This window comes from Euleptes europaea, chromosome 5, assembly GCF_029931775.1.
Source record: "Euleptes europaea isolate rEulEur1 chromosome 5, rEulEur1.hap1, whole genome shotgun sequence".
NCBI lineage: Eukaryota > Metazoa > Chordata > Lepidosauria > Squamata > Sphaerodactylidae > Euleptes > Euleptes europaea.
This window is the reverse complement of record NC_079316.1, coordinates 880,643-1,023,633: the sequence shown is the minus strand read 5'-3', so window position 1 is coordinate 1,023,633 and position 142,991 is coordinate 880,643. Positions and strand designations below refer to the sequence as shown.

Below are 142,991 nucleotides of genomic sequence, written 5' to 3'. Positions count from 1 at the left end.
ACACGGTTAGAAGGGAGGAGCTGTCAAAGCCAGGTTGGTGTAGTGGTTAAGAGCGGTGGTTTGGAGAGGTTGACTTTAATCTGGAGAACCGGGTTTGATTCCCCCACTCCTCCACATGAGCGGCAGAGGCTAATCTGGTGAACTGGGTTGTTTCCCCACTCCTACACATGAAGCCAGCTGGGTGACCTTGGCCCAGTCACAGTTCTCTCTGAACTCTCTCAGCCCCACCTACCTCACAGGGTGTCTGTTGTGGGGAGAGAAGGGAAGGTGATTGTAAGCCGGTTTGAGTCTCCCTTAAGTGGGAGAGAAAGTCGGCATATGAAAACCAACTCTCCTTCTTCAAATGCTTGGACCCAGAAGCAAGGGCTTTCTCCTGAGGAGACCAGCAGCTCATACTGAAACAGGCCTGCTCAGTCAAGCCACTGGTGCTTCGGTACGATGGGTCAGCTGGCGGGGTTTGCAAGGCAGTCTCATGGCCACCCCCAGCCAGCACCAGTCTGACCCCCCTCCTCTTCGGTGTCCCAGGAAAGAAGTCATCGGGGCCAGGCTGACGGAGGGGTCCAGCTGGAGGCTCAAAGCATCTGGTAGGGACAGCTGCCTTGGCTGACTGGAGGCCGTGCACAGCTCCCAGGCCCAGTTCTGGAGGGCAGGGCTGTGTTCCTCCCCTCCCCCCTGGTCACAATGGCTGTGCTGAAGAAGGTGGCATGGCCTCCCTCTTGCCAGTGGTCAGACTGCAGCTCTGTGGGGCCCTCTGAGACTTCTTGGGGAAGGGGGAGCCAGAGTGGCACTTTCCTCTTGGGGGGCAGCTGCTGCTGGCTCTCTCCACCCCAGTCAGCAGTTGACTGTAGTGTATTTGCTCCACAGGCAGCCTCTGGAGAGCTTAGCAAGGCAGGGCTGAGACCTACAAGGGAGAGCAATTTTTTGCTTCATTTATACCTCTCCTTTCTCCTCCAAGGAAGCCCAAAGTGGCTTACGCATTTCTCCCCTCCTCCATTTCATCCTCTCAACAACCCTGCAAGGTAGGTCAGGATGGGTGCAACTAGCCCAAAGTCACCCAGTAAGCTTCCATGGCTCAGTGGGGGTTCAAACCTGGGGCTCCCAGATCCTAACCTGACACTCTAACCACTACACCACACTGGCTCTCAGGAAGGCTTGGTGGCGACTGGCAGCCCGACGGGGAGGCATTGCAAAGTCCTGGTCGCTCAGATGAGACCCTGTTCTCTGGCTTCGCAGGGGCACATGCAGAGGGGGGCCGCCCATGCTCAAGACTCCGGTGGGCGCATCTGCAGCAGTTTGACGCTGACCTCCAACTGTACTCACTGAATGCCCCCCCACCCGTTTCCCACTCTGTGATTGTGTGCTTTTAAACAATCTGGGAAGCCGTACAACAATGGTAAAAGTACACTGAAGTCAATACATCGACGGCGAGTTAAGAAGAAAATAGCTACAATGCAATAAACATGTTTTAAAAAAATCACACAAACACACACACACACACACTTCACCCGGCACTAAACCTGGCCAGAAATCAGTTTTGTCATGCCTCCAGAAACATCTTCAGACTTGGACAAGTTATGGGGGTCATGCTGAAAACATATGAACACATATGAATCTGCCTTCTGCTGAATCAGACTCCCCTTGGTCCATCAAAGTCAGTACTGTCTACTCAGACCGGCAGCGGCTCTCCAGGATCTCAGGCAGGGGTCTTTCCCATTGCATACTTGCCTAGTCCCTTTAACTGGAGATGCTGGGGATTGAACCTGGGACCTTCTGCATGTCGAGCAGATGCTCTACCACTGAGCCCCGACCCTTCCCTAAGTGACTTGCTCTGAGGAGCATACAGATAATAGTTGCTCCGTGCCACAGATGCCCTTTCCCTCACACAGTTACTAAAGGATGGGGAGTAAGCGGACCCGCTTGCCAGAAAGAGGCTTTCTTTCGCCTGCAGCAGTTTGCTCAGCTGATGCATGTTGGGCAACGGTAGCTCTGTGGGGCTCTTCCCATCCATGCCTCCTTGGGACTGGCAGGTACTACGGCCGCTGCATAAACCAGCTCTTGCTGGGACTGGAATCCACCCACAGACCTGGGGCTGCAGTTGTTCAGGGCCTGGCAGGTCAGAAAGCGGCACCTTAAATCCTTCCTTAAAGCACAACAGAGTCACGATGCAAACACTATTTATAGCCCTTGCAGTTCTTCTACTCAGGTGATCTGGTCCATTTGCTACCAAGTTTATGCCTGATTTTAGAGCATGGAAGAATACCAGCTCTTCTCCTTCGGACGGACAGCCAACAACTTTGCTAGCAAGTACTGAGCTGTTAAAATCTGACAATGACGGCCCACGGAAGCTCAAATGATGAGCCAGGCTGAAAAACAGGCTGGCTAAAGAGCCTTCTGCCTGCTCATGCCAAAATCTCTTCCTGCTGTGATGAAGCAGGAGTCCCTGGTCACATGCAAAATATGTAGGGTTTAGGAGTTTACAGAAGAGTTTAATCCCGATTCCAATTGTCTGGACAGAAGCCCTCAGGAGGTCTGTACTTTGCATTCTTAAGCTTGAGAAAGTAAGAAGAAATCTGACAATCGTTACTGAATAATAGGCAAAGAACAAAATTACAGAGGCTTCACAATCCCATCAAGAATAATCAATGATATATAGTAGGTCATACCTCATGCGACAATTTATATTTTGCTAAATCTATGAAAAGGGTTAAAATAAATGTCAGCCAAACAAAATTAATGAGTTTTACCCTTCAGGGCTGGTAGAAGAAAGAGTGGAACTATCCTGCAAGCAGGGCTCCAGCTAATTTGGAAAGAAACCTTCCAAGCTTCCTCAGTTCTGTGCTCCAAAGTAGGGGACCAATCAATTCAGCAAAGACATTACAGATGCACCACATTTTCTGGCGCAGTTCTTGTGGCGCATGCAAAGAGTTTACACAATTCCCTCTTTTCCTTGCTTATTACTGGGTTATTGAATTAGGAACTTTTCAGACTCACTCACTCCCCTCCTCTTTCTTTCTTTCTTTCTTTCTTTCGAAGAGAATGCCATAGAGTTATCTCCCCCCTCCCCTCAAAAACAGCTATTTTCTCCAGGGGAACTGATCTCCATAGTCTGGAGATCAGTTGTGATTCTGAGAGACCTCCAGGCCCCACCTGGACGCCTGCAACCCTTGCTGGCCTGTACTGAATCCAGGCCTTGCCAGTTTCAACGTCGCCAGAGAACGTGGAGGCCAGCCAGAGCCCTGGTGCCCTTTGGCTGACTTGCAGCAGTGGCGGAGTTTATCTGCCATCCCTGCTGGGTTGCCTCTCCACAAATTGCCCCTCTGCGTGGGCTCCAGCCGTCCCAACAGCCTCATTCCCAGCCACTGAGGCAGAGGCAGGGCTCCGCTGGCCTGCCCGGGGGGCAATCTGCCCAAGGGAGCATGCTGGAGCCCTTTCCCCGACGGAGCTGGAAGGCCCTGTTCTTTGCACCACAGTGACAAACGCACCGGAGGCTCAGAGGCATCGCTAGAAAGCCGGAGGTTTGCTGCACAGACACGAAAAGGCTTGCAGCGATTTTGCTGCCTCGCAAAGGAGGCCATGTCGAAAAGGCCTCCGGTTCCTTTTGTTGTGCAGGAAGATGCTGCGGTATGAAATATTAATCGGGGCCGTTAGACAGGCAGCGGCAGAACGGTTAAGTCCCTCTTCCTGCTGCCAGCGCTGCATTTGCGTGGAGATGCGTCGGAGGCCAGCCAAAGGATCCTTGCCAGACTGAGAGCGATTCTGGATTGCAGAAGCAGATCGAGGCCTTCTGGAAAGCCGAAGGGCACAGCAGGCCCCAGAGAAAAACAGCAGCGCCGCAGCAATCGTTCCCCAAATCCTGTTTTGCAAACATGAGCAGTTTCCTGCACCTCTTATTATTCATCACAATTCCATTATCTTGCAAGCAGCTTTATTTTGCACAGACTTGCAGAGCAGCAGCAGAGTGGCTGCACAGGGGAAAGCATATTTCTACACACACACACGTAGAAAGTTACAAGGGCATAGGGTTGCCAACCTCCAGGTACTAGCGGGAGATCTCTTGCTATTACAACTGATCTCCAGCCGATAGAGATCAGTTTACCTGGAGAAAATGGCCGCTTTGGCAATTGGACCCTCCCTTCCCCAAACCCCGCCCTCCTCAGGCTCCTCCCAAAAGACCTCCCACCGGTGGGGAAGAGGGACTTGGCAACCCTACAAGGGCACCATGAGTGAGGAGTGAAGCCCCACTCCCTTCCTGCCCCACCTTTTCCTTTCGTTCCCAAATAGCAGCAGAGAAGCACAGAGCATCCAGCCCAGCTCCTCTCTAGCCCAGCCAAACTAACAGGAAAGACATCCTTGCCACTATAAGAACTTAAGAAGTATTTACTGAGAGCAGGGGCCTCCAACCTTTTTGAGCCTGCGGGCACCTTTGACATAGCATGGTGGGCGCAGTCGCAAAATGGCTGCAACAAAATGGCTGCTGCAGGAGGCGAGCCAGCCATGAAACGGCAGCCACGGCTCACCTCCAGTCTCCCACTGAAGGTCCTGGTGTTTTGGTGGCAGCTGCTGCCAAAGGATGATTTTAAACCATCTGAGCAGCCCATCGGTCCTCTAATGCTCAGCCAGAAGCCTTGCTGGGGAGAAGCCAGATGCAGCCCTGCCCACTTTTTGGCTGACAATGCTTGGCGGGCACAAGGAAAGGAGTCTGCGGGCACCATGCTGGGGACTGCTGACTTAGACAATGCATCTCCCACCTTCCCATGGTAACACAGCACTCCAGGGCAGTTAACCAAGTGTTCAGATATCAGACCGACAAGCTGACTTTGAAAAACGAAACCAAGTATGAAATCCTTTTAAGGTGTCTTATGCATGGCTGTTTCCCTCGCCGTCACCCCTCTGACGACTTCGGGTCTTTGTGTTGATCATGCATGTGCCGTTTCCGACTGTCGGAGGTTGCCTGGCTCTCCCCCTGCGTTTCCGCCGCGTTATGAAATTTGTGTCCCTGCAAACGCAGGACAAGCATGGGGAAATGCAGGGGGGGAGCGAAGGCGACCTCTGACTGTCAGGAATGGCATGCGTAGTCAACACAAAGACCCGGAGCCATAGGAGGGGTGACGGTGAGGGAAACAGCCATGCAGAAAAGACCAAACATTTTGATCCACACAACGCAAGTAAAAGAGCTCCGTCTGGCCACAGCAAGATGGTGAGGGACCTGACCTGGCTCCGTATGTAAAGGCAGGAGACCCAGAGTGCCGCTCGCCGTTGTCTCAGCCCTGCAAATGTCGAAGACCCCTTGTTAGGGTGGCCAACCTCCAGGTACTAGCTGGCGACGTCCTGCTATTACAACAGATCTCCATCCGATAGAGATCGGTTCACCTGGAGAAAATGGCCCCTTTGGCAAGTGGACTCTATGGCATTGAAGTCCCTCCCCTCCCCAAACCCCACCCTCCTCAGACTCCGCCCCAAAAACCTTCCACCGGTGGCAAAGAGGATCCTGGCAACCCTACCCATGGTCCATGCTTCCTGAGCTACTCAAGTACTCGTGCAAAGCACCCCCAACAGATCTGAATTCATGTGCAGAAGTGGTTCTTTCTGTAGTCCTGATCCAAGGCCAAGTAGGGTTTTAAAGGTTACCACACTACAGTGACCAGATCCTAGAGGGCAGAGCGCAGATTCAAATATACATCTCCCAGAGCTTAGTCCAGTGCTCTAACCACTACACCACAACAGATCTCTTGCCAACTCCAGACTGGGAAATACTTAGAGCTTTGTGGGTGGAGCTTGGGAGGGGAGGGACCTCAGCGGGGTGTAACACCATTGAGTGCATGCTTCAAAGCAGCCGTTTTCTCCAGGGGAACTGATCTTTGTTGTCTGGAGAAGAGTTGTAATTCTGGGAGATCTCCAGGCCTCACCTGGAGGATGGCAACCCTACACACATTGACAGTTGTTTGTAGATGTTCAACAGCATGGAGACAATCCTTCTGCACCCCACAAAAGGGCAGAATAGTAGTTTCTCCAAAGCTACCCACCAGGTGCTCTGACCAGGATGGAGCAGGCTAGCCCGAGGTCATCAGATCTCAGAAGCTGAGCAGGGCCGGCCCTGGTTAGGACTGGGGTGGGAGACCTCCAAAGAAGTCCGGGGTCACTAACCAGAGGCCGGCAATGGCAAAAACCACCTCTGAACGTCTCTTGCCTTGAAAAGACTACAGGGTTGACATAGGTCCACTGTGACTTCATGGCACTTGCCACTACTAAATCAATAAATTGCCCTGACCTGGATGTCCCAGGCTAGTTTAAGCTCATCAGATCTCAGAAGCTAAGCAAGGTGGCCCTGGTTAGTAGTTGGAGGGGAAGCCACTGAGGAAGTCATGGGTTGTTATGTGGAGGCAGGCAATGGCAAACCACCTCTGCTACTCTCTTGCCCGACAACATCACCATAACTCATCTGCAACTTGATAGCACTTTCAGCCACTGCCACCACCACCCACCAGATAAGGCCGGTGTGAGGACGTCTGCTGAATTGTTTCTTTCAACTCAGTTGTCAGGTCTGGCCCGTACAAGCGGTCAGTTCCTGGTTCAGGCTCTTGACATGTTTTAGGCCTGTGTTTGCTGTACAGTTGCTCTGTGATTCCCACTCCCTGTTCCTCACCCCTCCCGAGTCCCGACCTTGAGTAGCTAATGGCCAGGCCGTGTTTAGAGTCCTGTTTCACTCCTTCTTCCCTCCTTTCCCCTGTACTCCGCTATCTCGCGGTTTCCCAGGCCGTTTGATCTTGCACCTGTGATGTAATTGTGTAACCATGCTTTAAGTTAGGCTTTGTAGCCCAGGTCTGCATTGGCAGCTTTGAAGCTGCAGGGTATCCATGCTTACTAGATGCTCTCAATAAACGTTTACCTGCTTCTGACATGCCTGTCTGAGCGAGTGACTTTTTGAGACGACCTAGGTTGGCTTGAGGACTTGACAGCTGGAGCCCGGGCTAAACTGGGCCCTCCTGCCCTGTCCCTGCCAGGTAGCAGAAGCACGTTATGGATCAGGCAAGGAGGTGGGAAGGTAGGGTTGCCAGGTCCCTCTTTACCACCGGCGGAAGGTTTTTGGGGCGGAGCCTGAGGAGGGCGGGGTTTGGGGAGAGGTAGGACTTCAATGCCATAGAGTCCAATGGCCAAAGCAGCCATTTTCTCCAGGTGAACTGATCTCTATCACTTCCGACGAGAGCACCAGCAAGGCACCCACCAGATGCTGGGAAGCCCTGCCCGCCGGCCCCAGCCTGACGCAACCCGAAGGGAGCCACTCCTGGCCTGGGCTCGCCAGCTTGGCTATGCACCGCGGGCCCTCAGCAGCCTTGAAGAGCTGCTGGGCTACCAATGGGCTTCCTCTGAGTAGCAGAACACCTCAGCTGCGCCAGAGACTCCCTTGGCCCGGGAGGCAGGGAGGCAAGGGCCTCAGCCCCTAGGCACTGCCCACCTTTCTTGCCACGCGCTGCAGCAAGCCAGAAGGATGGCGAAATCGAGGCGGCATCCTCGGATCTTCCCACGCCCCCCCCCCCAGCTCAGGGCTGCACCTCTCCCCTGGGGCTACTTTGAGGGTTTGTGTCACCCCAAGGGAGCTGCACCACGCATCGCCTTCGTGGACGGTCCAGGGGCCACCAGGCCCAACCGACCTTCGCCTTTGCAGCCAGGGGGGCTTGGCTTGCGTGGGGTTGGGGGCCACTCAGGCCCCAAAGGGGATGCCGCTGGTTATCGTAAATTCTCAATGAAGTCAGGGGTGGGACCGTTTCCCATTTGGCCGCTTGTTCCTGCAATCCATGCTCTCCATCTGCCGCATCTGCTGCAGCAAAGGATTTGAGGACGCCCAGCCTTTGGGCTGTACACGTGGGGAGGTGAGCCCTGTGGGGTGCGCAACAAAAGACCAATTAAAAACGGGACCATTAAAAGGAACGGCTTTCATGATGAAGCTTTCTAATTACAAGGCAGGCGGTGAACGGGAGGCAGCAGCAGAAAATCAGGAAGGGATGGCAACAGCAATTCCCAGGAATCCGTTTCCCCGCTTCCTGGTGTGCTGGAGTCAGCTCTAAATGCTTTTCTGCAATGTGGTTAAGGTATCAATCCTTGTTGCCTCGTTGGTCCCAGAGGAGAGCCAGGTGATTTTTATTAGAACAGTTTGGGCCTCTGTTGACATACACAAGCTTCCAGCTTCCACAAACTCTTTACCAGAAGGGGAGCTGAGCATCTGAGAGAATGCCTACAGCATTAAAGAGGTTGAAGGGGAGGAGGAGGAGGAGAAGGAGAAGAAAGAGGAGGAGAAGAAGAGGAAGAGGAGCTAGTTTTTATATGCCGACTTTCTCTACCACTTAAGGGAGATTCAAAACTGGTTTACAATCACCTTCCCTTCCCCTTCCCACAACAGACACCCTGTGAGGTAGGTGAGGCTGAGGAAGCTCTAACAGAGCTGTGACTTGCCCAAGGTCACCCAGCTGGCTTCATGTGCAGGAGTAGGGAAACCAACCCTAGTTCACCAGATTAGCATCCCCCGCTCATGTGGAGGAGTGGGGAATCAAACCCAGTTCTCCAGGTTAGAGTCCACCGCTCCAAACCACCGCCCTCAACCACTACACCATGCTGGCTCTCCAGGAATAAGTAGCTCTTCTCTGTATCCCTTCAAACCCGTTATCATTCAGTTTTACCCCACGAGGGACTCTGTGGTACTTGCAATGGAGCAAAGGGGTTGCTGCAATAAAAGGCACTGCCTGATTTCCCACCACCATGAAAACTAAACTACAAGATATAATTTATTTCTCTGAGGCACACTAGAAAACCAAGACAACTTTGCAAGGTTTGCTCTGCGCAAGGAAAGCTCTTGAAAAACATCTTCCCTGCCTGAGGCCGGTGCGGACATTCAACTGCTCCGTTCTCCTTAACTACCACAACTCATTAGTGCCAGAGCCTTGCTGTACACATGAACAGATAAAGCTCCCTTATAAGGAACCAGACCCTTAGTCCATCAAAGTCAGTATTGTCGACTCTGAATGGCAGCGGCTCTCCAGGGTCTCAGGCAGAGGTCTTTCACATCACCTACCTGCTAGTCTCTTTCATGGGAGATGCCGCCGGGGATTGAACCTGGGTCCTTCTGCATGCCAAGCAGATGCTCTGCCACTGAGCCACAGCCCCTCTGCTCATAAGATGTCTGCTCATGTTGATTGTATTGACTCAATATTGTGCAGTCCACTTTAAGTGTCAGTGAGAAAGGCGGACTATCAATAACAGAAGCCCAGCCGTTCATGATTCTCGCCAGGGAATATTTTTAAAAGAGGAGAGCAGAGATGCCTATGGGATGTTCAGTGCCAGATGCACTCCCTGCATAATCCCCCCCCCCTCCACACACCTCTGTTGTCGGACATGAGCACACACATTAACCAGACAATGCAGTGTGGTGCAGCGGTTAGAATGTCAGGCTAGAAGAAGAAGAGCTGGTTTTTTTATCCCAATTTTCTCTACCTTTTTAAGGAGACACAGCTTACAATTGCCTTTTCTTCCTCTCCCCCCAACAGATACCTTGTGAGGTTGATGGGGCTGAGTTTAGAGAGAACTGTGACTGGCCCAAGGTCGCCCAGCAGGCTTCAAATGTAGGAGTGAGGAAACCAACTCAATGTACCAGATTAGAGTCCGCAGCTCATGTGGAGGAGGGGGGGGAATCAAACCTGGTTCTCCAGATTAGAGTCTACCGCTCTTAACCACTACACCACACATCTTTTCTCTCCGAGCTTCCTATTGGCCTCCCCCTCAGGACAAAGGTGGAGGACATCCTAATTTCCAGACTCCTTATCTGGCATCTGCTCAGGAGTAGAACATATAAGGGGTGGATCTGCCCTTACCAGCCTAAAGAACGTCTCCCTCTTTGCCCATGTATGTCTCTGAAGGGCAGACCCGAATTTCACAGGGTTTCCCTGGAGGTGGGCAGTCTATGGGGACCAAGAAGGAGTTGCTACAGGGAGTGGGAGCAGATAAGAAGCCGTTGATGTTGTTTACCTGGATTTCAGTAAAGCTTTTGACCGAGTTCCCCATGATGGCCTGACGGGTAAACTGGAGGACTGCAGACTGTAGGATAGTTAAATGCATAGGGAACTGGTTATGTCAGGGGCATCAAACATAAGGCCTGGGGGGCAGATCTGGCCTCATGAGAGCTCTTATCCAGCCTGCAAGGGAACCACCCCCTCCCAATCACAAGGTGTCAAGGATCAAATAGGATTTGCAATAGTGGGTTTAAATTATGGGTGGAAAGGTACCGGCTGGACATTAGGAAAAATGACAGTAGTTCAGCAGTGGAATCGACTGCCTAGGGAGATGATGAGCTCCCCCCGCCCCGGCAGTCTTCAAGCAGCAGATGGACAAACACTTGTCAGGAATGCTAGTTTAGGCCAATCCTGCATTGAGCACAGGGTTGGACTAGATGGCCTCTAGGTACCCTTCCAATTCTATGATTCTATTATCAGCTGATGGGGCTATGTCTACATGGCAGCAGCTGCTGGTTGGGGGGGTATGCCCAATGAGAAGGGCAGGATCCATCCCCAGAAAAGTTTGCTCCCTTCTCCAGCAGGACAGCCTGACTCTGGCCATGAGGAGGGGGCTGTGTTGGCTCCCCTCATCCTGTGCTTGGTCTTTTCTGTCTGGCGGGTGCAAAACCACCATCTTGAGCCCTTGTTCGCTGCAGGGATGGCATTCAACAAACATGTCCTTTGCATCGAAGTACAATGTTTGGTAATGCTGTACCAGTTGAATTGATGCCTGTCATGTAGCTGTTCGAGATGAAGAAGCCCTGCCAGGGAAGAAAAGCCTCTGCCACAGTGGCAGCTGCAGATGCCAAGATGCCCAGCGTGGCAGGGGGAATCCCCTGAAACAGCTGACAGGGGTGTGTGGGAAAGTGATGAGCAACACAAGGCACAGACATCTCCCTCGCCCAAAGAAAAACAGACACATGGTCCAAGCCGGGTATCAGCTACAGTACAGTACCAGAATGCATGTTCGGTGATTCACACACACACAGCATGTAACAACTCATGCTCTTTGTCCCAGAAGCACTGAGTCTGCCCCGGAACCTATCTGCTCTTACAGCCCGTGAAGCTGTAGTCATGACGTGGGTGGCCAGCCGTAGTTCACTCTAAGATGGCCACGGGAGCAGCATTATCAGGTTAACTCCCTATTAGTTGGGGATTTCTGTAACATGAGCCATTTCAGCCCGGTCCTGCCGGGATTAAGCAAGGCCATCCGCTGCCTAATGGTCCCCACCACAGGTGTTTGTTGTCATGCGTTGCCTGTGGACAGCACAAAGCCACAAGAATTGGGGTCAACAGCTTCCAGGAGGGGCCTGGAGATCTCCTACACTATACAGATCAGTAGCCCTGGAGAAGATGGCAGCGGTGGCGGCGGAAGAAGAAGAGTTGGTTTTTACATGCTGACTTGCTCTACCACTTAAGGGAGCATCAAACCGGCTTACAGTCGCCTTCCCTTCCCCTCCCCACAACTGACACCCTGTGAGGTAGGTGGGGCTGAGAGAGCTCTAAGAGAGCTGCAGCTTGCCCAAGGTCACCCAGCTGGCTGCATGTGAAGGAGTGGGGAAACCAACCCGCTTCACCAGATTAGGGTCCACCGCTCATGTGGAGGAGTGGGGAATCGAACCCGGTTCCGCTCCACCGCTCCAAACCACTGCTCTTAACCACTACACCATGTTGACTTGATAGCATTATGTCCCACAGAGGTCCCTCCCCTCCCCAAACACCATCCTACCCTGGCTCCATCCCCAAATCTCCAGGAATTTCCCAACCCAGAGCTGGCAAAGCCTCCGTTTGCACTCGCTGCCCCCCCCCAGCATTCTATGCCACATCAAAAGCCCCTCTTGGGGAACCCTGTACCCATATATATGCCCACTGCTCCTCTGGGTAGGCTTCGCTTCTGCTTCCTCAGATAAGTGATGCAGCAGAGGGGCATCTCACGGGGCCTTTTGAACCACAGCTTTTATACCGTGAAATGCCGGACAAAGCAACCTGCTCCTCAACTGTAGAGATCCCCTTTAATTTTCACACAGGGAGCTCATTAAGGTAACCAGAAATAAATGGCTTAAAACTAGGATTCCTTCTCTTTAGCCATCTGAAATTCTGACGGAGAGAATTACTTGGCCGAGGGGTACAAGCAGTGGCAAACTGGCCATTGTGCCAGCCCTCCGTTATAAAGATAAGTCAATTGTTGTGATGCCTTCCTAACACCAAACAGAAACTCGGGGCCCTTGAAATGCCAGAGCAGAGAGAAAACCAGGAAGACATTACATTAACAAAACTGGAAATTAATTTTAGCAGATGGGCTAGGTAAAAGAGTCAATGGAAACCAAACAGGGTAATACTACCTGCTAGATGGAAACCCCATAATCACAGTCTCTTTTCTTCAGTTCAAAAACCTCTCTCTTAATTGGTATTTCCAAGTTAGACAGACGTTCCACATACATGTACACTATCTCTCAGTCTCTCTACCTACCTATCTACAAAAAAAAAAAAGCCAAGAAATGCCTGGTGGATAGGGTTGCCATGCTGGAGATCTCCTGCTACTTACAACTGATCTCCAGCCGATAGAGGTCAGTTCACCTGGAGAAAATGGCCATTGGGCTTTATGGCATTGAAGTCCTTCCTCTCTCCAAACCCCATCCTCCTCAGGCTCCACCCCAAAAATCTCCCGCTGGTGGTGAAGAGAGACCTGGAAACCCTATTTGTGGAAGGTCATATGAGTTAGGGTTGCCACATGTTGGGAAATTCCTGGTGTTTGGGAACAGAGTTGGAGAAGGCAGGGTTTGGGGAGGGGACGGACCTTCGTGGGGTACAGTGCCATGAAGTCCACCCTCCAAAGCAGCCATTTTCTCCAGGTCAACTGATTTATGTCATCTGGAGATCAGCTGTAATTCCAGGAGATCTCCAGACCCTACCTGGAGGTTGGTAACCCTAAGCCCAATGGGGGGAGCCTAATATACGAAATAGAATTCTGAAATTTTACAGACCGGGCTTAGTCCTCTGTGAAGTTGTAATGGTGGATCCCTCACATTTGGCATTTCTGTTAACTGCTTTGGATACATTCTTGGGGAAATGGGCTATAAATTGTGAAAGAGCCGCGGGAAGACTGGGACTGGGGGGGGAAGGCTGTTTGCTCCTGAAACCGAATCAGAGACTTGTCCTGGTGAGCAAATGGTGTCTCGCGCCAAGTTCATGAGTTGTTTGAAGATGGCATGTATTCATTTTGGATTACACCAAGCCCTTCTTCACATTCACAGTTTAAAAGGGAAGTTTTCAGCTGCCTTTTAAAAAAATTATTTCATGCAGAAACTTAGACAAAGCCTCTCTACTACACCACTTTGGGCTCTCTGGGCAAAAGCTGTCCTCCAGCTCTCTCCCAGGTCAAAAAGAAGAAATGGCGGTTTCATTTAGGACTGGCATCCTCAGGTGAGGCCTGGAGATGTCCTGGAATTACAACTGATCTCCAGGCTACAGGTATCAGTTCCCCTGGAGAAAATGGCAGCTCTGGAGGGTGGGGCTCTCTGCATCACATCCCTGCTGAGTTCCTTCCCATCCCCAAACTCCTCCCTCCCCAAAACTCCAGGAATGTCCCAAATTGGAGTTGCCAATCCTGGTTTCATTAGATTCCTCTTTGGCCTGAAGTGGCCAGCCCAGCCACAGCCAAGGTTTGCATTGGCTTCTGCAAGGATTGCATTTGGCTGTTCAAACAAGAATTTTACAAGTGGGGGTGGGGGAGAGAGAGAAGGAAGCTAGCAATCACTCCATCCTTCATGCCAAAGTGAGCCACACCGGACAGGTCTAACACAGGAGCTGAACGCACACCCACAACCATGCATGACGCACTTGCTGTTTTTATGGGCAGTGAAGACTCTTCTCAAGCTCTGGGTGGATCACCAGAAAGACTTGATGGATCATAGAATCGTAGAGTTGGAAGGGACCACCAGGGTCATCTAGTCCAACCCCCTGCACAATGCAGGAAATTCACAATTGCCTCCCCACACACACACCCAGTGACCCCCTACTCCATGCCCAGAAAATTCCCAAGGTGCCCTCCCTCTCATCATCTGCCTAAGGTCATAGAATCAGCATTGCTGACAGGTGGCCATCTAGCCTCTGATTAAAATCCTCCAGGGAAGGAGAGCTTACTAGGTGTAGATTAGTGTGGCAAGACAGAATTTGCATTGGAGGATGTGAGTAGGTTTGTTCATTTGACCCTGCTCCCGCTCTTAGCCAAAGCACTGTCCTGTTTGCTGTTTCTCTCTTTCTGCTTGCCGGTGCCATGATGGCCGAGGCCAAGGCAGGCTTAGGAAAATATCCTGCTTTTTCCATGGCATTTCCATGGCAATTCTGTCACCAGAGAATTCGCAAGCTCTTCCCATCACTGTCCCCAAAGAAATGCCCCAAAAGATATTCCTGCCCATGAAAGCTCACTCCACCCTTCTGGGTGGAAACCCACTTGGCCAGGAGAAGGCCCTGGTGGTATGACCCCTAAGCCAACACTAGGCACCGCACTGATGACCCCAGACCCCTTTTCCAGGGGACAGGAAATGCCATTCTGCTTGTGGTTGGGGTGGTTGATTTGTAACTTTCTCCACTGGTTCAGAGACTCTATAGCATGACAAGGCAATCTGGATTTTCAAACATAAGGTCATTCGTCATCTGCATATTGATGACACCCCCTTCCAAACCACAATTGGTTTCTCCCAAGTCGTCACATAGAAATTGAATAGCACGGGGGACAATACTGACCGTTTTGGAGCCCCCACAAGTCCCACCCAGTAGAAAACGCATCCCCTACAGCAACCATTTGCGCCCTGCCCCTAAGGAATGATTTGAACCCATTCAAAGCATAGCCTTGATTCCTGACTGCTACCTCCACCTGTCTCAAGGACTGGACTGGCCCACTATACCGGGTAAGCCTAGTAAGAGCAGCAGAGAACCGCCGCCTGTGTCTGAATTTAGACAGGGCTTCCCTGGGCTGTCTCTGCCCCATAGTCTGGCCTGAGACAAGACTGAAAGACATCTAGGCAGAGGAACTGCCCAGGAAGTCACTGCTTTTTCTATCAGTTTGCACAGGAAGGGGAAATCACAGACCTGGAGATAACTGGCCACGTCATTCTTCTCTACTGTTTTTTTTTTTTAAGCAATAAACGGACGACTGACTGTTTGAGGGCACAAAGAATGATGCCCCATGCCTATGATGGATTTATAAAGGTTGTGAGCAACTGATTGATGTGAGCTTTACATGCCTTAAGTACCCAGGCTGGGCAAGGGTCTCACACACAGGTTGTCAGTGGAGACGGCACAAGGAGGACTGGCAAGCTGCTTTCCCGCAACCCCTTCTCCACGCTGCCTCCTGTCCAGTAAAGCTCTGCCTCCCCTCCCCTTTCCACCTGGCCTCTCCATCCAGCCCTGCTCTCCCACGCATCCAGCCTCTTCCTCCTTGCTTGCTCACAGACTGCTGCCTCCCTCTTCTGACTTGCAGCATCTCTTTCGCCGCATGCTTTGCTCACGTCTTCACCGCACACGTCTCAGCCTCTCCCAATCCACCTTTGCTAGCTCTTCGGGTTTGCTTTCGGTCCTCACTGCCTTGAACCCCTGCCTTCTTTCCTCTCTCTCCCCAATCTCCCTCTTCCACCTTTCTTTCTTCCATCCTGCCGCTCCTCCTGCCCACGAAGCCCCGGCAAGAGCTCCTTCCTGCTCTTCTGCAGCCATCCAAGCAGCTCTGGCAAGCCCCCTTCCCTGGCCTGTCGCAGCCTCCCCTTTCCTCCGCTGGCTGGATTCTGCCCTCTCCTTGAGGCCTCCCCCGCCCAGCTGCCTACAGCCACCTTTGCCACTACGAGAGGCTGGTCTGAGGGAAGCTCTGAATTCTGGAGGCTTCCGAATTCCCGGCCCCCGGCACAACCACCTCTCAGCCGCCCGTGCAACAGTCAAGCCTTCCTTTCCGCTGCCAGCTACTTCCCGGTGGTCCTGGCCCAGCCGACAGGGACAGCCCAGACGCGGCGGGTTATCCTCAGCCCCCTGACAAGGTTGCACCTTTAAGGCCGGATCTGCTTGCAGGTCGAGGCCAAAAGGCCTCTGCCGAGTCATTCGAATCAAACAGCCATATTCTAAGAGCTAGATTTAAAATGGTCGATGATCGCCCACTTTGCCTGTTCCATCAGCTGCCTTCAAAAAGTTCAAAAGAAAATAAGCCCCGGTCAGTTAGGTCTTCTTCGCATCACTTGCGCAAAGAGAACATAGGTTGTACAGCCGTTTGGGAGGAGCCCTTTTGCTCCTACTGCGTGCCGCAGGGGTCGATCCTCAACCCTTCGGCACCTTTGTAATTCAGACAAAGGGCGGTGGGAGCAGCCACAAAATGACCTCCACATACGGTTGACAACCTCCTTGTAATAGCTGGAGATCTCCTGCTATTACAACTGATCTCCAGCCAATAGAGATCAGTTCCCCTGGAGAAAATGGCCACTTTGGCAATTGGACTCTATGGCATTGAAGTAAGTCCTTCTCCTCCCCAAACCACACCCTCCTCAGGCTCCACCCCAAAAACCACCTGCTGGTGGTGAAGAGGGACCTGGCAACCCTACCTCCGCAAGAAGCGAAGCCAAACACACACACACACACACACAGAGAGGAAGCCCAAGTGCACAGGCCGAGAGGACTAATTTTTAAGAAACACACTGGGAAAGAGTGAGAAAGAATCAAACCCACACTGTGGCCTTTTCAATCTACACAGCCAATCAGATTTCCAACGATCAATCAGAAGTCCACCTGGCCCCACTTACTGTCTTAGAACACTTGGCGGGTGCTAAGAAAGGTGACTAAACTGACGTCACCCCATGGGTCAGGAATGACCCAGTGCTTGCACAGGGGACCTTTACCCAAATACTCATCTAGTAAATAAATAGCAGGTTTGTTCCCTAACAGCTTGGAATTAATGCGCCAAAGGCTATGAGGTTGTGGGATGGGGCACTAAAGCCCCCCCCCCGGCAGAGGTCACCCTCCCCTGCCACCTTGGCCAGCGCACCAGTCTCAGCACCCAAGGGCCTTCCTCAAGGACCTGCCTTCTGCCGACTGGCTCGGGTATAGCCAAGCGGCAGCCCCGCAGAGAGACTGCACGGAGCCCAACCCTCTGACTCCGCTCTGACGAAAACGTTTCCCTCTCGCACTCTCTGCTCAACGCTTGCCAGGCGGCTGGCGCCAGGGAGTGAAAGGGGGGGGGGGATCACCTTATGAAAGCAGTAGTCTAAACAGGCGGTGAAAAGCCTGAGCACTCACTGAGAAGGATAAAACCAGGCTGAGGAAAGCCTGAGCACTCACTGGGAAGGATAAAACCAGGCTGAGCAACAAAACAGCCATTAAAATCGACAGAAAAGGAGAACTGGCTACGAGAAGCCGTGGGAGGCGGCAGCCGGCAATAAAGGGCCCAAGGGAAAAAAATGCCTTCCACCAAAATTCAGAAAAAGCAGGTGCCAGGTAAATCTAGGAAGGCAGGGAGGTCCAAAGCCGAGCTCCGGATCAACCCCACAGTCTCCACGCAATTCGCCAGGGTCAGTCAGGACCTGGCCCCACCAGGGAGGGGACCCTGCAGAGCCCTGTTCTCAGAGCAGCACTTCCAAAGAAGACTTTGTTCAGTGAGGGGCCAACTTTGTTCTGCCCACATTACAGGCCATGTAAAGACGCCAACCTCTAGGTAGGGCCTGGAGTCCTCCCAAAATTACAACTGATCTCCAAATGACAGAGATCAGATCAAAACAGATAAAAGGAAATATTTCTTCACACAATGCATAGTTAAAGTGTGGAACGCCCTGCCCCAGGATATGGTGATGGCCGCCAATTTGAAAGGCTTTAAGAGGGACGTAGACATGTTCATGGAGGAGAAGGGTTATTCATGGCTATTAGTAATAATGGATACTAGTCATGATGCACACCTATTCTCTCCAGGATCAGAGCAGCACGCCTATTCTATGAGGTGCTGTGGGACACAGGCAGGAGAATCTCTCCCCCTCCAGTTTCAGCAGATGGCCCCGCGTTCTAGTATTATGAGAGAGGAAGAAAAGCTTCTCCCTGTCCACTCTCTCCAAACCATGCATAATTTTATAGACTTCTATCATGTCTCCTCTCATCCGCCTTCTTTCCAAGCTAAACAGCCCTAAGTGTCTTAACCGCTCCCCATAGGACAGTTGCTCTAGTCCCCTAATCATTTTGGTTGCTCTTTTCTGCACCTTCTCAAGCTCTGTTATATCCTTTTTTAGGTGTGGTGACTGAGCCCTGGAGTTATGCCCAAGGGAGTTATGCCTGGGGATCCCCCGGAATTACAGCTCATCTCCAAACTACAGAGATCAGTTCCCCTGGAGAAAATGGATGCTTTGGAGGCAGACTCTATGGCATTGTATCCCGCTGAGGTCCCCTGTCCTCCCCAGTCTCCCTACTCAAATGTCCCGGAGTTTCCCAACATGGACCTGGCAACCATACCTCCATCCCCACCCCCCACTGGTAGCCAAGGACCTGGCAACCCTAGTGGGGAGCCAGTTGCTTCCCTTGGGCATAACTCCAGGGCTCAGTCCATGCTGCTGTCTGGTGCCAACGTTTGCTGGCAGGACACGTGCCCCTCCTTTTGGGTAGTTTAAGAACCAGGATTTTCCTACAGGCCTCCGAGGCCCCTCCCGTCTGCATTCCTCTCCCTGCCCCCATCTTAACACCTAGCATGTCCACACACGGGACACTCCCCCCCTTACTAATAAGGGAGTGATATTTTTACATGCCAGTGGCCACATTTTGACTCCTTTGCCTGAGACCCCAAAGAGCTGCTGCCTGTCTGAGCAGACAATACCCTGGTCTGATTCGATACCAGGCAGCTTCATGTGTTCATGAGCCACGTGATCCCTGGGGCACCACAGGGTTTGCACCTGGCCCATCAGAGCCAAGGGGTCTCTGCCAGCACCATGAGGACTCAGTTTGGCATGTGGCTGGCTGCCAGCAGCCCTCCAAACCAGCATCCCCCCCAAAAAACACACCCAGGAAAGCAAAGGCTGGTGTGGCCTGATCTTGAAAAGGCATTTTGTGGCATGAGGGAGCAGCAAGTGAGATCAGCACAGCTGAGAGACAAGGGAGGTGCTGGAGCAAGAGGCTTGGGGGCTGCTGAGCTTTGCCTTGAGGGGGGGGTCTCTGTGACATTCTTGGGAGGGCCTGCTGCCCCAGTGGTCCTCCTCCATCAGGAGCTTCTTAATGGGCACCCAATGAATCACAGAGTTGGAAGGGACCACCAGGGTCATCTAGTCCAACCCCTTGCACAATGCAGGAAATTCCATACCTCCCCCCCACACCCCCAGTGACCCCCTACGCCATGCCCAGAAGATGGCCAAGGTGCCCTCCCTCTCATAACCTGCCTAAGGTCACAGAATCAGCATTGCTGACAGATGGCCATCCAGCCTCTTCTTAAAAACCTCCAGCGAAGGAGAGCTCACCACCTCGCGAGGAAGCCTGTTCCACTGAGGAACCACTCTAACTATCAGAAAATTCTTCCTAATGTCTAGACGGAAACTCTTTTGATCTAATTTCAACCCGTTGGTTCTGGTCCGACCAACAGAAAACAACTCGGCACCCTCCTCTCTATAACAGCCCTTCAAGTACTTGAAGATGGTTCTTATATCTCTTCTCAAGAAGCTAAGATAGGCAGTAGATTCAGGATGGACACAAAAGGAAATACTTCTTAACACAACGCATCATTAAAATGTGGGATTCACCACCAGAGGATTTCGTGACGGCCACAGGCAGAGACAGCTTTAAAAGGGGATTTGACAGATTCATGGAGCAGAGGTCTCTGTGGCTACTAGTCATGGGGACTAAAGGGAACCTCCACGTTCAGAGGCAGTCAGCCTCTGAATACCAGTGCCAGGAGGCAACATCAGGGGAAGGCCTTGGCCTCTCTCCCCTGTTGCTGTATCTCCATAGTAACTGGTTGACCCCTGCATGAGAGGATGCTGGGCCAGATGGACCCTCACTGGTCTGATCCAGCAGGGCTCTTCCGACTTTCTTACATCTTTGCATGTCTTTAGGGAAAGGGTGTGCGTTGTTCCTTTATTTATCCCCTTTGTTCTTTCTCCCCACCTTTCCTTGGGACTACTTTTTCCCCTTTCCCTGCCACATATTTGATAGATGATGTTAATTTCCTGGGTACTTCAGCCCAAAGGATTTATGAAGAACCATCCGCAGCACTGAATGTTTTATTGACAGTATAGGAAAGTGTGTGTGCGCGTGGGGGGGTGTTCCTTCTGGATCTAAATCATTACGAATACATTATTAAAGCCAAAACATTTCCCCTGAATGTAATGACTGAGAGGGATGGAAGCCTCCTCGGAGGAGGAGCTGCGGAAGGATGCAGCTCAACCTCCTCAATGCGAGTAAGGAAATGGGGAAGCCGGTGTTCGGACGACTTCTTGGGCCAGATCCAAGGGCTGCACGCCACGAAGCCCTTTTAGGGATGTGCCCCTGAGATGCTCCTTCACCACTGGCAGGGCCTGAGTCCAGTGGCCTCCTTGGATTAGCCCGCTCTGCCCGGGCCATTCAGTTCAGCTTGCTCCAGGTTGCCTGCGGCCCGCCAGGAATCCCCTCCTCCCAGTCAAAAGCCTCCTCCAGCCCTGCTCTTGAGCGCTGTGCTCAGAAGCATGAGCAAAGCCCACCTCCAGTGGGGGATTTGAAGACTGGTAGGTGGTGGCCAGGGACGGCAGAGTCTGGGGAGACAAGGGAGCTCTGTAGAGGTGTGACGCCCCAGCGCTAACCTTCTGCATCTGCCATTTCCTCCAGGGGAATGAGGGTTGCCAACCTCTAGGTAATACAGGAAGGCTGAAATTAAAGATAAACAGCACTAGGATAAGTAACAAAGTGTATTAAGTGCATGAAATGTCTACAACATAAACAAAAAAATATATACAGCAATATCTAAATAGTCCTGTAAAGGTACTAGTATCAAAAATCCATTGAGGAATTAGGTGGAAGAGAAGTCTTATTGGAAGAGTAGCAAGGGAGACTATCGTTTCTTTTCTTCTTCAGTCCCGTTTTTAATTGGAGTCAATCAATATGCATAATTCCATATCCAAAAATTCAAATTATTTCCTATCTCCCATAGGGATGAAAGAAGCAACTTATGTATAATATCTGATATAAGGTTCCAGTACAGGATACATCATCTCAAAGACATAGTTGCACATTCTTCTGTGCAACTATGTCTTTGAGATGATGTATCCTGTACTGGAACCTTATATCAGATATTATACATAAGTTGCTTCTTTCATCCCTATGGGAGATTGGAAATAATTTGAATTTTTGGATATGGAATTATGCATATTGATTGACTCCAATTAAAAACGGGACTGAAGAAGAAAAGAAACAATCGTCTCCCTTGCTACTCTTCTATGAAGACTTCTCTTCCACCTAATTCCTCAATGGATTTTTGATACTAGTACCTTTACAGGACTATTTAGATACTGCTGTATATATTTTTTGTTTGTTTATGTTGTAGTCACTTCATGCACTTAATACACTTTGTTACTTATCCTAGTGCTGTTTATCTTTAATTTCAGCCTTCCTGTACTTCCTTCCTTACCTGTGGTATTAGTACAGGGGTGTTTATTTTGGTTGCTCAACCTCCAGGTAATAGCTGGAGATCTCCTGCTATTACGACTGATCTTCAGCCGACAGAGATCAGTTCACCTGGAGAAAATGGCCACTTTGGCAATAGGATTCTAAGGCATTGAAGTCCCTCCTCTTCCCAAATCCCACCCTCCTCAGGCTCTGCCCCCAAAACCTCCCACCGGTGGCAAAGAGGGACCTGGCATCCCTAGGGGGAACTGAACATATGAACATAAGAAAGGCCCTGCTGGATCAGACCCAGGAGGCCCATCAAGTCCAGCAGTCTGTTCACACAGTGGCCAACCAGGGGCCTCTGGGAAGCCCACAAGCAAGACGACTGCAGCAGCATTTATCCTGCCTGTGCTCCACAGCACCTCATAGAATAGGCATGCTCTGATCCAGCAGGGCCTTTCCTATGTTCTTATGTTCAGGCCCCACCTGGAGGCAGGCGCCTAGAAAGCAGGGAAGGGCCGAGTCCACGGAGAGACTTTTGCACTCACGGCCACTACTTTTGCCATCTGGCCAGACTCTGGCCTCACCCCTCCTCACTCCAAGGCACGCTTCGGATCAATGTCAAGGCTCTAGTCCTCATGTTTGGAAGTCCCCAGCCCAACCCCTCCCCCCTTGTCTCCTCTAGCCAGCGTGGTGTCGTGGTTAAGAGCAGTGGTTTGGAGCGGTGGACTGATCTGGAGAACTGGGTTCGATTCCCCACTCCTCCACATGAGCGGCGGAGGCTAATCTGGTGACCTGAGTTTGTTTCCCCACTACTCCACACGAAGCCAGCTGGGTGACCTTGGGCTAGTCACAGCTCTCCTAGAGCTCTCTCAGTCCCACCTACCTTACAGGGTGTCAGTTGTGGGGAGGGGAAGGGAAGGTGATTGTAAGCTGGTTTGAGTCTCCCTTAAGTGGCAGAGAAAGTCGGCATATAAAAACCAACTCTTCTTCTTCTCTAAAACTGGCCAAGCTCTTGGCCTCCTTTTCCTGGTCGCCACCCCTCAAACCGCCGCCTTTCCTCTTTGCAAAAAGACGTATCTCTCCCCCCTCCCCAAGACCCCCTTCTTCAGCTAATCCTCCCCTGAACATCCAGGCCTGCTCTGCTATTTCCAGACACCCCTCTCCCCAACGCATCTGCCGCCTGTCCTGGAGAGGCAGATGTTAGCTTACTGGACGGTTTCCAGAAAAGCACCCGACCACCCGCTTGTTGTTGGGCTACTGTCACAGATGTACCTAGCCTGATCTCATCAAATCTCAGAAGCTGAGCAGGGTCAGCCCTGGTTAGCAGTTGGGATGGGAGACCTCCAAGGAAGCCAGGGGTTGCCACGCAGAGGCAGGTAATGGCCAACCAGCACTGAACGCCTCTTGCCTTGAAACCCCTATGAAAATGGCAGAAGTCCGCTGCAATCTGATGGCATTTTCCACCTCCCCCACCTCAGCTGTGCACGCTTCTTGTAAGACAACCTGCATCTATAAGTCTTGCTTTGACAGGAGAAGGGATATGTGAGGTCCCCAAGGGCCCTAGTTGGAAAAAAATAAATAAGCTAGCTCATGCAAGTGGGCAGCCAGCCCAGCAGGGCCCTGATTCTCCCTGTTCTTGCCCAGCTTAGACACCTTCTGGGCAGGGACTGTGTCACTCATGCATTTAGTACAGTGCCTGGCACACTGGGCCGAGACAGCAATCCAGAAAGAGTGACTGTACAACAAGGACAACTGCCATGCAGGCTTGCATCTTACAAACATCCCCCATCCTTTCTGTGCCTTTCCCCTCGGCTGTCAGTCATCCACTGGCGCAACTGCTGGCAGAGAAAACAAGGAGAGGGGTCCAAATCCCTCGCCTGGCACTGCTGGAATCCTATTTTTATTTGATTTGGTTTCTATCCTCCCCCCCCCGCCCCCCCTGCACAGCAGGACTCGGGACAGCTAACAAATAAAACTATCATCAGATTAAAATATAAATATAATACAATCCTAAAAAAAACCAAGATGGCACATAATCATTCCCCCTTGAATTAGATCAGGCTTATCTAGGCTCCAAACAGGCACCTGATTTTATAATTTTGTGTCAACTACCTACCTAAATCAAGGCCAAAAAAAAAACCCCACCATTAACTGGTGCAAGGGAATTCTATTTTAATAAATTCTGTAACCCCTTTGCATGAGCTTCTTCAGGGGGATCTGAAGAAGCTCGTGCAAAACACATAGGGGTTACAGAATTTATTAAAATAGAATTCCCTTGCACCAATTAATTTTTCCCCCTTTGTTTTGGTGCGGCTCCCTCTTTTTCTTGCTTTACTACGGTACCTACCTACCCATTTTTTTATCCCACCCTCCCTCCAAAGAGTGCCTGGTGGAAGAGCTGGTTCTCCTCTCCCTGGAAGGCAGAAAGGATGGAAAAAGTGGCCGGCCAAGGACAACGTTGTCAGGATTTGAACCCAGGGCTTTTATGGCTTAGGTCCACACTCTGGCCAAGCTGTACAGCACACTGCCTTTGCCATGGCTTCCCCAAAGAAGTCTAGGAATTGTCATTTAAGGGGCTCAAAGAATTCTCTCTCTTAATCCCTGCCACCCCCCAATACCTGTTCAGCTCTCTAGCAAGACCAGATGTCAAGTTAACCAGTCTGAGGCTGCTGCAAAGCCGCACCCAAATTTCTCGCCAGCTCAAGAGTTGGATGAGGAGCAGCAAAGAGTTGTAGGGACTCCAGCCACCCCCAGTTCAGCCACCTTGAACCATGAGGAAAGGTGGGGGTAGAAATGTTCTAATAAATAAGCAATCAGAGACAGACCTGATCGACCACTGGCCCTGTTTTTTTCCTCTGAGGGATACTGGGGGGTGGGCATTCTTCAGGATTCAGGGCCCCCATCTCAATCAGCATGCAGATAAATTCTTAGAATTATCCCAGCACATCTTTTGGGAACTGGATGACCTTTTGGTCTGGCAGAGTGGAGAAAACAACGCGCAAGACTTCTGGCATCTCGTTTCAATGAGAATCAGTGCCGCTGAGGATCAGTCTGGTTCCAAAGGATCCAGCGGTGCTTCTGTTACATGATTTCAAAAATGCCCACCTGCCTGCCAGGGCTATTGTCAAAAGATATTTGTCAGTTATCTAGTGGGAGCAAAAGTCGTCCTGGCTGTGAAGTGGCAGACGGAGGTGCAGGGTTGAAATTAAATCAAAAGAGTTTCCGTCTAGACATTAGGAAGAATTTTCTAACAGTTAGAGTGGTTCCTCGCCCTGACCTGGATGGCCCAGGTTACCCTGATCTCATCAGATCTCAGAAGCTAGACAGGGTCAGCCCTGGTTATTATTTGGATGGGAGACCACCAAGAAATACAAGGGTTGCTGTGCAGAGGAAGGCACCGGCAAACCACCTCTGTTAGTCTTTTGCCATGAAAACCCCAAAAGGGGTTGCCATAAGTCAGCTGCGACTTGAAGGCACTTTACACACACACACACACACACACACACACACACACACAGAGTGGTTCCTCAGTGGAACAGGCTTCCTCAAGAGGTGGTAAGTGTTCCTTTCTTGGAGGAAGGTTTTTAAGCAGAGGCTGGATGGGCACCTGTCAGCAATGCTGATTCTGTGACCTTAGGCAGATGATGAGAGGGAGGGCACCTTGGCCATCTTCTGGGCATGGAGAAGGGGGTCATTGGGCGTGTGGTTGCGGGTTTCCTGCATTATGCAGGGGGTTGGACTAGATGACCCTGGTGGTCCCTTCCAACTCTATGATTCTCTGGCTGCTTTGTCAAAACGAGCATGTTTGGGTCCGGGGAACCACAGGGGCCTCTGGGAGGCTGTTCCCAGTTTAGGCTTATGCAGATAAGACAGAGCCACATGTTGCAAAACCCTCTGAACAGCTTTTCTTTTGTGTTTATTGATCACTGAAAATTTCAGAGTGTTTTGTTGCTACTGGAGTCATCTGTTTTGTGAATTATTACTAAGGAGCTAATTGTTATGCTTTATTCGTTAGATTATTATTTATATTATCAGTGAAAATAGCTCCTGATAATAATCACTTCAAGAAAAAAGAGATGGTGGTGGTAGTAATAGAAATAACAACAACAACAACAACAACAACAGCCCAACAGGAATGAAATGGGGAGAGTCGGGTCTGCTATTCTAAACTCTACCAAGGAAGGACGTGAAAAAATGTTAATGAGTCTAAGAGAGTCAACGTTCAGCAGGAAAATATCAGGGGAACGAAGGGTCAAAAGCTTCCTCTTCCCCTCCCCAGGCCAGCCAGTCTCTCCCTAGAAATTGCCATTCCAGCAGCCACACTCTGTAGAGCAAGGGTCGCTGTAATGCAAAGAACCACTCGAAGAGCTAAAGATGAGGTTCCCCAAGGGGAAATCTCCCTCCCCAGATCATGGCGAAGACCCGGGGGAGGGGTGCTCTTCTCCCTCAGCTGCCAGCTCACAAAACCCCTCCGCCTTTGGCCTGAAACGGTCAAGGCCTTTTGTCCCCGACACTGCAGGCTGGAAGGTGTTTCTGCCAATGACATAATGGGCCTGTGCTAAGTGCCATCAAGCCACTCACGACTCATGGGGACCCCTCTGAATTAATGTGCCCTGAAACGTCCTATACTAATAATTTGAAATGAGAATTATTTGTTTTAACTAAGGATAAAATGAGGTTAATGCTGGAGACAAGAATAGACAAGAGTCACTGCAAATGACAATAACGCTAGGAAAAGTTGAAGGCAGTGGGAAAAGAGGAAGACCCAAGGCGAGATGGACTGACTCAATCAAGGAAGCCCTGGCCCTCAGTCAGCAAGGCCTGAACAAGGCTGTTAATGGTAGGACGTTTTGGAGATCATTAATTCATGGGTTACCATAAGTTGGATGTCTCAAACTCAACACCCACATAATGATGGAGAAAGCAGCTATAGGACACAGTCTGGAGATTTTGAGGCATTAACATCAACGACAGGTTATAGACTACATGTGGGGAGACAGATTCTAATTCATAGGGGCCTGCAAAAATCCGGGGGGGGGGGAATCCTTTGGTGTTTGCATAGTAAAATCATTGCCCCCGTCACATTATGGGTGGCCCTGAAGTTTTGAAGCGGACAGTGGCTGGGCATCCATTAAGATCCAACTTAAAGCTAGATGGGTATTTTGTATCCCGGAAGCTGCAGCAGCCCCAGAGCCCTGGTCCATGTATCTTGGGAGAGTCTTGGGATCTCTGCCATGGAGTTTGGCTGTTTTCAAGTTGCTAGCCCTCATGGCTGTAGAGACACAGTTGGACTTCTAGCAGCAAAAATGTCCGCTGGGTCCAACAGTCCTGACGAACAACAATGGGGAGATCACTTACCTGGGGAGTAGCTAGATTTGAGTCCAGTAGCTCCTTAGAAATCAGCAAGATTGGGGGGGGGGTATAAATGTTCAGGAGTTACAGCTCCCTTGGTCAGGTGGGAGCTTTGGCTCTGGAAAGTTCGAACCCCCCCCCCCCAATCCTGTTGGCCTCTAAGGTGCTGCTGGACTTGAATCTAGCAATTTCCCCAACTCAGAAAGACTTTGCTCAAGTACCATGAGGAAAACGGATATGCTTGCTTACATGATGCTGGAGCGTCCCCATTTCAAACGCCAACGTGACCAATGGATCGATCCTATTTCAATGAAACTCCCTGCCACTGTAATAGGTGATAACATAGTCCCCCTTTTGCTGGGGGATGCAAGCATCACACTGGCAGCGGCCAAGGCGCTCTCCCCCAGAGTTTCCTTAAAGAAACAGAAGCAGCACAGCTCCCCCTGGACTGCTGAAGGCCAGTGGGTCAGGGGAGCGAGGAGGGCAAAGGCCTGGCACCCGGCCGCCAAGAGGGCTGCGCTCCGACACTCGGTCCTGGAAGCCGGCTCCGTGGCATAAACGGCCCTTCGGAGCAGACCTGCTCGGGGTGGCTCAGCCTTGTGTCCTGGTGCTGCTCTGCAGGGCTGGCCCGCCCCCGCCCCCCCTCTGCAGCCCAGGGCAAGGTCTGCCCATCCCCTGAAGGGAGGCGACCCCGGGCTCTGCCCCTGCAGCAAATGGGGGGACCCCCCCTCGCCAGTCAGTTCTATTCCGGAGCCCAGCCGGCGCGAAGCTGCGCTGGCCTCCTCCCCGGGGCCCCCGAGGAGGTCTTTGGGGACCTCTTTCGCACCCACGACTCTGGCGGGCCAACCCCACCAGCCGCCAAGCTGAAGCCCCCCCCCCCGACCGGGCAGCCAGCGGACCTGGCCGGCCCGTCCGTCCTCCCCGCGCCGCGGACTCTGCCCACCAGGATGCCCGTCGGCCCGAGGAGGCTCCGCGGGCGGGCGGAGGGCCGGGCCCGGGGGCGGCATGACGGTGCAGATGGCCCCGCGCTCGGACGGCGCGCCCGCTCCGCCCGCCCCGGCCCCAGGGGGGCTCCGCTGGCCGCGCCGGGCGAGGGCGAGCCCGCTGACGAGCCCGGGGATGCCCAGGGGGACCCTCCCTCCCTCCCTCCCTCCCTCCCGAGGCCGGCCAGCTGGGGCCTGAGGCGCCCCGCCGCCCTCCCCGGGGAGACGCCCAAGGCTGCCCTGGCCGGAGCGCAGAGGGCCGCGGCCAGCAGCTTCGCCGGGCCCGCCGGCGCCACCTACCTTTACCTTCCATGGCGGCGGGAGGCTGCGGGGCCGAGCGCCGTCCAGGGGCCGCGGCGGGTCCGGCGGGCGGTCAACGGCGGCCTCCTCCTCCTCCTCCTCTCGCCTGCGCCGCTGCCGCCGGCTTCTCCTCCTCCTCCTGCTGCTGCGCGGGGAAGCTGCGGCTGCAAAGGACACGGTGGTCAGCGAGCGGGCGGGCGGGCAGCGCAAGGAGCGGGCGGCGCTTCCCCGGGCGGGCGGGCGGGGAGGGGTCCGTCGCCGGCGGTGCTGCGGGTCGCACTGGCCGCTCAGCCCCCTCGGCTGCCGCTGTTGTACGGGCGGCGGAGCGGCACGGGGGCGGCCAGGGCGCATGCGCGCACTCCCCCCCCCGCCCCGCCGCGCCGCCACTCCAGCCGCCGGAGTGACCCCAGCAGCCCAAGCCTGGTCGGGAGGGCCGGGGGGGGGGGAGGCCGGCCTGGATTGCCCGCTGCCGCCAGGGCACGGAGCGGCTCGCCTGGGGCCGGGCGGGGTTGCAGCGGGAAGCCCAAGGTCCGAGCAGGGAAAGGATGCGGGAGACCTGGCCCTCCGGGCTTCTCGGGAGGGGGGCTTCATCTCAGCGCTTGGCCCGCGGGGGGGAGGCCCCTCTGCAGCCAGCCCTCGCCCCACAAGCTCAGGACGCACGACGGGGGGCGGCTGAAGGGCCGGCCCACCCATCCCGGTTGGGAGGTTTTCTTTTCCATTTTGTTTTTATGGACATTCTTTATAGTCCGCCTTTCTCACGGGGACACAAGGCGGGCGACACAGCCTGAGTCGGCACAATCCACCAACCCAAGCACAGCACTAGTATTAGCAGGACACATTAAGCAGTACAGAAACTGCATAATAGGATCCTGCTTACAGTTCACAACACACAGCAGTGCAGGACCACCAGTGCGAATCATGGAGGTGGCCCCGTGGCGGCGGAGTCTCCCGTGGCCTGCTTAGCCAAACCAGATTGACATCTACAGAAGAGGGGCAGAGATGTTCAGAGTTACCAGAGGCTGCGGGCACAACGAACACTCGCGGGAAGGCACCGCCACCCTCGTGTTTGTGTCAATCCCTGTCCTACAAAATGCCCAGGATCAGGCAGAAGTTCCAGGAGGGACAGGCCAAAGGGCTTTTATTCCAGCAAACACTCCCTGCAAAATAGGTGTATCTTGTGGCTTCCTCTAGGGTAAAGCGGAACATCAGCAGCTTTGGGCCAGGACCCCTTTGCAAACTCATCCTTGTACAGGACTAGGAACTTGGCTTCACCTGTCTTTTTATCTCTTTTATTTCATTTCTATCCTACCCTTTCCCGACAGGCTGCAGCAGACAGTGCCTCTGGTTCCAAATCAGGTGACTCCCTCCCCTCAATAGTGACAAGGTGCTGCCCTCTCAGGGTTCTCAGCTGCACCTGGGAGGAGGCACAGCTGTGTGGGTTGCCCCCTGGGCCCCACCCAGCCATCTCTGGCCTCCTTGCCTCGGCCCCCTTGCGTAGGCCCAGCTGCGACATCCCTAGACGTCTCCGGAGACGGAGAAAGGGTGTCCCGTGGTCAAGAGAGAAAAAGAAGAGTTGGTTTTTCTGTGCCGACGTTCTCTCCCACTTAAGGGAGACTCAAACCGGCTTACAACCACCTTCCCTTCCCCACAACAGACACCTTGTGATGTAGGCGGGGCTGAGAGAGCTCTAACAGAGCTGTAACTTGCCCAAGGTCACCCAGCTGGCTGCATGTGGAGGAGTGGGGAATCAAACCCAGTACTCCAGATCAGACTCCACTGCTCCAAACCACTGCTCTTACCCACTGCTCTGAACCCCCAACAGTGTCTTCCTGCATTACTGGTCTGTACCTTCGAAGTCTCCCGTTTTCTGGCACCCCCACCCCCTCTCTGCTCATATCCCGGGATATCCTGGCCTGTGGATCTCAGTCCTTCAGCTCTCCCACCTGCAGCCATTTGAAGGTATTCTTTTTCTCAGGTGATGCCACCCATCTCCCTTGCGACACCTAACTCTGACACACACACACACCGAGAACAAGGGCACGATGCTATGAGATTGGATGGGAGCTCTGAATTCAAATCCCCACTCTGCCATAGAAGCTCATTGGGTGACCTTGGGCAAGTCACACTGACTCAGCTTAAACTACCTTACCGGGTTGTCGTGAGAATAAAGTGCAAGCCACCCTGAGTTCCTTGGAGGAAATGGGATGGGATGCACTAGAGAGACGTCTCAAACAGACATCTCAGAGGGCGGGGCTCGTGGCTGGCTGTGCAGAGATCCCAGGGAGAGCCTCCCTGGGGCAGAATAGTGCATGCGTCAGCAAAGTTTGGAAAGGGAGGCTGAAGAAGACCAGAGAGAAGCAGAATCCAAGCATGAAAATGCAAAGGGTGGAAAACTAGTTGTTTTCTGTTGCCCCAGAAGGTCGGACCAGAACCAACGGGTTGAAATTAAATCAAAAGAGTTTTCATCTAGACATTAGGAAGAATTTTCTAGCAGTTACTGTGGTTCCTCAGTGGAACAGGCTTCCTTGAAAGGTTGTGAGCTCTCCTTCTCTGGAGGTTTTAAAGGCTAGATGGCCATCTGTCAGCAATGTTGATTCTATGACCTTAGGCAGATGATGAGAGGGTGGGCATCTTGGGCATCTTCTGGGCATGGAGTAGGGATCACTGGGGGTGTGGAGGGGGAGGTAGTTGTGAATTTCCTGCATTGTGCAGGAGGTTGGACTAGATGACCCTGGTGGTCCCTTCCAACTCTATGATTCTATTTATTTTCTCAAACAGCCAGCATGGTGTAGTGGTTAAGAGTGGTGGACTCTAATCTGGAGAACCGGGTTTGATTCCCCACTCCTCCCCATGAAGCCTCCTGGGTGACCTTGGGCTTGTCAAAGTTCTCTTAGAGCTCTTTCAGCCCCACCTACCTCCCAAGGTGTCTGTTGTGGAGAGAGGAGGGGAAGGAGATTGTAAGTCAATTTGAGTCTCCTTGAAAAGGTAGAGAAAATTGGCATGTAAAAAACCTTCTTGTACACCTCCACAACCACCCACAGCAGGCCAGAGCAGAACCAGGAGGGTTGCCAGGTCTCTTCAACCAGCATCACAGATTCAGGGTACAGAGTTGCCATGTCCTGGTGGTCTTTTTTTTCTACACAACTAGCCCTACCAATGAACCTGAACAGTGTTGAACAGCAAATCTACCTGGTGCAAAGAAATGATCCAGAGAAACGCGCCCCCCCCCCCCGCCTTTGGTGCGGGTCACCTTTGGAGGCTCTCGGGAGTGTCAAATGACATCGCCTTGTGACTCAAAGCTTCCGTTTTCTCTCCCAATTTAGATTTAGCATTGAACACAATGCTGGACGATCTGCCACAGCAGGCTCGTGTTACGGCCGGCCTTCTGGTGCCCCCCAAACCCGCTTCAATTGAAGCAATCTCTTTGGCAGCGTTCCCAAGCAAGCCAGGGCTCTGCTCCTCTTAGGCAACACACGGTTTGTAAGAGCTTTCAGCCTAAGACACAAATATTCTCTGTCTTTCAGTTAAAGAAAGCTGCTCGATCTTCCTCTTCCTGTTCTAGCGATAGCCAGTAGTTGAGGCAGATTTAAAGCAGAGGGGAGGGGCCGTGGCTTAGTGGCAGAGCACCAGTTTGGCATCCCGAAGGTCCCAGGTTCAATTCCCGGCATCTCCATTTAAAAAGACCAGGTAGTAAGTAGGTGACATAAAAGACCTCAGCATGAGACTGGAGAGCTGCTGCTAATTTGAGTAGACAATACAGACTTGGATGGACCAGTGGTCTGATTCAGCTTCATGTAAGCAACTATGTTGTGGGGAGAGGCGGCAAATGGAACCTCCATGTTTAGAGGCAGGGGATGTCTATTGCCTTCATTCTGGCTTAGGGCATTTCCAGAGGTGCCTGTTTAGCCACTGTGGGAAACAGGATTTCCCCCCAGATATTTGTTGTAATAGTCAAGATCTAAACTTAGTCATTACGGGGTTAATGTATTTGTTTAGCAACATCATAGACCTGACCTCCAAGTGTAATTTGGCTTTTAGCCAATCCTATGTATTATTTGGTGTGTTTGAGAAACTGATTTGCCAATTTGAATTACGTCATTGTTTGAGTTGGTTAACGAGCTCAATTGGTTTCCTGTGGAGATTTTAGTAAAATGGCTAATTTGTAAATCAGTCATATAGCCACTTGCTGGCCGTGCCTAATTGCTTGTTGGTATGTAACCTAATGTTTTAGTAAGCTGACTATGTAGAATTTAGGAGTTTATTATTTTATCAGGAATTTCCCATTTTACCTTTTCCCAATAGACTAGATAAAGTTTGTTACTTTGATTAATAACTACCGTCTCAGCGTTATTATTTTCAACAATATTTAGGCAGCAATCCTGTGCATTCTTATACATGAACACACGAAGCTGCCTTATACTGAATCAGACCACACTTGGTCCATCAAAGTCAGTATTGTCTACTCAGACCAGCAGTGGCTCTCCAGGGTCTCAGGCAAGGGTCTTTCACATCACCTACTTGCCTAGTCCCTTTAACTGGAATTGCCGGGGACTGAACCTGGGACCTTCTGCATGCCAAGCAGATGTTCTACCACTGAACCACAGCCCCTCCCCAATTTTACTTGGGTGTAAATTTGACTGAATTCAGTAGGATGTTCTTCAGTAGGATTGGATATACCATATCTCTACAGTTTATGGGATCCAGCAGGGCTCTTTTGATGTTCAATTTCCCTCTGTCAGCAGGGAATTCATCTTTCACTATTTGCCGTTTTGAGCCTGGCCACTCAAACTCCATTTTAAAACTAGTCCAAAGTCTCTTTGTTTGACAGAATACAGTCATGTTGATTTTTGTGTGTGTGTCCCACAGCAGAGGCCAAAGACTTCTTCCCTAGTTTAATTGATGGCTCAGTGTATAGAAGTTAACACACTGGAAGGATCTGAGGGATCCTCTTCTTCCCTACGTTCCTGCCCAGGAATTAAGATCACCAGGAGAGGCCCTCCTGACTGTTCCACCAATCAGAGAATCATAGAGTTGGAAGGGACCACTAGGGTCATCTAGTCCAACCCCCTGCACAATGCAGGAAATTCCAGACTACCTCCCCCTCACACCCCCAGTGACCCCTACTCCATGCCCAGAAGATGGCCAAGATGCCCTCCCTCTCATCATCTGCTTAAGGTCACAGAATCACCATTGCTGACAGATGGCCATCTAACCAAAGAAGCTCATCTGGTAGGCACAAAAGAGAGGGCCTTTTCAGTGGCCGCCCCGCTCCCCTCTGCAATCCAAGTCATGCATTTGATAAAAGGGAAGGGAAGTTAAGGTGGACATGAAAACCTTCTGATGAAATAAAAGAATCAGGTCAACTGAGAATGTTCCACCTTCAGGTATCATGAAGTGTTACCTCTAAACAGGGAGCTGGGCAGGGCTGTTGTCTAATTCATGCCTAGGAAACGGTTGTGACAACCTGCAGCGACAGAGGGAGTCAGTGAATTGGTTAAATAATCTAGCATTTTCTGCTAATGCACTTTCATTGAAGAGCCGTAGAAGTTCAGTGAAAGGATCAGTCAAAGTCCTAACTGACTTAGGAAAAATCATCAGCTGAAGGCAATCAAGGGAAGTCCAAGCGTTTAGGAACAGAAAAGGATCCCAGGTGTGCCAGGTTCATGAGGTTAGAGGGGACTAGTGGAAAAAAGTACTTGAGGGCCATGTGTTTCAGGAGAACTAACAATTAATTGCAATTTAGGTCCATAATAATATTTACATCTACCTGCCTTGGTGACAAAGAGCTGCTGTGGTCGAAATGAAAGAGGAACAAGAATTTCTTAATTTCTTTTGCAAGTCCTTCCAAAATAAAAACCTTCTACCAACTGCAGGCTTGAAACAGTGTTTATAAGGGAAAGGGACAGAAGCCGGTGACTGAAGGTGTGGGGAGGGGCTTTGGTTCCATGGTGGAGCCTCTGGGCATACAAAAGGTCCCAGGTTCAATTCCCTGCATCTCCAGTTAAAAAGGACCAGGCAGTAGGTGATGGGAAAGGCCTCAGACTGAGACCCTGGAGACCTGCAGCTGGTCAAAAGAAATAGTACTGATTTTAACCTCTGAGTACCAATGCCAGGAGGCAACATAAGGGGAAGGCCTCGGCCTTTATGTCCTCTTTGTTGGCCCTCCAGATGAACTTCCTGGCCGCTGTGTGAGACAGGATGCTGAACTAGATGGACCCTCACTGGTCTGATCCAGCAGCGCTCTTCCTATGTTCTTATGAGCACCCATCTCAGGCCAAATCCTTGACTTCTCCTGTTAAGAGATCTTCTGCACTGGGGGCTAGAAAAGACCCTTCCCAAGAAGGCCCTGGTGAGTCACTGCCAGCCCGCGGAGAGAACCCTGAGTCGGACAGATGCCTGATTTGACTCAATGCGCGGCAGCCTTCTCTGCGGAATCATAAAGCAGCAGGAGCCAGGGCTGCAAAATTTCTTTTAGAGAATCCCTGGCAATCCCAGCATTACGAAACCCAGCCATGGGGCCAGGCTGCTTGCTTGTCTTGGGATACAGAACATCTGCTGCTCTGTTATCTGTTTAGGTCTGGACTGATAAATAGGATTGGCCTGAATGGAAGTAGAAAAAAATGAGATTATCTGTAAATGAAGGAAAGCAAAAGAGCCCCCCTGCTTGCTTCGCGAACAGGACCCTGGAATTTATAGCACATGCAAACATGCCTGTAAAATACACAGATTTACACAGGAGAAAATCCCAGTGTGTTCAATCGATTTACTCAGGAGAAAATCCCAGTGCATTCAATAAGATTTATTTCCTGGTAAGCGAGCTTAAACCTGAAGCCTCGGTGGAAAAGAGTCTGCAGACAAGAAAGATGCCCTTAACAACAGTTATAGGCTTAGTTTTTCGTAGTGAGGAATACTTTATAACCTAGGATGTGAAAGAAAAAAATGTATTAGAGTCTAGAAAAGACCCTTCTGAGGACCTTTCCTCTAATACCGCAAGACTGCACAACAAGGAAGTGCAATTCGTTTTAGCTGTGCCAAACATCATGCAAAGGTTTGCACAAAAGGTGCTTGAAAATAATAGTTTGGCTGACAATTTGGTGGGGAAGGAGATGCAGGAGACGGTTTCAAGCTCCTCCAAGCAAACCCTTGGGCAACAAAGGTGGGGGGGGCTTGTCTAGGGACTGGGGGAAGAGGCCCAGGTGCCCCAAGTGGACCCGATAATGGCTAATCTCATAATGACAATATCTGGGATGTTCAAAGCAGGAGGAAATAAAAACCTGGGATGAATGGATGGACACCCAGCAAGTATGCTCGCCAAACAATTGCATGGAAGAGTGAAAAACAGGCCACCTTTGTTGAAGGGCCAGGAAATTGTAATCTGTGATATGCACATGAGAGCCATAAGAACAGTCCTCTGAGGGACAGCAGGCACGATAAGAGCAGGAGAGAATGGGCGCTGTCCGCCTGGGCCTCTCCGATGAGCCAGCTACACACCACCAGAGGCGGCCTGAGACGCCCATCGAGACCCAGCAGAGCAGAGAGAGAGTCCACCTTCTCTGCTCGGTGCCAGGTCTCCGCCTCTCTGGCACCACGGGAGCAGGTGCCTCTGGAGTACGGCTTTATCCCGCCCTTCTTGCAAGGAGCTCTGGGCAGTATGCCTGAGACCCCCGCCCCCATTTTATCCTCACAACAACCCTGCAAGGTAGGCGAGGCTCAGACAGTATGATTGACGACAGGCACCCAGCGTGTTTCAGGGCCGAGGGCTGCAGTCCTTAAGGATACTTTCCCTGGGAGTCAGCCCCAGTGAATAACCCGAGACTTACTTCTGAGTAGAACTGCTGAGGATGGCTGCCTGGGTCTCAAAACACTATAATACGCTGCTTCTTGTATATTGAAGGAAGCTGCCAACCAAGGAAAAGCAGTCCAATAGCAATGTGGCTTCAGAGGCATCTGCTCAGAGGAGTCTCCTGCAAGCGTTTCCCTTTCCTGCCCTCAGGGATTCACCACCCACACAATGGTCACGGCCAGAGTCATGGGCAACTCTGATGGGAAATTCCTAGAGATTTGGGGATGGAGCTCGGGGAGGACAGGGACCTCAATGGGGAGCCAGCATGGTGTAGTGGTTAAGAGAAGTGGTTTGGAGTGGTGGACTCTAATCTGGAGAACAGGGTTTGAGTCCCCACTCCTCCACATGAGTGGCAGAGACTAATCTGGCGAACCAGGCTAGTTTCCCCGCTCCTACACATGAAGCCAGCTGGGTGACCTTGGACTAGTCACACTCTCTCAGCCCCACCTACCTCACAGGGTGTCTGTTGTGGGGAAGGGAAGGTGATTGTAAGTCGGATTGATTCTCCTTAAAAGGTAGAGAAAATCTGCATATAAAAAACCAACTCCTCCTTCTCCTCCTTCTTCTTCCTCCACCACCACAGAGTCCACCTTCCAAAGCAGCCATTTTCTCCAGTGGGGACTGATCCCTGGAGGTTGGAGGTCAGCTGCAATTCCAAGAGATCTGGAACATCTGAGGTTGCCTCGCCAGACTGACAATAACTTCCCAGGGAAGACCTCCTATCTTCCTTGCTTTGGTTAGAGGTTCCAGGGCCTACCCCAGCATGCCCTCTGCACGATCTCTGAGGGGGCTGGCAGATCTTGGTAGGAAAAATACCTGGAGATTTGGGGGGATGGAACCTGGGTACAGTGGGGTTTGGGGAGGCAAGGATCTCAGTGGGATACAACGCCATAGAGTCCACCCTCCACAGCAGCCATTTTCTTCAGGGGAACTGATCTCTGTAACCTGGAGACCAGTTGGGATTCTGGGAGATCTCCAGCCACCACCTGGAAACTGGCAACCCTAGTTTGCTCCCTTAGAAGCATATGGAACTGCCTTGCCCCTGGCTGGCAGCAACCTGGACGGGAGGAGACGGGAAGCCCACTGAGCCCGCATCTCTTGGTCCCCCCCCCCCCAGCAGGGGCTCGGCCAGGCAAAGAACCAGTCCCGGTCAAATCAGACTGGCGCTCCATCTAGTTCAGCGTAGCCAACCATGGCTGCAGCATGGGAGAATGGGGCGCTTTCCTGCTACCCCAGAGCTTTGGGGATGAAAATGCCTGGGATGGAATTGCAGCCCCTCTGCATATGGAGCAGCAGAAGCCCGGCACTGAGCTACAGCTCACAGCGATTGTTTTCATGGCATCTTAGCCGGGCACAAACAGCCAGGAAGCAGGGCTGGGTTCAAGAGATGCTCCCCTGTGCCATTTGCAAAGGGCGCAACTCTCAGATAACACACAGTACTCCGGTCCCCCCTCCCACCCACCCCCACACAGCAAGGGAGGCAAACTGTCTCGGTGAACCTTCCCCTTTCTCCTGGGGGCTCTGAGCAAGAGTGCCCTGGAAGGTGTTCAGCACTCTCATCAGCTTTTGTGGGCTTTTATCGAGGGTTAGTGCCTCCCGGGCAACGCTCCAAAGCTTACAAGATGGGCCGGATCCAGCTGCCATTAGAGGAGAGGTAGAGCAGCCCTTGGAGTTTAATGGGAGCTGGCTGATCACTCCACTCTTGAGCTGCCGAATGTACTCCAGGGCTATTTGAAGCCAGCAGCAGGGGCCGGGAGGCTTCCAGCCACATTCTGAGAAATGGCTTGCAGGACGGGGGGGAGGGGGGCAGAGGAGAAGGGCATCGACCCCAACCCTCGCTTGGGGGCTGTTTCTCTGCTGTCTCTACTTTGCTCTCTCTAAGCTCCTGCGTACGCATGTCCATTTGTGTGCGCGGAAGTCTCCGGTTTTGATTCTGGGTGATTCATGCCCTTTCCTGTTGCGGTGAAAGCAAAGTGGTTGCTCCAATCAGCTGAGAGCGGTTTCATCACAGACTTGGTGTCCTCCGCAACCCCCTTCTGGAGGTTTCTCAAAGGTTCTGTGGTGGCACTGGGACGAAGCTCCGAGATTTGGCTGCCCACTGGTGGGATTTGGTTGGCACTGGGGCTGGTGTGTCTTCAGCACCTGAGACCTTATTGGTGCAAAGGGTCGGGGTCTGCGCTGCTATAAGGCAGCCCGGATTTTCTGCTGAAGGGAGGGACGTAAGAACCTAAGAAAGGCCCTGCTTGATCAGACCCAGGAGGCCCATCAAGTCCAGCAGTCTGTTCACACAGGGGCCAACCAGGTGCCTCTAGGAAGCCCACCAGCAAGACGACTGCAGCAGCACCATCGGTGGCCACCTGAGATAGGGCCTTCTCGGTTGTGGCCCCAAAATTATGGAATTCCTTCCTTGGGGTGATTTGTCTGTCATGGTCTTCTGTTACCTCACTGATTCGCATAGACTCTTCCTCCTGTTCATAGGTTTATGTTCTGTCTTAATTGATTTTATATATTTATATTTGTTTCTTATTGTTTTAATGTTTTTATTGCTCACCGCCTTGGGAGCTCTATGCTGCATGGTTTAAAATGTTTCAAATAAATAAAGGAAGACAAATTCCAGGACCTGAAGAGGCTCCTCCACAGGAGGTGGAAGGGTGAGCAAGAGAGAAACAGGGATCTGCCAAGGATGGGGGGGGGAGAGGGGGGGAGAGGGGGAGAGGGCACGCTGGTTTGCCATCTTTGGTTGCCAAAAGCCTGTCTGGGGCCAAGACTAAAGTGGCTCAGGAGGCCACAGATCCGTCCGTCTATCCAAGCCCGCCTTCAGATCAGAGCATTGGCCTAGAAGCCAAGAGGGCTTCCCAAAACATACCCTGGAAGGAAGAATGAAAAATCATAAATCAGTGAGCAAGCAGCATTCAGCCGCTGCAAGAGATCAAACGCTTGCTCCAAAACACGTTGAGCGTGTTTCCTCGAAGAAGAGGTGAATAGCGACAAGCTTCTTCAGGCAGTGCCAGCAACGAGTTTGTTTGTTTTTGCTGGGGAGGGGGCTATAGCCGGCCCTGATGTTCCTCCCTCTAACCCCTCCCAAAGAGTTCTTCTGTCCCAGGAAGCACACTGAGGTAATGGAGAGCAAATGTGAGAGTTGCCTCTGCAGAAGGATCTAGGGCTGCCAGAGGTCCTGGAGACAAGTATCCTGTCCCTATGGGTGATTTTGCCAACCCCATAGGGTTTTCAAGGCGAGAGACGTTGGGGGGTGGTTTGCCATTTCCTGACTCTGCAAGGGCTGAGAGAGTTCGAAGAGAACTGCGACTGGCCCAACATCACCCAGCAGGTTCTCCAGACCAGTTCTGTAGATGCTTAACCATGACACCATGCTGGTTTTGAGATGCTTAATGGGTTCAGTTTTGGGCACCGCAATTGAAGAAGGATGTAGACAAGCTGGAACGTGTCCAGAGAAGGACAACAAAGATGGGGAGGGGTCTGGAGACCAAGTCCTATGAGGAAAGGTTGAAGGAGCTGGGTACGTTTAGCCTGAAGAGGAGAAGACTGAGAGGGGGTATGATAACCATCTTCAAGTACTTGAAGGGCCGTCATATGGAGGAGGGTGCCGAGTTGTATTCTGTTGCCCCAGAAGGTCGGACCAGAACCAACGGCTTGAAATTAAATCCAAAGAGTTTCTGTGTAGACATTAGGAAGAATTTTCTAACCATTAGAGTGGTTCCTCAGTGGAACAGGCTTCCTCGGGAGGTGGTGAGCGCTCCTCCCCTGGAGGTTTTTAAGCAGAGGTTAGACGGCCATCTGTCAGAAATGCTGATTCTATGACCTTAAGCAGATGATGAGAAGGAGGGCATCTTGGCCATCTTCTGGGCATGGAGTAGGGGTCACTGGGTGTGTGTGTGTGGGAGGTAGTTGTGAATTTCCTGCATTGTGCAGGGGGTTGGACTAGATGACCCTGGTGGTCCCTTCCAACTCTGTGATCCTATGAGCCTATTGGCCAGGCAATGTTGTTTTACTTCCATGCTATGAAAAACTTCAAGGCTTCATTTCACACATTAAGCTTCTAATAAAGGGACAGGACTATTTTCTCTAGGCCTGTTGGCGGCCCCAGTTCAAGTATCATTTCTCCAAAGTGGAAAGGAACTAAAATGAAGATTAGCAAAAGAACCTGTCAAGTGGCAGAAAAGGATGGAAGAATTTGCTTGACCATTAAAAGCAAAGCAGAAAGCAAACACCCTTCAAATTATGAAGGGGGGAGGGGGAAATGGAGACAAATGGCGATAAAGGTCTTAATTTGAGACAGAAGTGAGAGTCCAACCAAAACCTTCCTAGATTGAGAGCCAGCGTGGTACCGTGGTTAAGAGCAGCAGACTCTAGTCTAGAGAACTAGGTTCAATTCCCCACTTCTCCACATGAAGCCTGCTGGGTGAACTTGGGCTAGTCACAGTTCTCTCTGAACTCTCTCAGCCTTACCTACCTCACAAGGTGCCTGTTGTGGGGAGGGGGGTTGTGATTTGAGCCACTTTGAGACTCCTTAGGGTACAAAAAAGCAGGGTATAAAAACCAACTCACAAGTTCACAAGGTTGGAAGAGACCACAAGGGCCATCCAGTCCAACCCCCTGCCATGCAGGATCCCACAATCAAAGCACTCCCGACAGATGGCCATCCAGCCTCTGCTTAAAGACCTCCAAAGATGGGGACTCCACCACCCTCCGAGGCAGCACATTCCACCATCGAACAGGCCTCACCATCAGAAAGTTCTTCCTAATGTTCAGGTGGAATCGCTCTTTTCTCTTAGTTTAAATCCATTACTCTTCTTCTTCTTCTTCATCTCAGTCTCTTGCCCTCTGTGTCAGCCCTTGCATAATGCTGCTCATAGAGAAGAACCAGATGACCTCATAAGGCCCTTCCCAAATCCACAACACAGATGCAGTTTTGTGCCATAAACCCTTGAAAGACGGCCAAGGCCTGGGTGTTCTCTTCTGATGCTCCTCAGCCTTGGAGCAATTTGAAAGCCTGTTTGGCATGCAGCGTCATCAAAACCTAATGTGTTCTGCAGTAAATATTAAGGCCCCAGCTTCCAACTTGGTCTTTAGAAACACAGAGCTGGAAGGGACCACCAGGGTCATCTAGTCCAACCCCCTGCACAATGCAGGAAATTCACAACTACCGCCCCGCCACACACACCCAGTCACCCCTGCTCTGTGCCCAGAGGAAGAGGGAAAAATCTCTCCGGGATCCTTGGGCCAACCTGGCCCCAAAGTCACCACATCCCCCAGAAACATATTTCTCTTCCCACTTTTTGTTTTGTTTTTGTTTGTATTTTCCATCCAGATTGATGACAGGTTCTGGAGAGGCTCCAGCACTGGGCACAATATACAGTGACGTTGTTGGTACAAAAAAAATGTGTTGTGTGGCTTCTGTTTTGGGGATATGTCTGCAGACCAGTCTTGTTCCTTGCTGTTTCCCCCCTCAAACTCACAGATAACTTCTGGAAATAACCTGTCCTTTGAACATGAGTGAACATTCACAAGCTTATCCCGCGTGCTATTTAATATCTACATGAAGCCACTGGGAGAGGTCATCGGGAGGTTCGGGCTGCGGTGTCACCAACGTGCGGGTGTTACCCAGCTCTACCTTTCTTTTCCAGTAAATTCCATGGATGCTGTTGATGCTCTGAATGGGATTCAGCAATGGGCTGGATGAGGGTGAACAAGCTGAACATTCATCCTGACTATCCCATCAATCGAAGAGCTTGTTGGGTGGGTTCACAAGAGAGGGCCTTTTCAGTGGCAGCCCCGCAATTGTGGAACAACATCCCCAAAGAGGGGTGCCCGGCTCCCCTTACTTTCAATCTTTAGGAGGCAGGCAAAGGGAGTTTTATTTTGGACTTCATTCAAGTTAAGTTTAGTAGCAGTCCTGAGTTGTGATTTTAAACGTTGCTTTTATGTTTTTAATGTATTTCATTTGGTGTGTTTTATTGACGCTTGTATGCCTGCCTTGAGCTCCTCAAGGAAGAAGGGTGGCTAATAAATGAGAGCCAGTGTGTGGTGCAGTGGTTAAGAGCATTGGTTTGGAGTGGTGAACTTTAATCTGGGGAACCAGGTTTGATTCCCCCTCCTACACAGGAAGCCCGCTGGGTGACCTTGGGCTAATCACAGTTCTGTTACAGCTCCCTCAGCCCCATCTACCTCACAGGGTATCCGTTTTGGGGAGAGGAAGGGAAGGTGATTGTAAGCCAGTTTGATTCTCCATTAAGTGGTAGAGAATGTCGCCTTATAAAAACCAACTCTTCTTCTTCTTCTTCAATTAATTGCCTTACGTGGCTGCCCAGGAGACTTGAGTCAGTTGCTCCTGTGCGAGGGCGCTTCTGGGGGGCAAAGAAGACTGGAGATCTTTCTGGAGATCCCAGCAGGGATGCTCAGGAGCATTTGAGGCAGGCCTCTGGCAGCTGAGTCGGAGAATGTTTGGGGGTTGCATAAACATAGGGCCATTCCCCTGGCACTCTAGAGTCTAGAGGACATACAAGGTAGCCGACCAACAGATCCCCCCGGGGCTGCATCCAGAGCCCCCCCCCCCAGCTGCAGCAATAACCATGTCAAACGTCAGGTCCTGAAGCAGCTCCTTGCGGGCCAGTCCTTGGGAGGGGCCCTGGTCCCCGCTGGTTCCAGAGGGTTCTGCCCTCTCCCCTGCTTTCCTCTCCCACCTCACAGGCACAGCTGGCAGCTCCCATCAATGCCGCACGAAGGGTGGGCCCACCTTCTGCAGGCCCCTCCCCTGAAGTGATGTGGCCGGCTTAGCCCTCAGCAGAGCTTAGTCTGCAAAGAATGTTTCTGCAGCCTGGGTCTCCCTCTCCTGGACTGCCAGGCACAAAGGGGGCGGGAGGGGGCTCGTCTCCCACCAGCAGCAGAAGCCGCCCCTGCCAGAACTCCACCCATGGGGCCTTTTGTGTCCCAGGGCCTTTCTTTCCCCAAGGCGCTGACCAGCTGCACAGCAGGTGGGAAATGAACAGGTGCCTCATTCCTGGCCCAGAGATTCCATGAAAGGGAGAGGTGCACCTGGCTTTGAAAGTCTAAGAGCCCCTGCCAGTGAAAAAGTGCCCTGCTCAGAGATCCTCTCGATTGGTAAGAGTGGGGCGGTGGGTTGTGATGTTTCCGGACGGCTGACAGCAGATGATTCTCTCGTGGCTTTGCTGGACCCTGGAGAGAGTCTGGCAGGAAAGAGCGAGGAAAGCGAACCAGGGTCCCAACCGCCAGCGCTGCTGCTGGGCAGATCAAGCTGCAAACTGGCCTGGAAGAAGGACCCCTCCCGCCCCCGGTGGAAATTAGCCTCTTACTTCCAAGCAAATGTGTTTAGGACTAGAGCTCAAGGAGTGCTTTCTTGAAAGGGGGGGGGTCAATGAAACCCTTCCTGGCTGACTTTTCCCAATGGTCACGCTCCAGATTTTGGAAGTAGCGCACACCTTCCTCCGAGTCTTCCGAATTCAAGCTCAGACCTCCATCCATGGCTTGATTCTGCACCCAACTGTGCTGTTTTTAGAGCAAAGCAAAAAGCAGAGCCAACTACCATTCAGGTTGGCCTACCTGCTGGGGGGGGGAGGGCGGGGATGGGACACATGCAGAGGCAGAGATCTGGATCACAAAGAAACTTTGGCAAATGAGAGTGGGGAGGGCACTCTTGGTGGGGGGATCTTTAGGCAGTGCAAACGGCTGGAGCCTCGTGGCTATGGAACAGAACAATTTGGACAAATGACAGGGAGTTCCTAGCGCTTGCCCATCATCCCTGTGGGCTTGCACTCACTGACTACAACACGGGCCAGGTGGGAGGAGGTGGGTTCTTTTCATGGGACAGCGCTGGCACAGTTGTCCAAAAGATGCAAAGAGAGAGGGGCATTTTTTCACAAATGCTGAAAATGTACGGGAAGTAGCGGCCTCTGCTTTAGCAGCTAAAAAGGCTGCAGCGAGGGATGCCGGTCTGGAGACCGCTTCCTGGACTTCTCTGTGTTTTCTGTGGAATGCAACCATTCTCCCTCAAGTGGTAGAGAAAGTCGGCATATAAAAACCAACTCTTCTTCTTCTTCTTCATTTTATAGCTTATGGAAGACATGTAAATCCCAAAAAAGGGGCTAACTATCCCTTCACCCGTGGCCATTTCCGCTGGTGAAAATGGCTAAAGCCCCTCCCATCCCTCTGGCAGCACCCACATGCCTGTGCGGGCAACAGCTGCTTCAGCAGGTGCGTCCCCTGATGCGAGGTATGGTGGTGAGTCAGGTTGGGACGCCCACAACGCGGCTCATGGCACACGTACTGAATGCTGCTGGTGGAAAGTGGTGTCAAGCCGCAGCAGACTCACGGTGCCCCTGGAGGGTTTTCAAGGCAAGAGACATTCAGACGTGGTTGGCCGTTGCCTGCCTCTGCATAGAGACCCTCGGTGGTCTCCCATCCAAGTACTAACCAGGCCCGACCCTGCTTAGCTTCCCTGATCTGCCCAGACTGGGTTGGCACAGCTGGTATTAAACAGGAGCGGGTGGCTCTGGCTCCCTCTGATGGACCAAAGCGGTACTACACAGCGCTTGTTCAAAAGGAGGTTCATTCATGAGCGCTTGAAGGGCTGCCCCAGGAGGGGAGAGAGGCGTGCAGCAAGACCCTTTGCTGTGTCTGCCCGCTGAGTTGAATGGGGACCACCTGAGGCTTTGCAAGGCTTCTGCTCCTTGTCATGGCTTTGCTGCTGGATTGGGACCCAGCGTCTCCACCAGCTCTTTGCAAGCTTTCCAGCCACGTTGTGAGACAGGGCTTCTTGTGTTTCTTGATGCTGAAGAAAAGGCCATTTGGCTTAGCAGCTGAAAAGCACTCCAAACTCAGAAATGGGGGGCGGGCAGTAAAATTCCCCGGATCTCTTCCCCCTGTTTCACTTCTGGAAGCTTTTCACTCATTGCAGCTCCTTAGCAAAAGTACCACCATCTGGGTCAATTATGCCCAAATCAAAAAGGCTTTGCTTTTTGAAAATTGCTTATTGTCTGTATTACATAGTCCTTTTAGTGTGCTGTTCACTAACTTTGGTGGCTGGATGCGCAGTATGGTGTTCTCACCGAATAGGTTTTAGCTGGGAAATGCCTTCAGCCTCAGTGAGAAATGAGGTGAACAAATGAATTAATATGCTGTGCTGGAGAAAACACATCCTGTGGCCTCCCTAATTTTGCATAACACACACACCAAGAAATCTTTGGTTAATCAAAGTATATATTTGCATATGAAAATTCTTCTGGAGGAACGTACTACTGGAGTATCCAATGAAGGTAGATTTGACTCTCAAAAGCTTATATCCAAAAATCTTGTTGGTTTCTAAGGTGCTCCTGAACCTGCTGGAGGAAAAGAATCATCTTTAGATGATACACCTGTGTGTTGAAGTATGACCATTTTAGGAAATGCCTTCCTCTGGTGCACAAGAGCAGAGAGGGAAGCTCTTTTCTAAGCAGGTGCCTGCCGCCCCACAGGTTTTTACTCTTATATTAAAACATTTTGCAAATCAGCAGGCCAATTAAAAAAAGAAAGACTTGCACAGGTGAAAGTAACCCCTTGGTCAGGAGGCAGCTGTAAAATGCAAATCCACCCCCAGGTGCCTCCATCCACCCTTTCAGGCTTTCTTCCTGCCTCTGCACCATCCTTTTGTTATTCAGCATTCACAGAAAAGAGGCGTGAGCATAGGGTTGCCAACTGGCCTGGGGGAAAAAATGCTCCTGCCCCTTAAATAGAAGTGGAAATGGGCAGCTGGAGCTTTTCATGACGTCCAGGTAAATAACGTCCCCTAGCAAACAAGCCTCGTGGGGCAGAGTGGTAAGCTGCAGTACTGCAGTCCAAGCTCTGCTCGCGACCTGAGTTCAATCCCAACAGAAGCTGGTTTCAGGTATCCCGCTCAAGGTTGACTCAGCCTTCCATCCTTCCAAGGTCGGTAAAATGAGTACCCAGCTTGCTAGGGGTAAAGGGAAGATGACTGGGGAAGGCACTGGCAAACCACCCTGTAAACACAGTCTGCCTAGGAAATGTCGGGATGTGACTTCACCCCGTGGGTCAGGAATGACCTGGTGCTTTTGCACAGGGGGACCTTTACCTTTAGCAAACAAGACTGTGCTAAAAGGCAGAGGCCCAACATGGTGCACAAATCCATTCACTCTTCTCTTGCACAAAGAGCTTCATTAGCCCATGGCTCGGGGCGGGGGTCCAAGTTCAGATGCCCCTTTGAGCGTCTCAAAATTCACTCTGACCAGCATCAACTCGCTTTTTGCTGAGGCCTTGTGCTGCCTCCTCCTACCCCTGTTGCTGGCTATTCCACCTGCCTTAAATCCTGCTGGGCTCCTCCACCCACTTCCAGATGCCACGTGGCACCCCCTGCTCTCCTCTGGGATGCCGGGGGTGGGGGACGACGACAGCACAGCCTGTGGCTGGCATAGTTGGGCCTGGTAATGACCATCATTGATTTCAGCCCTTCCACAAATAGGGTTGCCATCCCTCAGGTGGTGGCTGGAGATCTCCTGGGATTACAACTGATCTCCAGTTGATAGAGATCAGTTCCCCTGGAGAAAATGGCTGCTTTGGCAATCGGACTCCATGGCATTGAAGTCCCTCCCCTCCTCAAACCCAGCCCCAAAAAGCTCCCATCAGTGGCAAAGAGGGACCTGGCAACTCTATCCACAAAACATGTGAAAAACGCCAACTAAATAAAATACAATAATGAAAGTACTAAAGAGATAAAATCCAGAAGTGTCCTGAAATGTCCAGAAGTGTCACTGAGGAACTGCTCTGTTAGAAAATTCTTTCTAATGTCAAGAGTTTCCATCTAGACTTTAGAAGAAGAAGAAGAGCTAGTTTTTATAAGCCGACTTTCTCTACCACTTAAGGGAGACTCAAACCGGCTTACAGTCTCCTTCCCTTCCCCTCCCCACAACAGACACCCTGTGAGGTAGGTGGGGCTGAATGCTACTTGCCCAAGGTCACCCAGCTGGCTCCGTGTGTAGGAGTGGGGAAACAAATCCAGTCCACCTGATTAGGGTCCGCCACTCATGTGAAGGAGTGGGGAATCAAACACGGTTCTCCAGATCAGACTCCACCATGCCAAACCACCGCTCTTAACCACTACACCACACAGTAGAATTTCCTAACAGAGCGGTTCCTCAGTGGAACGGGCTTCCTCGGGAGGTGGTGAGCTCTCCTTCCCTGGAGGTTTTTAAGCAGAGGCTAGATGGCCATCTGTCAGCAATACTGAATCTGTGACCTAAGGCAGATGATGTGAGGGAGGGCATCTTGGCCATCTTCTGGGCATGGAGTAGGGGGTCACTGGGTGTGTGTAGGGGGGGAAGGTAGTTGTGAATTTCCTGCATTGTGCAGGGGGTTGGACTAGATGACCCTTGGGATCCCTTCCAACTCTATGATTCTATGAAATGCTGTCTCCCACCTACTCAAAATGGGGGGGGGGGAGAATGAGCAAAACGACCACACCCTAGTTAGGTGAATTTTTAGAAACTAACTTGGATGTCCGGGTCATTTGTTCAATACATGCTCTGTGCTGCCCTCTGCTGGGACCTTGATAAACAGCCTACTTCTGGGGAGGATGTCCTAAGATGAGTCCTCTCCCTTGGCCACTTGTGTGGGGAGGGGCTTGCCCTTTTACTGTGGGGGCAACTGCCTGAGCTGTCTTCCCCTATGGCAGGCTGGGGTCCAGGGGACATGCCTCCCCCTTTCAGTACACAGCCTATGAGGAGCCCTTGATGCTTATGAGGTCCTCCCCTTTCCTACAGAGCACCAAGAAGAGTTTCTTTTTAATCATTTCAGCATGTTTGGCTCAAATGAAGAAAGAGCCATCAGGTGGGGGGGGGCAGGGGGTCCTTAATGCCCAAGGCAGCTTCCTACAGTCCAAATCCTCCTGGGAAGCTCCAGACTCTCTGCAGTTCCTCACCTCAGATGAGCAGACAGAAAGAGCCCAGCAGCAGAGCCAGGCCCCACACCAAAGTGCGTCCGCCAGCAGAGACCGAGACCCCAGCCCCAAAGGCCTCTGAAAGGCGGCAGGGAAGGAGGGACAGGCTGCCAGGTTTCCTGGGAAGCATCTGGCCAGTGGGGGAGGAACTCAGTGGAAAGGCCCTCGGGGCAAGCCAAACCACATGTCTCACCTGCGGAGGGAGGTAAGCCCATGCAAAGGCGGTGGGCGTCTGAAGACAGGGAGATTTGGTTTCACATCTGCCTCCAAACCTCCAAACCACCGACATTAATCTTGAAAAGGGACATCATGACCACATGCAAATTTCCTCAAGGATTTCTTTCCATGAGTAAAAATAACACTCCACAAACAGAAGGCAACCAAAGCCTAAAGACGGGCTTTTACACAGGAGGAGGAAATATTGAACCAGTGAAGTCACCAGAGAGGTGCACTAAGCATAGGGAGACACAGGTTCAAATCCCCACAGGTCACGACCCTGAGCCGGTCTCGCACTAGCCTACCTCACAGGGTCGCTGTTGGAGTGAGGCGGAAGTGGGGAGAAGCAGGTGTGCCCCTCTGGGCTCGCTGGAAGAAGGGATGGGAAAGCCCATCAACAAACAGGGCCGCAGCCCCACAAACAAGAGAATATCAATGAAGAGAGACTGGGTGGCGTTGGTAAAGCACCCGAGGAAAAAGTCAGTTCAGGTGAAGTCTGGCAGTGAAGCCTAGTGGGGCTGGAGAGGCGATTCAGCTCCTTCAGCTACAGAGAGGGTTCTCTGCCATGAACCAGCACAAGGACAAACCACCCAGCGGTAGCAAGACGTGTCCCTCAACGTTTCTGGGTTTCAGGATAACTAGGATTCAGATCAGGCCAGGGGTATTCCTCAGATTCAGCTTCTGAGATCACTGCCACATATGGCCACCAGCCTGCCAATCGAGCGCCCCTTATCCTCCCCCCACGCCCTCGTCACTGTCCCCCCACCTGCAGAAGTTGGGCAGGTGGCAACCAGAGGCAGGGCTTTTTCAGCGGTGGCCCCTCTCTGGTGGAATTCTCTTCCCTGCCAGATCACCAGGTGAGCAGCTACCCTACTCTCTTTCCTTCACTTTAGTGTGTTTTTAGTGGGGGGCTGTTCTTAAGCCTTACTTTGCAAGCAGCAGGCTGTACAGAGAAGTGGCAGGGAAACAGTCTATTATTAATTGTTCTGGGTTCCCTCACCACCAATTCAGAAATAGATCCCCCTCCCCCTCGAGACTTTGGAGGTGTAGCCAGTAACCCAGGCTCCTGAACACCGGGAAACATGCGTGGGGCAGGAGCCGCAACCTTTCATTTGCTATGTCTGCTCGGCTAGAACTGCTGGCATTTGCAAAACCCCTATCAATATAATGTGGGAATCGATTCTTGGGAGCCAACTTGCACGGCTCTTGCTTTATTATTTCCACTCACGCACAGAAAAGAAATGCTCGGGGAGTCGCTCGATCATTGACTGGAAAGTCTCCAAGGCAAATCACGCTGCACACAGATCTTCCTGTCCCTTAAGGGAAAGTGTCTCCGGTTTGCTTCTGAATTAAAAACAATTGGAGTCATGGAAATGGGGGGAAGGGGACGACAAGCCAAAGCGCCCAGGCTCAGATTGCAGAGAAACGGAGTTTATCTGTAGCACACCTTGGCTGGAGAGGACCAGACTTCACCTGCCGCAAACCTGACTTTCGGGACAGGCTGGGCCGTGGTGACCACAGAGCTGGTGGCCCCCTGCCAGGCCCTGGGAAGCTGTTGTCAGGGCTGCTTAGAGCAACTGTGGCAGAGGGCAGGTGGGAGTGAAGAATGCGCGGGGGCTGCAGTCCACCCCCCCCCCCAATCTGGCCTTCAGCTGCATGTTGAAGGGGGCAAGGAGAAGAGGACTTTGCATTTAAACCAGTCTTCCCCATCTCTTTCAGCAGTTCTATTTTTTAAAAGATTAATGAGCCCTCTCTGGGGAGTGAGGGGGACCACAGCAAGCCCCACCCCCTGCAGGACCTCCGGTTTCTCGACAAAATCCTTCCAAAACAAGTCATAACACCAGGAGCTGGGAGAAGCCTACGACGGCACCTCCTTGGGTGAGCAAGCCAAACTCTTTCCCCCCCTCCCACACACATTTCAAAAGGTGCAAAGAGACTGACCAGGAGAGCCGGTGTGGTGCAGTGGATAGACTGTCAGACTAGGATCCTGGGAGACCTGGGTTCAAATCCCACTTCTACCGTGGAAGTTCACTGGGTAAACTTGGGCCTGACATAAATTCTCAATCTGGCCTACCTTGCAGGATTGTTGTTATGAGAAAATTAAGGAGGGGAGAATTATGTCTAACCTGCTTTCAGTTCCCACTGGGAAAAAGTGTGATATGAATGAATGAATGAATGAATGAATGAATGAATGAATGAATGCAAACAGGTGTCTATCTGGGAGAGGCTGTATCACTCCTCCCTGCCTCCCCCAAGGGCTCCAACTGCCCCTTAAGACAAAAGCAGGCTCACCCCAGCAACTGAACAAGGCACAGACGGGACGTTTTGCCTTCTGAGCTGATGGACACTTAAAACTGCAGAAGCCTTTCATCCCGGGGTTAAATCCCAAGAAAGGGTCAGATTTCCGAAGGCCGGTCTCCCCCATCAATCCAAAGGACCCAAATGCCATCCCCTTGACTGCTTTTCCACAGAAATGTTTGGGTCATGATGTTCCTGAGCCATCCCTGGTCAACATTTTGTGTACAGCAGGAAGAATTCGAGAGCCAGGGAAAGAGCTCGAGCAGCAAGGGCCAGGAAAGAGCCAGGAGGCCACAGCCGCTGGGAGGAGAAGCCGCTCACTTTCCTCTCGGAGCAGGAACTCCGCAGCACCCCTGCACTGGGGGGCACGACACCGTAGCCCTTCTGCCCCAAACAGGTACCTGCCAATCAAGAGGGGTTGGCCTTGTAGTCACTTTCTCTCAAAAAGACAAGAACATGCCCAGAGTGATATGAGAGATTTTTACACTCACGCCTTGCCCAGGAGCGCCTGGAATGGATCCTTTGTTTGGACATCGGGACTGCCAAGTGTATCAGAGCAGGCCTGCTGGATTAAACCAAAAGAACCACCGGTCCAGAGGTCCATTTCCGGTGCTCCTGGGAAGCCCACCCACAAGGCGCATTGGTATCACCACCACAGTTTGCCCTGGGCACGCGGCCTCTGAACACGGGGGATCCATTGACTTACCATGGTCCTTTGTTAGTGACACAGACCTCCCTGTGGCCCCGTTGCTGTGACTGACTTCGCAGCATCCAGCCAGTGTGGCGTTGTAGTTAAAGCACCAGACTAGGATCTGGGAAAGCCTGTTTTGAATGCCCACTCGGCACAAGAAGGGGTCAGCATGTCAAGGCTTTGGGCAACATCTCCAGATCACGAGAGGGAGGGCACCTTGGCCATCTTCTGGACATGGAGTAGAGGGTCACTGGGTGTGTGTGGGGGAGGTAGTTGTGAATTTCCTGCATTGTGCAAGGGGTTGGACTAGATGACCCAGGTGGTCCCTTCCAGTTCTATGATTCTATGATCAGCCAGCAGAAAGGAGCTTCAGGCCTTGGAGTCTCTTTTACAACCTCAGTGGAGTCCCGGGACCACCTTTAGAAGGGGAAGGGGCCGTGGCTCAGTGGCAGAGCCTCTGCTCGACATGCAGAAGGTCCAGGGTTCCGTCCCTGGCAGCACCTCCAGTGAAAAGGACCAGGTAGGAGGTGATGGGAAAGACCTCTACCCTGAGACCCTGGAGAGCTGCTGCCCGCCTGAGCAGACAAGGCTGACCTTGGTGGGCCCCGGGTCTGCTTAAACACAAGTCAGCTTCCTGAGGGCTGGATTTAAAATTCCGGAGAGTGTGTGTGACAAATGCCCCCCCCCCCAGCGTTGATGTGGGTGTGGAGACCGATGCCATTCAGGTCGCAATGGAGACGCACTGCTGACGGATGGCGAGGTGGGCGTGGGGTTGGGAAGCTCAGGGGGTGGGCTGCTTTAAAAGTGGACCAGGGAAGAGGGGCAGCCTGGCCCCCACTGGCGCTGACCACCAGGGGAGGGAGGGTTGCCATCCCTCTGCAAATCAGCTCAAGCACTGGCTGGCAAGGGCACAGGGCGGGGAGGGAGGGAGCTGGCAAGCCGAGGGTCCTTCTGCACGCAGAAAACCCATCTTTGGTAAATGGTGGAAACCAGCAAGTATGCAGTCCACAGGCAGAATTGCGCAGAGCACATCTCGTATATCTGATGAAGATACTGCGAAACAGGACTTTACCGGAATCCTGTCCAACTTGAAACTTTCCGGCTGATTGCTCTGTCAAGTTGACCGCTCAGATGGTCCTCTGCAGCCTGGACAGAAAAGCTTGGACTATGTGCCAGTCCTTTATGGCATTACAGTGGTCAATGTTATTGTATTGTTTTGCACAACGTATGTTGTTATTTCACTGCTTAGTAGATAATTCTATTATAACATTAACACAGTTTAATATATTGAGTGTGGTAGTTTTGGCTTTGCTGCTGTGAATTTGTTACTGAGATCCGAGGGGAGTCAAAAGCCAAAGTGGGGCAGCCCCAGACGATGCTCGTTGTGGCCAGGGGCCCCTCCCCAAAGGACTCCAGCCATGCCAGTCTTGGCCAGCCAAAAGAGCTGGCACGCCGGGCAATCCCAAATTCGCTTCAAAAAAAACCTCAGCAAGACAAGGCATGACAAGATCCCTTCCTGGGCATGGGGGGGGTATTTATTTGCCTTCCTCCCAGTGGGAATCCCAACTGCTTGGAATCCCACCCCACCTGTGAAGTCCCCAGGGGGCTGTAGGAAGCTACTCTCTCTCCACCCCCCAATCTGAAAGATGGGAAGGATAATAGGCGACTCCCTCCCAGGGACACCCTCCAGAACAGCCCAGCACAAACCTAACAGGAGAGCAGGGGCAGCCTCAGCCTCAGTGCTGGGGGCCAGAGAAGCCCTTGGGCAGACCACCTGGGCAGCAGGGCTGGCGCGCCCACTGACATCTCTCTCAGACGAGCCTCTCCATCTCTTTCAGCCTCACAATCAAAGACTCCCCGGGAATCACTTCCTGCCCTTGCAAAATGAAGCTGCTGAAATGGCGGCTTCTCCTCAAAGGCAGGAAGCAGGGGTCAAGGGAACCCCACGCCACTACAGGATGCCCTCACCAGCCATGGGAAGGAATCTGGCAGACCTGCTCAGGGACCACCTTGAGGAAACAGGACGGTGCCGCACCTAGCGGTTCGGCCCTCTGCCTTCCAAGCCGCACCGAGCTGAAGGAGAGGCAGGAGCGGTGGCACAGCCATTAGTACAAATTAACACTTGTAACAGTATGTTATTTAATCGCATTTAAATAAGGCTTCGAATAATTACACACACTAAAAACTAACATTCCAGAACCTCATTCCGCATGGAAGGTAGGCAGAAGGTCGGGCCTCTCTGCACAGGTACAAAGTTTGGTTCTGAACAAGTTACATTCAAGAAAAGGTGACTCCGGGGTGGGGTGGGGAATGCCCCAAATTTCAGGAGATCTGTTGCATCGTTGGCTTCTAAAGTCAAGAAAGTGAAGAACAAATCAACCGGGGCAACGGAAACGGAAACCTGCCAGGAATTCCTGACTGCCCTTTCTCACCCTCCCTTTCTCTGATCAAATGAAGCTCTTGGGAAGAAAAGCAAAACGGTATCGACAGAGGAGAGGAGGGGAAGGGTGCCGGGTGGGGCGTCGGCCAGAGACCGCATCCTCCCTGGGCCACGTGGAAGTGTGGAAAATAAAGGGGTGGAAAAGCACGCCTGTCGGTGCCGGGGGCATCGTTAAAAATTACAGGCAAACACAAAATTATTGGGGAGGGGGAAAGCAGCAAATAAAATAATAATTTGCTGTTTCAAAGCCTGCCTCACGCTCCAGAACTGGGACGAGCTGTTCAGCAAATCCAACGGAAAAGTGGATCTGTAAAAACCGCTGGAGGGGGTGGGGGTGAAGGGAGCCATCGTTGGCAGAATCCCAAGGGAGGGGCCCCAACTCAAAAGAATTTGTCGTCGATTCTGAAGTGAGGCCGCGTGACATCGTCGGGGTTGATGAAGACCGAGATGGACTTCCCCGGGTTTTCGGTCACCAGCTGCTGCAGCTTTTTGGCCAGCCGGTCGTCCGGCTGGTTGGCGTCCCCCCCGTCGGACTGAGGGGAGGGGATGCTGGTGGTGCTGCCCCTCCTCTGCAGCTCAAGCGTCAGCCGGTTGGCCGCCTTCACGTGCTCGATGGCAGTCCGGAGATGCTCGGCGGGGTCGGAGCGCACAGAGGAGAGCTTCCGCGCGTGGAGCATGACTGTCTCCTCGGAGAGGTGCTCCAACATGTTGCACTGGGGGATGAAATAGTTGGGGCACATCTTGTTGACCAGGCAGTGCTGCAGGTCATCGATGAGGCCCAGGAGGAAGTGGGCCGCGTAGTCCTCCTGGGCCAGGTAGTTGGCCGGCAGCCTGTCGCAGGCCCAGAGCATCATGCTGCGTAGGTGGTAGGGGCTGATGGCCTTGGGCCGGGAGAGGAGCTTGATGATGATGGCTTTGCAGGCCTGGTAGGCCTGCATGAGGCTGCCAGAGATGCACTTCTTCAGCTGGACTTCGCTCCGGGCAAAGGAGAGCCGCCACTCGTTGTCCTTCCTGCCTTTGTAGGAACAGGCAGGGACCAGGTAGAACCCGCTGATGACTTCTTCCTCGGTGATCTTTCCATCCCAGAAGTGGTTCTCCATCAGCCAGCTCTGGGCCACCGCCGGCCAGCCTTTGAAGGACACAACAGGCACGATGTCGTAGAGCATGCGGCTGCTGCCGACCCCCAAGATGATGGAGATGATGGTCCCGTTCTTCTCCACCTTCTCTACTTTCGGCATCCCCCGCTGAGGCTTCTTCTGGATCTCCGAGAGGACGATGCTGATCGAGTCGTAGAACCAATCGGCCACTTTGGTAGGAGAAAAGAAGTAGTTGGTCGCCCCGTTGATGTGGTCTACGATGGTGCAGCAGTCCTTCCACTTGCTGATCGTCCCCTCGTCGAAGAGCCGCAGGCTCAGCCAGGAGTGGCACAGGGCCGAGTGCCGCATGTCCAGGGTGACGGGCTGGTTCCGGTCATGGAGCTTCAGAGCCGGTACCAGGAGGGTGAAGTCCATGTCGTAGTCGGTCCCACGAGCATAGATATTCAGTTCGTCCAGATCCAAGTCCACCACGCCTTCCCGGACCCCACCGGAAAGTAGCAAGTATTCATTGGCTACGGGGAGTTTTTGGTCAAGCTTCTGCACCATGCCTGCAGGGACAAAGAAGAACAAGTTTAGAATGGGGAAGAACTCAGAGAGGTAATTGCAGAGCCTCTGGTTTACCAGCGAGAAAGGAGAGGGGAGGCACTGAACAGCCTGTCCAAGGCTGAACTTGGAAGTCAGCATTTCATAGAATCATAGTGTTGGAAGGGACCACCAGGGTCATCTAGTCCAACCCCCTGCACAATGCAGAAAATTCACAACTACCTCCCCCACCCCCACCGCCAGTGACCCCTACTCCATGCCCAGAAGATGGCCAAGATGCCCTCCCTCTCATCATCTCCCTAAGGTCATAGAATCAGCATTGCTGACAGATGGCCATCTAGCCTCTTCTTAAAAAACCTCCAGGGAAGGAGTGCTTACCACCTCCCGAGGAAGCCTGTTCCACTGAGGAACCACTCTAACTGTTAGGAAATTCGTCCTAATGTCTAGAAGGAAACTCTTTTGATTTAATTTCAACCCGTTGGTTCTGGTGTGACCTTCTGGGGCAACAGAAAACAACTCAGCACCCTCCTCCGTATGACAGCCCTTCAAGTACTTGCAGATGGTTATCATATCCCCTCTCAATCTGCTCCTCTCCAGGCTTTTTGGGCGTCTCTTCCACCTTTGCATGCCTAAGCAACTATCCCCCCCTCTAGTCAATGTCTTTCCCATGGTTCAAATCTCACAGAAAATAAAAGTCAAAGAGGACTTGCAAGACGTAAATCTTCGCTGAACTAATGGGAGGACACATGGAACAGGCCGAAGGGTCCCAGGCACCAGGATGGCCGCTGAGCACAAGCAGCTGCTGGAGGACAGAATTCATGGCTGCTGTCACACTGTGGGTCTCGGAGAAGGTGTTGCTCTTTTACACGTCTGCACAACTTCCGTCCCACAATCCGCCAACCACTTGTGGCGACCCAGGAGGAGCTTGGGAAGCCTTTCGCTTTGCTACCAGCCTGGGACTGCAACAGCAGCAAAGGATGTTGCCAACAAGCCTCCGTTTTGGGTTTCTCTTGTCCCCACCCTGGGTTAAGGGCAAGACCAGCTTCTCCCTGCATGCCTCATGGAATCAAGAGCTTCTGGTTCTTATTTACCTCACTTGGAAGCATCCCTCAGATCCTGAAATACCCCATCCTCCCGGTTCCTCAGTGGAACAGGCTTCCTCGGGAGGTGGTGGGCTCTCCTGCTTTGGAGGTTTTAAAGCAGAGGCTAGATGGCCATCAGACAGCAAGGCTGATTCTATGACCTTAGGCAGATGATGAGAGGGAGGGCAGGAACGGCTGTGCCAGTATTTGGCTCTTGTGGCCCCTTCTTACGTGCCCAGGGTAATGCTGATCGCCACTTTGGGGTCAGGAAGCAATTTTCCTCCAGGCCAGATTGGCCAGGGATCTTGGAGGATTTTATGTGTTTTCTTTGCCATCTTCTGGGCATGGGGTAGGGGTCACTGGGGGTAGTTGTGAATTTCCTGCATTGTGCAGGGGGTTGGACTAGATGACCCTGGGGGGTCCCTTTCAACTCTATGATTCTAAGCACCAAGGAGCCCTTTCCAAATGCAAATTTCATTGCAGGAGGGAAAAGTGGCGGGAGAGCAGCATTACACTCAAGGTTTAAACACCCAGAAAGCAGGAGTGAAATAAGCCCCCTCCCCGATGTATTAATGCATGTGCTGCTGCAGATAGGACGGCCCATTACCCCAACCCACTTAGCAACTGGAACGAAAAACTTCGGAAAGGCACCCCGGCAAGGTACTGATGAGAAGAAGTGCCACTGGCCATAAATAATCTCAAAGAGGCCACTGAAAGGGAATCCAGGGAAGGGCGAAACAGTTGGAGGGAGACGGCGGGAGAGCCTGCCTGTGGGGCCCAGAGGCCGCCGGAAAAGCCGAGACATATTTCATGCACTGTATGTCCCCCGCACAGCCAGGCCATTAAAAGTTTGAGAACAAAACACACACGGGCACACATGCTCACGTGTCCTGGGACCAAAAGGAAAAGAGACAGAAACTTCTCTACCAAGGCAGCCCAGAATCTAGTCAGGAACAGGCTAAGAAGTCAAACCACCACCTTAAATAGATATATATTTAAATCAAAGCAAAGAATCAAAGACAACAAGTAATGAATTTAGGATTGAAAGAAGGGATTATCCCTCAGACTTGGAAACAGGCAAATATAGCATTAATACCAAAGGCAAATTCTGATATATTAGAAGTTAAAAACTTTAGACCAATATCATTGTTAAATACTGATTATAAATTATTTGTAACAGTTTTAGCTACAAGATTAAAAAGAGTACTAAATCAAGTAATACATGAGGATCAAGTTGGTTTTTTACCAGGAAGGTTGATGAGTCAGAATGTGAGGGTAGTAATTGATCTTTTAGAATATGCAGAGCAAGATACAACACCAATAGCTTTGATATTTTTGGACGCTGAAAAAGCCTTTGATAATGTTAATTGGCAGTTTATGTTTAAGATATTAGATTCTATGGATTTTGGTGAGAATTTTAAAACAGCTATAAAAGGTATATATACACAACAATCTGCTAACTTGATTATAAACGGGTCATTATCACCCAAAATTGAAATTCAAAGGGGAACGAGACAGGGGTGTCCTCTTTCCCCTTTATTGTTTATTTTAGTATTAGAATTATTATTGCATAATCTCAGAAATAGTGATGTAGTTGGTGTACGAATAGGTAGAAATCATTATAAGTTTAAAGCATATGCGGATGATGTAGTATGTTTTTTGACTGATCCGATTGAACAAATTGACAGATGGAATAAAATTTTGGAGGTTTATGGAAAGCTTTCAGGGTTTAAAGTTAATAAAACTAAAACTAAGATTATAACTAAGAATATGACTCTCTCACAACAACAAACATTAATGAAAAAGACGGGGTTTAATATTGAAAATAAAGTTAAATATTTAGGTATATGGTTATCAAACAATAATCTTAACTTATTTCAAGATAATTATGTGAATCAATGGCAACAGATAAAAAAGGATTTGATAAGTTGGGGAAAATTGCCATTATCGCTATGGGGAAGAATTTCAGTAGTTAAAATGATGTTATTACCTAAAATGCTCTTTTTGTTTCAAAATCTCCCAATAGTTAAGGGTGTACAGATATTTGATGTTTGGAAAAAAGATATTATGAGATTTCTCTGGAGTAAAGAAAGACACAGGATTGCATATAATAATTTAATTGAGCAAAGAGATACGGGAGGATTTGGATTACCAGATTTGAAATTGTATTATCAAGCAGCATGCTTTACCTGGATTAAAAATTGGATTCTTTTAGAGAATCCGAAATTATTAGAATTAGAAGGCTTTAAATTGAGATTCGGGTGGCATGCTTACTTGTGGTATGATAAAGAGAAAGTAAATAAAGAATTTAATTCTCATATCATCAGGAAAAATTTATTGCAAATTTGGAATAAATATAAAGAAGTTTTTGAAAGTAAAACACCCGGTTGGATTAACCCTATAGAAGCATTTATGAGAAGAGGTGCACATTTAAATTTGGATTGTGATAACTATAGAGAAATAACAGAATATAAAGATGGTATATGGGTACTGAAATCAAGAGAAGAAACCCTGATTAAAGATTGGTTTATGTACTATAAACTAAGAGATGTTTTTAACAAAGATAATAAGTTGGGTTTTAATCAAACCAAATCAAAATTTGAGGTTATACTATCTAAGGGAAATAAAGGATTGATAGGTAGGGTTTATAAATTACTTATAGAGACAAATTTGGAACAAGAAAGGATTAAATTAGTGATGTTGAAATGGATGAGAGACTTAGGCTACAATATAGATTTGGAAATTTGGGAAAAGTTATGGAAAAAAGAATTTAAGTTTACAATTTCAAATGAAATAAGAGAGAATTTGTACAAAATGTTTTATAGATGGCATATAACTCCAGTATTATTAAGTAAAATGAAGAAAGATGAGGAAGCTATATGTTGGAAATGCGGCACAGAATTAGGCACATTTATGCATGTTTGGTGGTTCTGCAAAAAAATAAGGAGGTTTTGGAGATTAGTTTTGAATGAAACAAATGAATTGATTAAATCAAAAGTTAAGAAAGACCCCGCCTTTTGTTTATTGGGAATACCAAAAAAAGATCTGGATAAAGGTGATAGAGTCATATGCCAATATAGTTTTGCTGCAGCAAGAATTATAATTGCTAAAAAATGGAAGCAAATAAATAAACCTTCAATCAAAGAGTGGCGAGAAAAATTATGGATGTATATGTGGATGGCCAAAATTACAGCATTTTTACATGATAAAGATATGGAGGAATTTAAATGTACGTGGGTAAAGGCCACCGCATATTGGGATAAAGTGGCAAAAACGGATTTTAAAAGTATAGTTAACGAATTATAGTATAATATGATTTTTAATATGATATAATAATAGATTTTTTCTTCTGATATGTCATAACACTCCATCGGAAGTCCAATGGTGGAGGGCACTGGTGGGGGGATGGGTTTTGGATTCAGGGCACATGGCTTATAAAGTGATTTGAATATTGTAATAGTAGATAAATTGTGTCCTGAACATGTAACTTTTATTTTTATTTTTATGTGTATTTTTTTTGTTTTTTTTTCTTTCTTTTTTTCTTTTTGTGTTTATTATGAAAATAAAAAAAAATTATATATATAAAAAAAAAAGAAACTTCTCTGCCAAGGCAGCCCAGAATCTAGTCACAAACAGGCTAAGAAGTCAAACCACCACCTTAAATAGATATATATTTAAATCAAAGCAAAGAATCAAAGACAACAAAAGCCAAGTGGCCTGCGCAAACAGAGGGGGGATGAGAGAAGAGAGCAGGTTTCAAGCCCCTCTTGGCTGGGGAAAGATCAAAGATCCGAACAAGCCAAGCACCCAAAGCTGGTCACCCAGGGCAGGGGTCTCCTCTCGACACTCCCCTCCCCCAAACTAAGTGGCATGGGGGAGAGAAAAGCGGCTCAGGCTGGGGCCCTTTCCTGGTGCTTCGGTTCCTCCTCCAGCCACAAAGGACAAGACCCCCATGGTGGATTTCTGCTCTCTTCTCCTTTGCAGCCAACAGTTTCCGAGGGCAGCCCGTGTTGGTCTGCAGAAGAAGAGCCAGACTCAAGTCCGGAAGCACCTTAAGAGACCAGCCAGATTTTCAGGGTATGAGCTGTCAAGAGCCAAAGCTCCCTTTCATCTCAAAAGCTCAGACCCCAAAAATCCTGCTGGCCTCTAAGGTGCTCCTGGGTTCAAATCCAGCTGTTTGCAGCAGTTTGAAAACCATAATCTACAGTGAATGACATCTGGGATCAGCTCTTGAAAGTATTGAACTGTGAACGAGAAGGTTGAGTTTCTTCTGGATGGTCTGCCTTTCTCAGCCTGCTCTTCCAACGGATGAAACGTTTCTGTCACAAGCACCCAGCGAAAAGGCAAAATCTCACAGAGCTGTTTGGAAATGCATTGGTCAGCAATGACGTGGGAGAAGGGAAGGGACCCCTTGCCTGGGTCTTAATTTCCTTTTTAGAAGTGCATCATTAAATAAACATGCCTCTGAGAAAGAGCCCGACGGGATGGCTTGGAGTTATTTTTGGGGAAAACTATTTTTAAAATCACATGCCGAGTGAATGCGAGGCTCGGTTGGTTCCCTTTTGGAGATGCTGAGATGCAATAAGAAGGAACAGAAATGTCTTGAGGGAGGAAAAAGAAACCTTCCGCCCCCTGCCCCAACCTCCACTAAGTTATGCCGCTGAAGGCGAGTCAGCAATTTCCCCTAAAAATAGGGAGTGCTGCTGGAGGGCTGCCTTTTAAAAAACCTTTATTAAGCCTCGTTATGGTGAATTCACGAGGCGAGGCGAAGCGACGCATGACTGGCGCTTTATTTTAGGTCGGGCAGGTCTGGCTCCCTCACAAGCCCCCAAACGCAACCTCAATTTTTCTCCCCAACCCCCTGCTCAGAACACACCCAAACTGGGCGCAGATTCAGGCTGAGGAAGCTGGGTGGGTGCGTGGCATCCAGAAAGAAGGGGCTGGGGGCGGAGCAGGGCCTTTCCTTGGAGGGCAGCGCTCCGTTCCAGCGGCACCAGCCCTCCCATAGTATGGCACCATGGCTCCTGGGCAACTCAGAAGCCACCGACGGGATGGACCCAATTCCTCCGTGGGCCCCTCGCCGCTCTCACAGGGAACAGCTGGCTCACTCAGGGGTTCTCTGAGCTGCTGCAAAGGAGCAAAGCGGGCAGCTTCTTTGTGGCCATCCGGGCCGAGCATGGGGCCGAGGGCCTTTTTGTGCCAACGACTCTGAGGGGAGGAGAGTGCTGAAGCCGACTTCTTCTCCCTCCCGGCCCCACCCGCATCTATTCAGCATCTATTCAGTGCCTCTTGGGGGCTACTGATGAGAGAGGCCAGGAAGAATTCAAAACGGGCGCCATAAAGAACTCTGCAGATAAAAAATCGTCCCCGTTTGCCACGACCGGGACATGACAACTTCATCAATTCGAGCACCCAGCCCTCCCCCCTTCTCGGACTCAAAGGCCTCTCCCGATTTCCCCGCCTTTTCAATCCACTTTCAACGCACTTTGCAAACTGGATTTTACCGTGTGAAACGGCAAAACCCACTTGCAAATGACCACTAAAGTGGAGTGGAAGTGCCTTATTCAGCCTGTGTGGACGGGTTCAACGCACTTTGCAAACTGGATTTTACCGTGTGAAACGGCAAAACCCACTTGCAAATGACCACTAAAGTGGAGTGGAAGTGCCTTATTCAGCCTGTGTGGACGGGTTCAACGCACTTTGCAAACTGGATTTTACCGTGTGAAACGGCAAAACCCACTTGCAAATGACCACTAAAGTGGAGTGGAAGTGCCTTATTCAGCCTGTGTGGACGGGTTCAACGTTTCAGCTCTACCAGGCAGGACGTTCCCCCTTGCAGGGGGGGTGCCAGAAAGACCGTCTACAAGGGCAGCAACCGGAGGAGGAAAAGCCGAGCCCACAGGTGCCACCTGGTGGTCTGGCTTGTGAATAACACCCCCCCCCAAAAGGGTAAGCGAGGACAGGGTTAGCTTTGGTTAGGTATTTATTTATTTGCAGCTACAACCCGCCTTTTCACTCGGACTTAAGGAAGATGACACAGAGCGAGTCAAGACAACCGACAGGATGTGGCATTCATTGAACATGGCAATAGGAATTAGGGTTGAGGAACAAACCAGAAGCCTAAAAAACAGAACTGAAAACCAAGCATAAGTGTCACCACGACGCATTAAATGATGCAGAATTCCACACTAGGGTCCTAGTTGCAGCAATCTAAACACAGTAGCATAGACCAAAGCTTCTTAAACTGTGGGTCACGACCCCGTATGGGGTCACGTAACTGAATGTGGGGATTGCAAAAAATTTGGCAACAGGATGCAAATTTACTTTCATCTTTAATAAATGGTAAAATTCTATGTAAACCAAAGAAGTTTTAAAATAAATTTCTTTATGATTTATTATCAGTAAATGTTTGATTTGTATACCTATTTTACATACCTATATACCTGGGGTTGTGTAAAAATTTCTCGGGCAAAAAGGGGTCACGAGTGGGAAAAGTTTAAGAAGGCCTGTAGACCACAACCCCTGATAGCTTATCTAAGTAACTTTATGAATTTTTTTTAGTACCGTGCAACTCTATTGCCTGCATAGAAAAGTCCTCTTGAATCATTCAGTTTTGCATAGTTTGTGGAAAGTCGGGAAAGTGGGAGCCCTTCCTGACCTCCTCAGGGCAGGCCGTTTCATGTGGTGGGGGCCACAATAGAGAAAGCTAGGGTTGCCAGATTCCCCCCCTCCCGATTGGCGGGAGGTTTTAGTATAGTGCCCAAACATAAGGGCTAGTATAAAACTATACTATATGCACACATACATAGATATATACTTTGGGAAACTCGGCATCCAAAGATTATAAGCCAACAAATTACACTTTCTGCTTGGTACTGGCTCTCACCATAATGAGGGAGCCCATTTGATTTGGCACACAAGATCTCTTATCTGTCTGTCAGCAAGTCCTAACACTATCCTTAGGAATTTAGTTTCTATTCCCCACTTAGAGACCAAGCACTTTCCTAGTTACGCCTTCAGGCTACACTAATAGGCTATGCTAATTAACGGCTAGTAGACACCTAATGTGTATTGGTTCTTTTGGAATATGAAATGCTTCCTTGTAAGGTAATGTACCTTCCCCCCATCCTAAGGTATATAAAGGATCTATCCCATGCTTTGTTCTCTTGTGGGTAACCTTGTGCCTTATCTGCGGTTAGCCCACCCAGCTCTGTTGTTTACCTAAATAAAAGATCTGCTGCTTCTCAACTTAACCTCCTCCTTGTTGTCTGTTTCATCGGGCTCTATAAGACAACCAGGCACTTCATTAGGGGACAGGGCTGGGGGGGTGGCCCAAGCCCATGGGTACGCGCTGATGTCACTTCAGGTTTTTCTTCTGGCAGCCCCACATCAACGCAGCAGAATAAATTTGATAGTTTGATTGTTTAATCAGCCTCAGTGATGCGGCAGTTCTGAAAATAAAACCGGAAGTGATTCCATTGTGTGCACGCACACACAATCGCCACTCCGGAGCAGCTGGGTGGATTGGTGGGCAATTGCCCACCAAAACCACCCACCTGGCAACTCTAGAGAAAGCAGGTGTACGGGCAGATGCTGATTTTGCCCACTGGCAGGTTGGAACCTGCAGATGTCCCTGCTGACCTGGGCGAAGTTGTCATGATGAGCACTAGGGAGAGGTGATCCTGCAAATAATACGGGCCAAGTCTTGACAGCGTAGCACACGTACAACCCCAGCAGTTCATAAACCAACTCTGCTAGGGAGGTCAGTCTTATCAGCCCTGTATTGCAGTGGGAAGGGGCTGGGGGTCAGAGACAGCATCTTTTATAAAGCCTTCTGTGGGTCTGGCAGAGGTGGGATTTTAGGCTGGGGTCTCCTGGCGCATGTGCAGCACTCTTACCCACACTGTTGTGTTCACTGCCCTCTCATTAGGGTTGTCAGGTCCCCCCTTGCCATGAGCGGCAAGAGCTTTGATGGGGGGGGGGTGATTTGCAAGCGTGCAACAGGCACGCACAATAATGGCCCTTCTGGGATAAACCCAAAAGTGACTTTTGGAGGAATGTGCTAGAGACACTGTCCTTCAGTGTTACTCCTCTGAAGATGCCTGCCACAGCTGCTGGCGAAACGTCAGGAAAGAAAATACCAAGACCACGGTCACACAGCCCAGATAACCTACAAGAACCAATGTGCTAGAGCATCCCCATCAAACCCAAACGTGATGGGGACTCTCTAGCATATGCCTCCAAAACCCTCTATGGTTTCCACAGTTTTTTGGGGGGTTTTTGAGGGACATGCTAGAGCATCCCCATCCCTTCTGGGTTTACCCTAGAAGGGACAGTATTGTGCTGCGTGCCACTGTACATGTGTGTGAATGGGTACCCCGTTTAGCTGGCCTGCTTCCCCCTCCGGCCAGCTGAGGGGCAACGGGTAGGCCTGTTAAAAGGCAGGCAATTGCCCACCCTTAACAGGCATCTGGCAACCCGACCTCTCATGCGTGGGTGTCTTTATGCTATAAAATGTTAAGTTTCAGAGCTGCTCAAAACACGCGTATCAAATCTGCACTGAGTTCTGTCTTGAGACCCCACCCCACCGGCTAGCCTCTCCGAGGAACAGGCGGGCCAGGAATGAGAGGCCCCGGCCTTCCCCCCCTCTTCCCGCAGACACCCCAGGCCTCTCAAGGGTTTGGGGGGCTCTGACAAGAAAAGCGGAGGAGGAGGAGACAGGAGGAGTCTGGCAGTCAGAGCGAAGGGAGGGGAGCTCACCTTTCAGCATCTTGCCTGGGGGGGCAAAAACTGGAGCAGCAGCACCATCGGACCCCCCCTCCTCCTCATTTTAAACACACAAGAAGGACTGTGCAGCATTTTATTGTCGAAGGCTTTCACGGTCAGAGTTCATTGGTTCTTGTTTGTATCGGGACCACACAACGCAGCATACAAACAAGGATAAAAGAACTTGAAAGATACTGCAGACTTGGCCAACCTGAGAAATCAGCAGTGGCTGAACATGGACTGACCCAAACAGGACACAGGGTCTTATTCCAAGACACTGAAAGACTGGACAATTCTACCAACTATTTTGTCAGATTGCACAGAGAAGCCATTGAAATTCATAAACATCAGCACAACTTTAACAGAAAAGAAGAGAGTTTAAGAATGAATAAGGCTTGGCTTCCTGCCCTGAAAAACCTCCAGACTAACAAAGGCTACAGTCAACAATAGCCATGCAGATTTCACACATTACCAGATCATTTCAGGATACAATGCTTCCATATTAACATACCACACTCTCATTAGTACATTATCTTGATACTTACAGGACAATGATTAGCACATTACGTCTGCAGGACAGTACTCAGCTCAAACCCAACCCCTCTCTGACTCTTCCTACACACTTGACACTGAGAGCCACTGTCCTTCAGTGTTACTCCTCTGAAGATGCCTGCCACAGCTGCTGGCGAAACGTCAGGAAAGAAAATACCAAGACCACGGTCACACAGCCCGGATAACCTACAACCGTGTTGGCGAACCTATGGCACGCGTGCCACTTCCGGCACGCGTAGCCCTCTTTGCCGGCACGCGTGGGTGAGCTCCAAAAGGCCTCCTGGGTCGTCTGTGCCCCTCCCTCTCTCAGCTGAGCTCCCCCCCCCCCACCGTGCGTGCGTCGGCGGGTCAGCTTCCTGCCTCGCACGCACGTGGCTGGCTTCTTCCTCTTCCCCTTCTCTTGCCCCGCAACAGCTGATAGGCGGCAGGGAGGCCAGCAGCAACGAGGCGGGGCCTCCTCCTCTAGGCTCCAGAAGCAGCTCCTCACCGCCTTCCTCATCCTTGTCCCCCTCAGGCGGCTCCCAGCAGTCCAGCTCCAGGCTGCCGCCGCCATCCTCCTCCTCCTCAGGCGCCTCTCCCCCAGCCGTTTTCGCCCGCCTCCTCCGGGCGCTCGTGGAGGGCCAGGCGGCCCCTCAACAGCTGCGCGTCCGCCGGAGAAAGGCCTGCCATCTCCCGCCGTCCTCCCCCTCTCCCCCGTTCATGCTCGTCCCTGACTCCTGCGGTAAGCTTGTGGGGTAGCCGGAGCCACCCTCGAGTCCTCCGGCTTGGGCGTGGCTGCGTGGCCTCTGCTTTCTCCCTCCCCGCCCCCTAAGGTCGCCTGCAGGCTGGCGGGGTCGCAAGTGTTGGCGCGCTCGCTCTTGCTGCCCCCTCCTCCCCTGCCCCCAACAGCAGGTGCCCAATGCCGCCGCGCCGGGGCCCAACGTCTCCGCCGTCCCGCTCCGTCGCCTCGCCGCCTCCCCAGAGCTGCTGGTAAGGAGGGGGGAGAACTTCGGGTATGCATCCTGGAGCAAGTCCTGGGTGGGGCTTGAGGCCCGACCCAGGACACTTCCTTCCTTCCTTACATCCTTTCTTCCCCACTTCCTTCCTTCTCTTTCCTTTTCCAGTTCCTTCCTACCTTCCTCTCTCTTTCTCTTTCTCTCTTTCTCTCTTTCTCTCTTTCTTTCTTTCTTTCTTTCTCTGTCCCTCCCCCCTTTCTTCCTTCCTTCCTTCCCCAGTTCCTTCATTCTCTTTCCTCTCCCAGTTCCTTCCTTTCTCCATCCCTCCCCCTTCCCCTACTAGGGCTGCCAACCTCCAGGTGGTGGCTGGAGACCTGGCAAACCTAGCAATAATGTCCAGTATTCAGGTTAAATTGCTGTATTGGCACTTGGCGATAAATAAGTGGGTTTTGGGTTGCAGTTTGGGCACTCGGTCTCTAAAAGGTTCGCCATCACTGACCTACAAGAACCAATGTGCAGCATTTTGCTCTCCTCTTGCTGGCATTTCCCCCTCGCTGCTCTTGGAAGGCGCAAGGTCCCGGTCACAGACTCGGGCTGGAGAACGGTTTCCCTTCCACATTCCCAGCAGGATTCCAGGCAGCAGCAACTGGCAGCGTCCGGCAGCATGGACACCAACCTCGACCTCCCCCACTCAGCCCAGCCAGCTTTTGCTCCTGCTACAGGCAAGGGGCTCCCAGCCCTGGTTCCATTGCCCGTCAACCATGTGAAGCTGCAGACCCAGGAGAAATCCAAACGAGCCAAGGCCACCTAGAGCTTTAGGGCCGGAGGCTCCCTGCAGTCTCTCTTCCCAAACATCCAGCTGTTGCCCTTTTAATTTTGCATGAACAAGGAACTTCATTCGAGAGTCAAGGCGCCCTGAGCACCTGCCTTTCCCGGGTTGGTCAGATGGTGGCGCTAACAGTTCAATTGACAGTTTCTGCTGGCAGAGAACAGGAGGGCAGCAACTGGGCTTTGGGCTGGATTCTGGAAAACTGGGAGGGGGGGACAACGTGGGGGGGAGGATCAAAGCAAGGGCTTGAGTGGGGTTTGCTGTGCTTTGAATAGGGCAAGGCAGAGGCCCCCAACCACACGTTCTCCCCACCCCCAGCCTTCCTCTCTGCAGCAAATCCATTCCTGGACCGGGCATCTGCCCCAGCCCAAAGCAGAGCTGGAGATAAAACCCTCTGATGTCTGTGCGGCATTTCAGCTGCATCCCGCTCAGTCCTCGCCCTCAACCTCAGTTTATATGTGGCGGTTTTGATTAAACTCCAGTTTATAATGCTGCCCACCCCCTTCCCGACCAACTCTGGCGACCACAAACTGGAGGAGGAAGAGGAGGAGGAAGAAGAAGAGTTGGTTTTTATATGCCGGACTTTCTCTTCCACTTAAGGGAAACTCAAACTGGCTCACAATCACCTTCCCTTCCCCACAACAGACACCCTTTGAGGTAGGTGGGGCCGAGAGAGCTCTTAATAGAACTGTGACTGGCCCAAGGTCACCCAGTGTAGGAGTGGGGAAACAAGTCCAGTTCACCAGATTACCCTCCGCCACTCATGTGGAGGAGTGGGGAATCGAACCCGGTCCTCCAGATCAGAGTCCACCGCTCCAAACCACCGCTCTTGACCACTACACCATGCTGGCTCTCTTAGCCAGAGGTAGACCCTGCTTGGGAGAGCCCTCCTGGCCATCATTCCAATTAGCCGCCACACCTGAGGGCAGGAGTCCAGGTTGAACCCCACCGTGGTCAGCAGCACCGTCTCCAGGGCACGAAGTCACCGTCACAGAACGGCTAAAGAAACCCGCCCCTCTCCGGCCTCCATTCTCACTGACAGCAGAACTCCAGGATTTCGGAGCACACACTGGATAGTTGCAACCGTCGGACGCCTCAACTGTGGTTAGCGCAATAAACTATGGCTGGTTTGTGTAGTTCCGTAAGAGCCACAAATTCACCAGGCCATGCACAAAGCCTCATCAAAAGCAGAGGGGGTGCCACATCTGGCTCTCTGCCCACTGTGGAGGTCTCCGCGTTGGATGCCGGCCACTTGCCGCTCCAGCTGTGGGGGGGGGGCCTCACGCTCTGCCCTCCTGAGTGCCTCTTAACGGCCCTTGAGCTGCTTAACATTTTTCCCAAGAGCTCCACCCACTAGTTGATTCTGCCGCGGGGGGAAAACGCTCCCAACAAATCGTTCAGTTGGGGGCAGACGGGGCCCCAGGCTGAAACGTGCCCACGTCAATCGCAGCCACTTTCCTGTTAGGGTCGAAGCAGAACTCTGTATCGACAGACAAGCTGCAGCGTTCCCTCCGAGGAAGCAGGAAGGCCCTCTGCAGCTGCAAAATCTATACGTTTTAATGGTCGCATCGAGCAGTTAAGCCGCACATTTAAAGGGAACGGCATTATCTGCCTGGCAAAAAGGAGAGCCCTCTGCCAACAGCCCCCCCCCCTCTTATTAATTTGAACTGCCGGTTTAAACTAATACATCTTGATTAAGCCCAGCTGCTGACACTTTAGCAGTTAATCCTGTAAACGTGTGCGGGAAACCAGCGAGGTCCCTTGTGGAAAGCCCCCTCCCCTCCCCACGTGCAAGAGCGTCCCCTCAGGAGAAGCCTGGCTTAGTGGTGACTCTCTCTCTCTCTCTCTTCCTGCACGCACAACCCTGGGAACCCAAGAAGAAACCTGGTTTCCTGGGTCCAGAGCTGCCAGGAGAGAGACTTCCCCCCCTGTTTGTAAAAGGAAGCAAACAGCCTTCCCTCCCCATTTACCCTCCCCTCCTAGGATCATTATTATGTTAAGCAACCAGAGCAAAATGCTCTTGTGTTTTCCCAAAAGCACGTGCAGGTAAACATGCAGGTAAACGTGAGCTTCGCATCCATTCAGGGCTTTTAAAAAACTGCTGTTTAGGAATCTCCTACAAATCATGACAACGTCCATGCCTGCAGGCTTGCTGCTGAATCCAAGACAAAGCCCTGCAGGGGAGAACAGGAAGGAAGGACCCGGTCAGAAAGCTCAGGCCTGGGGTCAGGCTGCCAGCCAATACGGACAGCAACCTGCGTGGTCCTTTGCCAGCGAAAATGCAGCCTGTTCCCAACCCATTCACGGTTATGAGCCACAGACTGCAGCCCTTAGCGGGGTTTGGACTTCTAACCCAGAACTCCTACATCAGAGTAGTCCTGTGTGTGTGTGTGTGTGTGTGTCAAGTCGCTTCCGACTCATGGCGACCCTATGAATGAAAGTCCTCCAAAATGTCCTATCTTTGACAGCCTTGCTCAGATCTTGCCAATTGAAGGCTGTGGCTTCCTTTATTGAGTCAGTCCATCTCTTGTTGGGTCTTCCTCTTTTCCTGCTGCCCTCAACTTTTCCTAGCATGACTGTCTTTTCCAGTGACTCTTCTCGTCTCATGACGTGACCAAAATACAATAGCTGCAGTTTAGTCATTTTAGCTTCTAGGGTCAGTTCAGGCTCGATTTGATCTAGAACCCACTGATTTGTTTTTTTGGCCGTCCACGGAATCCGTCACACTCTCCTCCAAAACCAAATTTCAAAGGAATCTATTTTCTCTGCTGTAGCACACCAAAAAAGGGGCCACGGAGTCTGGCACCTTTTTTTACTTTTTTTCTGATGGACTATGGGGCCCTGCGGAAGTGGGCCCTGCGGACAAAAGCTCTCTCCTGCTGCCCATGCCTCCGTTTCACTCTGCAAGCCCCGTTCACCTCTCATGGCCAACAGCCAGCAATCTCCTCCGTGATTCCACCTCCACGCACATTTATAAAGCAAGCAGCCCATCCTGCGTCAGTGAGTTCGCATTGTGCGTGAAGTGGTCACGCCTCGACTCTCCAGGCGGTCTGTTCCACAGGTGGCCCCCTGGTTTCTAGGATCAGGGAAGAGGGAGAAAATTCTCTTTCTAGCCACCTTTTCTACCCCGGGCATCATTCTGTAGCCCTCTCACCTGACAGTCATGGTTTTTCTAAGCTACAGAGCCCAGATGCTGTAGCTAGGCCTCGCAGGGCCGGCGCTCTCGCCCTGTGATCACTCCAGTTGCTCTTTTCTGCATTTGCCCCAGCTCTTCAGCCACCTTCTTGAGATGCCGCAACGAGAACCAGCTGCACCGCCAAACGAGAGCATGCCCAAGGCATCAACAAAGGTATTGCTGTAACCACGCTTCCTTCTCAGACCCTTTCCTGACACCCCGTCATGTGCAATTCCCTTGCTTTCCCTGCTGCAGAAAGAACCGCCTCGCACCTTCCAAACCCTAAAGGACCCGGGGTTCATTCACAAGTCGGCCGTGGAAATGCACTCAGTCCTCTGAAAGGGCCCTTATAGGCAGAAGCTTGAAGGGCCGGGTGAGGCAGAAGCAACACCTTGCAGTGCTGGGCAAGTCGGGGTGGGAAATCTGCCCAGGGACGAGACGCTGCTTGTGCAGGAGGGGGGGCAAACTGTTCATTTGGACCTCAGACAGCTTCTCAGGGCTCCTCCTCCACCAGCTCTCCCAGAAGTGGGCCCCTCCCCCACTCACTTTGCCTGGCCACTGGCCGAAGCTTCAAAAGCCCCAGGGCTGGACGGGGCACTGCAGGCTGTGATGTGCCCACTCCTGCTCTAAAGCTACCAACCTGCAACCGGCAGGAATGCTGCCAGGTAGGGACCCCTGCGGAGGTTCTCCCAGAAGGGTGCCTGCTTCACCCAGCGCTCGTGGGCAGGAAAACATCTTGGGGTGCAAATGGGAGGGAAGGGCCACCATTTAGCAGCAGACGCACACCTGACTACTGGCTCCCCCAGCTCACCCCCCGCATTGACTGGCAGCAGTTGGCCAAGCTGTCAGGAGAAGTGTGTCCCAGTTACCAGGCAATCTTGCCCTGGGAGATGCCGACCTGAGTCTTGCACCTTTTGAACACAAAGCGGGAGCTGCAGAGAAAATATCTTGAGTTTTTAGGAAACGCCTATATTTACGTTGGGAGGGAAGGCAGCATGGCATGGGCCGGTCTGGTCAGATCTTGGAAGATAAGCAGGGTCAGTACGTGGATTGGAGCCCACCAAGGAAGGCTCTGCCGAGGAAAGCAATGGAAAAGCCACCTCTGCTTCGTCACTTTCCTTGAAAGCCCCTTGCCGGGGTCATCGTAAGTCGGTTGCGACCTGACCGCAGTGATGTACACACACACACACACACACACACACACACACACACACGTGTGTATATATTTTATGGCGACCCCATAGGGTTTTCAAGGCAAGAGTTGTTTCAAGGAGGTGGCTTGCCATTGCCTGCCTCTGTGTAGCGACCCTGGTATTCCTTGGAGGTCTCCGATCCAAATACAGGCCCGGGTCGACCCTGCTTAGCTTCTGAGATCTGACCAGATCAGGCTAGCCTGGGCATATAATTACATCGTGCTTTAAATCCTGAAGTTATCTCTTCATTAAAGCCAGGACAGGAAGCAGTGCAAGTTCCTTTGCAAATCACGCAGCGAGAGAGAAGTCAGAAAAGCACTCAAATGTTGGCTCTTTTTCCTAAGACAGGTGCTCTGGGTTGCATTTCCTGCTTCCCTACAGGCAACTGAAAAGGCCATTTTGCACAGGAAATGGCTTTTGTGATGCACTCCATATAATTAATTATAACATCTTATTAAAAGTTTTAGGCCCTGACCTGAATGGCCCAGGCTGGCCTGATCTCGTCAGATCTCAGAAGCTAAGCAGGGTCGGCCCTGGTTAGTACTTGGATGGGAGACCACCAAGGAAGACCAGGGTTGCTGTGCAGAGGAAGGCACTGGCAAAACCACCTCTGTCAGTCTCTTGCCATGAAAACCCCAAAAGGGGTCACCATAAGTCGGCTGCGACTTGAAGGCACTTTACACACACACACATTAAAAGTTTTATAGGAATGCATCAGGCTTTTATCTTTTCTACAAGACATCTGTTTTTGAACATTGGTTAGCAATGGGAAGGGGGGCACAAGTAGTCAGCCTTGCCTGGGGGCGCAAAAAATACTATATGCAATACTTAATGTCCTATCAAGCCTAAACTAATTTTACTGCTTTAACAGCATAACTTACTCAGTATGTACAATTGCCATATCTGACATACTTGTGGACTTTAATTTATAAACGCTTTAGTTTTCTACAAGTAAAACTGCCAATATGCCCAGTGCGTTCCAGCTGGGGAGGCCCCGTCTCCTTCCTTCTGTGGCTACTGGTTAGACGGAGCTCATTTCTCAGGGAAACGTCCAGTCTTCCTGGGTGCGGTTTCTGCCCTACCCCCCTCAGATCTCCCCCCCCTCCAGCAAATCAGGGTAATAAACTACTTGTTCCCCAGTCTGTAGGTACATGTATCACAGTAGTTTGAGGGAGGAGGAGAAGGGTTGGTGTTTACACCTTGCTTTTCTCTACCTTAAAAAGTATCAAACAAAAAATCACCTTCCCGTCCCCTCCCCACAACAGACGCCCTGTGAGGCAGGTGGAGCTGAGAGAGTGTGACTAGCCCAAGGTCAACATATAAGAGTCCGCAGCTCAGGTGTAGGAGTGGGGAAACCAACCCGATTGACCAGATTAGAGTCTGCCGCTCTTAACCACTACACCACACCCTTAACCACTACACAAAGGAAGAGTCAGGTCAAAAGGACAACACGTGAACACATGAAGCTGCCTTCTACTGAATCAGACCACCACCACCCCTCCTTGGTCCATCACAGTCAGTGTTGTCTACTCAGACCGGCAGCGGCTCTCCAGGGTCTCAGGCAGGGGTCTTTCCCATCACTTACCTGCCCGGTACCTTTAACTGGAGATGCCAGGGATTGAACCTGGGACCTTTTGAGTGCCAAGCAAATGCTCTACCACTGAGCCACGGCCCCTCCCCAACAGAAGGGAGGATGACAACAGCCACGGTCACTGCTCCATCTCTCTGCCGAGCTCATATATATCACTCTTTTCCCAAGAAGCTCTTTTCCATTTTTATCTTCACAACACCCCTGTGAGGTGGGCGAGGCACACAGAGGGCATGTTACTGGCCCAACGCCACTCAGGAAGATTCACAATGAGCAGCAGTCGTCTGAAGCCGAGCCTCCCCTGGCCAGCACTCTGACCACTATACCATACTGCCTTTAATGGCATTTCTTAGAGCCAGTTGTCCCATGCACCCAGGAACCCCTCGTTTGGGACATTGGAAAGCTGAGCTGTCCTTGGCTAATCAAAGCAGCTTCTAACCCCTGTTGTGGCCTCACTCCACAAAGGCAGAAATTAGCCCTTCCTGCCCCGCATGCAGAAGGTCCCGGGTTCAACCCCTGACATCCCCCATGGTAAGGATCAGGCCCCAGGTGACGCAAAAGACCTCCGCCCGAGAGCTGCTGCCAGTCAGAGCAGGCAAGACTGACGGTGACAGACCAAGGATTCGTCAGGCAGCTTTGTGTGTCTGCACTGCACCAAGGCACTGCCATTCAAAGGGGGGGAACCCAACTCCACCGGGCTGAACCTGCCCCCAATAACCCCCCTGATCCCAGAGACAGTCCGTTACACTCCACTGTCACCTGGAGCATCATTAATGGAGAGAGTCAATAAAACCAGAGCAAAGAGGTACAAAGAGAGCCAACAGCTGGAAAGTTGGGCACGGGTGCCAAGAGACGGGGGCTGCTTCTTGGCTGGAGGAGAGCATGCTTTGGCACACAATGCCCCACCATCTCTGTTTTCACCTGCACAAGAGGATACAGCTTCTTTTCACATGGACACATGGATGCACCCACATCCAGTTTAGTGAGAATGAGGACTCCTGCCCACACCTGCAGGCTCAACAAGGGGACTTTTCAAAGCCCCCCCCCCAATTGCTTAGCCGCTCTGCTTTATCTGGTGTAAAAGCACACACACCACACACACACACTCTGAGGAGGAGGAGGACGCCCTCCCCCTAAACCCATGAGAACAGACCTCACCGTGACTAAGGCGGAGAAGAGGATTAGGGGAAGCAGAGGCCAGGCCGCTTTGTGCCAAGAAGCCTTTCAGCCAGAACGGAGAGCAGCAAATCCTCAGCCCCATAAGCAGCACCTAGAGCTGCCACGGGGGGGGGGGGGGAATTGGATGCCAGCTGCAGGTTGGGGGGGACGGGGTTGTTTGCCAGCCTCTGGATCCAACTTGACACACCTTCCAATCGCTTTATTTAAATTCCTAGCACATGGAAATGAACAAGGAGGAATCCAAAGCGTACAAAAAGATGAGCGCGGCTAGGACCACAGTGCAAAGATGGCTGAACCGACCAGACTAGGGAGGCCGGAGTTCAAATCACCCTCAGTCAGCAAAGAGGACCCTGGGCCTCTACCACACAGGATTCAGCCTCATAAACCATGGGCTGCAGCGAATTCAACGCTACCAATGTACCACGCAAAAGTCGCCACAGAAGACCTCACTCCCACCCACCCCCGGCGAGTCAGAATCTGCCCCAAGCAGCCAGCCTTCAACCCCTGAACACCAAGGAGAAGATACAAGCCGGCTGACCTGCAGCAGGCAAATGGCTATAATTAAGGAACGCTATCGCTGTATTTAACAGAACGGAGCTCCTTGGAAGGCTGGCCTTTGTGAGTTGAAGTCACGGGGGACCCAGGGTCCCTGATGCTGTAGCAGCCAGGCCAGCCTCCCCACCAGCCCGGCCGCACCCAAAGTTCCGGTCCACCCTCCCAAAGAGCCCCCCACATGGCCACCGGCGGCCTCTTTGGTGCAAGACTCGGAGCCCCCCTCGAGACCCAGCGAACAATGCAGGAGGGTTTGCACTACAGAAGCCTGTAAACAAACAGAAATCTCAAACGGAGCTGGGACGAGGCAGGCGATTTCCCACGGGGCATGTTAAGTGGTGCAGAAACTACCAAGTCCGGAGCAGACTTACAGGGACAGGCAGCAGCTGGTGGCAGCCCACGGCGTGGCCGTCAGCCACAGAGCCCACGCCCGGGCCCTCGCCCAGCACACCTCGACTCCACACACACAGAAAAGCTTCCGCTCACCGCCATCCCAGGACACACGTCTTGCCCAGAGTGCTCCGGTGCCAATGAAAGATTAGGACCCCTCTCCCCCCTCCAAATCGAGACCACAGTTCAGGGTCTTCTGCTCGGCCAGAGTGCAAGGACTGGGGGAAGTTCCCCCCGCCCGCCCTGTTTTCAACCCTCTCTCGCTTTGGTGTGCTACAACTAACACTGATTAACTTTATAGGAATGGCAGTCTGCCCTTGCTGGCAACCATCTGGCAGAGGATATGCTGCGCGGCATTGCAAACAAACCAAAAAGAGGCATCTCCAAAGGGCAGCGTTCATTTCTTTCCTCACCTTAGGGAAGGCAACACCGGGCAGGATGAGGCGAACTAACGATGAATGAATGAAGCAGTACCGGAAGTGGAACGCCTCTCTTTCTCCAGAGTAGGGTGAAAATGCAGGGGGAGGGGGTCTACTCAGAGGTCATCTCAAAGGGGCTTCAGTGCCAGGAAATTATGTGTCGGATTTCCGTTTCAGAAGCGGGGAGTGCCATGGTTAAAGATCACCGCTAGGCACCCTTGGCCGTTGCCACCGTCTCCCTGACTTCTGTCCACATGTGTTTGTCGATCACAATTGCCTGGGAATTGACAGAACCAGCTGACTGGGGGGGGGGAGTCGGGGGAGACTGTTGCTGCCAACAGGGACGGGGCTCCTTCCTCCATCACAGGACTTCCTGGCCGGGGTATTTGGGGAGGTGCCCCTCTCTGCCCACACTCCCTCCCTTGGCCCGGACACGCCACTCCACACAAGGTGATTAGCAGCCGCTCCGCGAGGGGCCTCTCCCCTTCCCCGAGCAGCCCCCGCAGGTCCGAAGGAACAGATGGCCTCTTTGTGCTCCTCTCCTTCTTAAGGGGGAGGAAGGGGGTGCGTCGCCGGGACCCCGCTCAGCCAACTTGCTCCGTGGCACCGCACTGTGGAAGCAAACACATGCGCTCAGAACCAGTCTGTGTGGCACAATGGCTGGTGTTGGGTTGCAGAGTGAGAGATTCAATCTCTGCTCAGCTATATGGTGACTGCGGTTGCCACAGGTCAGTTTCTTTCATCATTAGACAAATTGTGTGTGTGGGGGGGGGAACTCATTGTTATCTAAAACGGAGCTTCCACAATCAGAGACAGTATACCAGATGTGGAGGTACGTGTACGGAAAAGCAAGTTCTTACCATCTTGCCTCTCCTTAGTCATTGTGGAGAGGGAGAGGTGGTCTAGGACAACCCTATCTCCCCTCCTCCCCCCAGGGCTTCACCCCCCCTCCTCAGTCACCGATGGGGAGCTCTGGCCTGCTAGCTGATGCTGAAGTCTGGTGGGCCAAGGCTCCTGGCTCTTCTTTCAGCAGAAAGCCCTTTTTGGAGTGGTGGACTCTGATCTGGAGAACCGGGTTTGATTCCCCATTTCTCCACATGAGCGGCGGAGACTCATCTGGTGAACCGGGTTGGTTTCCCCCACTCCTTCACATTAGGCCAACTGGGTGACCTTGGGCCAGTCACAGCTCTCTCAGCTCCACCTTCCTCACAGGGTAGTCTGTTGTGGGGAGGGGAAGGGAAGGGGATTGTAAGCCGGCTTGAGTCTCCCTTAAGTGGTAGAGAAAGCTGGCGTATAAAAACCAACTCTTCCTCTTCTTTTTCAGGTTGCATCAGGCCGACCTCGGACCCCGACTCTCAGGACTGAGCCAAGGCTAGGGGGTCACTACAAGGTAAGACTGGAATGGCCCCGGCCCGCCTGCAGGGGGCACTGTGCCGCCTCCTCTCAGGGAATGCCTGGCCATGCCCCCAAGGAGCACATCTGGAGGAGCCCCCTGCCACCAGCGCACTCACCTCAACAGGTCCATGAGGAAAGGCGATATCCTGCCCATTTGACAGAGGACGAACTGAGCCTGGACTTGCCCAGCTCCACACAGTGAGCCGGACCCAGAGCAAACCTTCAGCTTCCTCTGTCAAGAATATACAAGCATGCTTGTATAGAACTCTTGCCAAAGTGTAAATGCAAGACGACTGTGGTAGCTGCTTACGTTAAGCCAGACTTATTCTATCTCCCCTTAGTTTCCGTTTGTGCCATCAATTTCTAGATAATACAATATGCAGGGAAGAAAGAACAGGGAGGAGAAGGAGGAGGAGGAGGAGGAGGAGGAGAACAACAACAAGAAGAAGAAGAAGAGCAGGCTTTTAGATGCTGACTTTCTCTACCACTTAAGGGAGACTCAAACCGGCTTAGAATCATAGAGTTGGAAGGGACCACCAGGGTCATCTAGTCCAACCCCCTGCACAATGCAGGAAATTCACAACTACCTCCCCTCCCCACACCCCCAGTGACCCCCACTACATGCCTAGAAGATGGCCAAGATGCCCTCCCTCCCATGAACTGCCCAAGGTCTTAGAATCAGCATTGCTGACAGATGGCCACCTTCCCTTCCCCTCCCCACAACAGACACCCTGTGAGGGGGGTGGGGCTGAGAAAGACTGACGGGCCCAAGGTCACCCAGGTGGCCTCATGTGGAGGAGTGGGGAAACAAACCTAGTTCACCAGATTAGCCTCCGCCGCTCATGTGGAGGAGTAGACACTCGAACCCCATTCTCCAGATCAGAGTCCGCCGCTCCAAACCACCGCTCTTAACCACTACACCACGCTGGCTCTCACAACTGCCCTAAGTCTGCTTATGTTTCCACTTGCACATGGCTGGATCCAAGCCAGAAAGCAGATGGCTGAGGAGGGCTTTGACTCCAGATCCCCCCCCCAGACCAGGCTTGTTATTCGCATGATCAACGCTGACCTCAGATGTTTGCAAGGACTAACTCCTGCTACTCTCTTTTGTCATTATTTATTTACATTATTTGTAGTCTGCCTTTCTCGCTGATACTCAAGGCAGACTCCACACTGTCAAGAAAACGCAATCTACAGTATGTGACATCTTATAAGCAATGTGACAGGACTAGGTGTGAGAGATCCCCCTCTCTGAGTTTGCTTCTCCAAATCAGTTGCTCAGACGTTGATACAGAAACAATAGATTTATTGAAGCCTTCAGGAGATGAGACAGGCACAGGTAGAAAGTTGCAAGTGAGGGGTTATACGGGTTTACAGAATATATTGACTCCAGGGCACTGGGGCACTGGGGTTCACACTTATTGTTATGGGAAGTTACAAGCTTGGCATAATACAAAACATCAGACGGATCCCAGGAAGTCTGGTGCGGCTATCACACTTCCAAGGCCGCACCGGCCTGAGGGAGTACTGGCAGGAAAACAGCGGGGGGGAAGATACATGGGCCATCAGGCCTGGCGCCTGAGACCAGAAGGTGTGAACTGCTTTTACGAGTTCACTGATAACACCGCAGGTGATGGAAAGCAGAGACACAAAGACAGAGACCCTCACATTCTGCCCCCCTTAAGGCCCCCCTCCGGGAGGATGAGGCTTATCGGGATAAGCAAGGTGGAATTCTCGGACCAAGCGAGGAGCTGCCATGTGGGGTGCGGCCACCCATTCGTCATGAGCGGAGCCAAGGTTTTTCCAGCGAACAAAGTAAAACAGTTTCCCTTTCTTCCATTTGGAATCTAAAACCTTGGATATTTCCAAATGGGTGTCCCCTCCTACTACGGTAGGAATCTCATGAGCGGGGGGGGGGTGGAACTGGGGAGCTGCTACATAAGGTTTGAGGAGGCTTATATGGAAGACTGGATGAACCCCCTTGAGTGTCTTAGGGAGATTCAGTTCCACGGTAACCTCGTTGATTACTCTGGTAATGGGGAAAGGTCCTACATAACGGTCGCTCAGTTTTTTGCAGGGGCGAAGAGAGCGGAGGTTTTTGGTGGACAGATAGACTTGCTCCCCCACCTTGAGTTCCCATCCCGGAGACCGGTGTTTGTCCGCTTGTTCCTTGTACTTGCTTTTTGCCCTTTCCAGATTTTTGAGCAACCATGGCCAGGTGGATTTAACCACCTGAATCCACTCCTGAAGATCAGGGGTAGACTGGAGCTCTGGCGAGACGGGGGCAGAACCGAAAGGGCCAAAATCCGTCCCGTATATAACTTGGAAGGGACTAAAGCCGGTAGAGGAATGAGGCGCATTGTTGTACGCATATTCGGCAAATGGCAGCAGGTCAACCCAGTCATCCTGGTGGAAATTTACATAGCAGCGCAAATAACATTCTACTACCGCATTTACTCGTTCTGTTTGACCATCCGTTTGGGGGTGATAGGCGGAAGAAAGGCCCTGTTCCTCCACTCCCATTAACTTTAGGAAAGCCCGCCAGAATTTGGCAACAAACTGGACCCCCCGGTCGGAGAGGACCTTCCTCGGGATCGAGTGTAGCCTGAGGACGTGCGTGATGAACAGTTTAGCTAAGCCCTGGGCTGAAGGAAGACCTGCACATGGAACGAAATGAACCTGTTTGGAAAAGAGGTCTGTGATAACCCAGAGAACCGTTTTCCCCCGACTTGGAGGTAGGTCGGTGATAAAATCCATGGCGATGACTTCCCAGGGACGGGAGGGGTTCTCAAGCGGTTTGAGAAGCCCCGGGGGTTTTCCCATCCGTTTCTTGGCTGTGGCGCAGGTGGGGCAGCTGCGCACATACAACTCCACATCAGATCTCATACCGGGCCACCAAAACTGCCTTCGAACCAGGTGAAGCGTTTTTACGAAACCAAAATGACCTGCCAGCCTGGCCCCATGTACAAGTCCCAATACTTCTTTGCGAAGGGAAGATGGGACATATAGTTTCCCCCCCTGCACCCACCAAGTGTTGGTTCGTTCCAAGCCAGGAGGGAGGAGATTGTGCTCCTCCTCCTGCAAGGAGGCGTCCCGGAGACGCTGTTGGAACACTTCCGGGATACCTTTGAGTGTAGGGGGGGTCTCCGGTTGGCGGGCTTGGGATCGGGTGGTGACGGCCAAGCCAGGGACTTCCCCTCGCTGTTCGGGAGTGAACAGGGAGTCGACGGGGCGATCGAAATCGTTGCGATACTGGGGAAGTCGTGACAAAGCATCAGCTAGGGCATTTTCTTTGCCAGGGACATGTTTGAGGGTGAACCGGAATTTTGCAAAAAATTGGGCCCACCGAATTTGTTTGGCATTGAGTTTTCTAGCTCCCTTGAGAGCCTCAAGATTCTTGTGATCTGTGCACACTTCGAACGGCAGTTCGGCCCCCTCCAAGAAGTGTCTCCATATGGTAAGGGCATGTTTGACCGCTGCTGCCTCCTTCTCCCAAATGGCCCAGTTGATTTCGGACTGGGAAAACTTCTTGGAGAAGTAGGCGCACGGCCTTAACCGTCCCCCCTCATCCCTCTGCAATAGGGCCCCGCCCATTGCTACATCCGAGGCATCCACCTGCACCACGAAGGGCTTGGTGCAATCCGGGTGAGCCAAAACGGGTTCGGATGAAAAAAGTAGCTTTAAACGTTCAAAAGCTTGCTGGCACTGGGGAGACCATTGCAGACGGGCTGAGGGGAGTGCGGCGCTAGCCCCCCTGTCCTTGGTACGTAACAGGGCAGTGAGGGGAAGCGCAACTTGGGCAAAGTTGGGAATGAAATTCCGGTAAAAGTTGGCAAACCCCAAAAACTGTTGAAGTTGGCGGCGGGTAGTGGGGGTTTCCCAGTCCCGCACCGCCTGGACCTTGGCGGGGTCCATTTCCAACCCTTGGTGGGAAATCACATACCCCAAAAATGTAATAGAAGGTTGGTGGAATTCACACTTGGACACCTTAGCATACAGTTTGTGCTCCCGCAGCCGCTGGAGCACTTCTCGCACTAGGCGCACATGTTCTTCCACGGTCTCAGAGTAAATAAGAATGTCATCGAGAAATACCACCACCCCCCGAAACAGTAAATCATGCAAAACTTCATTAATTAATTGCATAAAGACACTCGGAGCCCCCGAAAGTCCGAACGGCATGACCAGGTACTCAAACATCCCAAAACAACTGGAAAAGGCCGTTTTGGGTTCGTCTCCTTCTTTGATGCGAATGCGGTGGTAGGCTTCTACCAAGTCCAGTTTGGTGAAGATTCGGCCCTCCTTTAATTGTGCTAGAAGGTCAGGAATGAGAGGGAGGGGGTAAGCATTAGACTGGGTGACTGCGTTCAGTCTGCGAAAGTCAATACACAGTCTTAAATCTCCCGTCTTTTTCTTTACAAAGAAAGCTGGGGCTGAATAAGGAGCCTTGGAGGGGCGTATGAAACCCCTCGCCAGATTGACATCCAGATAGTCCCGCAATACAGTCTTTTCACTGGGGCTCATGGGGTAAACCTTTCCCTTAGACAGTTTGCCTTCCCCTACGATCTCGATGGCACAGTCCGTTTCTCTGTGGGGAGGCAGTTCGTCGCACTCTCTAACATCGAAAACATCAGTAAACTGCGAGTACTCAGAGGGTAACTGTGGAGAGACTGGGGCGGGGGACCCTACCAGTGCGGCGGCTGGAGTTCTGAGTACCCGTTTCTTGTCATGCAACCCACAGGGGTTTTCGGGGAAAGAAAGCACCCGTTTAACCCAATCAATGGAGGGATTGTGTCCCCTTAACCAGTTCATCCCTAACACCACAGGGGTTACAATAGGGGCGATGGTGAAATACAACCGTTCCCAATGTTCCCCCACGGACATAATCACGGCTGCAGTTCTGTGGGTCACAGGGCCCCGTTTAAAGTCACTCCCGTCCATTTGGGAAAAACGGAGGGGTCCCGGAAGCCGCTTGCGCCGGACTCCCAACTTCTTGGCAGTTTCCTCATTTATCATGGTGCGAGCACACCCCGAGTCGACCAACGCGGGGACCTCTAACGGGGGACCCCCTTTGGGTAGGGACAGATGAACACGCACAAATACATTGTCCTCTTGGGCGCTTACCATCGGTGGAGCTCCTTGCACAACGATAGGGACGGTCTGCTGCGGAGCCCCCTCTACAGCAGACCGACGGCGTTTTTTGCCGGCTGTTCCCACTCTTCCTCCTCGCTGGAAGAGGGGGACGGGGTGGTGGCCTCCGGGGAGCCGTCCGAATCAAAGACGGTATTTGTAATCCGGGACCCCGATGGGACCGTAGAGTCGGATGCCCCATCCTGGGGGCGCGCGTGGAGAGCGGAGGGTGCGCCGGAGCGCCGGCTCAGTGGTCCGCTTCTACGGCGAGGCTGGCTGTCGGCGGCCGGTTTCGTCGGCTCGGCCTGGGTTTGGCGGGGGGGGGTCGGACGGCCTGAGCGAGAGGGGCATTGCGATGCAAAGTGACCCTTTCCCCCGCAGATCAGGCAGACGCCGGCCTCGAACCGCTTGCGGCGTTCCGCGGCCGAGAGACCCCCGCCACCCCCTTGCCGGAGTTCCCGGCCACGGTCACCTCGGGGTCTGGGGTCTCGCCCAAGCCGTTGCTTGGACAAGTTCAGGAGTTGCTTGCGATTCTCGATGTCAGCAGCATGGCGAACCCAACCTTCCACATCCGGGGGGTTCCCTTGCATGAAGGCCCAATGTTGGAGGTCTGGGTTGAGACCCTCCCTGAAACATTGTACCAAGGTAGCTTCACTCCAGTCCAGAATTCGGCTAGCCAGTGACTGGAACTCACTTGCATACTGCGCCACCGACTTAGTCCCTTGGCGCAGTTGCATCAGGGAGGCTTTAGCCCGCTCACCCAGAGTCGGGTCCTCAAAACGGTTTCGGAGTGCTACCATGAACTCGTCCAGGGTTCGCAGTACCGGCGAGCGGAGTTCATACTGCAACACCATCCAGGCAGCCGCCTCCCCCTGCAGTAAGGAAGCCACGTACTGCACCCGGGACTCCTCAGAAACAAAGGTTCGGCCTTGTTCCCGCATAAAAATGTCCACTTGGACCATAAAAAAGGTCAATTGGTCTCCCGACCCGTCATACGTGACTTTCAGGTCCCGACGGGCCGGGGGGGCAGGGGTTGCGGGCGGAACTGCCGGCGCCCCGTCTGGGGGAGCACCGGCTGGAGGTTGCAACTTCAGCGCATCTAGGGCCGTGGCCATCTCACCCATTACGCGTTGCATGGTCTCCATCTGCTCCTGCATAGCCCGGCGGTCTTCCTGCCACTGCTTTCGTTCTTCCTCCATGAGGGCCTCTTTGCGGGCCGGGTCCCCTTCGAGTCCCGTGCTGGGGAAGGCCAACCGGCGATCCTTCGCCGCAGTCCGCGAGAGCGACCAGCCCTTGGGAGAGTCCAGCCAATAAGTAAGCCCCCGGGGACGTTCGTCCCGATCTTGGTCGGGGACGCGACCCTTCGGTTTCTTTGGCTTGGCTCCCTCCTCCTTCGGGTCCGGCTTCTCCGGCTCGTCCGGAGCCTTGGGGGCATCAGGGATAGGGGTGGTATCCTCGTCGGCTGACATTCTGTCCAAAGCGGTACAGCTGCAGTCCGAGAGGCAAGGACTTGCAACTTAATGTGAGAGATCCCCCTCTCTGAGTTTGCTTCTCCAAATCAGTTGCTCAGACGTTGATACAGAAACAATAGATTTATTGAAGCCTTCAGGAGATGAGACAGGCACAGGTAGAAAGTTGCAAGTGAGGGGTTATACGGGTTTACAGAATATATTGACTCCAGGGCACTGGGGCACTGGGGTTCACACTTATTGTTATGGGAAGTTACAAGCTTGGCATAATACAAAACATCAGACGGATCCCAGGAAGTCTGGTGCGGCTATCACACTTCCAAGGCCGCACCGGCCTGAGGGAGTACTGGCAGGAAAACAGCGGGGGGGAAGATACATGGGCCATCAGGCCTGGCGCCTGAGACCAGAAGGTGTGAACTGCTTTTACGAGTTCACTGATAACACCGCAGGTGATGGAAAGCAGAGACACAAAGACAGAGACCCTCACACTAGGATTACAGACATTCAAAAACAAAGCATAAATATTAGACACGATATGTTCAGCCAATTCTGTGGGGAGGGATCCGTTCGCCTGTATTGTAGGAATCCCCTCCAGGCCCTGGAAATCGGTGCTCAGGCTGTGGGCCGGGCTCCCTGACCAGGGCAAGGGGCCTCCATCTGCCCCTCTAAGGCAATGAATGAGAAAGAAAGGGGCTCCGTCAGCAAAAGTTCCACCAGAGCTGGTCTGAAGTCCCCTCCGTTTATAGCTTGAGCCATAAAAGCCACGGAGGAGGGGCAGGCACCCCCTGCGCCATAGATCCCCGGCCTCATAAACGCTGCAAGCGCTCTCCCTCCCTCCCTCCCCTTCAAAGAGATTCAACAGCTGCACTTGCTCCAGGCCCGGGGAAGGTTCTTCCAGCTGTGCTCTCTGGAAGAGGGCCAATTTCATTAAAAGAAAGGGAGCTCACTAATCATGTTCTTAGGGAGAGAAGCAATCGGAAGACACAGCTGGCCAACGGGGAGAGTGGAGCCCGGCTAAATCTGCCCATAAGCAACAAGTTTTGCCAACTTACTTGGAGAAACCGGGGGGGGGGGCAGAAATGGGACCAAGGCCCACAGGGCTGTTCCCTGGTCTGCCCTGCCTGCAGGTAGAATGACACATTTGAAGGCCTGCTAGACAGAACATTACAGCCGGACGTCAGTCAACATTTATTCTTGTAAGTGTGTGAATCATAGAATCATAGTTGGAAGGCACCACCAGGGTCATCTAGTCCAACCCCTTGCACAATGCAGGAATTTCACAGCTACCTCCCCCACACACCCCCAGTGACCCCTACTCCATGCCCAGAAGAGGGCCAAGATGCCCTCCCTCTCATGAACCAATTAAGGTCATGAAATCAGCACTGCAGACAGTTGACCAGATGGTGTGTGTGTGGGGGGTGTTCTCAGCCTCTAAAAGGGAGGCAAAAAGATAGTTCCAGGGCAGGTGCTTCATCTTCAAGCCAGAGACCCAAGGATGCAGCGTGCCCACCCATCTGCATGCATCATCCTACAGCCCAACCCAGAAAAGGGTCAGCTGCCTGCCCCACCCACCCAGACCTACAATGGCTCCACGCAAAGGCACCTGGAGGGCCGCTGGATTTGGTGGGCTGGGAGGGGGACAACAATCCCAGCACTGAACAGCCAGACCCCCAATCATACCTCCCTACAGCCCCCCCCCATTAAGACTCTGCAGAGGCAGGCGATGGCAGACCCCCTCTCCTTCTCACTTGCCAGTCGCCGTAAGTTGGCTGTGACTTGACAGCACGTTACACACACACAAGGAAATAATCTGAATAGAATTTGACATTTTGGGTCAACTGTGTTCTTGACATTTCCATTTTGTGGACAAAATGCGGAAACGAGGGTCCCGTCAATCCTGAACTCTATTTGCCTTTGATTTCTTAGTCTACAGTTCCACCCGCTGCTGCACTGAATGGTCAGAACAGATGTTTTTTGCACAGGTTCTATATGCACACCTGTTTTTCCCCAACTAAGCAGAAAGACAGTGAAAGAGCAGGAAGAAAAATGGGCCTCCCAAGGAATATGCAACGCCAGGACTCCTCCGGAGAAGGGCCTCTCTCAACCTGTGCCACAGACCATAAACCACACATACACACACCCCGTCGTGGCGCCCACCAACTCCTTTTCTGGCACCTGCCAAGTGTTTTTAGGAAGTGGGTGGGGCCAGGTAGGGCTTTTGCCCAGCAAGGCTTCTGAGTGACTACTGGAGATTTAATAGGCTGTGCAGATTTTTTAAAATGTTGCTTTGGCAGCAGCTGCCACAACGCAAGGATCTGCACTGTGCCGCTGAAGTTAAGCTGTGGAGGCCATTTTTTGGCTGGCTCCGCCTCCTGCGGCAGCCATATTGTGGCAGCCATTTTTTGGCTGTGCCCACCGTGCCGTGTCAGAATTCCAAATGTGCCCGCGGGCTCAGAACGATCGGAGACCCACCCCGGTAAACAAAGGGCTTTTGGGACAGGCGCCGGGCAGCCCGGCTGACCCTACTTGTCTGGCAAAAAGTCACAATTGGCCTGGGCTCCCAAGCTCCTGGGGGGAAACCCAGAGGGCCGCCTGCCTCCGTCCGATTCCCTTTGCCCTGCTCCTTCACAAAGGGGTCTGCGTTACATTTGCCAGGGAAACAGAGTGTAACAGGGGTACGATTTGCAGAGAAGAACGAAAGAGTTGGCTACAGCAGTGGTCAGTCCCTGAGAGGCAGCAGCTCCTTTCTTGCCAGCGGTGGAGAGATATTCGGAGAGGTGTTGATTGGACTGACTCATCCGGGCCAAGGGAAGCCACATCTGCTCCCACCGCCTGACCTGGAAACGCGTCTTCACTGCAGCAAATTCACAGGAGGAGGTGAAAGGCAGAGCAGGAGAAGCCCGGCCCGGAGAGACAAAGGGGAGGCAGAGACCGGCACCTGCAAGCGATCCGGCTGCAACATCACGGCCGTACAATCTTGAAAATCCATCCTCTCTTTTCTGGTTTTTTAAGATGTTGAAGCCTGATGAGGAGTTCTAGAGAGCCCGAAAGCATGCACAACGTCCATTTGTTTGGTCCTTATAAAAGGAATTAGGTGGGTTTTAAAACTAGCCCACGTTTAAATAAACATATTCAAACAAGCAACATTTCCAGGAATGGCAACGACATTTTTTAACATTTGGAACTGTGACACTCGTCCGGTCTGCATTCTTACCCAAGGTGAGAATAAAACACGATAATAAAACAAGTGAAAATTCATAAAACAGTTAAAAATAAAAGCCAAGAATGGACAGCCACCGGTACGGAGAACAGCAGCAAAACAGAAGTCCAGGAAAAACACAACTGGGAAAAGCACCAGACGAGGGCGCAAAGAAAACGACCCCCTAATTAATAGCTGACTGAAATTAGCTTGGCAATACTAAGAAAACATAAGATAGGCCCTGCTGGATCAGACTAAGGTCCATCTAGTCCAGCAGTCTGTTCACACAGTGGCCTCTAGGAAGCCCACAAGCAAGACCGCAGCAGCACCATCCTGCCTGTTTTCCACAGCACCTAATATATTAGGCATGCTCCTCTGATCCTGGAGAGAGTAGGTATGCATCATGACTAGTATCCATTTTGACTAGTAGCCATGGATAGCCCTCTCCTCCATGAACATGTCCACTCCCCTCTTAAAGCCAAGTTGGCAGCCATCACCACATCCTGGGACAGGGAGCTCCACAATTTAACTATGCATTGGGGACTGACTGAGACTATTCCAAAGCCGAGAAGGCCTGACCCTCCATGGCCACCCACCGGAAGGGACCCCAAGTCAGGCCGGTGAGGAAGAAAGGCCACATCTGCACAGGACCATACATGAGCAGGCAGCCCTTCAGATGACCACTTAGGGAACCTGGTAGACACGGCTTTTAAACATGGAAGCGGGAACCTTGAACTGGACCCTGGAAATCAGTGAAGATCTTTAAGCCGGTTGCCTCCCCAGCTAGTTTTGCTGGACTGTGGCTGGCACTTTCGAGACGAAGCCCTTCTGCCGGGAGACGGCTTGCACCTCACGAGGGTAGGAAAAAATGTGCTTGGTGAGAGCCTCGTAAGCCTGGTCAGGAGGGCCTTAAACAAATTCCTGTGGGGGAGTGAGACACAAAAAGCCGGGTATGATGCCAGCACTGGAGATGAGAACACCAAAGATTTGTGGGGAGTGGCACGTAGGCGAGGAAGCGTTAACTCGCGGGAAAGCCCAGAAACGAAAACCTCGAGGCACATCAACCACGGATTCCGATGTCTATACACCAATGTGCAGAGTATGGGAAACAAGCAGGAGGAACTTGGAGCCCTAATACAGGAAGGGGATTTTGACCTAATAGCCATTACTGAAACTTGGTGGGACGACACTCACCATTGGAATACCAGGATTGAGGGGTACAACTTAGTTTAAAAGGGATAGACAGATAAGGAAGGGGGGGGAGGAGTAGCATTTTATGAAAAGGAGGTATATGCTTGTGAGGAAATGGGCATGAAGGTTCAGCTGAGAGTATCTGGGTAAAAATAAAAGGAGTAAGAAATAACAGTGATATTATGGGGTGGGGGTCTGCTATGGACCACCAACCTCCCTTAAAAAAAACTTAAGAAAGTACCATTTTCAAGCCTCAGACCATTAATCAGCTTTAATATAAACACAGTAAACGGGATAAGTATGACGAGCAAAGAAATCTTTGCATGATTCTGTCCCACTACACCGACGTAACAAATGGGAGAAAACGGGTACTCGCTCTGTGCCCTACAATACCCCATTTCCCAAGCTGTCAGGAAACAATTTGGCGAATAAAACTGTGCGGATTTTTTTGTGGAGGAGGGACCGCCATTCCATTGCATATCCCCAATATCAGGCTTTGGGATATATTACCCTGGAACATGGAGGTTCCATTCTTAATTGCTAAGCTTAAAAGTCACAAGCAGGCTTCTTGCCTCTTCAACCCTTACTCTGCCATCAACAATGCAGCATTTCCTTACTAGTATCTTAATATTCAATGTATGCAAGCCGTGTGGTGTGTGGGGTTGTGGTTACCTGCGTGCCTGCCTCACCTCCACCAATGACCACACCCTCCTTTTCTCCCTAAAGAATTCCAAGAAAAGAAATCCAAGGACCCCCCTCCCGTATCTTGAAATTGTGCAGGATTTTCACAGAGGTTTTTTTAGGGAAATCAAAGCTAACCAAACGCGGAATGCCAAGAATGGGGGAAACCCGCGGATATGAAGCCCCTTCCCAGCTTTCCTGGCTACTCCTCGGTTGCCCTTTTTAAAAGACAAGTCCTGCTAAATTCACGCCCTGCTCGTTTAGCTGCTGCCTGATAGGAGACAGAGGAGGGGAAGAAAAAGTCGAGCAGCTCCCCTGCCTCCTCGGCTGCCCTTCCTAAGAGTCCCTCCCTGAAGCCCCACCGCAGAAACACCCCTCTTGCCACGTCTTTAATCGGCTCCTGTCTGGACTCGACCCCCCACCACGCTGGAGGGGAGAAAAGAGAGAAAGGTGCGCAGCTGCCCCTCTCCCCTTTTTAAAATAAAAACCCACCCCTGAAGTTCTCTGCTAAACAATAAGCTCTCCTGGCCAGTGCCTTCTTTGAAGCTAGAAATGGGAAATCGAGTAATGCTACCTAAAATCGAATAAAGCCCCCACACCCAGCCTGCAAAATCATTGCAACTCATTTGGTGGGGGGATTCAGGGCTCCGGGCATGCCAGCGTCCTCCCCACATCTCCATCTGCACTTGGAACGGCCCACCTCCTGCTCCACAGGCCCCTCTTCTTCTGCACGTGGTGGGCTCCAAGGCCGACTTAAGGGGGTTCGCAAAGCCTTCAATGAGGGGGGAGGGAGCGGGTGTGGGGCAATATATGATTTTAGCCGCTCTGCCCGCTGCTTTCAGGCCAATCAGAAGTGCCTGGGAACAAGCGGTTCCTTGCAAGTCAGTCTTATTTAGCCTTTTGCAAAATGCACCTTAGTTGAATAAATGGGTAAGGGATCCAAGAGCCTGCATGGAGCCCTGAATTCCCCCCCCCCCCCAAAAAAAATGTGTTGCAATGATTTTGCAGGCTGGGAACCTGATGAATTCACGGCCACGATCCCCTGCAGCCACCTCTAAACCCATTCAAGAAATTTAAAAAAGACTCCTTTAGGAAATGGAAGGAGGGCTTTATAACCAAGGATGAACATAAACAAAACATCAGTGCTTGTAGGGAGAGTGTTAGAAAAGCTAAAGCTCAGTATAAGCTCAGGCTAGTGAGAGATGCTAAACACAACAAAAAAGGGTTCTTTTGCTATGTAAGAAAAAGAGCTGTAATTCCCAGATATAAGGGTTGGTATAAAATACTATGTACTCATATGCACACACATGGAAGCTTTGGGGAAGTTGGCATCCGGGAGCCATGAACCAACAAATCATGCTCTCTGGGCCTGGTACGGCCTCACACCAGTAGAGAAAAAGCTCTGAATTACCTTCATCCTTAGGAATGTGTTTTCTACTTCCTTGGTGCTTTTGTGTATCAATCTGCTTGTCAGCAGCTATGGGCCTGCCCCATCCGAATGCATAAATGATACTGACTTTCCTTTGTTCGTTGGTGAGTAACCCTGCATCTTATCTGTGGTTATTTCACCCCAGGTCTGTGTTTAGCTAAATAAAGAACTGTTGCTTTAACTTAACCTCCTCCTTGTTGTAGTCAAAAAGGGCAAGAGTCCAGTAGCACCTTAAAGACTAACAAAAATATTTTCTGGTAGGGTATGAGCTTTCGTGAGCCACAGCTCACTTCTTCAGATACAGCTAGAATGTGAATCCATCGGTCTTTAAGTAGAGGAACAGTATGTAAATGTGAATAGCAGGCTTGATGGGATTAGGTGTGAAATGCAGAAAAGTCTGTGATGTCCAAGGGAGAGATGGGTGTGGAGAAATCAGCATTGGTAATGGGCCATGAATGCAAGGTCTTTATTCAGCCCAGGTAAATGCATTGACTTTAGTTTGAATATCAACTGTAATTCAGAAGTTTCTCTTTCCAATCTCTCTTTGAAATTCCTTTGTAAGAGAACTGCTACTCTCAAATCTGCAACAGAATGTCCTGGAAGGTTGAAATGTTCTCCCACTGGTTTTTGAATATTGTGGTTTCTGATGTCAAACTTATGTCCATTTAATCTTTGTCTAAGAGACTGACCTGTTTGTCCAATGTAGATTGTGGAAGGGCATTGCTGGCATGTGATGGCATAAATCACATTAGAAGATGAGCAGGAATATGAACCTGAGATAGTATGGCTGACATTAGTGGGTCCAGAGATGGTGTTCCTAGAATCTATATGAGGGCAAAGTTGGCACCTTGGTTTGTTGCAGGCCTTGGTGCCAGAGTCCATGTTCTTGTTAAGTAGTTTATCATCATGGGTGAGAAGTTGTTTTAGGTTAGCCGGCTGTCTGTAAGCAAGAAAGGGACATCCCCCCAGTGCTTCAGCGAGGGAAGTGTCACAATCCAGCATTGGTTGTAGGTCCTTAATAATACGTTGGACTGGTTTTAGTTGGGAGCTATAAGTGACAACCAGAGGTGTTCTGTTGTCCTCCTTGTTGTCTATCATTGGACTCTATAAGACAACCAGGCATTTCAGAGCAAGGAGGACTATCATGGAGTAGTGTCCATCAGTGGCTACTAACTACGGTGACTAAAGGGAACCTCCACATTCAGAGGCAGTCAACCTCTGAATGCTAGCGCTGGGAGGCAACATCGGGGAAGGCCTCGGCCTCTTTGCCCTGTGTCTTGGCCCTCCAGAGCAACTGGTTGACCACTACGTGAGACCAGGTGCTGGACTAGATGGACCCTCACTGGTCTGATCCAGCAGGGCTCTTCCTTCCTTCCTTAGCAACCCCACTTGGAGTAGCCGCAGTCAAACACCCTTCCCACCCAAGACACTCAAGATCCCTTGAAGGGCAGGTCTCCTCCAAAGTAGACATCCTGATCCAAGAAGGGCCGACTGGGGGAGGGAGGGGGGGTCACAGGTACTTAATGACAAAGAAGCTTCTTCTCTGCTCTCCAACCCAAACAGCAAGTGAAGGGCAAAAGCACCCGGCTCACAACATTTGGTGCCGAAGGTGTAACCAAATCATTTGAGGGCTGATCTTTTGTTTTAAGCGCATTTCTGTGCCACCTTTCCAGACAGCCCCTGCCCCTTTACTGCCAGTCCGCTCACGTACCCAGAACAGACGACCCAAATGCCCCCCCCTCCCGCCAGCCACAATCCCAAGGCCTCCTCTGCACTCCACGGGACTCAAGAGGGGATTAGAGATGATTGGGAAAGAACAACCAGATTAAAACAAAAACAAATCAAAGTCCCGACTGGAGCCCTCCCTTCGAGCCCCTGCTATAGAGACCCCCACGTTGCAGGCACTGGGTTTGGTCCTCCCAAGGCCTGGGTGCGGGACACCGCTCTTTATCCGCAGGCTGGGACAATGTTCAACAACAGAGTGGCACTGCTGCCTCCAAAAGGGGGGGGGGAGAGAAAAAAGAAACGTCCCTCTTTCCCCACCCCTCTATTCCGACGAATCCATAAGCCTTCGGTGCCATCTCCCCCCCACCCCACCTCCACGGGAGAGGCTAGCCAGGGACGTTGCTGGGGGGCCTCTCTAATCCCCGTGCCTTTCCGGTGGGCGCCAGATGGCAGGACGCTGGAAGTCAGAAAAACCTAATAAGTCCCAGGACGGGGGGGGGGGGCAATCTTAGGTGACCTCCAAGTATTAACGGCCCCCCTCTTTTCTAGGGGAGGGGGCTCCCACCAGGCATGAAGGACATTTGCCACTCTCCCCCCCCCCCCCACACACACACACACTTTCACCACTGCCGATGCAGGAGGAAGTCAAAGGCTCTGCAGTCCTGCTACTTCTTACTGTCCTTCTCCAGTCCCTCCTCCCTTTTAGTGGGGCTACATGAGGGTTGCCAGGTCCCATCCGTCCCATTCCTCCCGTCCCCCGGCTACTGCTGAGGGTTGGTAGGGTTGCCAGATCCAGGTTGGGAAACTCCTGGAGATTTGGGGATGGAAACTGGGGAGGACAGGGACCTCAGTGGGGGTACAATGCCATTGAGCCCAAACCCTCCAAAGCACCCACTTTCTCCAGGGGAGCTGATCTCGGCAGTCTGGAGATGAGCTGTAATTCCGGGGGATCCCCAGGCCCCACCTGGAGGCCGGCATCTCTCGGCTATGCAGAGACTCCAGGCAATCTTCACTCTCCCCCGAAAGGCAAAGACAGTTCCCTAGACTATCCAACATGAGGGTCCGTATAGACCACCTCTTCAAGGGACAATGGATTCAGACAGACAGACGATGTGTGTGTGTGTGTGTGGGGGGGTGTTGCCACAATGACTGTGAGCATGAAGATATTGGGCAAGGTGGCAGCATCAGGAGCAACAGAGTAGACCAGCTTCTGGTGCCCCCTCAAGTGCTGCCCACTGTGCTGCCCAAAGAGATGATGGGGCTGCCAGTGTTGGGGGGCAGGTGCCAACAGCCTTCTAAGAACCCTCAAAACAGGCCAGGCAACATGGAGGGAAGCAGATGCCAGGAGATGCCAGGGAAAGCTTCCTCCAACCCCAAAGCCACGCACTGCTTCTCCTGGCGCAAGCCCTGGAGTCCCTGGCCAAACAACGCGGAGCCAGTGGGCCGGGGAGAACTGAAGCCTGGCAGAAGGCCCGGAATGTGGGACGAGCTCCATCGACTGCTGGCCAGACGTCAGAAAGGGCTGAAATACCTGCTGCCAAAGTAGTAGCCAACAGACGACTCTTCGGACTCCGTGCCAAAGGCCTTCATGCCCAGAGGGTGGCACCCGCCCGCACGGGCAACTGGAGGCCAGAAACAAGACCGGCAGCAGAAGGGAAGGCTCAGAACCCCAGCAGGCTTGGCTGGCTAACAGGCCTATCCCAGACCAGTATCTGTCGATTTCCCCAGGTCCATTTTAGGGTTGCCAACCTCCAGGTGGGGTCTGGGGATCTCCCCGAATGACAGGTGATCTCCAGACTACCGAGATCAGTTCCCTTGGATGAAATGGAAGCTCTGGAGAATGGGCTCTATGGCATCGCAGAGTGGTGGAGCCTCTGCTTGGCACTGCAGAAGGTCCCAGGTTCGATCCCCGGCATCTCCAGTTAAAAGGCATCAGGTAGTAGGTGATGGGAAAGACTTCTGCCTGAGACCCCGGAGAGCCACTGCTAGTCAGAGTCAAGAAGACTGACCTTGACGGACTGAGGGGGGGGGTCTGATTCAGGATAAGGCAGCTTTATGTGTATCACACCCTGACTCAGCTCCCTCCCCTCACCCAACTATGCCTTCCTTAGGCCCCACCCTCAAATCTCCAGGAATTTCCCAACCCAGAGTTGGCAGAGGAGCCTGGAGGCGGGCATTATACCCTGCTGAGGCCCTGGCATCCACCCTTCAAAGTTGCCATTTTATCTGGGGAATTGATCTCTGCTGTCCAGGAGCTCTCCAGGTCCTGCCTGGAGATTGGAAACCCCAGTACAGACGCAGAAGTGCCTTAACCACCACCACCCCACAAGGGACATGTCGCCTCAAAAACTGCAACAAAGGCCAATGACCCGCCTCTCCCAAGCAACGATGCCAACAGCAGATGGAAGGCTTCGAAATTGGCATCATCAGCTATAAATAATACACACGCTTGCAGAACTTCCCCATAAAGCAGACACCAGACCCCAGCCAGTCCTTCCCTGCCCGAAGGTGCCAGACGCCCGGTGCCAGAGAGCCAGAGGAGAAGGATGGGGGGGGGCATTCTCTATTGGGATCCTGGCACAGCTTCATGGGAACAATGTCAGAATGGCGAGGGGTCTTGTGAATGTGCTTCAAACTCTGTAAAGGAAGCCACAGCCCTCCATTTGCAAGACCTGAGCAAGGCTGTTAAAGACAGGACATTTTGGAGGACGTTGATCCATAGGGTCACTTTCTACTGAATCAGACCTTTCACATGACCTACTGCCTGGTCCTTTTTAACTGGAGATGCGGCATGCCAAGCAGAGGCTCTTTCCCTGAGCCACAGTCCCTCCCCAAGGGAAGGCATGGCTGCCAGCATTAAGGCAAGGAACAGGATGGAGGTGCTAGATGGGCCCTCCAGCATCACCATGGTTCACACACAGAGAGACACACACGAGAAAGAGGAAGAAAAAGGCTGCAAAGAGAAAATAAGAGGAAGGAATGCTCTACCCAATGTGCCCATGCGGTGCCCTCTCTCCTCCTGACGCGCCACTCGTGGAGTCTAACCTGGGAACGGCCCCTCTGACCAATGGCACAAATGGGCCCCTGAAAAGCCCTGCCGCAGTGGAGGAAAAGAGCCCTGGATGCTTTGGCTGAGGCATGCACACTGACCCACGGGTCTTGGAGAGGGAGAGGTTCTCGGCCTGCCCTTAAATAGGCGCACCATGTGCCAAGTGACAGCAGCACAGTCCATCAAGGGCCTGCCGTGGGAAGTTCCTTTCAGAGCGCCAAAAGCGCCTCCCTGGATCAGGGCCGGGGCCCTTCTGGCCAGGACTTGGCTTCCAGCAGAGGCCAGACAGACACTTCCGGGAAGCCCCCGGGGCAGCGCAAGGGAGCCCCAGCCCTCCCCTGCAGTTCCCCAACACGCGCGCACACAGAAGGGCCATTCCCTTCTGTCAGGGCCACCGGCCAAAGACGGGCCCCTCGAACGCCAGGATGAGCTCAACAAGAAAACAGCCTGAAATAAAATTCATTTCAGGTTGGGCTTTTCCCTCAGAAAATGCCTCCTGTTGAAAAGGCAGGCCGCTTCTTACTCGCGGGGAGCGCCCTGCCCTCAGCACAGCTGCATCTGTCCCCAGGGGTGCCGAAGAGGCCGAGGAGCCCCCCTCCCCGCACACACTCAACCGGTGCCTCCATCAAGGGCTTGAAGGGTCAAAGGCCCGGAGCTCTGATTTAATTACCAGGCCACTAATTAATTGCAGAGCTTTTAACCCACCCCCTCCCCACCAGATCATTAGGCCAGCCCCGCACCACAGACCTCCTTGTGCTCCAGACAGGGCCCTTGGCAGAAGACAGGTTAGGCGCCTGGCCCTGCAGTAGGGTGAGGGACAGAAAGAAGGGCCCGGCTTCAGACTACAGGCGTGAACACGTGCACACACCCTCCCTGCAAGCAGAAAACCAGCTTAGCAGGGAGCTGACTCATTCTGTTTGCTTGCAAGGCAAGAGCTCCCAGTATGAATTGGTACCATCCATTTAAACTATGCTCTCTCTCACTCTAAGGCAGAAGTTCCCAAACTGTGCTCCAAGGAGCACTTGGTGCTCTGCGAAGCATCTCCTAGTGCTCGGTGAAGAGATTAGAAAAATACTACTGTCATTCGGTTTAGTACATAGGTACTAGGTGAATATTAGTGTGTGTGTGTTAAGTGCCGTCAAGTCGCTTCCGACTCATGGCGACCCTATGAATGAAAGTCCTCCAAAATGTCCTATCTTTGACAGCCTTGCTCAGATCTTGCAAACTGAAGGCTGTGGCTTCCTTTATATGCGTCGAACAGCTTCGGACTTTCCTTTTGCATCTATTCATGTCAACCACTGAACGACCTTTCGGCTTTAGTCCAATCGCATCATTAAGAACAGCGCTACTCGTACTTGTCCTCTGCTCTACCCCAGTAGCAGATTGAGTGCCATCCGACCTGGGGGTCCCATCTTCCAGCACTATATCTTTTTTCATTTTGGACTGTCTCATCATAGGGTTTTCAAGGTAAAGGTTGGTCAGAAGTGGTTTACCAGTGCCTTCTTCTGCGCAGTACTAACCAGAGTTAGCCGTAGTGGCACTGCCGTTGTCTACGAAAGATCTTCCGCCAGTGTCACCTTCCACTACTGCTGCTGCCCAGTAGCTAACCTTCAGGGATTCCTCTACCCCCATCCCCATTGGAACTGCCTGTTCTCTTCTGCGGATGTGGCCATTGATCCCTTAAGGGGGTGGATGCATCTTCGTCTGCTGTCTCAGCTGTGACCATTCCGTCTTGAGTGACTCTGCTAGGAGTTTAGTCTCTTGATAGAGTCTAGACCCCTTACGGTATTGCTCTCAACTTCCCTGGCACTCACAAACCCCCTCACCACGTTAAGGTGTGCATCCAGGAGGGGTACTCCGTGACAAATTTCTCTCCTGAAAAGTCCTCCATGACTCGAAAAGGTTGGGGACCTCTGCTCTAAGGCATCGGCTTTTGTCTCCGTATCATCACCTGAGTGGCCTGCATGCAGACAACGGTAGGAGCAGAACATGTAAAATCTAAGGGCTCTTCAACATAGGGAGCCGCCTTATACAGAATCAGAAGTCAGAACATCGGTCTATCAAAGTCAGCATTGTCTAGTCAGACCGGCAGTGGCTGTCCAGGGTCTCAGATGAGGAGTCTTTCACATCACCTACTACCTGGTCCTTTTAACTGGAGATGCCGGGGATTGCCCTGGGACCTTCGAACCTGGGACCTTCAGCAAGCCAAGCAGATGATCTACTGCTGAGCCACGGATTCAAAAACGGAGCTTACATTTGCTACTTTCCAGTCTCCCAGTACAAGGGCTTTCCTTTATCTTCAGAGCTTTTTTAAAGCCACACAACCCAGTTCTTCCAGGGTCTAATGGAAAGAGGAAGGTGAATTTGATCAGGGAGATATGAAACCCCCCACCCTCACCCCCACCCTCTTGCTTTCAGAAAGGAACTGAAGGGTTCTGCTGTATACATGTCCAGATATAGATGCCAGCTAGTTACTCCACTGCCTTCAACAGGATTCACACAGAGAAGCACATGTAACCACAGCTTCCCCCCTTCCTTATTATTACTTTCAATAAAGGGCTGTGCATTTGGATCTTCGGCTTGTCATAGAGTTGGAAGGGGCCTCGGTGGATCAAGGCCATTTATTTAAAATGTTTACCATAGATCTGCATCCTTGCGTGCCTTCCCTTAGGGATCTTAAGAGGCACCAGAAGCAGTTGACACCTCTCACAACCACGTTCTTCCCTTCTCCCCCCCACCCCACCATGGAATATAAATTGAAATTTAAGGCACAGAAGACTTAATGAAAATGCTCAACCCATTAGTTCTGCCTACTAATCTAACACCCATTATTTATTAACCCATCATAGAATATTCCTTATCCAAAATCTTCGGGAAGTATATACTTCTAGATTATAGTCTTCCTCCTTAGATTTTTTTTAAATCAGTGTTACGTGGGTTGACGTTAGAATTTGATTTGTTGGCCACACCTCTGTTCATCTCTTGTCAAGCAGAAGCAACGGACGTGGTTGGGGAGTCTTGCTGCTGCAGAACGATAGAGGTAGGTGTAAAGAAAAGCAGCCTTGCTTTTCTTTTAGTTACCAAAGATTGGTTCAGGCTGAGGCCTTCTATGGGTTAATATCAAACTCTGAGGGCTGATGACAGCTAGCCGCCTTCTTGCAAACCATTCCCGTGGGAAGTAACTTTTAGTTTGGGGGAATGTCTTTGAAGGCCGGATACAGCGATCTCCACTTCAAACTCACACTCCCTATAGTAAGGGCCATAAAACAGCTATCTGTTTCCAAGGTGACAAATGTGTCAGCGGCTTGTTACCTCTTGAGCCATGAGAACATCCAGGTATTTTGCATTGCTGCAGAAATGCAAATTCACCCTCAGCTTCAAAGGCTTAGAGGTAACATGCCACTTAATTTACCAGTTTATTGATTTCCTAGCAATTCCATTGGTTGGATGGCCATCAACTGATGTAATTGAGAATAAAAATGAACCTGTTCTGATCCACAGACATGAATGTCTTGGCGTGCTTCATCATTCCTTTGGGATTTCCCTTGCCTTTAGGGGGAAACCAAATGCTTGACGGAAACTCTGGATACTGAAATCTACAGATGCTTGAAACTTTGGAAACTCTGGTAAAACCTTTGCCTAACAATCCTTTGTCTTTTGTAACCTCTCTCTCTGACAAGCTGTGCCAACTGCTGAACTTAAGAGCTGAATGTGTAGTTAGAGATATTAAAACTTTCTTATTTTTGTGCTATATGCTTTCACGAATGTTTCCTCTCTGTAACGAGCACAATCTTAAATAAATTTCTTTAGCCTTTAATTGGTGTGTCTTGTGACTCTTGTGGAGGCCTCAAGCCTAAATCCATAGTGCCTTTTGGGGTTTTAGATAAACCACCTACCAAACTTGTGTTTTGTGAAAGCAGCCCTCCCTTGCCAGAGCCTCTACTGCCCTTGCGGTGGCGAGGGCGGCCTTCCTCTACAGTAGGTTCTCCTCCCCATCCCTTTTGCAAATCCTCATCCTACCCGAGGACGTGGGGCCACACTAACGTCCGCATGGTTAGTCTTCAAGTTGCTACAAGACTTATCCCAGCTCTGGCTGCAAGACCTCTCCTTGATCAACAGTTCCATACAATGCAAAAAGCGTGCGGGGTGGGGGGTGGGGGGGAGGGGAAGAGGGGCCAGCACAGGCCTGGCCCATTCACCACCCTCGGCCCTGACCCACTGGAAAGCACAAAGAGTCAGTGCTGCTGCGGCAGCTGCCGGAGCTTGGGGTGGACAAGAAAGGCGCTTCTCCGGTGCCAGCTCCGGCAGTTCCAGTGGGGCTTTCACGAGACAAATAAATCTTTAATGAAATAATGGTGTAAACAGGCACAAAGGCTCTTTATTGTGCTGGGAACCAACCCCCACGGAAGCACTTCTCTCTCTCTCTCTTTCCCCAGTCTATTCCTCTGAACAGAACTGGCCACTCCCGCTTGCCCTGGCCACGTTCCCACAATACCACCACAAATTACGTGAGAAGAGGGAAACCCGGCCCTGTAGTTTTCGCAGAAGAACCACCTTATCATAAGGCACCTTGAAGCACAAGGGAAAGAAAGAAAGAAAGAAAGAAAGAAAGAAAGAAAGAAAGAAAGAAAGAAAGAAAGAAAGAAAGAAAGAAAGAAAGAAAGAAAGAAAGAAAGAAAGAAAGAAAGAAAGAAAGAAAGAAAGAAAGAAAGAGCCAGCCATAGTGATTGGCAACTGATCACAATGATGGAAATCTCACTGGACTAGAGATGAAAACTTTCCAGAAGTTTTGAAGCCATGGGGAGGGGGACATTTTCCCCATGTCCCCCCAAAACTGGAAAACTTATGCAACACTTACTCTCCTATCATGCCATACAAAAGCTATTCTGTAAAAATCCATGACAGCCAGGATTCTTCCCTCCTTCCTTCCACCCCAAACCATCCGGTAGAGGATTCCCTCTTCCCCCAGAAAAGAATTATACATGTATTCTTTACTACAACATGCATTTAAGGCAAGATTCGCACACGGTCCTCTGGGCTTTTGTAAGGCTGCAGTCAGGCAAGGTCATGCACTGAGTTCCTCCCTCTTTCCTTGGACATCTCCCTGCTTCAAAGGGACTCTGAGACAGAACATTCCTTCTGGAAGTCAGAAGCCCAGGAGAAGAGGCCGGAGAGAAGCCCCGAACAAGCAGCCTTTTCCTGCCTTTCCACCCCCTGGGGGCTACCATGAGGACCCCCACAGAGCCCCACAGAACCAGCTCTGGTGTGGAAGCCTCTGGCCACTGGAGGCAAGACGGTGACTGAGTTCTCCAAACACCCAAGCTCTCTGGGCTTCATCATCCGGCTTTCGAGCCACATCATCTTTCTTCAGAAGCTGCATCGTCCACAGAGGACTGAGACTCTTCAGAGACGGGAGCAGAGAAAATGCAACAGGATAAAGAAGAGGAAGAGCTTTCGAGCCAGCAATACTGAAAATACCCAGTGGCATTGGCGGGGGTTGGGGGGCACACACACAAACAGAAGGCTCTCTTTAGACTCCACGCCTTTCCTTTGTGAGAAAAGCCACAGAAGAGAGGAAGGACAGAAGCACAACTCTGCACAGCCGAGTCACATATGGCCACAGAACCCAGCTGAGAGTGGGAAGTCCTTCCTAAAGCACTTTCCAGAGGTGCATAAGAGCATAAGAAAAGCCCTGCTGGATCAGACCCAAACCCATCAAGTCCAGCAGTCTGTTGACACAGTGGCCAACCAGGTGCCTCCAGGAAACCCACAAACAAGACGGCTGCAGCAGCAGCAGCACCGTCCTGCCTGTGTTCCACAGCCCCTAATAGAATAGGCCTGCTCCTCTGAGCCTGGAGAGAATAGGTATGCATCATGCAGCCAAGGCATCCCACACACTCTTGAGGCATCCTCTTCCCCTGACAATAGCTGCACTGGTATTTTGGGAGTTCTTCCTGCCATTTAAATTCATAGGCATACATGGAGCCCAATGCCTGAAGGGGTGCAGGGCCATAAATAAATCCCACCCCCCAAAAATGGTGGAATACCTTTATTTGGACCAAGGGAAATGACCAAAAACCCCTGTAAATCCCAAAACAACGTGAAAGCTTTCAAGTTCTCTAGAACTTCCTCGTCAGGCTGGAGGAAAACAGAGCACAGCTTTCCTGGGGAAACCACCCAAACATGCAATCCAGGTACAGATTAGTCAGGTTGGCAGAGCTGCCAAAGGAAGAGTCGGCTCCCACCACTAGGCCCCACTGTCTGGGCATTGGAGGTTAATTGGACAAAAGCGCCTCTCGCTGATCTGGCCCATCTGTGGATTAGCAGGGAGATTAAGAGCTAATGATCTAAGCGGAAGCCCTGGGACTCCTCCTCCGGCCTCCAGGCAGGGTCACAAACAAAAGTCAGAATGGGGACATTCCCCCACATATCAGTGGGAGTTGGAGAGAGGGAGAAATTCCTGAAGGTCCCCGTGCTCACACACCCCTCCTAGAGCTGAGCATTTCTACTCCTTGCCCAGAACACATGAAGCTGCCTTATATCTGAACCAGACCCTCAGTCCATCAAAGTCAGTATTGTCTACTCAGACCGGCAGCAGCTCTCCAGGGTCTCAGGCAGAGAAAGGTCTTTCACATCACCTACTTGCCTGGTCCCTTTAACTGGAGATGCCACTGGGGACTGAACCTGGGACCTTCTGCATGCCAAGCAGAGGCTCTACCACTGAGCTACAGCCCCTCCCACAGAAGGAGACTTTGATCCCAGAGGCAGAAACGGACCAGCAGGACCGCCCAAGCAAATCTGGACCTCGCCCTCGAGAGGCAGACACATTTCCTCCACATTTTTAAAAATCTTTTCTAGCCCTGACACCCGGGCTTTCTCCCCTGTGTGTATGTAAAGTGCCGTCAAGTTGCAGCCGACTTATGGCGACCCCTTTTTGGGATTTTCATGGCAAGAGACTAACAGAGGTGGTTTGCCAGTGCCTTCCTCTGCACAGGGACCCAAAGCAGCTGATGACCCAGCGGTTCTCCTGTCCTCCGCGTTACCCTTGCAACAACCATCCACTGCCTCTCAGCCAGGGGCTGTGCCCACCCGACAAAGAAGTTCCTGGAAGTGGGCGGTGGGCAGAGAGTTGTGTGCTGGGGGGGGGGGGTCTGACCCCTGTGCTCAATCTCCTGGACCCCACCCAGCCCCTGCTTTCTGCATGACGGGGCAGGCCAAGGCCCAGCAACTGCATCTGTCCTTCCAATTCGTGCATCCTCGGTCAGAGAGGCTGCCTGCCTGCCTTCCCCACCGTCTCCCCTGGGCACAGCAGGTGTGGATTCCTGCTCTGCAAGGAATGCAGCAGCCATTTTCAACCCCCTCCTTCTCCACCCCTCATTTCGCAGTCCAGTGGAGAGCGGTCCTCTGGGGGAGACAGAAGGCATCTCTGCAAAGAACAGGCAAGGGGGGAGGGGTCGCCCATTCCCCCCACCCTTCCTGGGAAAAAATGGATTGGGAGCTCACAGCCCTCTGGTCCAGCTCTCTCCAGGGACAGAGAAGACATCGATCTGTTAAGAGACAGGGGTTTCCTCAAGGACCCCCACTCCCAGCCAAGGATTTGCTTGTTTAAAACCACCCCCAAGACACTCTGCAACAACAGACCAGCGGCAGCAGCAGCAGCAGCACTTTCGCTTTAAAAACACCAGCAAAATGGCTCTAGAAAACACGAAGGCAGCTGCAGAACCCGCACTGGGCCCAGCAACAGAACAACAATAAAAGATGAACTAATTAGGTTCAAAAATCAATCAGGCAAGTTGGGGGGGGGAGATTATCTAATCAAAGAGGCAAAGCCTCACCTGGTCCCTAATGTGAGAGATGCCAGGTGAGCAGCTGCAGAGAGGGGTGCCCCCCCCCCCCCGCATCTGAATTCACTTCCCCGTAAACTGGGGGAATGGCGGAAAAAAGTTCTTGAACTCCTTTGCATCTTTTGTTCTGTCGCATGTTGCTCTGGCTTCCAGAATGAGCCCATCTCCAAACACGCCATTGCAGGGCAATGAACGCCCCCACCCCTCGCACACAAGCAGAGCAAACCAGGCCCATGGAAGTCCGGGCGTGAGAGAGCCTAGCCGGGATTGCAGGACACACCGCAAAAGAGTTCTGCCCACTGCCTCTTCCTCTCCTCCAAACGCATGCGCCACAAACACACAGGCACGCCACCAAGCAACATGCCAGGTGAGTCGCTCTCCCCACTTTGCTCATGGCTGCAGGCTTCTATTTTCTGGCCGGCTTGCAAAACGCGCCTGCGGCAAAGAAATCACCATGTTGCATTCAGCCACTTCGGCAGCAGCTGGCTGGACTGCAAGGCCTTGAAAAACTAGTTTGTGTCCACAGGAAATGAGTGCAAATCTGAGCAATGACCCACTAACCCGGCCCCCTCTTCCATAGCAGACAGTTTCAGAGGGGAGCCATGTCTGTCTGCGGTGGAAGAGCTGGACTTGAGTCCTTGGCCTGAAATCAGGGACTCTGCCCCTCTCTAGGAGGGGAACTGCTGTATTTCAGTCCAGTGGCCCCTTAGAGACAAGCAAGATTCTAGGGATGCAAGTTTTCAAGAGTCGAAGCTTCTCTTCGTCAGACAGCTCTGACTCTCGAAAGCTCATGCCCAGAAATCTTGATGGTCTCAAAGGGGCCGCTGGACTCGGATTTAGTCCCAGATTTCAGGCCACGGCCCTTCCCAGCCTAGAAGTCTTCCAAGCAGTTACAAGCGAGGACTGAAACCGGACCGCCTACAAGCAAGGCTCTAGCTATGAGCCAACACCACTCCCAACGGCGCTGCCAGATGCCCGCTCTCGTTCCAGTTTGGCATCCTGCCTGCCAAAGGGAGAGTCGCTGAATGGAGCAGGCCCTGCTTGCCACCCCCACCCCCACCCCGTGCAAAGCCAGAGACAAACCCTGAATGGGAAGGCTGTCGGTGTTTACTCTGTGCTGTGTAATTTCACAATGGAAAGGCAGAGCTAATCCCACAGTCAGGCTGGCCATTCGGAGCCCCTTGAAATCAAGCCGCTCCAAGACAGAATCGCCTCAAAAGTAGGCCAGAGACCGGCAAGCTCTTTGAAGCACAAGGTATGCCGGGGGCTGGACCTGTGGCCAGCATGTCCAGCCAAAACTGAATCCCAAACCAAAAATACTCCCCTCCAAAAGCTGCAATTAATAATTGGGATGTGGGCATATGCGCCCCAACCTCAGCCAAAGGGGAACGGTGAAGCCCTTTTCCCCCAGCCTCTGATGTAAAGGCCCTCCCCGGTGCCTCCCTCACAGAACAATTTGCTATGGATCCAGGCGGTCTGGAAGGACATGGGGGGCCTGCATGGCTCCCTGGGGAGGGGCACAGCCCTGCAGCATGAACACATGAACACATGAAGCTGCCTTATACGGATCCAGACTCTTGGTCCATCCAAGTCAGTATTGTCTACTCAGACGGGCAGCGGCTCTCCAGGGTCTCAGGCAGAGGTCTTTCACATCACCTACTTGCCTCGTCCCTTTTGAACTGGAGGTGCCAGGAATTGAACCTGGCACCTTCTGCATGCCAAGCAGATGCCCTACCACTGAGCCACTGCCCCTCCCCTGTACCACCAGAGAGGGTGCCTTGGGAGTGTTTGGACTGAAATCCTCCGGCTTGGAATCATGCAGCCTCTTCCAGGACCAAGTCACCGTCTGATCCCGGGTCAACCCCACGCCCACCCGTCTGCCTCGCAGAGGCTTTTCCACCGAGCACCTCCACCTATCCCATATGGAGACTGAGAGCAACTGGCAGGAGCGGGTAGGACACTCGATTGCTGGCATTTTCTCACGTGAGCCGGAGCCACGCTAGTCACAGTTATGGGGGATGCATCTGCCCCAGGGCTGCATTGGCAGCTTCCAGCAGGGAAGGGGGAACATCTGACAGACGCTCGCAGGGCAGGAGGCCTCAGTGGGACCACGCCTGAGGGGGGTCCTCAAGGCGGGCCCAAACGCCTGGCCGGAGGCTGAGTTGCAAACACATTTAACACACAGCAAGAAGGTGTCAGCAGGATCCCCTTTCTTACCCTAGATTTGAGTTCAGTAGCTCCTTAGGGACAAACAAGATTTGGGGGGGAAGGATTATGGGTTTTCAAGAGTCAAAGCTCCCTTGGAAACTCATACCCTCCCCCCCCCCCAAAAAATCTTGTTGGCTCCTGGACTCAAATCCAGCTCTTCCACTGCAGACCAACAATAGAACCCTCTGAAACTTTCTCACCTTGTGGCCCTTAGCCCCACGTTTCCACGGGCTTTGCTGTGCCTTCGCACCGGGGCTCTTCCCAGCCATCCTCCTGATGCAGACCTGTTCCCTCCAGGCTCAGAGGAGCAGGCCTATTCTATTAGGTGCTGTGGAGCACAACCAGGATAAATGCTGCTGCAGCCGTCTTGCTTGTGGGCTTCCTGGAGGCACCTGATTGGCCACGGTGTGAACAGACTGCTGGACTTGGTGGGGCTTGCTCTGATCCACCAGGGCTTTTCTTATGTTCTTATGGAGGATAAGGCTATCTCTGGGTACTAGTAAAAAGAAATACTAGTCATGATGCACACCTGTTCTCTCCAGGATCACAGGAGTATGCCGAATATATTAGGTGCTGTGGAACACAGGCAGGATGCTGCTGCTGCAGCTGTCTTGTTTGTGGGCTTCCTGGAGGCACCCAGTTGGCCACTGTGTGGACAGACTGCTGGACTTGCTGGGTCTGGGTCTGATCCAGCAAGGCCTTTTCTTATGTTCTTATGCAGCTGCCCCTGCCCCACAATGCCGGTTCCAATGGCCGACCTCTCCCCAGCTCCACCTCTCTGCTCTCTTGGCATCCTCTTGGATCACGGTACTGCCACCACAGAGAAGCGGGCAGCCCCACACCTTCCCTGGGCAGTTTTGGCTCAGTTTCCTGGCTGCTGCCCCAAGCAGGCGGGGTCCCCATAGCCAGCAGGCGATGGGCATGGAACTCCAGGCTCACTCCTCAGTTGCCCCCCAACCAGTGGGTCCTGCTGGAGGCACCTCTGCGTGACTCAGCACAACTATTGGTAGAACAGAGGGGAACGGTCCTCGGGCAAAAGGCCCAGGCTCCATGCAGCTCTGGACTTGGCCTGTGCCCGGGTGGGAGAGCTCCTGCAACCCCTCCCTCAGTACACGCCCCGCCGCCCGGAATCCTATGATGGAAAAAAGATGGATTATTACTGTTTACACTTATAATAACAAATGTTCAGGGATCTTTAGCAGGCAGTGAGAAATTTGTCTACTTTGTTTATGCCCATCCTTTCTCCCCAGGGGGGGACACAGAAGTGGCTTCCATCGTTCTCCTCTCCTCGATTTTATCCTCACAACACCCCTGTGAGGTAGTTGAGGCTGGGAGAGTGTGACTGGCCCAAGGGCGCTCACAGAGTTTCCATGGCACGAGCAGGGATTCGAACCTGGGTCACCTAGACCCTTGTCCAACACTCTACCTATCACGTCACACACGGGGCTCTCAAAGTCCATTAATGGTTCACTTCAAGAATTCCACAACCAGGCAAGGAAAGAGAAATCACCGGTCGATACTGTGTGGCTACAGCAATCATGTGCAACCAGATTTCCCCGGATGGATGCAGACAAGACAATCCGGCCATGAATGACTGTTGGAGCGGAGCGGCAGAGCAAGATCCAGCACTGTGAGGATGCAGCCTCAGTGAGCCACGGAGAAGATGCCTCCGGGCTCCAGGAACACAAGATGCCCGCTCAGTGGCAAAGGACCATTTCCAGACAGCACAAAAGTAGCTTTCAGACAGTTTCTGTGGTCTTTAGTAGGCCTGTGCGGGTGGGGGGATAGGATTTCATTCCCATCTCCTTGAGGCATGCAACAGAAAAGGAACACGCCACATGCACCACACTTCTTTCCATTCCACATGCAGAAGGGCAGAAGTGGTACATCTTCTCTGGGATGGCTCCTTGTCTCGGGTTCAGTCGCTGGGACCAAGAGGGAATGACTGCGCCCGCGGCTGGGCAACTGCTCTGCCACACAACATGCACGAACATGAGGCCGTAAATGTTGCCAAGCCAAACCCTTGTTGGTCTGACTGGCACACCACCACGTTGCAAAGAGGGCATGAGCTAGCCATACGCCAGGCTGAGCGGCCAAATTCAGTGCTGGGCAACAGGAAGTGTCCCGAGCCACCCCCCTCCGGGTGTTTGCAAGGACTCCCCCCAAAATGCCCCATAGGAGAGAGGCCAGGATGGAGATTAAAGGCAGCCCTTCGACACTCAGCAGGAGCACGGCATCAAGGGTTACTATCTTGACTTACAGTGCATTCCTAAGGAGAGTTACTCCAGTCTAAGCCAATTGAATTGAATGAGCTTAGACTGGAGTAACTCTCCTTTGGAATGCACTATTAGCCAACAGGCAGTCCAGGAAAGCAGGCGAGCCTGCCAGTACCATTTGGGTACTATGCGAAGGCCATGTCCTCACAAAGCAAGATCCAGAAATGGTTAAGCAGTTAACATGAGCCTCAGCTCCCAATTAAGAGAATTCCAGGCTGCGCGCCCCGTTCCCCCTCCCCAAAGTCCTTATACTTTTGTATGAAACTGTGAACGTACAGTCCCCTCCCACACACACAGTGTTGTTCTTTTATCCTCAGGTGAGAGAGAGGCAGATCAAAAGCTCCTGCCAGATACAGGCTCTTTCAACTCACTTCAAACTCTGATTCAGCCTCAGAACTGGCGGAAGAAAATCAGAGGTTGAGCCAAGTGCAGAGGTTGCATCCAGGCAGCTGGCGGCGTTAACGGGTCTCAACAAGACCAAATAATACAAAAATAATCATAGTACTTCCACCAACAGGCAGCCTCTTAACCACTGCAGAGGCACACTCACGCCTTGTGAGTAAAAAGTCACTCTTGCACTCCAAAGGGTTTAGGGAATGCAAGATTTAAAAAAAAAATCAACCCCTGATATTTCTGCATGTAGCCTAGGGAAAGCAAAACACTCCCAGTGCCATCCTAATCAGAGTTACACCCTTCTAAGGCCTCTGGAGTCAATGGACTTAGAAGGGTGCAACTCTACTTAGGATGGCAGAATTGCTGCCTCTCTGTATGAGTTCCTGGACAGAGAATGGTTCAATAGCACCCAAAGCAGAGATGCAGCAGAACCACCTAATCCAACTCAGGAACAAGGACAGATGTGTGAAATATTCAGCATTTAATTACATAACATATTTTGGTGCCACAATTGTCTTAACTCTATGGCCAAAGACCAGTTTTATTTGGAAGGGGGGATTATTCCGATAAAGAAACGCAGGGACCCCCACAGATATGGGTGAGCAGAACATGAAGCCCCCTCCTGCAAAGCACAAAGCGTGGCTATAATGGAAGTTATAATCCTCAGGCCCGACAAGAGCATTCCAGACCAGGTCCAAAGCAGCCAACTCAGCAAGAGGACACGTGGGAGGGAAAAGAGCCAGGCGGTGGCACCCAGCTGACCTATGCATCAGCAGAATCATGGGTGGAAGCTGAGGTGGGGAAGGGAGAGAGACAGACAGGCTGTGCTCATAAGAAGCTCCACCAGGAACTTTTAAAAGGGACCAGAAAAAAAACAAACTCGCTGATGAAAAGGGTCCTCTGAGACCCCTGCTCCACAAGACCCCTTTTGTAAATACGGGAGAGGCTGGGCAGGCGTCTCTCAGGGGAGCTGCACACGGAGAACGTCCTTGGCCGCCACTGGCCAAGGGGCTGCGTTCGCGGGCGAGGCGCCTGGAACGAGGGTTGCCAACAGACGTGGACAAAATGCCCTGTCACTTGAACAGAGGCTTAATGTTTGGGGGTGGGCAGCTGAAGCTTTTGAAGGCATGGAGGTGTGGAACATCACCTGGTAAACAGTTTCAGAGGGTGGCTGGGTTAGTCTGCAGTAGAACAGCTGGATTCAAGTCCAGGAGCACCTTAGAGACCAACAAGGTTTTTGGGGTGTGAGCTATCTCGAGGTCTCTGACCAAGGGAGCTTTGACTCTCAAAAACCTATATACCCTGAAAATTTGCCGGTCTCTAAGGTGCTCCTGGACCTGGTAAACGGCATCCCGTTAAGCCTCTACTAAAAGATTTAACAGAGAGAGATCGTCAAGGCATTTGTCAGTCTTTAAGGGTGCCATGGGGGGGTTGCTCTTTTGGGGAACCTGATCATCAATTTGGGAAGGAGGGAGGGAGAAGAGGAAAGAAGCCAACCCCCAGCACTTGTGAGGATGCACCTTGAGGGAGACTTGGGGCATGAGAGACAGCAGGGCCAGTGTTAGCATGCCTTAAGACTGAGCAGTTGCCAGGGCCCAGGGTTTCCATGGGCCCCAAAACCTCTGGCCCTGCCACACTCCCCACCAGACACTCACCCACTAGAAGCCTCACCCCCTCCCCACGCTACTGGCCACACGCACTGCCCAGTGCCACTGGAGGGGCAGAGCGCACCTGGAGAGGAACATGGAAGACAGAAGCGCCCGCAAGCAAGGTGGGTGATGGAGAAGGGCACATAAGTGAACCGTGGGGGCCGTGGGGGAAGGGCAGGTGGGTGGGTGGGAAGCACCATGGTGGTGGAGGGGCCCACGTCTGCCCAGGACCCTCCTCCCAACCCTGAAACCAGCACTGGAAACAAGACAGCGAAGTTCAGACCAGAAATCCTTTGCTGCTGAGACAGACTATTGACAAGTGAAATCACAGACCTGCAGTGATGACCCCACGCTTGGGTCAGGGGCAGGCTCTGGGGTTATGGGTAACTGCCAGACCACACCACGCCAGAAGTGGCTTCTGACCACAACATCTCCGCATCTCTGGCCACAACGCCTGACTCGCTCCGCTACGGGGGCTCCCTTATGCACAGATTGTTTGTTATAAGTAGGTCACCTCCATAAGCTCTTTTCTCCAAGCTAAACCATCAATAAGCTCGAGGCCACCTCTCCGAGGGCAAGAGAAGCTCAACGGGCACTTTCACGCCAGACAGACACCAACCACGTCCCAACATGCTCCCAACATTCAACGGGGCAGTTTCTAGGACTGTTAATGAGTGGAAAGGGCAAGGGAGGGAATTTCCCAGAGGGCTTCTTAGCAAAGGACTCTCATCCCAAGATTCCTGGGGGGCGAAGGGGGGGGCTCATTGAAGAAGAAGAGTTGGTTTGTATATGCTGACTTTCTCTACCGCTTAAGGAAGAATCAAACCGGCTTACCATCACCTTCCCCTCCCCACAACAGACACCTGGTGAGGTAGGTGGGGCTGGGAGAGCTGCGACTAGCCCAAGTTCACCCAGATGGCTTTGTGTGTAGGGGTGGGGAAACAAGTCCAGTTCACCAGATTAGTGTCCGTCGCTCATGTGGAGGAGTGGGGGAATCGAACCCGGTTCTCCAGATCACAGTCCTCCACTTCCAAACCACCGCTTTTAACCACTACACCACGCTGGCTCACTGCAGCTGGAGAGCCAGCTGTGGCACACAAGCAACTTCTTCGGATTCCACCGCACAGAGGGCACTGACACACCTACCAGAGGGGACCTGGTGCCAAAAGTGGATACTGGCATCCTCACCTGGGCCCTATCAGCCAGGTTCAAACCCAGCCCCCAGGAAAGGAAGAGAGCGCCTTGTTTAGGAAGACAGAATACTGCCCCTGCGCCGCAGATCTACCCAGGACCTCTCTTTGTAAAAACCCACTGGGTTTGGGCATTTAAAGAAGTATTTTAATCTGCATGCACTCTCTCTGGGTGTTGTGAGAAAGTCACCCAGCTGGTTTCTAAGTGAACACTGCTCCGAGAGAGAGCGTCCCTCCTGCTTTCCAAGACTGAGCTCATGCAGAATGCCCCCCCTCCCTGTCGCCTAGCTACCATGTGTAGATCTATAAGTATTCAGCTTGGCAAGCAAACGCCCAGCCTTTAACTCTTTACGTGAACAGCACAGCGTGTGCCACAACCTCCGCCACCCCACCGCCAGGGCAAGTCTACAGATCAAAAGAGGACTCGCAGAAAACCGCACCTCAGTCCTCCGAGGCCAGGTGTGGCAGACCCAACCCACAGCCAGTTTGTGCGCCCTGGAGGCACCCGCGTCAGCCGCACACGCCCAACGGCAGGAATCAGGTTCACCCGAGTGCCGAACAGCTGTGGAAAATCAACCTGGGAGTCACTAAGAACATCAGAAAGGCCCTGCTGGATCAGACCCAGGAGGCCCATCAAGTTCAGCCGTCTGTTCCCACAGGGCCCAACCAGGGGCCTCTAGGAAGCCCCCAAACAAGACAAGACGACTGCAGCAGCATTTATCCTGCCTGCGTTCCACAGCATCCAATGCAATAGGCCTGCTCCTGTGATCCTGGAAAGAATAGGTCTGGATCATGACTGGCCTCTGTTTTGACTAGTAGCCACGGCTAGCCCTCTCCTCCATGAACACGTCCACTCCCCTCTTAAAGCCTTCCAAGTGGGCAGCCCTCACCCCATCCTGGGGCGGGGAGTCCCACCATTTCACTATGCGCTGGGTGAAGAAAGCCCTCCTTGGGTCCGTTTGGAGTCTGTCCCCCTGCCGCTTCAGCAGCTGTCCCCGCGTTGGGGTGTTATGAGCGCGGGAGGCAAGCTCCTGGCTGGCCACTCTGCTCTCCATCGCCTGCAGCACCTGACGGCCCTCGACCTGTCCCCTGGCCGCCGCCTTCTTTGCCCGCTGCACTCCGTCCCCCGAGGCCGGCGCCTGCTTTGCCCGACCGCTGCTGTTCAGGGGAGGAGATTTGGGGCCGGCTCGCAGCGCCCTGCCTGACTCCCGGGCCGGCGCCGGCTCCGGACCCATCGCAGGAGCCGAGCAGTGGCGGCTGGCCGCCCTCGGGAGCCGCCTGGCCGCAGAGCTTCGCGGCCAAATGCGGGCGGCCAGGCCAAAGCGGACGGCGACGCCCCGGGCCAGCCCCACCGACCCCCGCAGCAGGCGGCGGCGTCCCCAGGAGCCCCCCCTCCTCCTCCATTGGGGCTGGCGGGGGAGGGGAGGGGCGGGGCCGCCGCAGAGGCCCCTCCCACAAGACGGGGGGCTGCCAGCCGCCGGGGCCCGCCCTCCCGAGCCAGCAGCTCGCGGCCGGCCCTGCGCTCGCCCTCCCCTCCCCTCCCGGGGGTTCTCCCGGGGGGCACGGGGGGAGCCCCGCCGCGCTGCAGCCAGGAGGCGAGCGCAGGGCCGGCCAGGCGGGGAGCCCCCTTCCCCGCCCCCCGGCCGCGGCCAGCGCCCTGCCCGGGCCCCAGGGCGGCTCCTCCGCCGGCAGCCAGCCCAGCGGCGCGGCTGCCTCTGCCCGCCCGCCTGCCTGCCTGCCTGCCGGGCGCGCCCGCTGGGGCCACGTCGCCCGACCCCGCCGGCCGGAGCGCGGAGCGCAGGGAGGGGCCCCTCGCCGGCCGGCGCCCCCCGCCCAGCGCCGGCCCTTTGTCTGGCCGCGCGCGGCGCCGGGGGTCTCTCTCACCCACCCAGCATGGAGAAGATGAAGTCCTTGGCGGTGTGGATCTCGAGGGCGCGCTGGTCGTCGTAGTCGCGCTGCTCGTGGCGGCCGAAGTCGTGGATGAGGCGGTTGAGCTCCTCCACGCGGGCGCCCGAGCGGAAGTCCAGCTCCGGCACGGCCAGGGCCAGGCCGGCGGCGGCGGCGGGCAGGGGGCGAGCCGGGCCGGGGCCCACGGGGGCCGCCTTGCCGCCCGCGGCCGGAGGAGCGGCCATCTTCGGCCAAGCCCGCCCCGCCGCAGCAGCCCCAGCAGCCGCCCCAAGCCCCGCCGCCCCGGCCGCTCCGCCGGCCAGCAACAAGCGGCGGACGGGGAGGAGGAGGAGGAGGAGGAGGAGGAAGAGGAGGCGGCCGCGGCTCCAGCCCGGCGCGCCCCCGCCCCTCCGCGCGCGCGCGCCTCCGCCCAGCAGCCGCGCCACGGACCGCCGCGCCTCGCCTCGCCTCGCCTCGCCTGCCCGGGCTCCGGGGCGCTTCGGCCAGCGGCAGCCGCCCCGCCGCCCGCCCTACCTGCCTGCCGTCCTCCCGCTCGCTCGGCCCGCTTCCCTGTGGGCGCAGCACAGGGGCCGGGGGATGTCCCAGCCTTGGCTCCGGGGCTGGACGAGATGCGCCCCCCGCCAGCCCCCCGCCGCGGGCGCAGAGGCGAGTCGGGGCTGGCGCGGCTGTGCGGGACCGGGAACGGCCGCCGCCCCGGGGCCCCGCCGCCCACCCCCAGGCCGGCCAGTGCCCGGCGCTCTGGGCGCGAAGCCCCGCAACGGGGCAGGGGGGCCAGCTGCCGGGACCGGGAGGCCTCCGCCAGGGCAGCCGGCCTCCAGAGACTACAGCTGGCGGGCTGGACGGCACGGCGCCCTGCTGACCTCCCTCCCTCCCCCCCCAAAGCTCCCGGAATTTTCCAACCCACGGTTGGCACCCCTCCCAAGAACGGCAGAGTTTGGGGAAGGGAAGGTCCTGGGCAGGGGCGTCAAACCCTAGCGTCCCCCCCCCCCCACTTCAAAGCAGCCTTGTCACCGGGGGAACGGGTCTCCCTGGAGATCCCTTGTAATTCTTGCCAGTCTCCAGGCCCCACCTGGAAGTTGGCATCCTGAGCTGGACTGGACACTGGGCTAGGAGGACCCCCCCTGTCTCCACATAGGACTCTGGGGACCCAGCGGGGGCTGCCCCACCCACCTCCAGGGGGCAGCTGAGCCTTCCCAGCAGCTTGGCAGCCTCCTGAAGGTCCCTTCCCAGGTCTCTGCTGGTGCTCACAACTACCCCTGATGAAGGGGCCCTCCCTGGCACCGCCCCCTATTGGCGAGGAGGACCCAGAGGGGCCAGCAGGTGGTCTTGCTCGCTGGCCACTCCTCCCCGCCCTCTTTCCCCATGAGTAGGAGAAGCAAAGGGGCGTCTTGGGGGCCTTTAAAGACTGTCATTCCTGCAGGAGATTTTGCGGGCTAAACGCCACTTTGGGGGAAAGGAATGGGAATATTTAAATAACAAACGAGATGCTCTTTCTCTGCTGCTTTGAGGGTGGCGTCTGTTTTGTGTTCCTCCAGCCCAGTGTTAGGAGACCGAGATCCCGGTCCAGTAGCGCCTTAGAATCCTCTTCAGACCAACATGGCTGCTCTCCTGAAACTATCTTCAGTCCAATGTTGTATATGTGTGTTAAGTGCCATCAAGTCGCTTCTGACTCATGGCTCCCCTCTGAATCAGCATCCTCCAAAACGTCCTGGCGTGAACAGCCTTACTCAGGTCTTGCAAACTGAGGGCCGTGGCTTCCTTTATAGATTCCATCCATCTCATGTTGGGTCTTGCTCTTTTCCTGCTGTCTTCAACTTTTCCTAGCATTATTGTCTTTTTGAGTGACTCTTGTCTTCTCATAATGTGACCCAAGTACAACAGCCTCAGTTTAGTCATTTTACCTAAGGCTTGAGCTGATCTAGAACCCACTGATTTGTCTTTTTGGCAATCCACAGAATCCATAAAGCTCCTCCAGCACCACAGTTGAAAGGAATCAACTTTCTTCCTGTCAGCGTTCTTCGTTGTCCAGCTCTCACACCCATACATAGTAACAGGGAATACGATGGCATGAATTAACTGGATCTTGGTGGCCAGCGACCCATCCTTACACTTAAGACTCTTTTCTAGCTCCTTCATGGCTGCCCTTCCCAGTCTCAATCGCCTTCTGATTTCTTGGCTGCAGTCTCCCTTTTGGTTGATGGTGGAGCCAAGGAATAGTAAGTCTTGAACAATTTCAGTTTCTTCATCGTCAGCCTTGAAGTTGTACAGTTCCCCAGTAGTCATTACTTTTGTCTTCCTGGTGTTTAGCTGTAGTCCTGCTTTAGCACTTTCTGCTTTAACCTTCAGCAGGAGTCAAGTCGTTGCTATTTTCTGCCAGTAATGTGGCAGAACACAATAAAGGAAGCCACAGCCCTCAATTTAAGCGACTTGACAGCACTTAACACACACAACGTGGTGTCATCAGCATATCTCAAATTGTTAATGTTCCTTCCACCAGTTTTCACTAAATCTACTCCAGTTTTCCTTATGATGTGTTCTGCATATTCATTGAAGAGACAGGGAGATAAAATACATCCTCGTCTGACCCCTTTGCCAACTGGAAACCCTTCTGCTTCTCCATATTCTGTCCTAACCATAGCCTCTTGTCCAGAGTACTGGTTGCGCATCAAAACAATCACATGCTGTGGCACACCCATTGCCTTCAAAAGCAGCCACAGCTGTCCCAGTGTTAGTGGTCATGTAAGGGCCAGAGATTCTCAGACTGTGGCCAGGAGACCTGCATGTGGCCCCTGAGGTCCTCAAAAGTGATTGGAGTGGGAAACGAGGAGCCAGAGGCTCCGGTCTGTGCAGAAGAGCCAAGCATCTTTCCACATCATCTGCCAAGCACTTCGGGCTTTTAGCAGTACGATCAGCTGCTGTGGAAACATTCCAAAAATGGGAGTGTGGTGAATGGAAGCAAGTTTGTCGGGGGGGGGGGACAGGTTGTAGTCCATGATCCCTTAAGAAGGTTCCTGTAGATTTTTGCAATTACTAGATCTGCAGAGAAGGAAAATAGGTAATAGCCATTCACAGTGCTTTGCCTCCCGTGTTCGAATTCTGCATAGGCCAGAAAATCAGAAAGGGTTGAGTCAGGGCTTTCAGATGCTGAGTGTAGACAGGAAAGACTTGCCAGTGTAAATCAACAGCATTCCCTTATCAACATCCTCTGTGTCTTACTGTTTCTTAAACCCATTTCCCTCTGGGCATAGAGCAGGGGCCACTGTGATTTTCCAGCATTGTATAGGGGGTTGGACTAGATGACCCTTGGGGTCCCTTCCAGCTCTATGTTTCTCTGTCTAAATGCTCATCTGTGTGCTAGAAACAAAGCAGACAGCTCATCCAATAATGTTATAAGATGGTCCCTGTGCACTTTGAGTAATGTAACGCGGTGAAAGACAGTTGGTAATTTTCTTAATGCTACTTTAATCAGATTATGATGGGGAAATGTGCTGCTGCTCCCCTTTTTTTCAATGGAAAAGCTCCTCTAGCGCACTAACAGTGTAAGATGATTTCTAAAGCTCGTCATGAAAGGTCTCTGAGTGCAACCTGATCCTCTTTGTGTTTACTTGGAAGAAAGTCCTGATTTTGATGGGACTTACCTCAAGGAGGCAAACATAGGGTTGCTTACCTAATTATTTCACGTATATGCTGTTTCTGTTTGTGTGAAATGATAAAAGTCAATTTTGATACTTTAATAGGGGCATGTTGCTTCTTAAGAACATAAGAAAAGCCCTGCTGGATCAGACCAAGGTCCGTCAAGTCCAGCAGTCTGTTCACACAGTGGCCAACCAGGTGCCTCCAGGAAGCCCCCGAACAAGACAACTGAAGCAGCACCGTCCTGCCTGTGTTTCACAGCACTTAATATATTTGGCATGCTCCTCTGATCCTGGAGGGCTTATCTGCATAAGTCAACTTTAATTGACTGGGCTTGCTTCTTCTCAGTGGTAGAGCATCTACCTGGCATGCGGAAGGTCCCAGGTTCAATCCCCGGCATCTCCAGTTAAAGGGACTAGGCAAGTAGGTGATGTGAAAGGCCTCTGTCTGAGACCCTGGAGAGCCTCTGCCGGTCTGAGTAGAAAATACTGACTTTGATAGACCGAGGGTCTGGTTCAGTATAAGGCAGCTTCATTTGAGTGTTCTCTACTAACTCCATCTTCTTTGTGTAACTTGGTGATAGTGGTGGAGGAGTCCATGTCGGTAGCATCCAGTTTCATTATGGAGAAACCACAAGATGTCCAGCATCACAGTTTGTCTCACAACTGGTATATAATCCACAAATTTAATGAAAGTGGCAACTGAGGATGATTTAGCCCATCCAGATAGCTAGGAATTATTTATTTATTGTATTGATTTTTTAAATGTGTAGCCCGCCCTCATTCCCAGTCAACCCGGGTTCAGGGCAGGTAACAACTTCTAAAAATACATAAAACATCAACATTAAAATACCACAATCATGACAGCCATAAAATTCCAACAATTGTAAAATCAAGACGGCACTCACATAAATGTGGGAACGGCCACTGCAGAACCAACGAGACAGTTGAGCCCTCACAGGTCGAAGAAAGGGGAGGGAGAGATGGGGAGGCCAGCGACAAAGTAAAACCTCGCGGCTGGCCGCGGTTGTAGGCCTGGCAGAATAGTTCCATTTTACAGGCCCTGCAGAACTCCTTAAGGTCCTGCAGGGCCCAGATGTTATTAAGAAGACTGTTCTGCCAGGCCCACCCTTTCCAAGGACAGCTGCACAATTTTGGGGCCGGGGACCACCAGTAAATTGTTATTCAGAGAGCATAAAACTCTCTGGGGGATATGTCAAAATTGACTCAGGACTCCTAATCTAGTTTTTCACTGCTCCTACAGGATTGATCGGCGGTAGGGTTGCCAACCTCCAGGTGGGAGCTGGAAATCCCCCCCCCCAGAATTACAACTGATCTCCAGACTACATCAATTGCTTATGTATTTATTTAAGGCATTTATTCCACTTCTGAATAAAATGGCTGCTTTGGAAGATGGATTGCATGACGTTGTACCTTACCAAGGTCCCTCCCCTCCCTAAACCTCACTCTCTCAGGCTTCACCCTCAATATCTCCAGGTATTTCTGAACCCAAAGTTGGCAACCCTAGTCAGCGGCCTTTGCTACTGTGGATCATGCCACCTTGCAGAGATGTTTGGGGGCAGACACAAGGATTAAGAGGTGTGCGTTGGATTGGTTTAAACTGCTTTGCAGAAGAAAAGTTGGTTTTTATATGCCGACTTTCTCTACCTTTTTAAAAGGAGAATCAAACCGGTTTACAATCTCCTTCCCTTCCTCTCCCCACAACAGACACCTAGTGAAGTAGGTGAGGCTGAGAGAGTTCAAAAAAGAACGGTGACTGGCCCAAGGTCACCCAGCTGGCTTCATGTGCAGGAGTGTTGGAAACCAACCCAACTCATAGATAAATTGTGGAACTCCCTGCTCCAGGATGTGGTGATGGCTGCCAACTTGGAAGGCTTTAAGAGGGGAATGGTCATGTACATGGAGGAGTATTCATGGCTACTAGTCAAAATGGCTGCTAGTCAGGATGCATACCTATTCTCTCCAGGATCAAAGGAGAATGCCCATTATATCAGGTGCTGTGGAACACAGGCAGGGCTAATGCTACCGCAGTCATCTTGCTTGTGGGCTTCCTGGAGGCACCTGGTTGGCCCCTATGTGAACAGACTGCTGGACTTGATGGACTTTGGTCTGATCCAGCAGGGCTTTTCTTATGTTCTTATGGTGCATACCTATTCTCTCCAATATCAGAGGAGCGGGCCTGTTATCTTAGGTGCTGTGGAAGACAGGCAGGATAATACTGCCGCAGTCGCCTTGTTTGTGGGCTTCCTAGAGGCACCTGGTTGGCCACTGTGTGAACAGACTGCTGGACTTAGAATCAGAATAGAATCATAGAGTTGGAAGGGACCACCAGTGTCATCTAGTCCAACCCCCTGCACAATGCAGGATATTCACAACTACCTCGCCCCTGCCGCCACACACACACCCAGTGGCCCCTACTCCATGCCCAAAAGATGGCCAAGACGTCCTCCCTCTCATGATCTGCCTACTACAGTCATAGAATCAGCATTGCTGACAGATGGCCATCTAACCCGTGCTTAAAAACCTCCAGGGAAGGAGAGCTCACCACCTCCTGAGGAACCCTGTTCCACTGAGGAACCGTTCTAACTGTTAGAAAATTCTTCCTAATGTCTAGGTGGAAACTCTTTTGATTTAATTTTAACCCGTTGGTTTTGGTCCGACCTTCTGGGGCAACTTGATGGGCCTCGGACTGATCCAACATGGCTTTTTTCTCATGTTCTTAAACCAGTCCACCTGATTAGGGTCCGCCACTCACGTGGAGGAGTGGGGAATCAAACCCGGTTCTCCAGATGAGAGTCCACCGCTCTTAACCGCTGCACCACGCTGGCTCTCTTTGGGTCCCCATTGCGGAGAAAGGTGAAGTCTACATGCATGACATAAATAAATGAATACTGCCCTTTGCCTGGAATTACGTGCAGATGCCGCCGCCTTCTGCAAATTCTTTCCCAAATCCACCTTTCCCTTCTGGTTCCCTTCTGGAACCAAGACCCGGTTTACTCGCGAGGTGCCAGAGCCCCCTGGTGGCAGACTGCTGAATCCAACTTTGGACGCTCTTTGCATTAAAAACGCATTTCAAAAAGGAAGCCTCCGAAGAAAAGCGAGCTCAACCTTTCAGCCAGACTACCTTTCCCGAGATGCATCACGGCGCCTCAAGGCGGCGGTGGCCGCTCGTGCCGTGGAAAGGCTCCTGGGAGATGTAGTTTCTTTGCTCTCCCTCCGTAACGCTTTGGCGGGGCTGCGAGTTCTGCGGCTCCTCGATGAGCGAAAACCTTCAGCGCTGGGAAGCGCCTCCGGGAAACCCGCCATGAAACCCGCAAAAGGGTCTGTTGGCCCCTAGAAAAGGTCTTGTGGCCGAAGGTTCCGTGGGCCAGTCTACTGGCCCACGGAACCTTCGGCCACAAGACCTTTTCAAGGGGCTTCCTCAACGACCAGTTTGTGCTGGGTCTGGAGAGGGAGGTGGCCGCCTCTCTGGCCAGACAGGAGGGCCGGAATCGAGTGGACAAAAAAGGAGAGATCTCTTTGTGTGACCCGCAATTAAAACGTGGATGTGGTGATGGCCACCGGCAGAGATGGCTTTAAAAGGGGGCTAGACAGATGCGTGGAGGAGAGGTCCATGAACGGCTACTAGCGTGGTGACTAAGTGGAACCTCCACATTCAGAGGCAGCCAGCCTCTGAATTACAGTGCTAGGAAGGGAGAAAGGCAGGGTACACCAGTAGAGGTGCACGTCACCTCCTTCACCAACCCAAATATTGGTCAGTATCGTAGAGTTGGAAGGGACCACCAGGGCCATGTAGTCAAACACCCTGCACAATGCAGGAAAATCACAACTACCTCCCCCACACACACACCTCAGTGACCCCCACTCCATGCCCAGAAGATGGCCAAGGTGCCCTCCCTCTCATCATCTGCCTACAGTCATAGAATCAGCATTGCTGACAGATGGCCATCTAACCTCTGCTTAAAAACCTCCAGGGAAGGAGAGCTTACCGCCTCCGGAGGAAGCCTGTTCCACTGATGGACCGCTCTAACGGTTAGAAAATTCTTCCTAATGTCTACACGGAAACTCTTTGGATTTAATTTCAAGCCGTTGGTTCTGGTCCGACCTTCTGGGGCAACAGAAAACAACTCGGCACCCTCCTCTATATGGCAGCCCTTCAAGTACTTGAAGATGGTCATCATATCCCCTCTCAGTCTTCTCCTCTTCAGGCTAAACATACCCAGCTCCTTCAACCTTTCCTCGTAGGACTCGCCAACTCAAATTATTTTAATAGAACCCTCAAAATGTATACAATGCTTCTTTATTGAGAGTCTTTCTGCTGGTGTGATCATCCTCGTAAAAATTGGAATAAACGATCTCGTACCGCTTTCCTCTCGCCAAAGCGTGGCCTCACGCTGATTCCCCCATCTTAAATTGAGACTGATGTGAATTGTCACTTCTGTATATAGCACCTTGCTGTTGTTGTTTGTTTGGTTTTCCAATACAAACTGTTTTTGCAGATATTTCAGCATATTCTTGTACTAACCTCCTAACCTATGGTAACAGTACAGAGATGTTTGTTTTTGTTGGTAACTGCCAGGTAGTAGCAGGAGATCTCCTGCTAATACAATTGATCTCCAGCCGATAGAGATCAGATCACCTGGAGAAAAATGGCCGCTTTGGCAATTGGTCTCTATGGCATTGAAGCCCCTCCCCTCCCCAAACCCCACCCTCCTCAGGCTCCACCCCCAAAATCTCCTGCCGGTGGCCAAGAGGGACCTGGAAACCCTATCGATAAAATTCATAAAACGGTTCAATACAGTTAACAAAATGGTACTCATATAATTACAAGGCCATTGGAGGCCCGGCCAAGCAGCCAAATCCTCATGTCAGAAGCCCCGAGGGAGAGGAGAGCGAGGCCAGTAACGATGACAACCTGTGGTTGCCCTCCATTGTAGGCCAGGTGGAAAAGCTCTGTTTTACAGGCCCTGCGGAACTTCTGACAGCCCCCCATAGGGCCCTGATGTTACTTGGAAGAACATTCCTTGTTGGATGTTCCCCTATTGTTGCTGGTTGCGAAGGGCCCCCATAATAGTTCAAGCTTCAGGGCCCCCAAAATGTAGGTCCGCTACTGGGACTAGATGACCCTGGTGGTCCCTTCCAACTCTATGATTCTATTCTGAGGCCAGAGAGGCGCAGTTTCAACCAAGCAGAGGGCTTTGTGGTGCGCCTAGAGCAGGGGTGGGGAACATCAGGCCCGGGGGCCATATAAGGCCCGCAGAATCATTTGGCCTCGCCCTTCGTGGGTCCTGGCAGATGTCTAGCTCAGAAGGATCTAAGACTGGCGATCTGCCCCCTCCCATGGACAGGAATAGCCTCTATTAATGTTTTGCCAAGAAAAGGAACCTTTTCCCCCCTTGCAGAAGAGTCGTTAGCTATGGAGCTGCTAGGACCACCCAAGAAACTGTGTTAACCCTTTCCCACCCAGGCCGTGGAGAAATGTGTTCCCTCTGTACTACAAGAGGGCTGAGGGCAGAAGTGGCGACAATGGAGGGATTAAAGGGGGCAGGGCCAGAATGTGCGGGGGGCGGAGTTCTTAGCCAGTGTGTCCTCATTTCATCCCTGCAGGCGGAGGTGTGTAGAATCCGGCCCCGACCATGTGTGGCTGGATGGCTACACCCGGCTGGTGCAACATACCATCCTGTGCCACCAGGTGGGCAAGTGCACCACCGGTTGGATGCCTGCCTGCTTGCCCGTGCCGGGGGGGGGTGTCATCTGGGGCAGCTGCCTGCTTGGGGCTTGGTCGGCTAATTTTTAAGTTGATAATTTTGTATGGCCCGCAAATGATGTTATAAATATCCAAATGGTCCTTGGTGGAAAAAAGGTTCCCACCCCTGGCCTAGAGGGCGAGGAGCCTCATGACGCCTTTCTTTAGCAACTTGAACATGTTCTGCGTTCAGGGGGACATCCAGTCACTCAATGTTTCAAAAGCCCTTTGGCACCATCGTTCTTTGATGGGGCTATTATGCCTCCCACCAAAGGCTCCGTCCGTCCTGTGCTGATTCAAATGGCACACAGCCTGTCCCTTCCCTAGAAACCCTTCTGTCCTGTGCCCGCCTTAATGGGTACAGGGAGGAGGCAGCTGACTTCTTCACAAGTCAAGTCATTCTTCAGACTCTTTCTCTCAAAAGCCTGCAGGGATTTCCACGGGGTCAGAGAGGGCTCTCGTGAGTGCAAAGGGAACCTCCGAACTGGACATGAGAGGCATCGAAGGCCCTGAACTCTGAGCTGACTGCATGAGAACGTGTGGCACTTCCCAACGTTTGACAGGGAAAATACCCTCTAAGAAGAGAATAGTTTTCCCCATCTTTTCTCCTTGAAGAGACCCAAAGCAACTTACAGTAATACATACAATCATAGTACAACACAATTTAAACAAAGCAAACCATAACCAGCTATCTCTTGGTTGTCCAAGTCCACAGAGCATGAGCCAAGGGCCCTTTTGCCCAAGGGCTCAGAGCTCCAGCCACGCCCAAACCCCGCACCGGGAGACAGGAAGAGCAGACAGAAGCACTAGTCGGTGCCACAGAGCTGGCTGCAAAGTATCTTCCCAGTCCTCCCTGCCTGCAGAATCTTTCTGCTGGGAAGCCCACAGTTGGAGCTGAAGCCCCCTCCCTTCCATCAGAGGACCAGAAGAGCAGGAAGGAAAGGGCGCAGACCACCAGGAAGGGAGGTTAGGCTCAAGGAACAACCAGGAGAGCCAGCAACCAGGAGATCAGGGTGGTCTGAAGGGGGATCTTTCTCCCCCCGTGGTCTGCAACAGCCCAGGGGAAGAGAAGAGGGGGGGTGGAGTGTCAGAGGAGGTAGCTAAGGCCCCTGTGCATTCAGCAAGTCCCTGCCAAGAGAAATGGTCCAGGTCTCAAGATTGACCAATAGCCCAACCGCCCCATTCCTTTGCACATTAAAAAAATCTATATCCTGCTAGCCTGCAGGCAGCAAGCAACAGATACAATAAAACAGATGAAATGCCAGCAGATGGCAGTGGGGGCACATGCAGCCCTCAGCCAGCTCATTCATCGATGAGGCTGAGACCTCCCCCCCCCCCAACCACCGCTCTTCCCGCACAGGCGATGTGCCCCCTAATTGGCCCTCCGCATCTGGAACTCATGGACTGGTCTGAACAGTCGAAAAAGACAGCCCATCAGCAGCACGTGGCAGAAGTCCAGCCCGGAGGCCACTGAGTCCAGTATCACCTAGCCAGTATCACCTTTTCTACAAGCAGCCCAGCTGGTGGACCTCTTGTTGCCACCTCCAGGTGGGGCCTGGAGATCTCCCAGGATTACCTCCCAGAATTACAACCGATTTCCGGACTGCAGAGAACGGTTCCCCTGGAGAAAAGGGATGCTGTGGAGGCTGGAGGCTGTGGCATTGTGCCTGTCAGATAGGGCTTCTGACAGCTTCGTCCCCAAGCAAGATGGTTTCCCCACAAACAAGATGGAGTTCTCCGTGCACTCCCCCCCCCCGTTTTGCACATGAGCTCCGGCCAGAGATTTACAATTGTATTGGGACCCGCCCGTGTAAATCTTTGATCTGATATCAGGTCCCGCGCACAAATCCGAGAGCTCGGCCATCTCCTCCACTGATTGTTCATAATTGTTTCTGTTTCAGTTTTACTTAAGTCGTTACCGGCAGGAAACGACTACATTGTCTCTTTGTTCCTGTAACCCTATTGTATCAGCCCTATATATGTATCCACACTCCCCCTGTCATGTATTTCAGCCTTGCTCGTCTCCTTACTGAAATCACTGACTTTCAGAATAAATCCTTGGATCTCTGCTCTGTCTGGATTTGAGTTCTATTGCCTGAAAAGCCATGCATTTGCTGACGCTTTACGGCCCAAACCCCTTCCTCCCCGGGCTCTGCCCTCAAATCTCCAGGAATTGGCAATCCTCACTCCTAGTCACAACTGACACCTGCCGTTACAGGCGTCATGTGAGGAGGGGCCAGAAGCAGCCCCATCTGTGCTGTGGCTGCTGCAGAAGTCAGCCCCCACGCCAACCATAAGACCCACCTACTCATAGATCAGGGAGCTGAAGTTCTGTGACTGGAACCCCAGAAGCACAAGCAGGTGGGTCAGGCTTCCCTCCGAAGAAAGCATCACAGCCCTGTTGCAATGGGCGGGGTGGGGTGGGGGTCTCAGAGACAGGCCAGAACGGTGACGGAGCTCCTCAGTCCTTTCAGCAAAGTGAAAAGTTGGTTTTTCAAAAGTTAGGTTGACTTGACCAAAACAGGAGGCTTTAGGATTGCCCTTCTTGAGTTGGATCCTGCAGACAGGATCTGCTGACCGTGTTGCTTGCAGACTTCAGCTGAGGCATGAGGTGGATCCTTGGGATCGAGCCCCCGGTTCAGCCGGGATTTGAATCCTCGTTCTGAACTCGCTATAGCAGAGATTGGCGATTGAGTGCAAACCAGCTGTTCACACCTGGACACGTTTATTTTCCAGGCTGCCTCTGCTCCACCCCACTGCTCTCATAGGTGGCTCTGAGTCTGTGTCGTTCTCGCTCATTCCCAGCTTGCAAAGGCAACAGGTTAATTTTTTGCTGCGGGCACCAGGAAAAGGCATGTGGGCGCTGAAGCATCTCCAGCCGTTTTTGGCTTTCTTGTGTCTCTCGGTGACGGGCACCAGCGGGTAAGCACAGCCGGGGAAGGGTGTAAGGTCTGAGTCCACCTGTCAAATCCCAAACAACAGAACATCCAGACAGAGTCATCTAAGAAGCAGTTTATTTGGGAAGCATAAGGTGTATAGCAGCAACTTACAGGAAAAGGTACGAGGACTCAAGTGGGGGGAAGCGGGCAGGTTGAAACATACATCAGAAAGGCACCGTTGGATACCAGGCTGAGCCTGGTTCCCATGATAGATTACAGTTATCGCGCCGTCCATCTGCTCTCTCATCCTGGAGCTCACATTCTTCCCCCCTAGGGCTCCCCCCTCCCCACCTCAGCCGATGGGGCAGGTTTATCTGGATACGTAGCATGGAATTGATGCAGCAGGCGAGGGGCGGAGATGTGACAATGTTTAACTCATTCGTCATGGGCGGGACTGAAATGTTTCCAACGGACTAGGTATTCCAAGCCCCCGCTATGAATGCGGGAATCAAGGATCTTGGAAACCTCACAGTACTCCTCCCCCCCACACACACCATTTCGGGAACCTCTGGAGGCTCTTCTAGATGCCACTGAGATGCGGGCACATACTGTTTTAATAAACTGACATGAAAAACTGGATGGACCCTTTTCAACTTCTTGGGGAGTTGCAGCTCCACCGTGACTTCATTAATAACTCGGGTGATAGGAAAAGGACCAATGTATTTTTCACTCAGTTTTTGGGAGGGTCACAGAGAACGTAAATTTTTGGTGGAGAGATATACCAGATCACTCACCCTGAGCGTCCAGCAGGGGGACCGATGCTTGTCTGCTTGAGCTTTATATTTTCTTTTAGCCCATTCTAAGTTTTCAGTTAACCAAGGCCACATAGACTGGATGGTTTGAATCCAGTCTGACATCTCCGCACCCCCCCTCCCCTGACACATCCACCTGCCCGACGGGGCCAAACTCCTTGCCATACACAATGCGGAAGGGGCTGAAGCCTGTGGATTGATGAACAAAATTATTATATGCATACTCTGCAAAAGGCAATAGATCAACCCAGTCATCTTGATTATAATTCACATAACATCAGAGATAACATTCTAGTACAGCATTCACTCTTTCTGTCTGTCCATCTGTTTGGGGGTGGAAGGCACTTGACAGACCTTGTTCAACTCCTACCAGTTTGAGGAAAGCTTTCCAGAACTTGGCTATCTGAGATTATCTTGCGCAGGAAGGAATGATATTTGAATATGTGTGTCACAAATAAGCGAGCCAGTCTTTGAGCGGAGGGCATGCCTGCACAAGGGATTAAATGCACCTGTTTGGAAAAAAGGTCCGTAACCACCCACAGGACAGTTTTCCCTCGACTTAATGGTAAATTAGTCATGAAATCCATGGCAATTACCTCCCATGGACCTTGAGGCACTTCTAACGGTGGGCTTGCTTGTCAGACATTTTGCAGTGGCGCATACTGGACAGCTGCGGATGAAGGAGTCCAGATCAGAACGCATACCCGCCCACCAGAATTGACGATGGAACAAATGTAGTGTCTTTACAAACCCAATGTGTCCAGAGGTTTTTGCTCCATGAGCTAGTTCTAACACCTTTGCTCACAAAGCTTTAGGCACGTACAATTTAGACAATGGGTCTTTGACCCATATTTCTCCCCGCTACTCAAGACCTGAAGGCAGTACATTGTTATTCCTCTCGGTTAGGCACTCACGTATCGAAGTGTCACGGAAAGACTGGGGCAGTCCTGCTGGAATGACAGGGTTGCCTCCCGCTTGGGGTTGGGTTGGAGAGTCACTGCTAATGTCCTCGGGTGGCAGCGGAGGACTAGGAGGGACAACTCCCTTAGTGGGTTGCGGGGAGTCGCTCCCGGCCTGGGCTTGCCGTGCCTGGGCGCGCGTGAGGACTGCTAAGGTGGGGAGGATACCTCTTTGCTCTGGAGTAAACAGGGACTCGGTGGGTTGTTCCACCTTAACAGGATATTGAGGAAGTCTAGAAAGAGCATCAGCTAAGAGGTTTCTTTTGTCCGGAATGTGATGGTTACAAAACAAAAGCGAGAAAAGAAGTCCGCCCATCTGATTTGTTTTGCGGTGAGTTTGTGAGTCCCAGTTAAAGCCTCCAGGTTCTTGTGATCTGTCCAAACCTGGAAGGGAGTCTGAGCACCTTCTAGGAAGTGTCTCCAGATTGTTAAGGTGTGTTTCACTGCTGCCGCCTCTTTTTCCCAAATGGGCCAGTTGAGCTGAGACTGGGAAAATTTCTTTGAGAAATAGGCACATGGGTATAACTGGCCACCTTCCCCCTCTTGCATGAGGGCCCCTCCCATGGCTACTTCAAAAGCATCTACCTGAACAATGAAAGGGCGGTCACAATCCGGATGCTTAAGTATCGGTTCAGTTGTGAACAAACATTTCAAAGTCTCAAAGGCTACCTGACATTTTGGGTCCATTCTATTTTAGCGGAGGGCTGGGTAGCGGCAACTCCTTTACCCTTGGTTTTGAATCAGTTAGTAATCAGAAGCGCAACTTGTGTGAAGTCTCTGAGGAAATGGCGGTAGAAATTAGCAAACCCGAGAAATCTCTGTACTTGCTTGCGAGTAGTTGGCAGCTCCCAGTCAACTACTGCTTGTACCTTGTCCGGGTCCATGGTTATTCCTTGGTGTGAAATTCTATAGCCTAGAAAGGTTAGCTCCCTTTTATGGAATTCACACTTGGAAACCTTAGCATAGAGGTGGTTCTCTCTGAGCCGTTGCATAACTTCTTTGACCAGGATGATGTGCTCATCCAAACTCTTGGAGTAGATGAGGATGTCGTCTAAGTAAACTACCACCCCTCTAAACAACAATCATGGAGGATCTCATTAATCATTTGCATGAAGACCCCCAGGGCCCCTTTTAATCCAAAAGTCATTACAAGGTACTCAAACATCCCAAAGCAACTGGAAAAAGCAGCCAATGGTTCATCCCCCTCTCGAATCCATATGCGATAATACTCTTCAACCAAGTCCAGTTTGGTGAAAATGAGTCCTTCCTTTAGCTGGCTTAGGAGATCTGGAATGACAGGAATGGGGTAGGCATTAGTCTGGGTGACTGCATTAAGTTTGTGAAAGTCTATATACAGTCTTAAGTCACCTGTCTTTTTACGCACGAAGAAGACAGGAGCGCAGTGGGGGGCTGTGGAGGGGCGGATCAAGCCCAGTGCCAGATTCTTGTCAATAAAGTCTTTCAATACTGCCTTTTTTTTGGGGATTCACAGGATAAATCTTACTTTTAGTTAAACGTTCCCCCCCCCTCCACTTCAATAGCACAGTCTGTGGTGCAGTGGTGGGGTAGTACATCACACTCTTTGACATCGAAAACATCTGCAAAATCTCGATATTCGGGAGGCAATTATGGATCAGCATCTCCTGCCGTCAAGGCAGAACCTAGGACGGCTACCTCTTTTTGGTGCTGTTCACATTGCGGTTGGACGATTATGGGGCTATGCCCCCAAAGCCAGTTTACTCCCAGGACTACTGGAAAGCGGATGCCGGGCACTATAGTGAAGCGGATCTGTTCCCAATGGTCCCCCACTCCCATGGCGACTATGCCCGTTCGCCTGTCAACCGGGCCCCCTTTGAAGTCACTCCCGTCCATCTGGGCAAATCGGAGGGGCTGCGGTAAAACACTTGCTTTTACGTTTAGGGTTTTAAAAGTGTCCTCACTGATTAGGGTACGAGCACATCCAGAATCTACTAGAGCCTTAACTGCTACTTGGGGACCCCCCTTATAATGTTGCAATATTACATCAAGAAGCATAGTGTCTTCCACTTCTCTCACCATTAGCGGAGAGTGCAGTCACTTTGGTCTGCAGTGGCACTCCGTTCACTGCAGACCCTGCTCGTTTTTTGTCTGCTCCTGGGCGGGAACGAGGTTCAGGGCTGCTAAGGATCCCCAGGTCCCGTCGTCTTCTTCCGATGTATCCGTGTCGGTGGGACTAGAGGTGATTGTAATCCGTGGCCCAGATGGGCCTTCATTTGTAATCCGAGCCCCCGACGGGGTAGGAAGGAGCGCTGGCGACCCTTTACGAGCAACCTCGTCATTCATGTGGAGGGCGACGGGCGGTTTGCACCAGCTTGGCGTGGTGCTTTTGTGACGGCTCTCCCCACCGCTCCGGGGATGTCCTTCTGCTTGCGGGTCCGGGTTGGGACAAGCAGAACGTGCAGGGCAAGTTGCAGCGAAATGGCCCATCTTACCGCAAATGAGACATGCTCCCTTTTGGAAACATTTGACCTGGTCTGAAACAGGAGCAGTTGGTCTCCGTGGAGGTGGGGCGGCACGGTCTTGCCATGGACCTGTTTCCTTCGCTCTGCGCCTGGAGAGAGCAAAGGATTGCCGGCGGCTTTCCACCTCCTCCGCAAGCAGGACCCATTCCTCGAGGTTAGGCGTATCTCGTTGCATGTAAGCCAAGTATAGAACTTCAGGGTGCAATCCTTCACGAAAGTATTGCACTCGAGTAGCTTCACTCCAGTCAGTAACTCTGCTGGCCAGACACTGAAATTCCCTGGCATATTTTCGGACAGACTTGGTGCCTTGGCACAATTGAAGGATGGCTGCCTTAGCCTTGTCACTTCGGAAGGGATCCTTGAACCGCCTTCTCAGGGCCCACATGAAGTCATTCAGGGTTTGTATGGATCTGGCCCGTGAATCAAACTGTTGGATCATCCAATCCCCCGCCTCTCCCTGTAATAGGGAGGACACGTATCGCACCTGGCTGTCCCCAGTGAGGAACCACTGCCTTTGCTCTCTCATGAAGCTGTCTACCTGATGCAAAAAATAGGGTAGGGTTTCCGCAGAGCTGTTAAAAGTCACTCATAAGTCTTTTAAGGATGCATGTGGATGGGGCGGCGGGTACTGCCAATGCGGAGGGAATCCCCCCGGCCACCCTGGCAGAACTTGTGGCGGCACTTGCGGCGGGACTTGAGGAGGAATGCTGGGTTGCAGCGGCAGCGGCGGCAATCTCACTGGGGATTGTTGCCTCTGTCTCCATTCGCGGCATAGAGCATCCATTCGCTCTTGCATTTGGGCCATCTGTTGCTGTAGTTCTCGGTTCTGGAAGCACAAACGGGAAACTTCATCTGCCGGTCCGCCTCCGCGCTGGCTCTGGGAAACGCCGAACTGGGCATTCCAATCTTTGGCTGCTTCTCCACCGTACCACCCCCGAGAGACATCAAAAGGAGCATTCCAGTCTTCAGCATCCTCTCTGTCCGAATCCCCCTCCCCTGGGTATTCACAGATATCTTGGGTCAGGGCATAGTGTACGGTAGCTCGTTGACGATGAAGAGAGTGAAAGCGTGAAGTCTCCCGATCCTGGTCCCGAGCCCAGCCGTCCAGTATCCTTGGATCGTGCTCCGAGGGCTTCTGCTGTGGTTTTGGCGGTTTCGGATGCCCGGGCCGTGACCAACTCCACCATCCGGGCCTCGGCTTTGGCCACAGCTGCTCCCAATTCTGCTGCCTGAGCCGCTGTGGTGTCTCAGAGAAGTTGCTCCAACAGGGGAGTTAGAAACAGTTTCACCTCTTCCAGGTTGGTAAGCAGCAGCATTATTTGTCACGCCACGTCTGTTGCAGCAGACCCAAAATCTGACAACAACAGTTCTTGGATTTGGGCTTCCGAAGCCGACGGTGGTAGTTCCATGATGCGTAACACGATTTTGGCGGCGGCATTACTCGCCTTGAACTGAAAGCGGTTGCCTCAGGAGCCTTCAGCCATAGCAGCCCGTAAAAAAGGACTGTCCAATAAATCCTCAAAAGCCGCGGTGCGCACGACCCACTGCATTAGTAAGGAAGTCCCTTCTTGGGTGAGCAGGGTCTGCTCCTCCAGCGCACCCCTAGCGGTACCGTTATTCAAGTGACGGAATTGGTATAAAAGGTAGGACCTGGTGGCCTTCCTCCTTTCCTCACTCCGGTGCCGGTCGACCTCCCTCTGGGCACTCCAGATTCGATCCTCAGTCTCCTCTTACAGGAGCTGTCGGAGGATTTCTCGAGCGGTGGAGGCCTTCGGTTGACCCCCCTGGTGGTCCTCTCCCGACGAGGAACCAGTGGACCCAGGTGCTGTTGCCATGCACTTTAGGAATGAGGCAAGAACCACATACCTTGGAATAAAAAGAAACTAAAATTAAAAAGAAAGTGAAAAGGTCTTGAGTCCTATTGTAAGGTCTGAGTCCATCTGTCAAATCCCAAACAACAGAACATCCAGACAGAGTCATCTAAGAAGCAGTTTATTTGGGAAGCATAAGGTATATAGCAGCAACTTACAGGAAAAGGTACAAGGACTCAAGTGGGGGGAAGCGGGCAGGTTGAAACATATACATCAGAAAGGCTGAGCCTGGTTCCCATGATAGATTACAGTTATCGCGCCGGGGCGCAGGCCGTCATAGCAAACCTCTGAGCTACTTGACCTTGACTCCAGCTGCGCTCTCAGCCTGGAGCTCACAAAGGGTTCCCTTTGCGTCACTTCAAAGGCTGGGCATTGTTCTGTTCCAGCGGGATTCTCCCCCAAATCCCTCCCAAATTCCAAACCATTCCTGGGAATACATAGGAAAGCTGCCTCTGACTCCAGCAGGCCCTGACACCCACTGGCTCTGAAAAGAGGGAGGGAGAGTCTTCTTATCAGCCCAACTCCCCCCTGCCCCCAAATACTATATCTCATGTTCCATTTATTTCACAATTCTTGTTCATGTTTTGCTTCTTGGCCATCCAAAATGAATTTGCTTTTCTAAATACCGCTGTTATGGGGAGGCTGGCTTGTACCGGATTTGGTACGTGTTGCTCTAGGGCCAAATCTTCAGCTGCCTGAGAAAGATGGGAGGGGGGATTTGACACATGAGATGTGGAGGGGCATAATGCTTTGAGTGGGGAATGTTCAGTTAGGGTTGCCTGGTCCCTCTTCACCACCAGTGGGTGGAGCCCGAGGAGGGTGTGGTTTAGGGAGGGGAGGGGCTTCAATGCCATAGAGTCCAATTGCCAAAGTAGCCATTTTCTCCAGGTGAACTGATCTCTGTCAGCTGGAGATCAGTTGTAATAGCAGGATATCTCCAGCTACTACCTGGAGGTTGGCAACCTTGTGTTCAGGGCAGGTGTTTTATCTCCCAAAGCAAAGTATGCCCTCCCCTCCTGGGCCTGGGCCACCCACCATCTGGACCTATGTCAAACCAGTCCCCTCCTGTGCTTCTGATGTTTGGGTGGGGGGGGGCTGAGCCCCTGTGGGACCCTCCTCAATGTGCCGGACAACAAAGTGGCTTGAACGGCTTAGCCCGGCCTGTGTAGGGTTGCTAGGTCCCCCCAGCCACTGGTGGGGGATGGGGGGGGTAAGGTGGACAGATCCAGGTTGGAAAACTCCTGGGGGTTGGGCCTGGAGAGGACAGGGACCTCAGTGGGGTACAACGCCATGGAGTCCACCCTCCAAAGAACCCATTTTCTCCAGGGGAACTGATCTCTGTAGTCTGGAAACTGGTTGTAATTCCAGGGGACCCCTAGGTCCCATCCGGAGGCTGGCATCCCTAGGGCCACCTCAGACAAGACCCTCATTCATCAGATGCCATCCAGCTGTCGACCTTGAGCTTTATGGCAGGTTGCCCACACAAAGCTGCATTTGTATTTATGCCTTTATTGATTTATATCCCGCTTTTCTCTCCATATTGGAGACACGAAGTGGCATCAAACATTGTTCTCCCCTCCTACATTTTCTCACAACCACCCTGTGAAGCAGGTCACGCTAAGCGTTTGTGTGCCAGTCCCAAGGTCACCCAGCTTCCGTGGTAGAAGTAGAGATGTGAAACCCAGGTCATCCTGGATCCGAGTCCACCACTCTGCCCACTACACCACACTGCCCCTCAGAGCTGGACTACCAAGAAACGTGTTCTGCAGATGAACCTGGAGATAGAGAAGCAGAAGCAGGACAAAGGAGGGGTGGGCTGGTAAACCCCAAGCGGCATCTTGTGAGGACTGAACGGCATTGCTGGGGCTGGTGTTGTGTGGCTTAAAAGCATCCTGATCAATCTGCATCTCTTTTTTTCAGCGATGAGCAGAGAAATCCCACACCTGCTTTGACCAGTGCCCCAGGTAGGTGCCTCCCCTTCGGTAATGCCCATTAGGCAAATCATCTCCATCATGTGCCCACCCCCACCCTCCATGTCAGATTACCTTTCTGCGTATGACTTAGAGACTGGGCAGAGTCCTGGGGCCCAGACCAAGAAACAAGCCACTTAAATAGTTAGCAGGTTTTAAGGAACAGGCATGGATGAAAACACACCAGCCTCTTTGGGGCATCGTTTCAGGCTCTCTTTTCTCTCTAGCAGATTCTGTGTGCGTGTGAAGTGCCGTCAAGTCGCAGCCAACTTATGGCGACCCCTTTTTGGTGTTTTCATGGCAAGAGACTAACAGAGGTGGTTTGCCAGGGCCTTCCTCTGCACAGCAACCCACCTGGTATTCCTTGGTGGTCTCCCATCCAAATACTAACCAGGGCTGACCCTGCTTAGCTTCTGAGATCTGACGAGATCAGGCTAGCCTGGGCCATCCAGGTCAGGGCCTAGCAGATTCTACCTCCTCTTTAAAGCTAACTATTCATGAAAACTTTCCATGAAGCTTCACAGAGCAACATGTTAGGATGTTGTGACTCTGTTGGCATAAAAAATTCCAGCAAGCGAGATGTGCTCCTTCAGCCAGAGACCTCTAGAAACTCCACGATCCTGTATTTTCAGGAATGCTGAGCCGGGCAGTCAGGTGCAATGGAAACCCTGAAGTCCTCAAAAACCAATGTGGTCATCAAAACATCCTGGGAATTCAGGGTCCGAGGAAGGGAATATCTTGGAAATATCGGACAGTGAGACATGAGTTCCCCTCTTCCTGACCTCCCATTCCAGGACATTTTTAGACATTGAATGACAAGGAGCTGAAATAGGCTATGAGCGTGGAAGGCCCCCCCCTTTGATGTCCCATAAAGATGAATGAGAGCCCCAGAGAGCTGAAAGCGGAGCGGAGCCTCTGCCAGGTGGGATTCTCTAGTGTGGCTGCTAGAAGAATATGTTCACACTGAGGCTTGTTACTTAGATACAAATAGAGATTCTTTATTGCAAGAGAACTCCATGGTAGACAAGGAAGGCAGAGTAAAGGCTTCTAGATAGCAATCTTAGATAGGGTGGAAAGTGATTGCAGAAACCCTCATGATGGAGAGAGAGAGAGAGAGAGAGAGAGAGAGAGAGAGAGAGAGAGAGAGAGAGAGAGAATTGGGAAATACCTGGAGATTTTGGGGGTGGAGTCTGGGGAGGGCAGAGTTTGGGGAGGGGCAGGACCTCATTGGAGTATAAGGCCATCGAGTCCACCCTCCAAAGCAGCCATTTTCTTCAGGGGAGCTGAGATGTATCATCTGGAGATCCTGTGTAATTCTGGGAGGTCTTCAGGCCCCCCCTCCCCCCCAGAGGCTGGCAGCCCCTAAAGGGATAGCAGCGGAAGTAGACAAAGGAAAGGTCAGGAAGTGCCCGACTCACCGCTCCCTTCTGGGACTCCAGAGTCTCTCCTAGCATTCAGGGATGCTGCACGGTCCACTCCTTCCCACACGAGCATTGCCTGAGATCTAACGGGGACCCCCTTGCTTTCGGCAGCAGTTCCTTGCCCGCCCGGCCAGCAGTGCGGATGCCGGCACCAGGGCCAGCACTATCCGGCGGGCTCGGAGTTCTGGGCGGACGACTCCTGCTCCTCCCGGTGCGCGTGCCTGAGCCAGGGTGGCCCCCTGAGGTGCTTCAATGCGACCTGCCCGGGAAAGTCCCTCTGTGGGGTGGAGAATGGCGTGCCGGGCTGCCACGAGGCCACCGAGAGGATTTGCCGCATCCACGGAGACCCCCATTACTACACGTTCGACAAAGCCTCTTTCCACTTCATGGGCAACTGCACCTACATCCTGGCCCAGAGGTGTGGCATGGTGGAGATCATACCCTACTTCAGGGTCAAAGCCACGAACGTGTTCATCAAGGAGCCCCCCCAGACTTACGTCCATAGAGTCCTCATCCACGTCTACTCGCACCAAGTGGAGATTCACAAGGACGTGACCGACCGGGTGTTGGTGAGTGAGTCTCGTGTTAAACGGGGCATTCCTGTCTCCCTCTCCAGGGATAAACGTGTTGAACTCAGACTTCATCTCTGGGGAGATAGGCGAGACGGTAGATGATGTTCCCACAGGGGCCCCATGCTTGCCAACCACCAGGGGCCTTCTTCTCTGGCAAAGCAGGGCCAGGCAGTGTTGGCTGGGTTGGGTGGTCCCCATCCACATCGATTTTCAGACCTGACGCAACACTCCCCATGTGTAGCGTTTACGTCAGCGCCTGTCGTAATGATCCTATGATGCTCTCAGGACTTGTCCCCCCCCCTTTTGCACACTTTCTTTGCTTTGTAAACATTCTCCTTCAGGGTGGAAGCTACCTAGAGATGCATCTCACTTAGGGTTGCCAAGTCCCTCTTTGCCACCAGCAGGAGGTTTTTGGGGTGGAGCCTGAGGAGGATGGGGTTTGGGGAGGGGACTTCAATGCCATAGAGTCCAATTGCCAAAGCAGCCATTTTCTCCAGGTGAACGGATCTCTATCTGCTGGAGATCAGTTGTACTAGCAGGTTATCTCCAGCTAGTACCTGGAGGTTGGCAACCTTAAGCATAAAACGTAGGGTTGCCATAGGGTTGCCAGGTCCCCCTTTGCCACCGGCGGGAGGTTTTTGGGGTGGAGCTTGAGGAGGGCAGGGTTTGGGGAGGGACTTCAATGCTATAGAATCCAATGGGCAAAGTGGACATTTTCTCCAGGGGAACTGATCTCTATTGGCTGGAGATCAGTGGTAATAGCAGGAGGTCTCCAGCCACCACCTGGAGGTTGGCAACCGTAATCTCACTTCTTCTACCAGCATCTTTGCACTCAGAAAAAGACAACCGGGTGATGGAGACCGGTGCAAAAACATGCCCATTTCCTGTCCAGATGGGATCACTGATCATTCTAGGGTTGCCAACTCCGAGTTGGAAAATTCCTGGAGATTTGGGGCAGAGCTTAGGGAGGGCTGAGTTCTGGGATGGGAAGGAGCTCAGTGGAGTACAATGCTGTAGACTTCACCCTCTGAAGCTGCCACTTCCACCAGGGAAATGGATCACTGCAGTCTGAAGAGCAATTGCCATTCTGGGAGAATTCCAGGCCCCACCAAGAGGTTGGCAAATCTGATTGTCTTTCCCCCACCCCCAAGCAGAGATCTTGGCCATCTTCTGGTCACTGGGGGTGTGTATGGGGGGGAGGTAGTTGTGAATTTCCTGCATTGTGCAGGGGGTTGGACTTGATGACCCTGGGGGTCCCTTCCAACTCTATGATTCTGTGATTCTCATGCTGGATAATACACTTTCAATCCACTTTCAGTGCACTTTAACAACAGTTTGCAAGTTGATTTTGCCGTTCCGCACAGTAAAATCCAGCTTCAAAGTGCATTGAAACCGGATTGAAAGTGCATTATTCGGCATGGGCGGAAGTGAAAGTCAGGTGCTCGTCACAATGACCACACACACACACACACACCCGCCCTGTGAGAGATGTATCCTTTGCCAGCTCTTTTAAAATCCCAGAACACAGAAACCTCTGTGCATATTTCCCATGGAGCATGCAGAGGGGCAGAGTAGCCCCTCTGCAAGGGAGTGTCCACTTTGGGTGGGGGCCGAAGGTCTTATCCGAGCGGGCTTTCCAGGTCCTCTGAGCCCACAGGAGCATATATGCAAGGGGAAAGTTTCAGCTGTCTTTGCCTCAGGCCTTGTCTGCTTTGGACTGTTTTGGATACTCTTTGTGCGTCTTCCCTCCCCAAAATTGTCCCCTCCTTTTTATTTATTTTTAATTTTTTTTATTTTTATTTACTTTACTTATATCCCACCTTCCTCTACACTGGGGGGACCCAAAGTATCTTCCATCGTTCCCCTCTCCTCCATTTTATCCTCACAACTGCCCTGGGAGGTAGGCTAGGCTAATATAGGGTTGCCAGGTCCCCCTTCACCACTGGTGGGAGGTTTTTGGGGCGGAGCCTGAGGAGGGCGGGGTTTGGGGAGGGAAGGGAAAGGACTTCAATGCCATAGAGTCCGATTGCCAAAGAGACCATTTTCTCCAGGCGAACTGATCTCTATCGGCTGGAGATCAGTTGTAATAGCAGGAGATCTCCAGCTAGTACCTGGAGGTTGGCAACCCTAGTCCCTAGGCTGAGAGAGTGTGCCTGGCCCATGGACACCCAGCAAGCTCCCATGGCATGAGTGGGGATTCAAACCTGGTTCTCCCAGATCCTAGTCCAACTCTTATGCAACGCTGACCCTCCTTTCCTTTTAAGCAGTGATGCTTCTTTCCCAATAGTTTCCCCCCCTCCTGGAGAAGTGGTCTGGAACCCCCCCCCCCACATGTAGTTGTTGAATTGCTTTTCATTGCTTATCAAGGAAAACGAAAGACATCTACAGCCAGCAAAAGAACATAACCAGAAACGAATAATACCGACCCACCTTGTGACCATTCTAGACTTAGCCCTTAACCCTTTCCTCTTAGGGTTGCCAGCTTCAGGTTAGGAAATACCTGGAGATTTTGGGGTGGAGCCTGAGGAGGGCAGGGTTTGGGGAGGGGAGGGGCTTCAATGCCATAGAGTCCAATTGCCAAAGTGGCCATTTCCTCCCGGGGAGCTGATCTCTGTTGCCTGGAGACCAGTTGCCTGGAGGGAGATCTCCAGCCACCACCTGGAGGTTAGCAAAAATCTGCACAAAATGCAATCGTGCTGGGTAAGCAAGTATAGCTAAAGAGAATGGCACTGTGACCCCAAGTCATATAAATAATCACACAAGGTGCTGAATGCTAACCCAATATATTGTAAAGCCAAAATGCCACACTATAAAATGCACTACACTACTACTAAACTATCTATAAACCATCACAACTGTGAAACTATAGCAACATACGTATATAATCTGATCAGTATATTCTTATATACATAAGACTGGAACATGGAGACCGGGACTCTACTAAACATATTTACGATGACAGTTCAATCCAATGTCCATAGATATATCATAGGATATAGTCCCGTCTGAAGATGAGATATGTCGTTCCCTCTTTGCTGCCGCAGCTTCCAAGATTTGAAGGGGCAATGCCCCCCATGTCGTAAATGTGGAATGCGGCTTAGGAGTGTGATCCAAAAAGCAAAATATGAAAAATGGACAAATGCAAGATAGGGAAGGATCCTTTAGACCTATTTTAAAAAATAGCTTCTTTTGCCGCATTAAATTCATAAAAATGGATCAGAATATCACAATTGTAGCATTGGCTGAATAATGCCATTTCATTTCCAGTCTGAAAGTAGTTCCACGAATTGTGGTATCTAATAACAAATACAATACATCATTATAAAATTTATATGGCTTGGGGTCATAGTGCTGTTCTCTTCCGCTATACCACCTGGAGATTGGCAGCCCTATTTCCTCTCCTCAGCTGGATAAAGTCTGGACGACTCTGCCAGTGAACTACTCTGGCGGGGCCGTGACCGTCACCCAGAGCGGGAGGTTCATTTCCCTGCAGACCGAATTCCAGCTGGCCGTCTCGTACGACACCGAGCACTTGGTGGAAATCCGGCTCCCGCCCCTCTTTTTCAACAAGACCTGCGGGATGTGCGGGAACTTCAATGGTAACCCACAAGATGACCTCATGATGCCCGACGGTCGGCAAGCCAAGAGTCCCAAGGAGCTGGGCAACAGCTGGCGAGTGATCGATGCGCAGTATGGCATCCGTTGTGGGGTCCCAAATGTGGAGGAGCCGTGCTCCCCAGACCAAGAAGAACTTTACCAAGGCAAGGATTTCTGCGGGATCCTGCTCAGCAGCCCTGGGCCTTTCCAGGTCTGCCACTCGACCATCAGCCCTCAGAGCTTCCTGCGTTCCTGCATCAGAGACATGTGCGCCTTCAACGGAAAACAGGAGCTGGTGTGTAAAACTCTCGGGGTGTACAGCGACAGCTGCCAGAGGGCAGGGCTGGTCCTTCCGAACTGGAGAAGGGAGAATTTCTGCCGTGAGTAGCTTTCGCTTGCCTTTGCCTCCCCACTACTCATGACTGAGATAACACACACACAAAAAGATTTGGTTTTTATTCACTAGCAGTCCTAATTGGAGTTTTCAACACTTTTATGTGTTTTTATCGTTGTTATTTTGTTTATGTTGTGTTTTTTATTATTGTTTTATGTATATTGTACGCTGCCTTAAATTCCTCAAGGGAGAAAAGCGGCAAATAAATGTTCTAAATAAATGGATCTGATGCTGACACATCTTCTGGGCATGGAGTAGCGGGTCACCAGGGGTGTGGGGGGGAGGTAGCAGTGAAATACCTGCATTGTGCAAGGGGTTGGACTAGATGACCCTGGTGGTCCCTTCCAGCTCTCTGATTCTGTGATTCTGTGACAGAATAAAAAGGAAATCTAACAGATGACACTTGGATTAATATTTTAGGGTTAGAGATTTGGCATCAAAGGCGGTATGTTCCTTTTGAAAAGTGCCAACAGATAGCCAGCAATATGAGGGGACAAGTTATATGCTTGCGACACCCCTGCTGTGTTTGTCAGTGGCTGGCTTCTCCCCCCATTGGGAGGGCAGGGCTGATGTTTCACAACTACCAGAGGAACAGGGAAGTTCAAGAAAGGCTGAGGGAACCAGAGCATCTGAATCCCCACCAGATTTCCTGAAAGAATCTCTCCCTTCCCCGCAAAGCCAGAGACGGGACTTCCGCAAACATGGCCGTGTGTTTTTCTTCCAGCATTTCCCTGCCCTTCCAACAGTGAGCATAAGATGTGTACCACCCCATGTCCAACAACCTGCACCAACCTGCTGGCCACGACGAAATGCGACAGGCCTTGTGTGGAGGGCTGCGAATGCCACCAAGGCTTCGTGCTCAGTGGGGGGCAGTGCGTGGCTGTGGCCGACTGCGGCTGCCTGGGGAAAGACAAGTATTACGAGGTTTGTACCCCTGTTTGGTTCAATATTTGCAGCAATGGTCTTCTTTTATTTGTTATTTAAAATGTTTCTGGTTTACCTTATCTCCTTACACTCAAAGCAATTAACTATGCAGCAACTGGGTTTTGTGCACACAAATTGTACCAGTCTTAGGGTTGCCAACCTCCAGGTGGGGCCCGGAGACCTCCTGGAATTGCAGCTGGTCTCCAGGCGACAGAGATCAGTTCCCCTGGAGAAAATGGCTGCTTTGGAGGGTGGACTGGATGGCATTAAAGCTCCGCTGAGGTCCCTCCCCTCCCCAAACTCTGCGCCTCCCAGGCTCCACCCCCAACATCTCCAGGAATTTTCACATCCAGACTTGGCAACCCCAAATTAGCAGAATGAAAATACAGATTACACATGCACAAACGACACATCAGCCATTTTCTCCAGGAGAATGGATCTCTGTTGCCTAGAGATCAGTTGTAAATTAGGGGGCTCGCCAGGCCCCACCTGGAGGTTGGCAACCATAGTTCTGAGTGGCTCACACAGAGTAGTTAAATCAGCAGAGTCTCAATAAGGGGCAACCTTGTGAGCTGGCGGGGACTGAAAGTGCTGCCAGCGACAGCTCTCGGAGCCTCCCCCCCACCCCAAGCCTTCAAAGTTCCCTTCTAAGGACAGCTTAGCCCCCATCTAACTCGAGGGTTCTGTGGCAGGGGCTGGCAGAACTGGTCCCCCGGCTGGCCCGGGGCATCTTTTGTTCCTTTCCCACAGAAAGGGGAGACCTTCGTGCAGCGGCTCTGCTTGGGACGGTGCACCTGTGCAGGAAACGGGACTTTATCTTGCACGAGTGAACAGCTGTGCCAGAAGGGCCAAGTTTGCAAAGTGCAGGACGGAGCTCTGGGCTGCTACCTGCCCGGCATGGACACCTGCCACATCTTTGGGGGTGCCCATTACATCACCTTTGATGGGAGCCACTACCACCTGGAGGGCCGGTGCAGCTATAGAGCCCTGGAGACCTGCACCAAGCATGTCGAGGAATTCGCGGTGACCATCGTGTATGAACGTCCAGAGGCGCAGGCCTCGACAGTCCTTGAGTCTGTGACGGCCTCCTACAGAGACCTGGCGATAACTCTGCTGAGAAACAAAACCGTCCATGTGAGTACCCCCCATAACATGCTAAACAGTCTGGAGACATTTCTTCAACATTTTCTATAGATTGATTTAGGAACATATGGGAACTGTTCACGTACAAGTGAATGGTTTGTCTAATGTCGGATTTTGGTGATCACCACTGCTTGAGGACAGCTTGTGAGCCGAACTACCAATGTTATATTGCTGTATTGACCACTTGACCGGCCACCTGCCATTACCTGTTAGTGAGTTTGCTTTCTTCCTTCTTCAGGTTAATGGTGCAGAAGTTGCTATTCACAAAACTTTGCCCCTGGGAATTGCGGTGAAGGAAAAGCCGCCCTACGTGGCCATCAGCTTCCCTTTCGGCCTTCGGGTGAAGTTTGATGGTGACCAGCACCTTTTCATTGAGGTGAATGAAACCTTCAAGGGCCATCTGTGCGGTCTTTGTGGCCAGTACACGGGCAGCAGTTTAGATGATTCCCAGAAGTCAAATGGACTGCAGGACAATAATGAAATCAGGTTCGCCAGTAGCTGGATGATGATGACCGATAAAGACTGGCAGTAAGTGCTCAGGACTTACCTGTGACAGGTGGTCCCCCTTCCAAGTCTCACCACCTGCTTGTAGCGTGGACTTGGCTAATGAGAACTGTGTTCTGCTCATCTTCCTCTTATTTCTCTCTCCCCCACACCCCCCAGCAGTATAAATGTTTTACGTTCAGCAGCAGTATCCAGTCGGGTAACGGAATACTCAGTTTGATCTAATTTTCCCTGCAGCCTTGCCCACCCCCACCCCCCCGGCTGCCACGCTGTGGTTTGTGCAGTTCATTTTATTTATTTGCAAAATTGGTACCCAGCCTTTCCTCCCTCATCAAGGGCCACCGAGGTGGCTATTGGCTAACGATGTAAACAGTTCTCATAAATACCTGCCTCCCTAATCCTTCCTTCTCCCCTGCTACAGAGCATTCACACACACACACACATACGCTTATACCATCTTGGGGGGGGGGGGGGTCAGATTCACCTACTGGCTGCAGATGGCTATTTTTTGGATTTTAGCGCCATCAGGGGGCTTTGTTGTCCTTTTTATTAGATTGATCTGGGTTATTTTGAATGGTGTTTTAAATTGTATTTTAAAATGTTTTATTATATTTGGGGTCATGCAAGCTGCTCTGAGTCCAACCTTTGGGTTGGGGAGGGTGGGGTAAAAATGCAATAAATAAATAAACAGGCTTCCTTGGGAGGTGGTAAGTGCTCCTTCCCTGGAGGTTTTTAAGCAGAGCCTAGATGGCCATCTGTCAGCAATGCTGATTCTATGACCTTAGGCTAATCATGAGAGGGAGGGCATCTTGGCCATCTTCTGGGCATGGAGTGAGGGTCCCTGGGGGTGTGGGGGGGAGGTAGTTGTGAATGTCCTGCATTGTGCAGGGGGTTGGACTAGATGACCCTGGTGGTCCCTTCCAACTCGATGATTCTATGAAATAAATAAAAATAAACCATGCATGATAAAAACCACATTTTAAAACCATTGAAATCAACTCCCCTCCTATTAAAACAGTTAAAAAGCAGAGTTTAAAACATAGTACTTATAAAATAGAGATACATGCGAAGCGTAAAAACACTGGTTAGGAAGGAAGGATGAGTGCGGGTAAGCCAAACAAAGCAGAAAACTCTTCACCTGCTCGTGGAAGACGGCAACAGAAGGGGACGGATGGATCTCCGGGGGGGGGGGGAGTTCCAGAGCTTTGGTGCCACAACTGAGAACTGGCTGACCAGTCGAAGCTGGTGAAAGGCGCTCTTGGCCACAGCCGCCACCCACTTCTCCAGCAGTAGGCCCAGGTGCAAGA

At 52.0% G+C, this 142,991-nt stretch overlaps 1 protein-coding gene across 1 annotated transcript; it reads right to left on the bottom strand.

Annotated features, from left to right (window-relative positions):
• Positions 1-54,067: 54,067 nt before the first annotated feature.
• On the bottom strand, positions 54,068-112,864 carry MB21D2 (Mab-21 domain containing 2). The gene is made up of 2 exons (XM_056850236.1): positions 112,719-112,864; positions 54,068-55,350 (listed from the first exon to the last, which is right to left on the bottom strand). Exons 1-2 carry the CDS (start codon positions 112,723-112,725, stop codon positions 54,086-54,088), a joined length of 1,272 nt encoding a protein of 423 aa, XP_056706214.1. The 5' UTR covers positions 112,726-112,864; the 3' UTR covers positions 54,068-54,085.
• Between the last annotated feature and the right edge of the window lie 30,127 nt (positions 112,865-142,991).